Source organism: Gossypium raimondii, chromosome 5 (assembly GCF_025698545.1).
Source record: "Gossypium raimondii isolate GPD5lz chromosome 5, ASM2569854v1, whole genome shotgun sequence".
In the NCBI taxonomy this organism is placed as follows: Eukaryota; Viridiplantae; Streptophyta; class Magnoliopsida; order Malvales; family Malvaceae; genus Gossypium; species Gossypium raimondii.
This window is the reverse complement of record NC_068569.1, coordinates 13,154,198-13,281,929: the sequence shown is the minus strand read 5'-3', so window position 1 is coordinate 13,281,929 and position 127,732 is coordinate 13,154,198. Positions and strand designations below refer to the sequence as shown.

At 33.2% G+C, this 127,732-nt stretch overlaps 14 protein-coding genes and 2 non-coding genes across 22 annotated transcripts; 7 read left to right on the top strand and 9 right to left on the bottom strand.

Annotated features, from left to right (window-relative positions):
• Positions 1 to 17,487: 17,487 nt before the first annotated feature.
• Positions 17,488 to 19,100, bottom strand: LOC105765929 (NAC transcription factor 56). The gene is made up of 3 exons (XM_012585213.2): positions 18,832 to 19,100; positions 18,436 to 18,743; positions 17,488 to 18,357 (listed from the first exon to the last, which is right to left on the bottom strand). The coding sequence occupies exons 1-3, from the start codon at positions 19,013 to 19,015 to the stop codon at positions 17,827 to 17,829; spliced, it is 1,023 nt and encodes a 340-aa protein (XP_012440667.1). The 5' UTR covers positions 19,016 to 19,100; the 3' UTR covers positions 17,488 to 17,826.
• A 1,156-nt stretch (positions 19,101 to 20,256) lies between these two features.
• Positions 20,257 to 23,249, bottom strand: LOC105767480 (alpha-galactosidase). The gene is made up of 12 exons (XM_012587031.2): positions 23,022 to 23,249; positions 22,879 to 22,937; positions 22,287 to 22,343; positions 22,021 to 22,159; positions 21,820 to 21,895; positions 21,683 to 21,741; positions 21,541 to 21,606; positions 21,373 to 21,456; positions 21,224 to 21,288; positions 21,044 to 21,126; positions 20,681 to 20,962; positions 20,257 to 20,605 (listed from the first exon to the last, which is right to left on the bottom strand). The coding sequence occupies exons 1-12, from the start codon at positions 23,180 to 23,182 to the stop codon at positions 20,510 to 20,512; spliced, it is 1,227 nt and encodes a 408-aa protein (XP_012442485.1). The 5' UTR covers positions 23,183 to 23,249; the 3' UTR covers positions 20,257 to 20,509.
• A 6,934-nt stretch (positions 23,250 to 30,183) lies between these two features.
• LOC105767693 (TIR-only protein) lies at positions 30,184 to 30,916 on the bottom strand. The gene is made up of 2 exons (XM_012587271.2): positions 30,426 to 30,916; positions 30,184 to 30,325 (listed from the first exon to the last, which is right to left on the bottom strand). The coding sequence occupies exons 1-2, from the start codon at positions 30,914 to 30,916 to the stop codon at positions 30,184 to 30,186; spliced, it is 633 nt and encodes a 210-aa protein (XP_012442725.1).
• Positions 30,917 to 37,313: 6,397 nt separating this feature from the next.
• Positions 37,314 to 42,050, top strand: LOC105769235 (hypothetical protein). Its single transcript, XM_012589722.2, has 8 exons — positions 37,314 to 37,597; positions 37,704 to 37,880; positions 38,243 to 38,370; positions 38,526 to 38,583; positions 38,672 to 38,824; positions 39,064 to 39,341; positions 39,584 to 41,319; positions 41,424 to 42,050. Exons 1-8 carry the CDS (start codon positions 37,539 to 37,541, stop codon positions 41,619 to 41,621), a joined length of 2,787 nt encoding a protein of 928 aa, XP_012445176.1. The 5' UTR covers positions 37,314 to 37,538; the 3' UTR covers positions 41,622 to 42,050.
• Positions 42,051 to 42,782: 732 nt separating this feature from the next.
• Positions 42,783 to 45,048, top strand: LOC105770623 (uncharacterized). Its single transcript, XM_012591902.2, has 3 exons — positions 42,783 to 43,087; positions 44,153 to 44,352; positions 44,501 to 45,048. Exons 1-3 carry the CDS (start codon positions 42,998 to 43,000, stop codon positions 44,751 to 44,753), a joined length of 543 nt encoding a protein of 180 aa, XP_012447356.1. The 5' UTR covers positions 42,783 to 42,997; the 3' UTR covers positions 44,754 to 45,048.
• A 2,800-nt stretch (positions 45,049 to 47,848) lies between these two features.
• Positions 47,849 to 49,632, bottom strand: LOC105770685 (dof zinc finger protein PBF). The gene has a single exon (XM_012592000.2). It carries the CDS (start codon positions 49,337 to 49,339, stop codon positions 48,392 to 48,394), a length of 948 nt encoding a protein of 315 aa, XP_012447454.1. The 5' UTR covers positions 49,340 to 49,632; the 3' UTR covers positions 47,849 to 48,391.
• A 10,326-nt stretch (positions 49,633 to 59,958) lies between these two features.
• LOC105767993 (CBS domain-containing protein CBSX5) lies at positions 59,959 to 61,955 on the top strand. The gene is made up of 2 exons (XM_012587658.2): positions 59,959 to 60,484; positions 60,592 to 61,955. The coding sequence occupies exons 1-2, from the start codon at positions 60,135 to 60,137 to the stop codon at positions 61,448 to 61,450; spliced, it is 1,209 nt and encodes a 402-aa protein (XP_012443112.1). The 5' UTR covers positions 59,959 to 60,134; the 3' UTR covers positions 61,451 to 61,955.
• A 4,967-nt stretch (positions 61,956 to 66,922) lies between these two features.
• On the top strand, positions 66,923 to 66,995 carry TRNAV-UAC (transfer RNA valine (anticodon UAC)). The gene has a single exon. It is a non-coding gene; the product is annotated as a tRNA-Val (tRNA).
• A 3,621-nt stretch (positions 66,996 to 70,616) lies between these two features.
• On the bottom strand, positions 70,617 to 73,048 carry LOC105767995 (E3 ubiquitin-protein ligase RMA1H1). Of its 3 annotated transcripts, none has more exons than XM_012587666.2 (2): positions 72,927 to 73,048; positions 70,617 to 71,484 (listed from the first exon to the last, which is right to left on the bottom strand). In XM_012587666.2, exon 2 carries the CDS (start codon positions 71,451 to 71,453, stop codon positions 70,737 to 70,739), a length of 717 nt encoding a protein of 238 aa, XP_012443120.1. In that variant the 5' UTR covers positions 71,454 to 71,484; positions 72,927 to 73,048; the 3' UTR covers positions 70,617 to 70,736. The 3 variants fall into 3 exon arrangements, with proteins under 3 accessions (XP_012443120.1, XP_012443118.1, XP_012443119.1); XM_012587664.2 differs by having other exon boundaries at positions 72,770 to 72,969; XM_012587665.2 differs by lacking the exon at positions 72,927 to 73,048 and adding an exon at positions 71,581 to 72,738.
• Positions 73,049 to 76,968: 3,920 nt separating this feature from the next.
• LOC105767997 (protein LOL2) lies at positions 76,969 to 78,464 on the bottom strand. The gene is made up of 4 exons (XM_012587669.2): positions 78,089 to 78,464; positions 77,871 to 77,987; positions 77,485 to 77,594; positions 76,969 to 77,336 (listed from the first exon to the last, which is right to left on the bottom strand). The coding sequence occupies exons 2-4, from the start codon at positions 77,983 to 77,985 to the stop codon at positions 77,268 to 77,270; spliced, it is 294 nt and encodes a 97-aa protein (XP_012443123.1). The 5' UTR covers positions 77,986 to 77,987; positions 78,089 to 78,464; the 3' UTR covers positions 76,969 to 77,267.
• A 798-nt stretch (positions 78,465 to 79,262) lies between these two features.
• On the top strand, positions 79,263 to 80,447 carry LOC105767996 (CASP-like protein 1C1). The gene is made up of 2 exons (XM_012587668.2): positions 79,263 to 79,686; positions 79,793 to 80,447. The coding sequence occupies exons 1-2, from the start codon at positions 79,529 to 79,531 to the stop codon at positions 80,121 to 80,123; spliced, it is 489 nt and encodes a 162-aa protein (XP_012443122.1). The 5' UTR covers positions 79,263 to 79,528; the 3' UTR covers positions 80,124 to 80,447.
• Positions 80,448 to 80,891: 444 nt separating this feature from the next.
• On the top strand, positions 80,892 to 87,602 carry LOC105767992 (callose synthase 11). 5 transcript variants are annotated; one of them, XR_008196029.1, is made up of 5 exons: positions 80,892 to 84,897; positions 85,087 to 86,784; positions 86,864 to 86,904; positions 86,991 to 87,075; positions 87,248 to 87,602. XR_008196029.1 is itself a non-coding variant. In XM_052630974.1 (4 exons), the coding sequence occupies exons 1-2, from the start codon at positions 81,255 to 81,257 to the stop codon at positions 86,775 to 86,777; spliced, it is 5,334 nt and encodes a 1,777-aa protein (XP_052486934.1). In that variant the 5' UTR covers positions 80,892 to 81,254; the 3' UTR covers positions 86,778 to 86,784; positions 86,864 to 86,904; positions 86,991 to 87,602. The 5 variants fall into 5 exon arrangements, 2 of the variants coding, with proteins under 2 accessions (XP_052486934.1, XP_052486932.1); XM_052630974.1 differs by having other exon boundaries at positions 86,991 to 87,602; XR_008196027.1 differs by lacking the exon at positions 86,864 to 86,904 and having other exon boundaries at positions 80,895 to 84,897.
• On the top strand, positions 84,238 to 84,320 carry LOC128041489 (small nucleolar RNA J33). The gene has a single exon (XR_008196508.1). It is a non-coding gene; the product is annotated as a small nucleolar RNA J33 (small nucleolar RNA).
• Positions 87,603 to 87,730: 128 nt separating the features above from the next.
• Positions 87,731 to 89,510, bottom strand: LOC105767994 (50S ribosomal protein L21, mitochondrial). The gene is made up of 5 exons (XM_012587663.2): positions 88,983 to 89,510; positions 88,821 to 88,901; positions 88,462 to 88,563; positions 88,215 to 88,289; positions 87,731 to 88,106 (listed from the first exon to the last, which is right to left on the bottom strand). The coding sequence occupies exons 1-5, from the start codon at positions 89,382 to 89,384 to the stop codon at positions 87,987 to 87,989; spliced, it is 780 nt and encodes a 259-aa protein (XP_012443117.1). The 5' UTR covers positions 89,385 to 89,510; the 3' UTR covers positions 87,731 to 87,986.
• Positions 89,511 to 91,405: 1,895 nt separating this feature from the next.
• LOC105770415 (uncharacterized) lies at positions 91,406 to 92,257 on the bottom strand. Its single transcript, XM_012591611.2, has one exon. It carries the CDS (start codon positions 92,070 to 92,072, stop codon positions 91,623 to 91,625), a length of 450 nt encoding a protein of 149 aa, XP_012447065.1. The 5' UTR covers positions 92,073 to 92,257; the 3' UTR covers positions 91,406 to 91,622.
• A 26,041-nt stretch (positions 92,258 to 118,298) lies between these two features.
• On the bottom strand, positions 118,299 to 122,226 carry LOC105771083 (probable hexosyltransferase MUCI70). The gene is made up of 10 exons (XM_052630808.1): positions 121,710 to 122,226; positions 120,903 to 121,163; positions 120,567 to 120,780; positions 120,337 to 120,446; positions 120,049 to 120,248; positions 119,835 to 119,938; positions 119,438 to 119,625; positions 119,150 to 119,348; positions 118,804 to 118,892; positions 118,299 to 118,698 (listed from the first exon to the last, which is right to left on the bottom strand). The coding sequence occupies exons 1-8, from the start codon at positions 121,951 to 121,953 to the stop codon at positions 119,191 to 119,193; spliced, it is 1,479 nt and encodes a 492-aa protein (XP_052486768.1). The 5' UTR covers positions 121,954 to 122,226; the 3' UTR covers positions 118,299 to 118,698; positions 118,804 to 118,892; positions 119,150 to 119,190.
• Between the last annotated feature and the right edge of the window lie 5,506 nt (positions 122,227 to 127,732).

Below are 127,732 nucleotides of genomic sequence, written 5' to 3'. Positions count from 1 at the left end.
TAAATAATAATATTTCAACTTACGTAATAATTGAAAACTACTTATATATTAAATAAAAAATGGATTTGGTTTGGCTTGAGGTTGCTAAGGTCAACATTTTAATTTTGTTACTTCCATCAATTGTATATCTATATTATTAATAAAATTCTTGACTAGTTTGGTGTCATGAGTTTACAGGACCAACTCGGTTAGGAATTTACAAAAATGACATTTCGTATTAAATACTTTAGTTTTTTAGATCTGAACTCATGCCGATTACATTGGAAAACTCTAAGTTCATCGCTCAACCAAAATTGTGTTATGCACACTTTATTACATCCACTAATTGCATATATTAATAACGTTGTTGATTAAGATGTTGTCACAAATTAACTTGACACCAATTTAGGATTGATGACCACGCTATGATTACTATTCTTAATATGATATATCCATGTGTTAAATTTTGTTTTACTTACAATTTAATCTAATTTTTTAAATTTTAATATCGTACAAATTTCATATTTTATTGTTAATTAATTACAAACCATATATTTTATTATTTATTATATAATATATTCAAACTTATATTTGTATTTTCTACACGTAGTATTAAATTTTCATAAACAAAGTGTGGAGAGTGAAATAATTTATTTATGATGTACCATGCTGAGTGATAACATAATTAATTAGATATGCTTTACTTTCTTATGTTATCTCCAATAATGACGCCTTATCATATTCTTAAAAGGAAAATCAATTAAAACCCAAATTAATTATATGTCCATTAAAATGTTTTAATCATTCTCAAAAGCAATAATCACAGGACTAATGAAAATGGCTACGCGCCTAGGCAAATGTGCTTTTGTCAAAAGCCAATGCCCGGTCGAAACATTAGAGCCATGAGACGATATTCGATGGTGAAGTATAAACTCATCTTCAAACCCCCAAAAATATTTGATTTATTTATTTTTATTCTTCTATATTTTTGAATGGATTTGTAGACCACCCGCATCATTCTTCTAATATATTTTTCTAATTCACAAAATTTGGATTCTAAATTTTATTTAAAGTTGTTTAGAATTTGTTGAATCGTGTTAAAAAATCAACTAATCCAAATTTTAATAATTTATTTAACCAAATTAAATCCCTTTTACCACTACTCTAATTATTCTCAAAATAATTTATAAGGTTTGAGATGGGACGTCACTTGTGCTCCAACTGATATATTCTTTCGTATCTCTTATCGGATAAATTTGCTAAAGGCTTACAACATAAAGAACAATGTAGACAAGATAAGGCTTACATGCACTTGCAATATATACCACTCATCTTTTATATTTAACAGTTTAATTATAATTTTTTGCTAATAAAATTTCGAATTAATCTAATATTTATATAATATCACATCACATTCGTAATTTATATAAGGTATGAGTACAAAACAATCATATCAAACAAATATAATTTGTTTAAAATTTTAAAATAAGAATAGTTAAATTAGTTTTACATTATTATTATAATATATACTAGAATTTTTTTACATAATATACTTGTGTAAACTATATACTTAGAACACAAAAGTGTGTTTAAAAATAACATATGATAAATAATGAAACGTATGTCTTAAAACTTATTAATAAGAACACATGAAATATGCACAATATTGAAATTTTAAAAATAGATTAAATTGTGAGTAAAACGAAATTTAAACACGTAAATACATGATATTAAGAATACTAAATGCACTACAATTGTTGGTTCTAGTGTTGTCATTAACCCGTGACACTAACTCAATAAACAAGTTTATCAATATATCCAATTGAAGGAGATAATAAAATATGGATAATAAAATTAAAAAAATCAAAATAATATTTTGATTAAGTGGTAAATTTAAAGTTTCCTACACCCTGTAACACCCCTAACCCGTATCCGTCACCGGAATAGGGTTACGAAGCATTACCTAGAAAATAGAACAGTAAACCATTCAATTCATACATCAATCCAAATATAATCTAATTTCATTTAAATAAATTCATAGTGTCCCTTAATCGAGCCCTCGAGGCCCTAAAAATATAATAAAGACAATCAGGGACTAAATTGAAAACATTTGGAAAGTTTAAGAAAAGTTAGAAAAATTTGGACTGTAGGGGTCACACGGCTGAGACACACGCCTGTGTCTCAGGCCATGTAACAATCGAAATAGGGACACACGGTCGTGTCCCAGCCCGTGTCCGTGCCCATGTAACTCACTGACTTATGCCACACGCCCGTGTGTCAGGCTGTGTAACACTCAAAATACAACCTTAAAAACCTACAGGGGACACACAGTCGTGTCGTGTGGCCGTGTGTCACACACGGCTGAGACACTCACTTGTGCCTTAGGCTGTGTGGACAAGAAATAGGCCAATTTCAAGTCATTCCTTTCACCCAAATCAACCTTGAACCTACAAACCAAAAGCATCTATGAAAAAAACACCAAAACATGCCAAAACATGCATAATAAAACCACTTTCAATATGCCATAAATCCATACAACCAATATGCCATTTAAGCACCGCAAACACAATTCATCAAATTCACCCAAAACATATGCATAATTGATCATTCATTTGGCATTTATATCTAACCTATTTCTATACCAAAACTTACTTCAAATGACCACAATGAAGCCTCATCATCACATACCAAGTTTGGTCATAAAACCTTGCATCAACTTGACAAAATAAACATCAACCATTTAGCATCAAAGTACCACAAACATACCAACCATCAAGGTATGAAAATACCATGAATTCCACACTTCAAAACAACATTACAAGTCATAAACATTAACTAAACCTTAAACATAAGTCCACCTATACATGCCATTATAACCATGACCCAAAACGTCAAAATCTACCGATATTATAGCTAGATAGTGTGATAGATCTCCGACAAGCTTCCAACCCGATCAAGCTTACGATAATCTATAAAGTAAGGGAAAAACAACTATGTAAGCAATGAATGCTTAGTAAGCTCGTATAAACTTTAAACATAATATTCCATTTCAACAATGAAATTTATAGATTAAATATAAACCTATACCAATACCTCAAGATTTATCCATTACATAACCATCAACTCATAAATGAGTAAGCCTATCAACATCATATATATTTTTCATTCCTAACTTAATAGAATTTTATAAACATTATACACCATCATTAACCTTTTCATAAAACTATGAATTATTTCCTTTACTTACTCTCCATTCCATTTACTAAGCATAAACTTATATAACAACATCAACTCACTAATTAGTATATTTATTGTAATACCCCTAACCCGTATCTGTCGCCGGAACAAGGTTATAGAGTATTATCGGAATACACAGATTAAATACAAACATTTCATATTATTATTTAACATTCATGTCGGATATTATTCATAAAGTACCTTATGAGAGCCCTCGAGGTTCAAATTTCACTTTAGAATCGAATCGGGACTAAATCAGAAACTCAGAGAATTTTTCGTGAAATTTCAAAATTTTTCAAGGTGCAGTGTAACACCCCTTACCCGTGTCCGACGCCGGAACAGGGTATGAGGCATTACCGGACTTAAACATAATCAAACATTTCAAGCTAAAACATGTATATTTCAATATCTACCTCAACCATCACATTCAGATTTACTTTGCATACTTAATCATTCATACTGTTACTTTATTACTTCAACCCCTATACATGCCATATAAATTAAAAAGTTGTTTAACAAAATCTACCGGAGTAAATCTGGATAGTGTGATCCTTGATGTAGATCCGATCCTTCGAACATATATTCACATCAATTTACAAGAAACAACAAACACACACAAGTAAGCTTACAGAAAGCTTAGTAAGTTCATAGGCTCATAATAAAATCTCACCAAAATTTCACTAACAATTATAATAAACAAGTATAATACAACATTTCCAGCCAACCACAATCTCAAACAATGAATTTACTCAATCGAGCTCAATATCAGATATCAACTTATATTCCAACATTTAGCTTCAACTGCACTTACAAATAATTGTCAAATTAAGGATCGTCTTACGGATTTGAGTACATCGTTTGCCCGGTGCCACGATTTGTTTGAATCCTTTACAGTGCTAAAACTCAGTATGGTTTTCTTCACTGAAATACCATACTTACTTTCACAACTCAGTATGGTTTTCGTTACTGAAATACCATACCTACGTTCAACTACTCAGTATGGTTTTCTTTACTGAATTATCATACCTACATTTCACACTTTGCCATGGATCCACCATGGACTTATTCGTTAATTCATCACTGGTTACTGAACGTACATACTCAATCCTGCGTATCCCTTAATTTGAACTTACAATTTGATTTTCACATTTTTACAATAATCATAATTCAACAACAATACACGAATTAATACATTAAATCATTCCCACATTAACAATTAATCATAAAATTTCAGCCGTATGAACTTACCTGGGCCAATTTGTAGGAGTTGTAAAAGTTTAGGGACTAGTTTGATATTTTCTCTTTTTCGCGTTTATCTTCGGATTCCTGATCTATAATATAAATTTTTTCCATTAATTAGCATCTAATTCAATACTAATTTACTTCACAATTTATGCACTTTAATTTTTGAAATTACACTTTTACCTCAAAATTTACAATTTTTACAATTTAGTCCCTACTCAATTAACACTTTAATTAAACTAATTCTTCCTCAAATAACACTTTATCTAATCATTTTAGCCTATTATACAACCTTTGATATTCAAAATTTCAGTACAAAACCCCAATTCCTAGCTTTTTCACAATTAGGTCCCAAAAATCATTCTCTACTAAAATCACTTAATAAAATCATAATATAATGAAATTAAAGCTTCAAATCTATGATAATTCATCATAAAATTCCATCACTTCTTCTTGGTAACTTACAAAATCACCCATGGAATCAAAAACTAATGAATTCAATAGTTGGACCTAGTTGCAAAAGTCACAACTTACAAACTAAAGAAGAAATCTCTAGATTTTTCAATTTTGTCTTTGTTTTATATGTTTAATTTGCAAAATTTCCAATTTTACCCTTGTTTCTCCTTGTTTTCTTCCTGATTTTCTTGCCCAAATCGTTCACCTAATTGCCTTTTAAATCCCTCCTTATTAGTCACTTAAGCTATTTAATCATAATTTAACAAATTTTTGCATAGTCCTTTTTAATTAATTGACCATCCAAACGTTAGAATTTTCTAACGAAACTTTAATACCAACTCAATGACACTCTATAAATATTTCTAAAAATATTTATGGCTCAGTTTATGAGTTTGAGGTTTCGATACCTCATTTTAGACTAAATTTACTTATTAATTTCTTTTTAAATCACAAAATTCACTAATCCAAAATTCTTCTATAATCACACTTGACTCATATGTATTTATCTATTAAATTTTAAAACTCACTAGTCAGATTTAGTGATCTCGAATCACTGTTTTCGGCACCACTGAAAATTAGGCTGTTACATGTAGGGAACACACGCCCCTGTGGTCAGGCCGTGTCCCCAACTCGTGTAACTCTTTGACTTGCAATACATTTAAGTGTAGGGGTCACACAGCAAAGCCACATGCTCGTGTGCCTGGCTGTGTGATCAATTCTGAGCATTCTGTTTTAAAATTTTAAGATGTAGTGTAATGACCCAAAATTCACAAGCATCGGAAAAAAAGAGTATATTATCGGGCCTCCGTCTTAGTAAATTGAGTTAGAAAATAATTATTAGAAATATTTACTAGACTAGTTGTGTGTTTAATTAGGTATTAATAGGGTGAATTTAGTTTAATTAAGAGAAATTATGAAAAAGGACTAAATTGATCTAGGGTAAAAGTTGAATTATAGATTAATAAAAATAAAATGATTAAAATGGCAATTAAGCCATTAATAAGAAATGGGACGGTAAAAGTGATAAAAATCTTAGATTTTTATGTTTTATATATATTATTTTATTATATAATATAATATATTATATTGTATTATATTATATAAATTAAATAGATGACAAATGTATGGTAAAGATTAAGACAAGTGTAATAGTAATAATTACATAGGTACACTTGTAATAAAAATAAATATATGCTTAAATAATAAGTAAAAGATTTTATTATTATTAATATTATTAGTTATAATAAAAGAAATAAAGTAAAGCAAGTAAAATAAAAAGACAAAGAAACAAAAGAAGAACAGAATAGAAACAGAGAAAGAGACGAAAAACAGGGGAAGAAAAAGGGAAAGAAAAATAAAAGGGGAAATTGAGATTTTAAAGCTTCAAGTTAATTGGTAAGCTAAATTTAGCCATTTTCTCTTCATTTTGATGTTTTAGAAGCTTTAAAATAAAGTTTTGTTGAGATTAAGTGGAGGTTATGGAAGTTCATAGGTTTTTGAACATGATTCATTTTGAACAAGTTGTTAAATTAGGGGTTTAGTTGATAGAATTTCTAGTTAGAATAGATAAAAAGATTGATTTGTAAACTAAGTTGTAAGTTTTACATAGTTGGGATTAAGTTATAAAAAGCCTTAAATTAGGGTTTATGTTGAATAAATGAGGAATTGAGGGTTTATTTGATAGAGTTTCTAGTTAGAGTTGATAAAATGATTAAATTGTGAACTAAACTATAAGTTTTGAATTTTAGGGATTAAATTGAGGAAAATTCAAATTAGTGAAAAAATGCTGAAAAATTAGTAGATAAATTTGAGTTTAGAAGAAATTTGAGTAGAAATAGAGTGTGAATTAAGTTAGAAAAATAATAATAAGTAAGCTTAGTTAAAATTAAATTGGGAATAAGTAGGAATTGAATAAAATTTAATTATTATTATTATTGTTAATGATTGTAATTAATAGTGAAAATAATTATTATTTTCGTAGCTAACAAGGAAAACGAGGCATCGGCATCCAAAGGAAAAGAAAAGATCGTTGAGGAGTAAACGCGTATTCCGGGTTTGTATTACTATAACTTAATCTATTTAATAAATGCTATATTGAAATTGTATTCATGAGGCATTTAAAGTAAGGTAAGTGATAACATTTGAAATTAAGTAAGAATATGTGTAAATATTGAAATATATGTGAATTGAAATAATGGATGTTTTGAATTGTTTGAGTATTTGAGATTGTTGTGGAAATGGATTTGAAATTCGGAAAGTAAAATAATACCCTATTAACTTATCGGACTAGATTGAATACAAATGGCATGCCATTGGATTTGTGATGTGATGATGAGATTTGTAGTTCGGTCGGTAATGTTTGATCAGATTAGAGCAGCACAGATGGAAGATGAAAGGTTAATGAAGAAAAGAGAAATGGTACGGCATGGTACGGCATGGTACGGCAGAAAACTTTAGTATTGACGAGCATGATTGTTTGAGATTTCGGAATCGAATTTGTATTCCAGCTACTTCTGAGATTAAAGAGTTGATTTTCCGAGAAGCACATGATAGTACTTTTGCTTTGCACCCAGGTGGAACGAAAATGTATCGTGATTTACGAGAACTGTATTGGTGGTCAGGAATGAAGAAAAATATAATTGAATATGTCAGTAAATGCTTGACTTGTCAGCGGGTAAAAGCAGAACATCAGGTACCAAATGGGTTTGTTCTGACCTATTAATATTCCTGAGTGGAAATGGGATTACATTACCATGGATTTTGTTATGGGATTGCCATTATCAGTGAGTAAAAAGAATGCTATTTGGGTGGTAGTTGATAGGTTTACTAATCCTGCTGATTTTATAGCAGTCAGAACTGACTGGTCACTACAGAAGCTAGCTGAGGTTTATATTCGGGAAATTGTTAGATTACATGGAATTCCAGTATCAATAATTTCAGATCGAGATCCTCGGTTTACATCAAGATTTTGGAAGCAGCTGCATGAGTCATTGGGTACTCGACTTAATTTCAGTACAGCTTTCCATCCTCAAACTGACGGACAATCTGAACGGGTAATTCAGATATTATAAGATATGCTTCGAGCTTGTGTCATTGATTTTGAATCAGGTTGGGAATGATATCTGCCACTAGCAGAATTTGTTTATAATAATAGTTTTCAATCTAGTATTCAAATGGCTCCGTATGAAGCACTTTATGGTCGAAGATGTCGATCACCAGTGTGTTGGACAGAATTAAAAGAAAGAAAAGTGATTGGGCCGGAATTGATTCAAGAAGCAGAAGAAACAGTTAAAAAGATTAAAGATAAATTGAAAGCCGCTTTCGACAGACAAAAATCTTACGCAGACTTGAAACGACGAGACATTGAATATTCCGTTGGTGATAAAGTATTCCTCAAAGTATCGCCGTGGAAGAAAATTTTGAGATTTGGTCGAAAGGGAAAATTGAGTCCACGTTTTATTGGGCCGTATGAGATTGTGGAAAGAATTGAGCCTGTTGCTTATCGATTAGCCTTACCTCCAGAATTACAGAAAATTCATGATGTTTTTCATGTTTCCATGTTACGAAGGTATCGATCGGATCCATCTCATATTATTTCTACTGAAAATATTGAGATTAGACCGGATTTGTCATATGAAGAAGAACCAGTTCAAATACTAGCTCGAGAAGTGAAAGAATTAAGAAACAAACGAGTCCCTCTGGTAAAAGTACTGTGGAGAAGCCATAATGTGGAAGAAGCAACATGGGAACCGGAGGAAACTATGAGATCACAGTATCCTCACTTATTTTCAGGTAAAATTTCGAGGACGAAATTTTTTTTAGGGGGGAAGAAATGTAACGACCCAAAATCTGTGGGCACCGGAAAAGTATATTATCGGGCTTCCGTCTTAATAAACTGAGTCATAAATAATTATTAGAAGTAATTATGAGTTTAGTTGAGTGCTTAATTAGGTGAATTTAGTCTAATTAAGAATAATTAGGAGAAAAGGATCAAATCGAATAAAGAGTGAAAGTCTAATTATAAATTAAAAGAAAGTAAAAAGGGCTAAAGTGGCAATTAAGCCACTTACATGGAAAGAGGCGGCATATATGCGTTAAATTCAAGACTTATTTAAGTTATATATAAATATTATATGTATATAATAATAATAATTATTATTATTTATTTAAATTGCAATTTATATTAATTGTATTATTTTATTATGGAATAAATTAAAATTAAGACAAATGTGTGGTGATAAGATAGTACAAGTGTAATAATGTATAAATATACACTTGTATTATAATTATTAATTACTTAAAATTTAAGTAAAAGATATTAATTAATTAATTATATTATGAGATTTTTATTTGGTAAACAAATTAAATAGTGACAATTGTATGGTGTTGATGGTGTACAAATGTGAATATATGATTGAATATTTAATAGATATTTAGAATAAATATATTATTATAGTATAAAGTAAATAAAATAAAAGGAAATAAAAACAAAGCAAAAGAAAAGAAACAGAATAGAAAGAACAAAGAAACAGAGAAAGAGACGAAACAGAGGAGAAACAGGGAGAAAGAAGAAAAAGAAAGAAAAAGGAAAATAGGGTTTTAAAGCTTGGAATTTAACTTGGTAAGTCAATCAAGTCCTTTTCTTTTAATTTAGATGTTTTAGAAGTTAGTTTTGTTGAAAATAAGTTGAGGTTTTGGAAGTTAATAGATTTTTTTAGTAGGGTTTATGTTGAATAATGATGGAATTGAGGGTTTATTTGATAAAAATTTTGATTGGAATTGAATAAAGGATTGAATTGTAAACTAAACTATAAGTTTTAATTTTAGGATTAAATTGAAATAAATTCGAAATTATGAAAATATGATAAAAATTAGATAGTTACATATAAGTTTGGCAAGAAATTGAGTAGCAAGAAGGTATGAATTGAGAAACAAAAATATATAGATTTAGTTAGGATTAAATTGAAATTAAAGTAAAAGTTAGATAAAAATTTCAGCAAGTAAATTGTGTTGTGCTAATGATTATGAAAATTATCTTAATTTCTTTTCGTAGCTAATATCGCACCCGAGGCATCCACGAGGAAAGGAAAAGAAAAAGTGGACGAGGAATAGACACGGGAATTACGGTTTGTATCACTATAATTCAAACTTTATTATTATTAAGTGTTTAATTTGCTAATTATGTGTGGTAAGTATTTTAAGGTAAATGTTTAATAAATAATAAATTTATAATGTAGTAATGAAATTGAAACTGATACTGAACCGAATTATGGAATACTGGATATTGTTTTGATTACTGAGTGAATTGTGAAAATATTGAATATTGTTATGCATAATGCATTGAATTGTGAAATTATCAAGTAAAGAATTACTGTAATCTTGTGAAACCGATTGAAATAAGGAATTATAATTGATCTTGAATTGAGATGGAAATTTATCTTTGAAAAGTGAATTAAATACCCTATTAACTAGTCGGGCTAGTCGGATATAGTTGGCATGCCATAGGATATGGAAGTGTACGAGTATTTGCAAACTTCTTCGATCGGGCACTTATGTGCCGACTCATCGTTATTATCGATTCGGCACTTTGTGTGTCGAATCATCATTCTTATTAATGTTACCGACTCGGCACTTTGTGTGTTGAATATCATATCTTATCTTTATTACGTGTTCAACACTTTGTGTGTTAAATATCATATCATTATCGACATTCGATATCTTGGTGTGTTTGGTTGAATCCGTGTATCCGTCGAGGCCGAGTCGAGTTAATAGGGCAAATGAAATAAATTGGTGATAAAATTAAATTGAGTAACATAGTATATGTGAAGAGTGAAATTTGAAATAAAGAAATAAGAATGATAATTATATATTTAATTAATTGATAATATAAAAGGTTGAATTGTTTATTAGTAGTGATAATTGAATAAAAGTATGTATGTGATTTAATGTATTTAATTATAAATTGAATTATAGTGATACCATTGAGTATATGCATACTCAACAGATTGGTTGTTTCCATGCAAGTTGTAGAAGTCAAGTATCGAACCAAACATCCAAAGCCGGACCGACTCAAACAAACTTTTGGTGATGTATAATTTTCCTTGGTAATGTGGCATGTACATAGGACATGTATAAAGGTTACTATGTTTTTAATATAAATGGTTGAAAATGTTAGTATTATAAGTTTATGAATTATAATGAAAGAAGTTTATCTATATTTATTTAATTTAGTATATTGTTAAATTTAAATTGATATTATGTTGATTAAGTTGATTAGAAAGTATTTGGAATAGAAATTGAGAATGTGAAATGAATTGGTTGAATTGGTTGAATTGGTTGTGATTTGAAAATGAAATGGTTTTAATTGCAGGGGGTTTTATGTAAAAACAAGCAGAAATGCTGCCGAAATTTTTTTTAAAAAAAGAATGAAGTCAATTACTAAAATATTATATGATTTTATGATTTTATCTTAATGTGTTTAATATTTAATTAAGAATTATCGTAAATTACCTGATATGTCCGGTAATACCTCGTAACTCTATTCCGGCGACGGTTTGGGGTTAGGGGGTGTTACAACCACTGTTTCCGACATCACTAAAAATCGGGCTGTTACATTTATTCACATCAAAGGTAAGTTCATCCATAACATACGTAATTTCTCATATATAAGTACATCATTCAATTCATCAATCTCTTTTTCGTCATATTGCATTTCAATAATGAACTTACCATTTCATTACCTTTTCTTACTCGTTTCATTTGTATAATACCAGACATAAGCATAAACATCAATCATAATCTCAAGCTTGACATAAGCCTAATCACCATCACCAATACACAAGTTAGTGCATTTATGTATACAACTCATTCGTAGTCAATCACATGATAAAACATTTTATAAGAAAATACACCTTTTGAATCATACCAGCTTTTCATGAACGTAAGAATATTTCCATTTTTTTCATTTACCATTTCATTGTATATCATTAATATTAAACATGATATAATGTAACTATAGTTTAGCATAAATCTAAGCATCATCCACAATCTCAATTGTTGAATTTATTTATGTTCAGATCAATATTCAATAAATAACAGATCTTTCAAATTCATTAAACATATTACCTTACTGAGATTTTCCATTCAAAGAACGACTTACGGATAAGAGTACATTGTCAATAGAAGCTCAGCTGGTCCACCCGAACACACCAACAGAAGCTCAAAAGAGCTGATCCACCCGAATCACGCCAAATAGAAAGTATAATTCGAGAGTTAGCAAAAAAGGTTGAACATCGGTTTACTTGGGTAATATGTCGATATCTCCCTCCAATACCATCACCACTCCAAACCCCCCGTAATACACCAAAACACGAATATACTTTATCCTGCGTTCAATTCAAAATGAACATCAAAATTTAATATTATAACTCAGATAATGATTCATTTCCAACAATGGAATATATATACATACATACATACATCATTTTATACCATTCATCAATTTAAATAAATATTAAAATTTTCAACATACGAACTTACCTGGCCAAATCGCAAAAATGTCAAATTACAGAGGCTATTTGGTAATTTTTCATTCTCCTCGATTTTTTCCACTTGATCTTGATCTAAATTAATAGTTTCATTCAATTTATTAATTTAGACAATAAAACAATGTATTTTATGTAATTTAGTCATTTTTGACATTTTTACCAAATTGACCCTAAATTTTTACTTTTATTCAATTTAGTCCCCGAGCCTAAAACATGAAAATTAGCCATTTTATTGCAATTTTCCACTATCCAAATATTCATAATCTCCATTTCAGCTCATTTTTGCAATAATTTCACAAAAATCCTTGTACTTTTATTATTTTAGTAATTTAGTCCCTAATTGATAAATTCATCAAAAATCACTTAACAAAATACTTTTAAATAAAAAATAATATTTCAAATTCATGATTTAACATATAAATCACTAGATTCATCAATAGAAACATTCAAAATCTTTAATAGTTTCAAAATCTTTAATAGTTTCAAAATCGAAGATACGGGCTAGCTGGACCTAGTTGCAACGATATCAAAAACTCAAAAAATTAAAAGAAACAGGTAAAAGAATACCTTACCATGCATAAATTTTACCATGGCTGAACTTAATTACTCTCCTATGGAACTTTCGGCACTCAATTCTCAAGTAAGAAGATGACCATATTTGTTTTCTTTTAATTTATGTTATTAATTTTCTAATTTACTAATTTACCCTTTAAACACTAACCAAATTTCAAGCATTTACTTAGCCCCAACCGTCCACTAATATGATAATTGGTATAATTGCAATATGAAACCTCTTTCATTTAATACTTAATCCATTTAATCACTCAAATTAAATAGTGATCCAATTTTACATATTTTATGATTTAGTCCTTTTAATTAATTAGCTATCGAAATGTAAAAATTTTCAACGAAAATTTAATACCACCTTAATGACACTCCATAAATATTTATAAAAATATTTACTACTTAGTTTATAGAAATGAGGTCCCGATACCTCATTTTATAAAACCACTTGAGCTTAGGGTCTTACCACTCGAACTTAAAAAATCGCTTAAATAACATAAATTATCCAATCAAAAACCTTTTTAAAATTACATTTGACTCATAATAATATTTACGAACTTACTCGTCGGATTTGGTAGCCTCGAAACCATTGAAAAACGGGCTGTTACACACCCAATTGGTATATGGATTCAAATTCCATTATATTCATACTTTTTATTGTTTGTCTTAAAATAAAAGGATCAAATTAATCTCGAATAATATAACTTATTTTAAATATGAAATGACATTTTAGTAATTTCCCTAACTGGGTTGGTATCCGGTTGACATTAACTCAATCAATAATTTAAATAATAGTATAGATATTATACAACTTTCTTAGAAAACCTTAAAAAGGTAATTTTTTTTCATGATCAAGGTTAGAATATGTTTGAGATTTAATTTATATATTTTTTAATATAATGCTTAAAACTACACATAATTTCTCTGAACCCGTAAATGAGATGATAAAACACGCTTGAGCTTGCTCAAATTCACATCTTCCTGTACTAACAAAATACTAATGATAACCAAACTACACTCAATCTGTGATTTTTGTCTTTAAAAGTTTATTAACTTTTAAATATTGACCCATGATCAATCATGCATGGTTTTTTTGGATTATTGACTTATTTGGTATAATTGCCTTATGCTTTGATTAAAAAATATTTGAATTAATAAGTTACGTGTGTAATGATAAAGTATATAATATTTTTTAGAAAAAAAGTTACTACTCAAATAATATTAGAAGCGGCGGCCATGAATCTTAAAATGATTAGTTTTTATATACGGTAAAATAAGCATAAATAATATCTTAATTCAAAAAAAGAAATATCTGTAATAGCCTGTTTTTTTAGTGGTGTCAGAAACAGTGATTTCAGGGACACCAAATCTGACGAGTAAGTTTGTAAATATTATTATTTAATATTTACGAGTCAAATGTGATTTTTAAAAAGGTTTTTGATTTGATAATTTATGTTTTATAAGTGATTTATTAAGTTCAAGTGGTTTTAGAAAATAAGGTATCGGGACCTTATTTTTATAAACTGAGCGATAAATATTTATAAAAATATGTACGAAGTTTCATTAAGGTGGTATTAAAGTTTCGTTAAGAAATTGTAACGTTTCAATGGTTAATTAATTAAAAAGACCAAATTAAAAAGTGCATTCTCGAACTCTATTCCGTAAATCGGACTTGTAGATATTTATTAAAAATATTTACGAAGCTAGTTGTGTAGTTAATTAGGTTTCGGTTAAGTGAATTTACTTGAATTAAAAGTAAATTAGGTATAATGACTAAATTGCATATAGGGTTAAAGTTGAATCATAGATTAAAGAAAAACTAAAATGACTAAAGAAGCAATTATGCCATAAGGTAGAATTTTTTGTGAAATCATTATAAAACTTTAAGTTAATATATATTATAATATTTACTTAAGTATTAAGTATATATATTATATTATATTATAATAAAACAAAATAATAATATAAGAATGTATAATAAAACAAATAAGTGAAAGAAAAGAAATAGAAAGTGAAACGAAATAAAAGGAAAAAGAAAGAAAGAAAAAGAAAAGGAGAAAGAAAAGCTAAGGGTTTCAATTGTTCAAAGCTCAATTGGTTAGTTAATTTAGTCCTTTTTTAAAATTTTTATGTTTTGGAATCTCGGTATTAAATACTACTCGACCTATGTCAAAATTTTAGAAATTATTGAGTTTTTAAATGTTGTTAATGTTGAATAATTTTAGTATTAGGGATTAAATTGATAGATTTTAAGTTAGAAGTGAAAAAGGATTGAATTGTATAATAAATTGTAAATTTTGAGTAATAGGGACTAAATTGTGAAAATTTTGAAATTTAGGGATTTAAGTGAAATTAAAGAGTTAAATCTAGTTTAAAGTGGAAATTGAATGAATATATAGAATTGATATTGAAGAAATAAAATTAGTCTCGGTTTAGGGGCTAAATTAGAATTTAGACAAATGTTGAGTAAAAATTGAAATATGCAATATGAAATTGAATTGTATTGTATTGATGAATTTTAACTGTTTTAATTTCGTAGCTAACGTCGTACCGGAATCCTCAACTAAAAAGGGGAAATATAAAGTCGACGAGGAATAGCTCGGAATTTCTAGTTTGTATTTCTATAATCTGAATTCAGTTGTTAATTGTTATAATTCAATTAATGTATATGGTAACTGTTAATGTGAGAATTATTGTGTTTTGCAATTGAAATAGATTGATTTAATATGTGATGGATTTATTGAATTTATATTGATTGAATTGGTATATATATATTGAATATATTGATTATTTGAATTGAAATGAATATTGGTTGTATTTGAAAAGTGAATTGAAACCCTATTAACTGTATCAGGCTGAGTCGGATATAGATGGCATGCCATAGGATTGGAAGAGTTCAGGGATTTCTTCGACTTCGAGTCGATGAGACACTGGGTGTCAAATTATTACTTCGGTTTAGCCGATGAGACACTGGATGTCAAATTATTACTTCAAATTATCCGATGAGGCACTAGGTGCCAAACTAGTGTGTTTTGGTTGGATCCGTGTATCCGTCTGAGTCTGAGTCGTGTTAATAGGGGTAGTTAAATGAAATGACACTATGATCGATGTTGGATGATATTATATGTGAAATGAAAATGAGACTGTGAATTGAAATATGGATTGAGACACATGAGTTGTGTATTCATGAATTGGACATGGAATGAACATTATTGTTGTTTAAGTGAAATGTGTATTATATTGTGAGAAGCAATTTTATGGCAAATAATGAGAATTGAGTATGGTATAAAATGATGTATTTATAATTTGAGTGTTGAATGACTAATGCTATTGTATAAATAAATGTGAATTTTAAATATTCAATTGTGCCTAATATTTAATTGTGCCTATTCTTTTATTTTGTCTTTAAATATTTGGATTATAGAAATACCACCGAGTTTTACTCAGCGTACGGTTTTGTTTCCCGTGCGCAGGTTAGGTACTTAACTTTTGATCGCAGATTCAGCATCCAACAACGATCCCGAACTCAAATGTAGTGATGTTTATCCTTTGTGTTGGCATGTACCTAGGGTGTCTAAATAATAGTTATTTTGTGGTTTGATTGTAAATGAGGTTATAAGTTTAATTTTGGTTGGTTTTATACATATAAATATGTTTTTGTTTTTGAAGCCATATTATAGCATGGTAAATTGAACTAAATCGAGATAGGTGCATGTGAATTTAATTCTATGTTTAAGTGCTCATGAACTAGGCAAATTGATTTGGATTTGGTATGTTTATAATTTGAATTAAAATGATGCTTTGATGACTTGTTTTGATGATATGAAATGTTTGAAAATTCTGTTTGTTTGATCTGTGAACTCCGGTAATGCTCCGTAACCCGGTTCCGGCGAGGGATACAGGTTCGAAATTCTATGGCTCGAATCTTTAGTATTCTGTTATTTATTACCTGTGTTTACTATTTAGGCAGAATATCGTCACCCATTCTAACTAAGAAACTGAAAGGAATTTCCAAAACGGAAGAAGTGGGGGAAAGTGAGGAAGAAAGAAACATAGAAATAGAAACTATTTCCGAAGGGGGAGGGGCTAACCAGAAACAGGGGACCGAAGAAAATACTTCTTCTTCCCTTTTTTCGGGGGTGTTACAATATCTTTTTAATACAAATGGCTAGAACTATCCCCAGTTCCTCCTCAACCTTTAGATAAGAGGATATATGTGTTTCAACGCTTTATATTGATAAAAATATAAGAAACAAGTACAATTTATTTTATAGATAAAAGTATTTCGGATTTTTTAATATACAATATTATAACCTAACACTAATATAACAAAAAGGTAAAAAGAAAAGAAAAGCAACATCAAAGCATAAGGAGTTGCGCTCTGAATTGTTAGTATCTTACAAAAAAAAGAAGGCATGCATTTGCTTAGACGTCATAGAGTAAGGATTGAAGATGTGGGAATTCAGCAATGCTTTGACGTTGATTGTTATTAACATGAAATGACAAACGAATAAGTCATTTAATCTAAATCGACAAGAAGTATTAAATATCCAAGATTCTCTTCAGTTTTCATTTCGAATGTGTATCTTGAGATTTCTTTTTTCTGAAAACATCAAATAATTGCAGAGGATACCGAGCCGCCATTAATAATTATATCCCCCGACCAAATTATTATTCAATAACTCGCCTATGTAGTACCAAAAGAATACGTTTTCCTTACCCCTGCTGGAGTCATTTCACACAATATATAGGTACCGAGAATTATTAAATTAGTTATAGTTACAGTTGCTTCCAAAACATTCTAGGAACCAGGGAGTATAAACTGTTGCCGAGAAACCCCATCGCCAAGGGATCCAACCATGCTTCCAGGGTAAAACGGAGTGTTTTGAGGTAGTTGATTCAGCAAAGAAACAAACGAATTGGTATCATCAATATTGCCACCTCTGCTACTACAATTTATATCACCCTGTTGGAACCTTTTCCCCGACTGTGAACCTCTTGAGCTTGGTTCGTTCCAGTACTGTGGAGGAAGCGTTCGTTTAACGGGAAACGCCATGGGAGGATTTTGCTTCAAGCTCGACGACACTGCTAGTTGCGAAATATTGGAACTGCTTCGCATCCCTTCAGTTAATATCCCTTCAAAGAAATTATCTTCATGTTGTAGCAGTGAACCATAACTTGTAGCTTTTGATGTAAGAGCGTTTAGATTTTGATGGCTAGAAGTTGGCAGTTGTGTTGCCAGCATGCCCTCCATGGTGTACTCTTTGTCTGTCTCCATAGGTCTCTGGGTATTGTTCTTCTTGTAAATCCGGCATAAGACCCAATCATCAAGCTGAAAACAACGCACTGATATGAATATGGATCTTTAGTTCTATGGAACTTTTAACAGATGGGATAACCCTATACATACCCGTAAAGAAGCTTTCCTGTTGGGAAGATCAACAATTTGAGGTTTGGAAGTGGAATTGTTGTCGATGAGGCGATATTCATGCATGATCCAATTCGTTTTAATCCCTTTGGGAGGCTTACCTCTATAGAACACTAGAGCCTTTTTAACCCCAACCTTTTGATTTCCATTTGAAGTTACAATCGGCTTATCGGTCCCAGTGGCTTTCCAATAACCAGAAGTTGCAGCTCTATTAGGCCTCGCTCCATTCGGATATTTCCTGTCTCTAGGACTAAAAAAATACCACTCTTGCTCCCCGAAAGTTGCCTTACCTACAAAAGTTATACTACAATTCAAAGACTAGTACTTGATGGATGTAAACATGGTCAAATATAAATTTTCGTATATGCATATATGTACTTGGCAGCTCCCATGGATCAAACTTGTAAAGATCAACTTCAGCTATGATTGTAACAGGCAGAGGAGCAGAGGCGGCCTTCTTTTTGAGGTAGTGAACAACCAGCTCTTCGTCGGTCGGGTGGAATCGGAACCCCGGTGGGAGTTGCGGGTGCGCGGACGCCGACGATGAATCTGTGCTCTCCATTATTTTGCTGGTCAGCTTTGGTTCAATGTTATATTCCCAGTTCTCATGAATTTGCGGAGTTGAAGAGTATTGAGCCTAAGGTAGATGGAAATTAAAAAAAAAAAATTTGAGAAATTAAGAGATACATTGATGACTTGATGTTATAAGGGGGGAGGGGGGAGGGTGGAGGGGGAGTGGCTGGCTTGCTGGCTGTTAGGCTCATATAGAGCCAAGTGGACACCGATGATCTGATGACACATGGCACATAAGATCGGAGACACGTGGTGGGATATGTGGTGGGGACCACCATAAGCGGGGAAAAAGCAGGAAAATTGGGAAGGGGGGCCAGGTTTCTAGGGTCGCAGGTTTGGAACTGCCTGTTACGCTTTCCATGTCATGCTTTTCTTATGTGTGATACTCTCGCCTCTGTCCCTAAAACTAATTTCAAGAGAAAAAGGAAGAGTGTAAGGTGTGCAAGCATTATTTTGTTTTTTGACCCTTACAAATATTTTTTCATAAAAGCTCAATTTTATTTCTTTTCATAGATGTATGTAAAAAGTCCTCTGATATGCTTAATCAAACAGGTTACTTTTAATGTTTTATTTTGACAACATTTTTGCTTGTAAATTAGGAAGAAGAGTATGCCAAAAAAAAAAAAAAACCCTTTTTCTTTTAACTTGGAGAAGAGGCATAAATCCATGGAACAAGGGGCGTTTTTGACCCGGCAGCTTTCCATAATTTCCTTGTATGTAATCCATTAGAATATACATGTAATTTACAAATATAGATAACAGAGAGGTTGCTTTCCTTGATAGTGCTTTGTCTTTTGGATTTTATTATTTACTGGTCATACTACAGCCTTCATAAATTTACATCCTTTTATCTGCTTCAAAATGCAGTGCCAATCAGTTGCACGTTACTTTCAATAATATGGATGATACGCTGTTACCAATTTCCAAAAAACACGAGGGAAATGCATGAGAACAAAAGGAATTCACCCTCCATAAATGCCTATTGGGCCCAAAGTAAAAGTGCCGCAATTTGCTTGGAGGTTGGTTTCTAGTAAGTCGAAACTTATAAATAAAAATGAACCCTGAAATGATCTAAGCTGGTCAAGTTTCAGCAAGAAAATTCTTTGAATTTCAGTCTCAGCAACATGGAGCTGCTGGCATACTATTTCATGAAATAGGTCAAGTCTTACAAAGCAAGTTCTAAAGGCAACCACCGACTTTACCAGAGCCAAGTAACTTGCTTTTCGGGTAACAACACGTTGGTTTCTATAGCTGACAAGATCATGTACTTTGCTCATATCACAAGACATCGAATTAAAATCGATTCATCATACCCTGACTCAAATATAATTGAATTTTATTTACTTCAGATGAAATCATTTATTTTGCATTTACTAGATTCTCCCTCAACACTCAATAAGGAAAAAAAAGATCCAAAGGGGGCTATGGACAAAAATTAAAAATGCTAAACTATCCTAAAAGTTCAATAAAGTGATAGCCTCCTTCAACTTTGGAGTGGTGTCAGAACATACATCTTGCAAGCATGAGGAGCTACGGATGCCGTCAATCTATCGAGCTTATTCATGGAAACATATTTGTGCTGCAATACAGACATCATAAATAGTCACAACAGATTCATTTAAAAACTCAAATCAGATGCAACTCTGAGGCTTACCTTCCACAAGTCTCTAACAATGGCTGGTGTGTTGGGAGAGAGTCCAAAATCCCTCCACGCAGCAGTTATAAGAGCCCTCAATTCGCTTCGGTTCCATAACACTACCACAACCCTGTTGTCTGATAATGGCCCTGCCCATACTTCTAGGCCATCTTTGGATCGTAGTTTCCTCCCTTGAACTCCTAGTGAGTCTTGATTTACTTCAATCACTTCTTTGTTCCCAAGGATCCTTAGGGTCCTGTTGCTTACAGATCGAAGGTCGCATCCAATGAGAAGAGGAGCCTGGAAACACAACATTTACATATACAATCTCAATAGAGTACGTGCAAGGTAGAATATGAAGGCTACAATGAATAGACAAACCTTCATAAGAGACCAAATACTAAAATGAGACCGGTATTCGTCCATGGTCATCCCTCCGTTGCCCACTTCCAACATATCAGGATCTAATTGAATTAGAATTATGGATTGAATTAGTGAAATAGTATTTAAATTTATCAAAATAAATATTAAAAACAATGGTTAAAATTTAGCAGTTACTACCATTCCACCTGCTAGGTCCAGCATATCTCCCCCAACGGTTGTTTAAATCTGCAATCCAAGTTACACTGAAAAAGAGCAAAAAGGTAAACGATTCAATGGTTGCCATAAAATTTGGATATAAATGAATACATAGATGAAAAGCAATAGACCTTGCAAAGGTATCATTAATGTCCCCTGTTGTCCTCCAAGAATGGCCATAGGCACCAGCCCATTTTGCTGGATCTTCTTGTCCCCTAAGGAAAATACAATTGCGTTGTAAGAACTCAGTTCTTAATTTTTAAGATAAAACTGATATAAGCAATCAAATAAACACGTACCATTCGCATAAAGAGAAGTGAATTGGCCGTTTAATTTTCTGCAATGCGTGGCCCATGGCAATATATCTTCCAAAAAGTAAAAAGGAAAAATATGAAATAACTATATCGTAAATACATGCTCCATATAATAGGATGATTCTACCTCTCTCGATTTCTTGTACCATCATGGTAGCAATTGTCGTACTTGATGTAATCAACTCCCTACAAAACGAAGCCCCATATTAACCAAAACCCTGTCGTTTAAGCAAATTATATGCCCCAAAGATTAAGGATACCCACCCATTGAGCAAAAGTTTTTGCATCTTCATATTCATGATGAAGAGAGCCAGGCATTTGGTTACTGCAGGTTCTATTACTGTGGAAATTGAACAAAGTTTAAAATTTTCATATTCTATTATAACATACATTTGTTGTACAAGCAAAACAAAAAATTTAGACAATAAAAAAATTTAAAAAAAAAACAGGGGGATGGATGTTTACCCAGCATCAGCATATATCCCAAGCTTCAAGCCTCTAGCATGAACGTAGTCTGCAAGGGCCTTGATGCCTGAAGGAAAGGTAGAGGCTTTGCCCCTTAACTTACCATTCTCGTCTCTTTCCGATTCAGCCCAACAGTCATCTGATTTCACAATCACAGTAAAAAAGATTAGTAAAAATTCATGAAATCACCAAGTATGATTTGTTGGTTATTGTCAACAAAATCAACAAAGAAATAAGAAAGACTTCTTGTTTTTTTAAATACATACCAAGGTTTACATACTTGTACCCAAGTGATGCCAAACCGGTTGAAACAAGAGCATCGGCTGTTCATGGAAAAAAAAGAGAACATTATAAAAACCCGAGTTAAAAGGAATATGAAAGCTATCAGCTCAAATCCTAACATTAAACCCAGATTTCTGATTTCAACAATTTCAAGATTGGAAGTCTGGGTTTATGTCAAAACCAAGACCAAATGGAGAAGTTTGCAGTAAGAATTTCAAACTGAAAAGTCAGTGTGCCAAGATTAGGACATATTCAAGGAAAGAAAACAACGTGGTCTTCAAATTTGAAACATCTGTGTTCCAATAAGAAGTCTATAGTGTAATTTCAAGAATTCCAGGGTTGGACCTATTCAGAACAACTGTGTAGACAATTCTTGTTAAGTAAAAGACGGTTCATTAATGTGCAGTCTAGTATATAAATTGAGTTAGGAAATCAAGGCAGAATTAATTAGTCTAAGTAATAAAAGGTGAAACAGTCAGAAAATGGAAGTAATTTTAGAGTGTTGTGGTGGTCTCATGTATGCATATCTACAATTAATAAAAAATAGTAATGGATTCATTCATTTGAGAAGCTTACCGGTACTCATTACAACACTCTCATTTATACCACACCAAAAGTGATTCCAGCTATTCCATCTGCAACCAAAATCAGCCTGGGTTAATAAATCTAATCTCACTCAACAACACTTTGAAGGCTAAAGTGAGAGAATTAAATAATACCCCATAGGAGGGGTCCGAGAAACCCCATTGTCAAGAAGGAACCGAGAGTTAGCATGACGTCCATGGCTGATACCTATGTTCCATAAACTAGCCACTGTGTGGACCATCCATAGGTTGACAACAGTAGCCAAAATAAAGTTTGCTCTTAACCTCATTTTCATTGTTTCTTTCTAGAGCAGGAAATGAGAGTTGAATTTTTTTTCTAGAGAAGGAAATGAGAGTAGTTAATTTTAGGACATTTCAAGCAATTTTCCTATTCGAATATAAACCAGAAGAGATGGAGTTGTTGAGTACGATAACCTTACCTTACTGTTTATATAGCAATTTGGAACTAAGATTTGCCCAACTGTTTATATCGTAATTTGTGTAGTAAGATTTCATCTGAAATGGTCTAACTCTTAATATAATAATTTGGAAGTTTAGATTTTTGCGCTAAGATTTAATCTAATCTTCAACGTTATTTTTACTATTAACTAAATAAAGTTTCAATTTCACCTCATCTATTTTTTTAATTTATACATATATTTATTTTATTTTATGCATAGGTAAAACAATTTTTTTGAAAAGGAATATCTTTATGGAAAATTATTCACTACATTGTGAGTAAAAACTTCAGAAGTAGAGTGAAATGGTGTCATGTGTGTTAAGAAAATATTAAACAAATTAAAATAAGAGTGAGTATTTGGTACACCAACAATCTACTCTTTTTTTATTTCACAAATAGGCTTAAAAAATTAGCAAGTGTCTCTATTTTTTAATCTTTTATTATACCCTTATAAGGTACTTGTCAATCCCCTAACCCTGTTTATTGAATCTAAAATCTCTATTAGCACTGTACCAACTAATTTCCCTAAAAACAAATGCATCTCATTTATTAAACCCTACTTGATGAGTTAAAAAAAACCCTATTTTCACTCAAGGTTGATGGTGTCATGACAATGCTGTCTCTATGGTGTGGGGCATGTGAAGTATCCAAGTATGGATAGATGGTTGAGCTATCCGCACAAACCCGACAACTTGCTTAAAATTTGGAAGGGCTTGAGTGAAAATATTATACTCGAAGATTAGGTTTGGGCAAAAAAATTAGATCGGCTTAATATATGGGTTGGGCTCAGGCTCAAATATTCAAAACTCAAGCCCGATCCATTTTTAAGTTTGTAATATATTATAGCATGTTATTTTATATATTATATATACACATAAAAATTAAATATATACTAATATATAATATTATAATGTAAATATTAAAAAAATGTTAAGTTGCCTCTATATTTTTTAATGAATGAAAAATATAAAAAAGTAAATATATTAAATAAAAATTGTAACACCCCTAACCCTTATCCGTTATCGAAACAGGGTTACGGAGTATTACCGAACTTTACGAATTAAATACGGACATTTCCCAACTTTTGTTACACATATTAAGAATCAATTATATAACACTCATATTGTCCCTTAGATGGACCTTCAAGGCCCAATATTCACCTTAGAAGTGAATCGGGACTAAACCGGGTACTTAGGGAATTTTTCTCAAAATTTCAAAAATTTTCTTAGAAGTAGGGGACACATGCTCGTGTCTCTGCCCGTGTGAACGAAAATAAGCCATTTTAAGGCTACTTTTCTCACCCATTTTGACATTAACCTGCACTCAACATTCACATACACCAATATATCCCAACCAAGCAATCAATACAAGCTAAAACATGTTCTCAACATGACATAACATCACAAATATTTTATTTACTTATACCTACCTATTTAACTCATTTCATTGATTTATCAAATTTTATACCTATTTAACTCATTTCATTGATTTATCAAATTTTACTACTAATTACATGCATACAAACATTTAATATTCACAACCACAATTCAAACTATGTCATTGCCAAACCAACCCTATACATGCCATATAAACCAAAATTTACATTGCAAAAACTACCAAAATAAACTGGATAGTGTAGCTTGATGTGTTGGTCCGATCTTCCGATTACACGTTAATCTACAAGAACATTAAACAACACGAGTAAGCTTAATGAAGCTTAGTAAGTTCAATAGGTTAAACATTGATATTATCAAACTTAGTATAATATAATAAATTAAATTGTAAATAAATCATACATTTTTCCCTGTTAAATACAAAATAATCAATAAACACACTTCCTTCAGATCAATATCAATAATAATCTATAAATCTTTCAATTCAATCACATAAGTCTCTTACCATTTCTTTCTGAATCGAAGAACGGCTTACGAATATGAGTACATCGTTCTTTTTGTGCCATAGTCCAACTATGGTCTTACACATGCATTGCCATGACCCTGCCATGGTCTTACATTTGTAGTGCCATAACTCAGTTATGGTCTTATCATCAGAATGCCATAGCCCAGCTATGGTCTTACACATGTATCTATACTGCCATAACCCAGTTATGGTCTTTTCATTAAAATGCCATAACCCAGCTATGGTCTTACATTTAAACATTGTCATGGTCCAACCATAGCCTTATCCGTCAATTCATTCTTTGCCACGGAACGATCGTACTCAATCTTGCATTCTACTCGTTTTAAACATTCAATTCAATTTTCATACTTTTACAATAATCTTAATTTCAACAAAAAATATGAATAAATATATTATACCATTCCTAAATTAAAAAATAATCATGAAAATTTAACCATATGGACTTACCTGGGTTGGATTGTAAATTGATAATAGTTAAGAGACTACTCGGCTAAGTTCCCTTTTTCTCGTTGATCTACAAGCTCTTGGTCTAGAATGTAAAATTTTTCATTCATTAGCATATATTTCAATTTCAGTCCACTTCACAATTTATACCCCTCAAAATTTGAAATTACACAATTACCCAACTTTTACAATTTTTGCAATTTAGTCCCTCACCAATTAACTCATCAAATGAGATATTTTTTCTCAATTAACACTTTATCTAAATATTATAAGCTATTACACAGCCTTTAATAAACAAAATTTAATATCAAACCCTAATATTTAATCTTTTTCACAATTTGGTCCTAAAATCAATTTCTATTGAAATTACTTGATAAAATATTCATATAAAAAATTAAAACTTCAAATCCATGTTAATTAATCATAAAAACCAGAATCATCAATGGTAACTTTCAAAATTACCCATAGAATTAAAAACTAATGAATTAGATAGTTAGACCTAATTGTAAAAGTCTCAAAAACATAAAAATTTCAAGAGAAGCAAGAATTAAACTTACATGAAGTAAAATATAAAACCAGCTTAAGAAGCTCTCTAATAGCTGTTTTTGGCTGAGAATTGAAGAAGAATTGCCTAGAAATCTTTAGATTTCTTTTTATTTAAGCTTAATTTTACCAAATTTACAATTTTACCCTTAAATCACCTAATTCCAAGATTTTTTTTTTTGCTTATGCAGCCTCAGCCATTCCTTGGGTGTCTAATTTCCCTTTTAGTCCTCCCTTATTTACCATTTATGCTATTTAATCACTTTAGCAAGTTTTTTATTTTTTTAATTTAGTCATTTTTAATTAATTAACTATCAAAACGATAAAATTTTCTAACAAAACTTTATTACTACCTTAATGACACTCCGTAAATATTTATAAAAATATTTACAGCCCGGTTTATAAAATCGAGGTCTCGATACCTCGTTTTCAAAACCAATTAATCTAACAAATATTTCTAAAGCATAATTCACTAATTCATAAGCCTTCCTAAATTCAAAATCGACTCATAAACACTATATAATAAAATTTACAAGCTCACTTGTCAAATTTAATGGACTTGAACCACTGTTTCAGACACTACTGAAAATTGGGCTATTACAAAAATAGTATAAATAGTTTTCAAAAAATAAAAATAATATGAGTAGGAAAATGAGATTGAAATAATTATTTATACAAATGAATAAATTTGAATAAAATTTTAAGTCTAAATTTCAAACCGAATCAAAATTAAATGAACATTAATATCAGTTGACACAAAACAAATAGACCCACAAACTTCTCTAACAATGGGGCATTACAAATTCTTACAAGTATCATTCATTCAATATTGGAGAGTAAACACTAATTGTGTATTGAATAACATTTTATAAATATATAATATTTTCTACCTCTCTTAATATTTTAGAAATAGTTCATTTTAGAAAAATTGAATTTGGAAATTTAGATTTTATTCCCTCATCTCTACTATGATAAAATTTTTAATTAAATTAGTGTCACTTATGAATCGAGTTTTAATTTAGTTGAAAAATTATTAAAATACATTCTTATTACAAAGTAAGTTATATTAATATGAATGTTTTATATTTGTATAAATCAATAAAATATTTACACATAATAATATTTGAATTTTGAACCAAAGAACATTGAATTTTACTATTTCAACCAAAGCAATATTTAAATTTTATATAAACATTTAATAACTATGTTTTTAATACAATATTAGAAATAGGAGATGGAGATAACATGATTTGAACCAAAGTGAAAAGAATATAAGCATAACATAAAGGATTAGAATTTAGTATAGTGAGAGTGTATCTTTTAATTCTACAAGCGGTTTTGAAAGATTAACATGTATCTCTTTTTTTTAAAAATATTTATTTATTTAATATTTTATTATACTTTTATAAAACACTTATCAATCTATAATCAAAACCAATATGCTAAATAATTTCCGTTTGAACAAAATGTATGTGAATGTGATTCATGTCGCAACACCTTAAACCTTGGTTTCTAATTAAATAAAATTTCTCTATCAAATCACTTTTTCTTTCAACCACACTAAACATCCCCAAATTTTATATAAATTTAGAGAAGCATTGATCCACGCCACAATTGATAGTTTGACTAACAAATAGTCAACTTAGTATATCATTACTTTTTTGTGCAGAATAAAACACCCATATAATTTAAAGATTAATGGTGCTGATTATTGCTATCTTTTTTTCTCGGCAGCTATCCATATGACAAGCATGTGATGGCAATTAGGCATGTAAATCACGTAAAGTCAATGATGATAGATTTTCTCCAATTAATACTAAAAACCAAAATATTATATCAACATTATATTAAATTAATGAATCACAAGATACCACATATTAAATTAAGGTTTTATCCATACTTTTATTTAATACCCTAATTGAGTTGGTGTCATGAATCAACTAGGCACCAACTCGGGTAGGAATATTATGAAACTATCCTTCCACAATTAAAATATGTTATATTATTCTATGGTACTTTAAATTTTTTTAAATAATCTTTTTGCATATTACTATTATTTGAACCCCTAACTAAGTCAGTGTCACAAGTCAACTGAACACCAACTTGATTAAGAAAATTACGAAAATGTCCTTTCAACCATCCATAATTAAAATATGTTATATTTTTTTAGGGTACTTTAGTGTAAAAAAAATTGCATATGACGGATTTGAACTCATGATATATTTACATTTGCATCAATAAAATGTTAACTTTCCCATTAAGCCAATACTCATTAACATTAATAAAATGTTTACTTTAACACTAAACCAAATATCTTTTTATGTAATATTTACATTTTAATTGTATTATCGTACTTTATTATCTACATCAATTGTATATATAGATAATGTTATTAATTGAGTAGGTGTCACAATCAACTTGACATCAACTTAATAGTATATATCTTTAACACTAAACCATATTTTGAATTGTATGCTTTTACGATAGTAAAAATACAATTTCACCATTTTAATAGTCTATATCTTTATAATTTTTGAAGGATTAAATCAAATTTTTATTATTTTTGGGGGCCAAAGTGTAATTTTACTAATTTAAAAATTTATAAACTATAAAGGGGCCTAAACAGAAAAGTTTCCATTTTAAAGGCCCCCCTTGACTTCGCCACTGATACTAATAATGTTGTTGATTGAGTTGGTGTCATAAATTAACTTGATACCAACCTAGGATTGATGATAATACAATGATAAACAATTGTATTCATTTAGCATTTTTAATATAATATATACGTGTTTAAATTTTGTTTTATTTACAATTTTATCTAATTTTTTATTTTAATATTATACATATTTTATGTGTTATTATTATTAATTAATTTCAAACAATACATTTTATTATTTATTGTATGTTATTTTAAATACACATCCATGTTTTAAATACGTGAAAATTGTACATATTTCATGTGTTATTAATATTAATTAGTTTCAAACCAAATATTTCATTATTTATCATATGTTATTTTTAAATATACCTGTGTTTTAAATACATGATTTCCACATGCATACTGCGTGTGATAACCTTTCTAGTTGATATAGCATAAATTCAAATCTCACTATATATACCATCAAATAATATAATTTATTTGAAATAAGAAAAATATTTTTTAAATTTTACTAATTAAATTAGTATCTAATTAACTTGTAACACCGACACAATCACAATTAAAAGTTCAAATAATAGTATACTAACTACTGTACTATATGCTGCACAACACATTGTGCAATTTTGAAGCTTCTATTTCTATTTCGGTTGATTTTATAAGTATTTTTGTATGAGCTATGTATAGTTCTTGGCTTTGAAGATGAATGCAAGTCTAATTTTTCAAGATTTTTATAATTTCGAAAGATCATTTCGCCACATTATAAAAAATGCAATGTTTTGGAGAACATAAATACACAGTAGATATTGTACCTGCATAAAATAATACCTTCGCTACATCCTACAGGGGTACTGATAGATGGATATGCAATGTCGTGAAAGTTGCTGAACATGAATGTAAATTTCTAGGTATCAACCCAGATTCACCATAGAAATAAATATATATACAAAAACAAAAACGAATTTATTGAATCTTCAAATTATATATTACAAAAGAATATTAAATTCTGTCGGCCTAATTTGTATATAATATGTTCATACACATGCATATATTACAAAATATGGTACAACTTGTTTTCAGTTCTGCATCTATTTCTTCACTTATTGTTAATGTAGGGAGATGGGAAAAAAAGAAGAAGAAGAATTTTACAACTTATTTGGAGATCTCCCTACCAAGTGTTTAGGATGGTTTTAGTTTCTATACCAAAAAATGGTTAAATTCATGAACATTCAATGAAATCTAAAAAAAAAACCTTGGGGGTTAAAGGCAAAAATTTAATGAATAGAGAATTCTTCATCTCGTTCACGACGAGCCTGCACAATATATGTACTTTTCTTGCTTGAATTTTCAGCTTCCAACTCCACCAAATTCTTAATCACAGCATCGGTTGCAGTATTCAAGAAATGCGACCAGTCCCTACATACCCAAAAATGGAAAAAAAATCAGAATTTTCATTCAATGATCGATGTTACCAATTTTAGCAAATTTTTTTTTAAAAAGGCACCGTAATGTATACCCTGTTAAAGTGTCAAATGTTAATCCAACTGTGTACTTCGCCTCCTCAAGAGCCCAACTAAATCTTTCCAGCTGCTCGGCTGAACTGGTTCCATAATCCACAACCTGAAGCTGAGATGGCTTCACATCACAAAATATGGGTATAACCCTCTTCTTGCTCTCAATTAGAAGAGCAAGCTCGTGGAGGCAAAAGTATGAGTCGCAATAATTGGGCGAAAAGATCGCCACACCAATCTTACAACCGCGAATTGCAGGATCTATTTTCTCGAACAATCGGTCACCAGGCTTCATGTTTTTGCTATCCAGGAATGGCCTTAACCCCATCCTGAAGAAATGGTCATCAAGCAACCCCGCAATAGTTTTCTTTGTGTCAGTTCCACGATGGTTAATAAAGATATCGCATGGGGGCTTGGCAGTTGCCCGGATTGGGGTTCTGGGTTTAAGGATATTGCGGTGCAAGTGCCTGGCAGACGAAAAAAAACGCAGCTGCATGGCCCCTTGGAGAAGCTAAAAATATACTCTATTCAAAGTTTGACACAGTTGGTCCCAAGTGTGTATAATAGGGTCTTTTGCTTTTTAATGTGTTTTTGTTTGGAAGTTGTTGGAAGAGAGCTTGAGCGAGACGCTGAGAGTTGATGTATTTATAGGTTTATAAAAGCTCTAATAAACGTTGGTTAATGGCTGAAATTTGATTTTCAAGGGAAGAATTTTAGAATTCTTCGGTTTATGTTTGACAGCATGCAAAAATAATTAAGAAAAACAAACAAGAAGGAAAAGAAAAGCCTTGATTGCTTGACCCCCTCGACCGTTTTCCGCTTGTTTGCCTAACCCTTCAAACACGTTTATATGGTATTCATTTTTTGTTTAGTTTTCGCTTCATTGACGTAGTCTTTCTTATGAAATAATATTGCATGTCTTAGACCAGGAATATTAGGGGCGAATTTCATATTTTTGCCCATCATGGGGTGATCACCAAAATAATAAAGTTAGATAGATATATACGACATATGCTTCACTTTTCCATTTTTTTTCTTTTTAATTAAATCGAATTTTCCATAACTAGAAGGTGATAATGATGACAATGACATGTCGCACTACATATCACAATATACAACACCAAATCAAAATAAATAAAAAAGCAGCAGCCATTAAGCAGAAAGGACCGATTAGAAATTTGTAGGAGAAATACAGCTAACAGATGAAGCAATGAAGGGATCTACAAATCGAGGGAATATTGAAGAAATAGAACTAGAATGGGCGGTGCACATTATTCTATTCTTGATTTGCATTAAAGCAATCTTGAGGTTTCTGAGCACTTTCACATTTTTCATTTAAAACACCGAAGGGGCTAGTGAATTTATTTCAACCAGCCAGCCACCCTGCATTGCCATTTTGCGAAGAAAATGCATGGCTGTAGTTAAAAATGAAGAATAATGATTTAATGTGATATTTGTGTTTTCTTCTAATGCCAAAGTTAAAAATGATGACATTAATATTTAATAAGTTGGCAAATTCAAACGGTGAAATTGTTACTTCATACATGAAAATGTTAAGATAATATTCAAGTGTTTATGGTATACTAAAAAGATTTGTCCGTAGGAAGAGCGTTGCCAAAAATATAAACAAGGACAAAATGAAAGAAAAGTATTCTTATCAAAACCTAAATCGTAAAGGGTTCAATCTTTTATAATTTTCAATTTAAATAAATATAATTTTTGTATTTATATAATAAAAAGAAGATGTTTGGTGCATTTAAATTAACCCTAACAAATAATTAATTTCATTCATATTTCCTGACTTTAACTATGAAATGTTTGTTTAAAAATGGTAAGGCACTCTCAAAAATACTCAAATTGGAAATAACGAAATAATTTTAAATTTTACATCTTAGTTTTATATAATAATTGAAGTGTTTGTTTAAAAATGGGAATTAAATTTTGATTATAAATTAAAACAAATATAAACTCCACATCAAATATAACTTTTAAAATGATATCAAACAATATTTAGTTCTTGAATTTGGTAAATCTTTTAACTGCATCCATGATTTTAGATTTTATTAACATGTCTATCACCTAAAATTTAAAATTCAAGTTTAGCGACCAATTTGAAAAATTCTACCAAGTCCAAATACTAATATAAATAAATAAATAAAAGTTCAAGGACCAAAATGAAATTTTTTAAAATGATAAAATCAAAGATTTAAAATTACAGTGCTAATTTTTATTGATTTTATAAAAATATTCTTATAATATTATCATTTATTTCATAAAATGATAATTTTAATTGAAATCAATAAATTAGTTTAAGTATAGTATGCATACATACAATTATACCTTTGATTAATACTTGTAACACATAGTGGGTGTACCATACTTTTATATAATGTTTAATTATTTCATGTAACTTAGATTAATAAACGACAATGACAAAAGAAGACAGTATGCCCTAATCTCTGGAAGAGTTGTTTATACAAGTAAACTATGAATTCTTGACTAGCCATTTGAACAATGTGGATCTTGAATGTATGACTAATTGTTGGCAACAAGGTAGGCACAATTGTCTTTTCTCTGTTATGTCTAAAAACGGATACCCAAATATTTATATAATTTTTGAATTAGCGTATAATTTTATGTACTAAATCAAATAAAATAAAAGTTAATTGCATTAAACACTCCAAATTATGATCATCATTTTAAATATGTTTTCATATTTTATGACATTTTAATTACATTCTTAAAATCAACCGAATTTTGATTATTAAAACTGTTAAATGACATCTTAAATATCTTGTAACTAAATTTAAAATGAAAACATAAAGAAATATAATGATATCGCTTAACTATTAAAAGCAACAACTGAATATAATGTAAAACCAAGAAAAATGTGAACGATAAACCTTACGTGAAAACTTTGAAAATTCAAATTCAATATTTTCTTAATTTTTTCCTTTTAAATTATGATGTGACATGTTATTTAATAGTTAAATAAACGATTTTAGTAGCTATGAGTGTCATAGTTTAAGGATGTTTGGTGAAATTAACTTATATTTTTAATTTGATGACGTATAAAATTTAAACATTATTAAAGTTGCAAAATTGAAACAACTTTTCTTCCTTTAATACAGAAGACCTTTGATTTGTAAGATTTGGAAACTACAAACACAGTATGCGCAGCTCAAACGCCGAAATTTCTTTTCTTCATTTCTTACAAAATTATAATCTCTCTGCCATTCTGCAGACAAAAGATGTATGCATTTGTATTGTTGTAATTAGGTCCAAAGTGTTGAATTGACCAATTTTCATATTCAAAATAGACGATAATTAAAACCTTCCTTCACTACCTCTATTGCCCTTAATTTGGGATGCCTTCGCACTTCCGTCCCCTGTGTAGGTAAAACAAATCTGCCTCCAAATTCAATTACGAGTGAAAAAAGTATTCCGGATTTGTGAATATCCCTCCTAATAATGTTAGCTCTAAGGTTTAAGCCTACATTCTCTCTTTAAGAGTTTAATGTGTTTTACCATTACACCTAGTCACTTGTTAATATTATAATTTTAAATATTACTCAATACTCTATCACATGTGTGTATCTAGAATATAAATTTATGTTTCAAAGTAACATTCAATAAACAATGAAATGTATGTTTGAAATTAATTAATAATAACACATGAAATGTTTATGATATTAAAATAAAAATAGATTAAATTTGTAAGTAAAATTTAAACATATGAATACATTAGAATAATAATGCTAAATGAATACAATTATTTATCATGGTGTTGTCATTGTATTGTCATCAATGCTAAGGTGGTGTCGAGTTAATTTGTGACATCATCTCAATCAACAACATTCTTAATATATACAATTGATGGTGGCAACCAAGTGTAGATAATAAAATTAAAATGTATAAAAATATAAAATAAAGTGTACATTTTGTAATTTTCCTAACCGAGATAGTGCATAGTTGACTCGTAACACCAACTCAGCCAGAGACTTAAATAATAGTTTATTTTGAATAATTTTAATTCTCAAATTTAAAAAGTCATAATATATTAATAATCTATGAATTGGTGTCACGAATTATTATTTAAATCAATAACTAATATGTTACCAAAAAAATAATATACTAATAAACATTATTAAAGTAAGTTAGTTATTTTGATAATTCAAATATAATATTGATAAAAATTCCTATCATTGAAGCATTTGTACTAACAATAATCAATTTTATTTTCTTAATAGACAATAAATTGATAATAAAAATTTGTAAATATATGTAGCAAAAAAGTAAAGTAAAAAAAGTTGTTTAAAAACTTTTTAAAATGATTGTAATTGTAAAATTTGTTTATGTCAACTTTTACTTCAATTAAAATTATTTCAACATTACAATTTTATAATTATTTTTAAATATATAATTGTCACAAATTCTATTGTAAAAATTTTAAATTTATCACTCAAATAATGATCAATTTTTGTTTATAATTGATATTTTTTCTTGCAAATAACTAATTATCGGTCAAGTTGCAATTTTACTTTTATAAAATGTCTAGAATTTTTCATAACTCTTTCCGAATATTTAAATAGGAGAATAAACACGCTTCAATGCGCTTGAACTCAAATCCTCTTACATTGACAGCAATACTAATATCAATTGAACTAAGACTCAATTGATCAATCTAATTACAATTTATATTAAATTAATTTTCAGTATAATTATTTGAATATGTATTATTTACAATTGCCTTATACTCATGATTTCATCTACAAACTCCTTCAAAAAATAAATAAATTCAATGATAAGTTGGTTTTGCTTATTTGATTTGATTTTAAAAACGGTAAAATAGTAGTTAATTGAAATGAATCACGGGGTATATGAAAAAAGTCAATTAACATCAACTTTGAATTTAATCTATAAAACAGGGTTTGATTCAGTCCTCCAGAAATCAGCTACTGCAACTTAGTAAATAGTTTAGGCTCACTTTTCTGGTCATATGAACTCCAGAATGTGGAAATCAAATTAAACTCCTTTTTTTCTTCCCTTTCACATAACCTTTTTTGAATTCCTTCTTGACTAGTCTTTGGCCACTCCTGCAGATTCCTCCACTACAAGTAATAAGATTTTTCTTTAAAGAGACGTTCAGAAATTATGGGGCTCTCACTCTTCACGTCTACAGTTTCATATTCGAGTGCTGCAATTTTAGTTTTAGCGACTAGTTTCAACTTGTAAGTAGTTAGCCGAATGAAAATTTCATTGAGGAGATGCGTAAATGATGATAGCTGCCATTTTCCATCAGAAAGATGTTGTAAAATTTCATGTTAACAAAGAGGGGGAAAAAATGAAGAGAGTCAACGAAACCAGAAATGATGCAAAATGGACAAAATTCACTTTTTTTAAAAATCAAACAATCGAGGAAGGACGGTTATTGCAGCGATTTAATTTGTAGCAGAAATTACCAACGTCAAATTTAATCCTAGTATATGTATGTGCTTGGTGTTGCCTTGGTAGGTCAACTGAGGAAATCAGAAGGCAATGTACGAATTTTCTCATCTCTGATTCTCACGTGCCTAACATTGACCTTTAATTCACAATTACCACATTGCTAATATCCCATTTGTTATTCTTTGTGAAATTGTAAAGAAAATGGCTCCTCCTCCAAAACCACCTCCTAGAAATTTAGTTAATTTTTTAAAAAAATTGTTAATATTTTTTGTGTTTATATGAGTTTGAATCGAATCAATTCATTTAAAGTTAAAATTTTGTTATTCTCGTTATTGTTATTGTTATTTTATAAAGTTTTTAGCGACTTTTTATTAGTTTCTAGTATTCTCATATTCTCACACCCTTTTTAAAAAAATTGTTTTTAAAAATTTTAAAAATTATAATTTAGATATATTTTAATTATGAACAGAGTAATTTATAATAATATATGATTCTAACGACCATCATTATTTTATTTGCATCAAACTTTGATTGAAACTCCCGCAACGGACTTTCTTGGAAATACTAATTAACAACAAAAGAAATTGCAGGGGATTGGAATAAGATATTTTCTTTTTTTTTTGAATTATAATTTTGCAACATTTCAACGGAAAATGGAAATTAAAAAAAAGAAAAGATATTTTTGGTTTTAAAGTAAAAGTATAAGCTTGGTTGGCTGTCTCAACCCCACATGTACCATAAATCAATAATATAAGAGAATAATGAAGGGGGTGGGTCTTAAATCTTAATTAATAGCAAAATGTTAGAATTCCCAGACAAGGTTTGATATCTAGCTGTCTCATAGTTGGCTCCAAACAATTTTCTTCTACCTACTCACACTGCCCCAATGCCATGGTAGATCTATGCTCCAAAATAGAGGGAAATTTTCATTTCAAAAATATTTACATGGCTTTCCATGCCCGGAATGAGTTGCATAAAAATTTAATAAGTTACTATTAATTAATTCTTTTAAGAATTAAGAAGAGGGAACCTGCATTATAATGATGGCATTATAAAAAAGCAAGTCGGTGCTAACTTTTTCTTGGAAACCAATTTTGTGGCCGAAATTCTATTAACCCATCATGTGCACGAGGAAAACAAACGTATCAATTATTACAAAGAAAAAAAATAGGTTAAAATATCAGCCCACTTCACGTTCATCGAAATTTAACCCAACATGTTGCAGGTACGGATATCAACCAAGTGATGTCAAGGTTACACTTACAATCAAATCTTCCATTGGTGAAAAGTTATTGATCTTGGTAGGAGTTTAGATTGTGATTGTAAATAAAACAAAAAAGTTAGTAGTAATTTATGCGATGGATGAATTATTTGTGGGCCTTTCACGTTCCAATCAACCTTTGCATGTGCGTAGCTTCATCATCTTCCGCTGGCTTTCTATCTCTTAGCTTTCTCTTTCATTCACGCTCATTTACAGTTGTTCATCATCTTTTCAAACAAAATCTACATCTTTAACGATTCTGACCAGCACTTTCATTAATTCTTTCACTTTGCACTTTGCACTTTCCCGATAATCACCAAACCAAACCCAAAGCTTGGACTTTACTTCAAGAATATCATTAATATGCTTTCTGTTTGATTGTTTTCTTTCTTTTTCTTTTTTCCTATCAATGGATTCAGCTACTCTCCTTGATCGTGCTTTGTTTCAGCTCACTCCAACTCGAACTAGGTAATCCGCGATTTGACACTTGCACATTCTTGTAATGAAATGACTCAAGTACTGAACTGAATTGATCTTTTTATTTTTTGGCTGGGGGGGGGGGGTGTGGTTGAAGATTTGATCTGGTGCTATTCTACAAAGGAAAGAATGAGAAGCTTGCTTCTGGGCTTTTTGAACCCTTCATTTGTCACCTCAAATTTGCAAGAGATCAGATTTCCAAAGGTGGGTATTCGATTACTCTGCAGCCACCTGCTCCTGCTACACCCTGGTTCACCAAGGCTACTTTTGAGAGGTAATCTGCTACTGATTCTTTCTTCTTTCTTTTTTCAATATTGGAATTTAATTTGCAATGAATGGCATAGTTTATTGATCTGATTTCTGTTTATGTCCCATGATTCTTATCTGTACATTTAATCTTTTGATCTCTATATGTGAACAAAATAAATTTTGATGCCAGTTTTATCTCCAACACTCAAAGTCTTGGCTAATCATCAGATATCAGTTCAAGCATTTAGTCCTTTCATTTCTTGGATTATGATAAAATTAACCGGCCACTGCAATCTGATGGTGGATTCTGATAATCTATAGTTCATTAGAGGGTGGAGGCTTAGAAGAGAACCCTTTTAGACTAAAATGTTTTTGTTTGTGGTGCAGATTTGTGCGCTTTGTCAGCACACCAGCAGTTCTTGAAAGGTTTGTCACTATAGAAAGCGAAATCTTGCAAATTGAGAGATCAATTCAAGCCAACGAATTAGCTAATGCCGATGGAAAGCAGGGGGAAGGTATGCTCATTGCTCAAAGACTTAAATATTTGCTAGCACAAGTTTCCATTTTGCTCAAATCTCTTTGCTGGTTCAAAATGAGCCACTGCACATCACTTTACTTTTAACAACTGCAATTTATCTCCTAATTGATTTGTTTTTGTCGTATGGGTCAGATGCCAACGGTTATACAAAGAAGACAAATAATGGCATCATACAGGAAGAGAACTCCAAGTAACTTATTTTGAAACTAATTCATACTGCTAGTGCATTGGGTACCCATATCAATATCATTGATTCATTGGGTCATTTTGGTGATCAGGGTCCAACTTCAACGGCTACTGGAAACTCGAAAAGCCTTGCTATGGAAAGAGCAAGCAATGACTTATGCTCGTGGGCTGGTTGCTGGGTTTGCAATGGAAAATATGGAACATCTCATTTCCTTTGCAGATGCATTTGGAGCAACCAGGTTAAGGTATGCACCATTAACTATAAGTATCATGGGACTCTGCTCTACTAGTTCATTTCTAATACTTTTCCAGTTACCACACACTAAGAACTCAGTCACATCTTCATAGATCAATTCTTATTCTGTATCTGAATGTTTCTTTGAAGTGGGTCATCATCAAGTTTCAGATGCACTAAAGTTGTTTGGCTATCATAGACTAGTTCCACTTAAGCTCTGTCTTATAATTAAGCATTGATTATTTTTAGGGAAGCATGCATTAATTTCAAGGAATTATGCAAGAAAAAGCATGCGGACCGTCATTGGATGGAAGAACTAGCTGCAGTTGAGGCATGCTCACCAGCAGAACTGCCATTATTGGGAACATCTGGCATTGTGCTTGCAAATGGAATTAGCAACCCTAATCTGAGTGTCGTGCCGAGTTTCCCCATTAATGGTGCATCTAATGGTGATCATGCTCCAAATGAATCTTTGGAAGCATCAAAACCAGATTCAACCTGTGCTGGAGCTTTGGACCGCAAGAAAGGTATCTCAGAGGCTTACACCATTTTTCTTGCCTTTTCCCTTGAGTTTAACAAAATCGTAATTAAAGGTTTGCTTGACGTATTCGGTATCAACTAGGCATCCTTAAATCCTCATGAATGTAAAATTTACTTTTGGATTAGAACACACGCTAGGATGGCGAGCATATCATCTCTTATTTTCACTAGATGTGAATTTTCTTCATATTCCAATAGATAACATTTGGCTTCTCTGATGTACATGCAGATGAGAATTCACCTGCATCAGATAAGACACCATCATCAACTACCATAAAATATCAGGTGCCAGTGCAATGGCTAAATCAGATGCCACAGCATATGTATAATTTTCAAGGCCAGCTACCTCAATATCAAGGATATCCCTTCCATCCTATGCAGCCTGTACCACTTCCGTATCCGATGAATATGCAGTGGCCTCCTAATACAAACCAGAAATCATCATCCAAGCCAAAGAAGAAATCGGCAAATGGAAAACAACTTGATTATTCAGGAGAAGAAAGGGAAACAGAATCCAGTGGCTCTGACTCTGGAAGCGAGTCAGGTTCAGATGTGCAACAGGAAGATAGAAGGCAGTCATCACCAGATCCTCCATATAGGAAGAAAAACCGTAAGAAGTCATCCAGAACAGTCGTCATTCGCAATATTAACTACATCACTCCGAAGAGGAGAAGTGGAGAAAAAGATCATGTTTCGGATGGATCTTATTCTGGTGAGGACGATCTGATTGATGCAGATTCCTTAAAACAGAAAGTGGATGATGCAGTTAAGTTGCTGAAGGACTCAGGCAAGTCAAACTCAAGTAACAACAAAAGAAGAGGTGCAGACAAGAACGACCACACTGCAGAAAAATCAACCGATGGTTCTTATCAGAGTGACTCTAATGACCTTGACGTAAATGCAGCAGAGGGAGGAAAAAGAAATGGCAACTGGGATGCTCTCCAAAACCTTCTTATGAAGGGTGAGGAAAATGCAAGTGTGAATGAAGTAGAATGGAAGCAAGCTGAGGATGTTCAGGAACATTTCATAGCTAGAAACCTTGATAGTGAAATTTCTGCTACCACTCCTTTGAACTTCGAATCTCAGAAAGTTTCCATTAAGCGGGCAGATTTGGCTGATTCTTTTGTTGTGACTGAGAGAGATGAGACTAATGAAAGTAGGGTGAAGTTGGATGATTTTGTTAATGGAGAAAGATATCACCCGGTTATGAAGAAAGGGGACTGTGTAGAAGTGGATTTGTTACCTACAGAGAGATCAGCAGAATCAGGAAATAAGCTTGGTGATTTCATATCTGCTTCTGCAAATGAGTCAGCTGTAATCAGGTGTGGAAAGGAAGAAGATTGGTTTGCTGGAAACCACCATGTAAAGCCTGAAAACCAGCATTCAGCCAATGATCATATGCTTTTTAATGGCGATCGTGTTTTATCTGTTGAGAGTGATCATCTATATTCTCAGAAGAGTGTGAAAGATGTTATTGTTGATGATTCTTTCATGGTAGCAGCTCGGCCAGCAGGTGACGATCAGGATGATTCGCAATGGAAAACAGATATAAGCATGGTTGCAGATCTAACTTCACATAGCAAACCAGATGGCACAATAGATGTTTCACAAGATAAGCATAAGATAGTTGATGCTGAGCCAATTGATCTTTGCATGGTGCTTGAACGAAACCCTGGGTACGAGTCTTCCAGAGACTCCTGGACAATGGATTACCAAATCGAATTATGTTTCACAGAAACAAATAAAAGTGCAGCTAGCAAATGTGATGATGATGATGTTGAGAAAGTTCCTTCCAATCATAAGAACACCATTGCCAAGCAAAATGAAGCGAAAAAGCCAGCCAAAGAAGCAAGGTCTAAAGCTCTAAATGGACCCATTGGGAAGATCAAAGCTGAAAATGTGTCTAGGAGCAAGAAACCATCTATTGTTAGTAGGTCTGCTATTCAGAAAAGCAAGTTGGAGAAGGTAATGGTGAATATGTCTTCCAAGTACTAACCAATATGTTTTAACATGAACAGTTTCCCTTCATTTCTTAATATCTTCTAACGTTAATACATGCCTATCACCAGGAAGAAGAGATGCGAAGGAAGATGGAAGAACTACGGATCGAACGGCAGAAGAGAATTGCCGAGAGAACTGCAGCTTCGGGATATGCTTCACCTGTATCCAAGAAATCACCTGTATCCACCAAGAGTGATCAGAAGAAAAATGTTTCCAGTGCTCAAGCAAGCAACAGGATGAATTCTATCAAACTCAGAGCAACTTAAGAAAGAAGCCACAGAGACCCTTCATCTTATGAATGGTTAAAGATATGAAGATATGACACTTATTGTGGACATATTGATGCAAGCCTGAAATGCGTGGAGCCAAGGATAGTCTTACCTGTCAAATTTGGTTGGAACATGCACTGCAGATCATATAATCAAGAAGCTGATCCAGATGCCAGATTGACTACTGTATACATTGTCAATATTTTTGAGTTACACCTGCAATTCATTCCTCTATTGTTTGTTTTAATTAGTAAAATAAAACCCAATCAACATATACTGATTAGTTCTTCATATGTTTTTCTATTGCGAATGTCAAGTCATTGTCTTGGAAAAATGTTACTTTCGTGTATAATAATTTGTATACTTGAGACTTTCTATTGAGATATATGATTAATAATATATATATATATATTTAATTCACCAAAATGTTAAATTTTAGGTTAAATTCAGTCTTTAGTTATTTTAATTTGGTTATTTTTAGTCCATGTACTTCTTAAATTTTAAAATTCGATCCTTATTGAATGATAGCTTTATATTCATTGAGTTCGCTATTTCAAAACCTATGGTGACAAACATATTATCATAATGTCAGTTTGTTATTTCCATATATTACTCCTTAAAATTCAGTTAACTAATTAAAATTTGTCATTTGTGTCAATATTGAAATTTCAAAATTCAAAAATAAAGACTTAGAATGATTCAATTGGAAAATATGGACTAAACTTACAATGTCCATATAGTATAGGACTAGTAAGCGAATTAAATTGCCATTGTTTAGCTCAAAACTAAAATTTCAAAATTCATCAAGTAAAGAACTAAAATTTATAAAATAAAATATAAGATTAAATTTTATTGTTTAAACACAAATAATCTTAGCTTGGAAAATTTGGGATACAAGCTGTTCATAACGGTTGGTTTCGCTTGCCCTCAAGTTTGAAATATTAAAATTACTTTAAAATTTTCAAAAGCTATTTCTTTATATTTTATAATTAAACTAAATAAAAGTCGGACCGGACCTATTTAAATAAAATTTAGTCAAACTTGATTGGAGTTTAAAAATATTTTATTTAAAATATTAACAAATCCCAAAAAATAAGATGATTAAAAATTTAAAATAATTTCCCATGAAATTGAAATAAAGGTTCATCACGTTATTGTAGGAAAAGAGAGAATCTAGGTTGCTTTATTATTGGATCACTTTTCCCTTTGCTTAATGGCTAAAGGTAATTAATTAGTAAATTTATTTATGCTGCTGCGTAAACTAAACCCCTTCAGCTTGCTTAACGCTTTTGATTAATACTATTTTTGTGTGCGTCTTTTTGCTTCTCTGGCTCATATTTTCTCGAGATTTTCCTTCTTTGTTTGCTTGAATTATGGCTTCAACCTTGCTACTGGCTCTGGTTTTTGTGATTGATCTGATTGCTTTCGCCCTTGCTGTTGCTGCTGAGCAAAGGAGAAGTACTGTGAGTGTTCTAATTCTCCCCTTTATATTTACTAAACTGCCTTATTTTTTGTTTTCTCTTTGCCGTTTCAGTTTCGTTTCTTTGTCCTGAGATGACCATTTTTTTTAACCTGCTTTGATTTGCTAATTTCCAGAAATTTGATTAAAAACTTTAAGCCTCCCCCCCCCCCCCGGCCCCCTTATTGTATGCGAAAAGTTCTATCTTTTTGGTTCCTCGCCTTGTAAAAGAACAGATAATTTTTATATTGTTTGTCAGATCTAGAATGAATCTGCTTTAACCTGTTGGTCAGATAGGCCAAGATATTGCCATCAAATTCCTCATGTCATAGCTTCTGTGCTTCAAATATTTTTGGGTGCAAAGTGCAAACTATTTTATTTAAAAGATGGGTTAACAGATTCAGCTGTAAGTTTAAGGAGGCCTATATCCGAAGTACTGAAGAGGGAACATTGTTTTGCTGCAGTTGTTATGGAAAAAGCTTTCTCGATTAGTGATGAAAGAATATCATAGAAACATGTACAATTTGAGAACATTGCCTTTCTTTCATTTCATTTTAAATGCTTTGTTACTGCTAGTATGGCTTAATTAGAACTTCAATCGAAGAGCCGCAAAGACTCGGAACATTTTAAACCCAGATTAAGTACGCTCGTGTTCTGTTAGTGTCATGGAAATAGGTGATCACATTGAAGAATTCTCATCGTTGCTTTTCTTTATAGAAGTAGTAGCTGTTGGTGGTACGGTCATAGACTATGCTTCTTTCGACAACAGCGGAAATGTTTAGTGAAGTGGCAATGGTGTATCTGATACTTTTGTATACATGTTTATATCTGGATACATTAATGACTCTTTAATTGGGTAGTCTTTGACAATAAAATTTGCACACATTGTTTCACTAAGTTGGTTCATGGTGTTAACAAAAATACGAGTTTGTAAAAGGTAAAGGGTTTGTAAAAGGAAAAGGTATTAGAATTGCAGAGTTGTTTGTTTCAATGAATAGATTTTGGGATTAGTTTGATGTTTTACCTCAATGAAGCTTGAGTGTAACAATTTCCCGTTCTCTTTTTGCAGGCCACTGTTGGCAATAATGGGAAAGAAAGTTATTGTGTTTATGATGAGGATATTGCAACTGGTTTGGGTGTGGGTTCGTTCCTCTTCCTTCTGCTTAGTCAGATACTAATAATGGTGACAAGTCGGTGCTTATGCTGTGGGAAGGCCATGAGACCAAGTGGATCGAGAGCATGGGCAGTTGTCCTATTCATCACTTGTTGGTGTGTTTTGAGTTTTGACAATAACTTAAACAATCTTATCTTAATGGTCAAGAAGAGGCTTTGAGCATCCTGGTCAATGACAGTGTTTTTAAATTCTTTCTGTTATTGTTTCTTATCATCTAAACGATGTGTTGTATTGGTATTTCAGGTTGTTCTTTTTCATTGCGGAGGTATGTCTGCTGGCAGGGTCAGTGCGGAATGCTTATCACACCAAGTACAAGAATCTCTTAAATGATCCCCCATCTTGTGCGACATTGAGAAAGGGTGTCTTTGGCGCTGGGGCTGCATTTGCTTTCCTAACAGCTGTAGTCTCTGAGCTTTACTATGTGAGTTATTCGAAGGCTAATGATGCAACAGTTAACTACGGCAAAGACACCGGAGTGAGGATGGGAAACCTGTAGATGGATATGCTCAGAGGCAGTCATAAAATTTCATTCATTGTTGATTAGCCTTAATGTTTCTGTTGTAGACAACTTAGGTTACAGCATGTGTGTTTTAGTATACATGCGTCTTACCATGGACATGGACATGTACTTGTGTTTTTCCCACTTTACGTTGCAGGTTTCTGTCTAAGCATTTTGCATGTTGTCTAAGCGCTTAGTGTTTCGTTTTTTTTAGTATGTGAAGTGATTAGAGTGACATTTGAGAGTGTATTTTTTCAGTAATATATAGTAATCTCCATGGGAATTTATAAAAGAGTTTTTAAGGTTTTAATTTTTAAAGTGCCTAACCTTTAGTGGAAACTTGAGACTGTGTTGGAACAATGTCTGAATCTGGTATAGTCTGTAAATAACACTCAAGATGATATAAGAGGTAATATGGACTCAAATTCTTTTAGTATTTAAACGTACGGTACGATGTGAAGACTTGCTTATATGACCAATCATGAAATTGATATCAGACAGACTCTGTACATATTTTGATAGACACGATACAACTTTGTCGTCGGATACAAAAGATGTGAAAGAACAACAAATCATCAGCTAACTGAACATATTGTCAGCCAGCATTCTACAACACCCATATTCTCAATTATCAATCAAGTAGGAATTTGTTGATTTAGTCATTGCTACTCTTCCTTCAGATTCAGATGATCAAATAGTGTTACAATAGCTCAACATATATGCAAAAAGCCAACCTAGGATTCAGTTTAATGCACCCTTGATCTCTTCCGGATCAGAGTTTGAATCTCAATCAATGTTTACCACTTGCTTCTTTCTTAAACGCTTTTATTACTCTGTTTTTTTTTTTTTTTTTTGGTCGTGTTTTGGCTTTTGTGGGTCATATTTTGTCCGAGATTTTAGCTTCTGCTTTGTGGGGTTTATTTGTTTGTTTGAACAATGGCTTCAACGTTGTTACTGGCTCTGGTTTTTGGGACTTGCTGTTGCTGATGAGCAAAGGAGGAGTGGTGTGAGTTTTTCTATTTCTTCCCTTTATATTTACTAAACTGCCCTTTTTAGAATCCCTTTGCTGATTCACTTCCGTTTCTTTCCCTTGTCCTGGGATGTCCTTTTCCTTTAACCTTAGTTGACTCGCTAATTTCCAGTAATTTGATTAGCTTATTTTGTTGTTCAATTCAATTATATTATATTATGAATTTTGTTTTTTTTGCAATTATCTATAAATTTTATTTGAGTAAGTTTTATTAGCAGTCACTTAATTTTGAGTTTTTTTCTTTTTCTTTTTCATCATCCAATTATGAAAAGTTACAAAATAGTTATCTAACTATTAGTATTTTTTTTTGGTTACTGAACTGTTTTGAATTTTGGGGTGATGAAAAAGACAAAATTAAATAGTTAGATACTCATTTTAGTATTTTATTTTAATTTTAATCTACAGCATGGACAGTTGTGGTATGTTTTTAGTTTTAACAGTAACTTAAACGACCTTATCTTAGTGGTCAAGAAGAGTCACAGAGCAACCTGGTCAATGGCTGCGTTTTAATGCTTCTTGTGAGTTTCTCATCGTCTAAATAATGAGTTGCATCAGTATTTCAAGGTGTTCTTTTTCATTTCAGAGGTATACCTGCTAGCAGGGTTAGTGTTAAATAATCGCTCATCATGCGCAGCATTGAAAAAGGGTGTCTTTGGCACTGGGGTTGCATTTCTTTTCGCCGGAGTGAGGATGGGAAACTTGTAGATGGATATGCTCGGAGACAGTCGTAAGAATTCTAGATGTTTTTGTTGTAGGGTAACAACATACATGTGTCTTAAGTCTTAACCATGGACATGTACTTGCGTTTTTCCCACTATACATTACAGGTTTCTTTTATTTCTTTGACAGTGTATTTTTCACTAATATATACAGTAATTTCCATGGAAGCTTTAAAGACTTTTTCAGGTTTTGAAGTGCATGACTTTCAAAGGCGAGAAAGAGCCAGTGGAAACTTGAGACTGTATTAAACAATGTCTAAATCTGGGCATTTTCTATAAACAATTTTCCAGATGATACATGAGGAAATGTGAAAATGACTTTTTTTTTTTTTTGGTAGAATTTTGAAGTATGACGTGAAGACTTGCATATTTGACCAAAACATGAAGTTGACATCAAACAAACTATTTTCATATTTTGATAGAGACAACTAACAAATTTATAGTTGGATTGCTTAAGATTATTAAAAATCCAGTGAAGCGAAACCTCCTCACAGTATCATCTCTAAGAATAACCGATCATCATCTCGCTGATTATATTATCATCTATAATTCCACAACACCCATATTCTTAGTGGTGGCGACAAAAACAAGCGGCTTAAGACATCTAATAGCAGCAACATTGCAGCCTCCATTGCCACTAGTAACACTAGCACAACTAGCTAGTGTTGCTCTTAAAAGCTTAACTACCTCTAGTGTTAACAACTAGCTTGACTTGTGGGACCAATTTGGACTTTGGAGTTGAAAAGAGTTGGCACCACGTGATGACTGGTTAGGTGATGGATATGCCTCCAGGTTTGTGATCATCCTACTCCTATCCTAACACCCTATAGACTATAGGGTATAGTATACACATGTGATTTTGCACTTGCAGGTGGCCTCTCCCATCCCATCTGTGTCAATGATCCGCTCCAACCTGGCTCTACAAATTCCCTTCATTATTGCTGACTACAGCGACCATTAAAATCTCTTTAGATTTTACAAAAAAATTGTTATATATACCACTACATTATTAAATCATTTCAAAATTTATCAATATACAATCTAGCTATAATTATATAACACATGGATCATCATCAAGAAGGCCATGCTCCTCTAAACTCCTCCATTCCTATTATTTTCTAATTTACAAAATAACAAATAATTATCGAATTTTATCTTTTTATCTAATTTATGACAAGTACAGAATGTTGTAAATTGACATGTATGTATAGATGGCTGCTAGGTTTCATTTGGTGTGAAATTAGCGGTCACCGCCCATGAAATGTCGGGTTTTGTTGGTTTCTCTAAACATACGGGAATATCTACATTCCATCACTCATTTACTCAACACACCTAATGGAATCTAAAGAAAAATCAAACAACTTTATTTAATTCATCAATTAATTAATTATAGCGTGAAGAATATTAGGGTTCTTCCAATACCCAAACAAATCAATCTCTGATCTAATACAAAAGAAGCATCTCCCAATATTTCAACACTTTTTCCCTCACATCTCAGTTTGCCCACCATAGCTGGAATAGACCCCATTTCTGATATCTTTCTTTATGCACCCCACCACATCTCTGTCTTATCCCATTCGTATGATCAACAACAAAGCCTAGCCTAAAATTACACATTCATACATATTCTCTCGCATTATATAAGAGGTAGAGTACAAAATTTACACCGCCACCCTGAAGCTGAATTTGAAAAATGGCAGCTTCTAATAGCCTATATAGCTCATTTTTAACAGTTACAAGTTGAAAGGGGAGACTATACATATTAATGAACAATCTAAGAAAGGGAAAATAACATCCAAAGAGAAACAAAAAAAAAAAAAAAACCGTCCATTAAATAAGAAAACCAAAAACAAGAAGAGAAGGAATATATGGTTAAATGACCTTGTTCATGGTTTGATCTCAGAATCATCCCATGGCATGTTGGGATCGATAGAGACAAGTGCATCAATATCATCCCAATTCCAGTAGTTTGCTATGTCCATGTCACTGCTTCTAATAGACACATCCCATGTATGCGAAGCGGTGCCACTTGGGGTTGGCATGATGATGCTAGTGATGGTTGGATCCTCCATTGTTTCACTAGTGTAGTTATAGATACTTGAAGATTGGAATGAGGTTGATAGTGAAGTTGGGGTTGTCTCAAAAGAACTTGAGCTTGGACTTGAAAATGGAAATTGTAAGCCTTGAGTTTGAGGCAACGACAAGGTTGTTGAAGTTGAACCCAGAAACACACCATTATTGTTTATGTTGAAACTTTTTCCGTCCAAGTCTCCGCAAGTGATAGGATTCTGCAGCAACGATGAAGATGGTGGACGACCCATCACCTGAAATTGGATGCTCGATGTGTTCTTCTTCTGATCAGCAAGTGGAAGCTGAAGATCCTGCCTTTGTTGCTGCGATCGTTGGATTGCCATGAAGTTATTCAGCCTATTGTTAACCCCAGAGGTAGTTGAGCTTTTGAGGGCAACACTGGTTGTACTAGTGTTACCAATGACGGCGGAGGCAACGACGGCAGTTGTATTGCTGCTATTAGATGTCTTAAGCCGCTTGTTTTTGCGGCCACCACCAACAGGAACATTGCGGAGAGTGCCACCTTTTGTCCAGTGTCTCTTACAAGCCTTGCAAAAATGCCTAGGTTGAGACTTGTTATAGTTGTTGTAATAACAGAACTTGGTGTTGGTAGAATCACATCTCGGACACTTTAATGGCTCAGGTTGCTGGTTCTGTGGGTGCTGCCTCTTAATTGCTTTGGGTAACTCCAGAGTTTGAGCCTGCAACAAAGACTGGCTCCACCCAAGACCATCGCTAGAAACCTCTTTAGAACTCAACCCCATATCTCTATAATATCTACAACTCAAGAACAAAAATTTCTCTTTTTATGAGGATTGGATGTTTGATCATGTGAAAACCCTCAATGAAATTCTAGCCTTTAGATCTAAGAGAGATCAAGCTGAAGACAAGCAAGATGAGGAAATTCTTTCTTATAAGCCAAACAGGGTGATGTTTTGAAGAAATTGGATATTGTGGAGTGTTATTGATAAGTGTGAGGAAATCCCTAGGAAGGTGATAAGAAGTGAGCATGCTTTGAGCCTCAATCCTTAATCTAAGCTATCTCTTCAATATATGCCACCCTACCAACTATTATATCTAATATAAAGTGGCCATGCTTTGATTCTTAATTGTTATGGGATACCTATCTTTGTCGGTATTTTCTAATTTTCTAATCATGTTTCAAGGTCTTCTATAATCAATAAAATTTATGAGTTTAGAAAAGATGATAAAGATGAAAAAATTTTAACTTTTATGGTAAGAAAGCTTTGCTTGATCCTAATTACAAATAACAAAAAGGAAATTATTATTACCCAATTTTATAATTTAACTCTTTTAATCCCGACTTGGGTACTAATTTATGACAAGTCTTAAACTGACATATAGTATCAATGGTGGCTAGGGTCCATTTGGTGTCAAATGAGCAGTCACCGGGTTTTGTTGGTTTCTCGAAAAATATGGGAATATATAAGCAGCAAAGAAAATCTAAATTCAATCACTCATTTCATTTTCTGCTCCTCAAATACTCAACATAACTGATGGAACTTACAGAAAATCATCAGACACACCGAGAGCAAGGCAAACAACTTTTTAACCCAGGGGTTCATTAATTAATTATAGCGTGAAGAATATTAGGGTTCCATCTCTGATCTAATACAAAAGAAGCATCTCTTCAGTAAACGTAAATATTAAGATATTGATTCTGTGTAAAAAGTACATGGCTAGCTAGCCCTCCATGAATGGAATATGAAACAATTATTATTCCAGCAAGTTGGCCGTCGCATGAATTTGGACCATGAAAAAGCCACGTGCAAATAATTAAGCCACGAGTGAAGCATAAGTTTTTATTTTATTTTTAAGTATCTTTGTGAACATGTTAATCTAAAGTGAGAGAATGTGAATGGGGGAAATCCAACTTTTGGTCGGTTTGGTTAGGTAAAGTTGATATGTATGGGCATTTTCAACATTTTTCCAAAACGACAAAGCATGGAATGTATTTGGCACGGTATTTGAGAAAGCGACTAAGCAAGCTTAGCTTCATCATTAAACTTAATTTTTTATTTATTAATCTAATCACACATAGTCTAAGTTGTCCGCCTAAGATGTTAATACTTCATCATACCGCCACCTTTGGTATTAAAGAAAACATGATAAATTAATGTTTTTAATGTAAGATGGTGTAAGGAATGATTTGTGGGTGGGGACGTCGACGGCTCGTATGTGAAGATGATGGATGATGGGGCCTCCTTGCTGGACCACTAAACCAATCCTGGTTGGAAACATGAGGTGCGAATTTGTTGAGAATTGAATTCGTTTAGAATATTCACTGGGAGAAACAAATGGCGAGAGTAGACTACTGACCCATCATCATCACCAGCAGCCACCCATGTTAATCATGAAAACAAACTACTTAAAAGGACCAAATCCTCTGAATTTTTTTTGGTTATCGCGCGGTTTCGATCGAGAGAATCGTATTGTCTAATACCAAGAAACAGTTGGAAAGTGATGCAGGATCGCGAGAATCATCAACTTCATGGCAAGTTATTTATGATACGATGATGACCGCTATATACATATTTATTATTATTATTCGGGTTCATAATTATTCTTTTTTATAATGTTATGTATTTAACACTTTGTAAGGATAGTCATATAAAAAATACTTGACTAATAAATTAATTGATAGAAAATAGATTTTGTTTCTTTCATTTATTATATATTGGGGAAAGGAATAATATTAGTCAAAGAACCTACCAATACTGTTCAGATTAAGCAAAACTTAAGGCAGATTTCACGCGTAGAATAACTCTTTGCTTCATGGAAGATCATACATACCCTAAAGCCGGAAGTGACAAAATTTCCTATGATAATAACTTTAAAAAAAAATGAAAAAAGGGTCCAAGTTCTGTTTATTAATTTGTTCTTAGAAAAGCTTAGCAAAAATTGCAAGAGAAACCAACTTGCATTAGAATGTTTTAGCCTAGTATTTGTAATGAAAATCCCAATCCCAAATAGCAGATGCCAAGCTGACCAGTTTGACATAATAAACGATGTGATTTGTTAACTGATGGGAACCAAAGGACCAAAATTTTCAGCTTTGGGCGGCAGAAAGGGCCAAAACCAAAATCCAAGCTGTCTAACTAGTGATGTGTTGACAACATACTAATCAATAATTTAACCTATCAAACAAAGACTGATTAACTAATGACTCAAAACCCAACATTAATTAAAACACACTTCTTGGTGAGGATAATGTTTCAAGAACCGGACATTTGAGGTGACCTCTGAGGACCATTATTGCAGGATTGCTTGCATGAATTAAAGGGTTCCTTTTTTTTTAATTTTTGACTCCATAACAAGTAGGACAACGCTTATCATGATTAAAACCCTTGGTTTTTATTTCATGAATTCAACCACGGATGAAATAATAGACAGGTGATGGGCAAAAACAAAGTTGTTTGAGCCTAACCTTTCAAATCAACAATCTGTTTCATGTAAAAATAAAAACAAAAAATTCAACAAGTGCTTGTTTTGGAGATGGCAACGGTGGGTTGGTCAATGAAGAAGTTAAGGTGGGTGTAAAATAAGACCACTTGGATCCGGCCATGTCTATAGAAATATAGAATAAAAAAACCTCGCGAGACTCAACAGAGTCAAGGTAGGGTTGGACATAAAGCATCAGCTATATGCCATTATATGGGTGTGAGGACCCCAACAGGTGGGCCCCGGCCATTTCAATTTCTCCAGTGAGAGAAGTGAATTAATATAGGGCATGACTAGGGAGGTCAAGTGATGTCTGAGGATGAAAGCAAAACAAATTTATTACGTCTTATGAGTTCACCAATTTTAGACTAGCATTATTACCTATCAAGATTACTAAAAATGTTTCGAATGAAGTTATGCAAACAAAATATCCTCCTAATTTTCTTTTTCTGTTTTTGTTCTTTTCTTTCTTCTAACGGATTTCCAATCTTTTATTTATATATATTTCGAAATTTATTTTAGTACTTTGTCTAAACTCTGGATTTAGTACCTATACTTTAATTTAATCAATTTCGAATTTTGAAATTTTAGTCCTTATCCATCCAATCGCCAATTGGATCATTTTAGTGGTTATATTTTACGAATATAAAATTTTAGTCTTAATGCAAACGGCGGTTGTTAAATCTATTAACCGATTTTTTATTAATATGTGAAATTAACAAATAGACATGGCATTACATATATAATAATATGTTTGATACATCAAATTTTAAAAATAGCATAGCTTAATTTAATGAATTTAATAGTTAAGATGTGATTAGGACTAAAATTTTCAAATTGGTTAAAGAAAAGGTGATAAATGGGAAAATAAACAGTTGGCTCCTCCATGAAACTAAAAACATCCGGATTAATTTACTAATAATAATTAAATAAGTAAACGAAAACGAAATTAAGAAGATTCGTACGAATTCATTGGTCCGTAGGTAAGCAAATTGACGTTGGTTTCATGAGGTAAGCCAGTCCAGGTGCACTTGCGTGATTCGCTTCCCTTCTATTTCACCAATTAAAACCTGTGTGGTTCCTTAATGCCGAAGGTGCCGCCTTCCCAACTCATAAAGTACCGATGCATGTATATAAAACATTCATCTATTCTTCTCTTGAGGATGATATTGGTTGAATACGAATTCAAAAGATGATTCTTAATTTGTATTATCCAAAAGAAAGCAGTGAAGTGCTCCATCAATGAGATTCATCTATAATCCCCCAATTTCTACATATCCCCATTCTTCTCTCACTTGCACCTCCTTTTTCTCCATATAAGTACCCATTCCACACAAGTCTCAGAACAGCAGATTTCACTTTTAACTTTGCTAATGCCCATCGAAATTCTTCACTCCATCCACTTCCATTTTTATGAATACTGCAGAGTTGCAACATTCTGGCCATATTTTCTTTGACTAGTTTAGCACAATTTTTAAATTTAAAAAAAAAAAAGTGATTCCTGGACTCAAATCCTCTGCAACAAAGCAGACAGCTTCCATAAATATTTAAGCTCTTTGAGGTAAATTTATCCTTTTGTGGGCAACCTGTTAAAATTTGCCACCTAAGCAATTATGGAATGATTGGGAATATTAAGCGGACGCCACTCCAATTTCACTTTCTCCTTTCTCTGCTCCCATATTTTAGAGACAGATACAACTCCAAGAACAACAGCAATATCTTTAAGCTTCACCTGTTTCCCTCCCAACTTCCCACATACGACTCTGCCAAAAACATAATTTCCTTTTTATATACATATGTTTCTTATATTTGAATTTTAGTTTTTTAAAAATATCAATTAAAAACACCTAGAGATTTCTTAAATTTACTTATGGAGTCAATGTATCAGATAATTACTTTTAAATAAAAATGAGGGTTCATTGGTGCAGGTAAAGGTTCATTAGAAGATTTCATGAGAAATGGATTTAGTAGTACAAAATCTTCTACTACAAAAGTAAAGGAACTATAATTCTCCATATGATACTGAAATGAAACTCGGGGAAGCCTTCCATTGCCAGGCCATCAGCATTCCCAGAATCTTCTTCATCTTCCTCTTCCTTTCTCTTCTCATTCTTACATCAAAATACATCTCATTATTACAACCGCTAACGAACATATGGAATCACCAATGAAGTGTAGTGCCTCAAATCCTATGTACACATGCACATCCCGTAAATAATTAAAGAAGAAAAAAAAAAGAATCTTCCCTCGCAGATAGTTTGTAGCAATTGCTGTTCAAAAGATTCTGCTAATTTTAATATATAAGCAAATGAGTAAATGTTTAAAACAACTAACTATCCAACAGGGAAGTCAAACAGAAAGACCCATTATAAGATATGTGAATATGAGAGGGTTGAAACCTGGCAGATAGTTTGGAGTGCCCCTGATTTGGTTTCACCAAACTTCATTAATCATATATTTGCATTGCGGATGAGATGAGATGAGAATAGCCACATGGCTTCAAAACCTTTAAGGGCTTTTGGTATTTAATTGAAGATCATTGCTCCGTGATCAAGGACAAATTTTGGACAAGTAAGTGAGGCTAGCCTCAAGAAATGTGTTGAACCATGCAACATTATACAAGGATCTGTTAAGTCTTTCCAATAATGCACCGTCTCCCTCTCACTTGTTAGACCAGGTCAAGAATTGTCCCTTAGGTTCAATCTCCATAAGATTACAAAGCACTCCAACACTACTTAAACAATATATCACATTTCCTTTGATTGCGCCAATTTTAACAGAAATTTTTTCTATTATAGTGAGGACTTGATTAAAGTCCCACAAGCACCATTTTTCGTTCTTCGTTGTCTTACTGATGATATCAAATAATTGATTCCATACAATCTTGTTGCTATTATGATTCGGATCACCATAGCAACAAGTGTGGAAAAAACAGAAGTTTTGCACATCATTACACATAGCAAGATCGATTTTATTTTTGCCAATGGAAAGAGTATGAACAGAAAGTGAATGATCCCACAAAACAAAAATCCTCTCACTCTTCCCAACTCAAGAGCCCCCGCACAATCAACACAAAATCTTTTTCATAAGCCCATACAACTAATTCATCCACTGCCTTCTTCGTTTCATCGTAAAACTTTATATAGATTTATAAATTTGGATCCATATTTGCAGCCAGCCCATTATCAGTTAGGAGAAAGGTACCGTCCCAGGCCTTAGGCTAGAAACAAAACAAATCTGATGTACATGCTGCCCTCTAGACTAGAGAATTGGTGGAATTACAGTGTGCAACACATGACAGAAGAAAACTTATGGCCCCTTGCCGGATATGGAGGTTGGTATCGATATTTGCTGGGTTTAACAAACAGACTAACCTGTTTTCTGGCCATCATAAATTGTTAATGTAAGTTGGCAGATGTATCTCATCGGTCAGTTTCTTATGTATCTTTTGATTGCAGTGTGGAGTCGGATTGATTTACCAAATAGTTCAGATTGGTTATGCTTGGTGAAGGCTGAATTACGATACTTATCGTTAGAAGAATCATCTCTCAACCAAGTAAAACATGCTTAAATGTTAAACCATGGTTGCAGTTAGGGGTGAGTATTCGATCGAATCGAATTGAATCGAATCGAATCGAAAATTTTCGAGTTAATTGAGTTTTCAAATCTCATTTTATCATCCTAACTTTATTTGAAGTTTTCTCGAGTCGAGTCGAGTGAGATGGAATTCGAATCGAATCGAATCGAATCGAATATATTTGTTCGAGTTAAATTTTAAAAGATAATTTTGGGTCCTTGTAACTACTGTCACCCATCGTAATAAAATTTGTCCACCTTAATCAAATTTTTTATTAACTTTCATCACCTCATAATTTATTTATTAATTTTTTATATACTGGTTAGCTTCTTTGTTTGCTTAGTTGTTTCAATTATCTTTAGATTCTTGTCACTATGTATTTTGGAATTAAAAATATATTAAATGTAAAAATATGATTTTTTTAATAAAAGTTATTTAAAATTAAAATGTGAAATTGATACCAATATAAAATTTTAACAAGAAATTTTTATGGCATAATTAATAATTCAATTTTAATATAAATATTCAATATGACTAAACAATTCAATAATATAAATAATATAAAATGTGAAATTTAATTTAATAATATAAATAGTATATATAAATAAAATTATTACTATTTATATTTAGTGATTTTTTTTGGATAATTTTGATTTTTTATTTGAGAGTAAAGGGTGAGAAGTAAAAGTTTAGGTGGAAAATAAAAAGTTTTGGGGAATAAAAGTTTGAGGGGAAATAAATAGGGGGGAGTAAAATTTTGGAGGGAAATTATATTAAAAAAAATTGGATGGGGGAGGGTTTGGGGTAGATGAGAGGTGGGGTGGGAAGAGAATAAAAGTTTTAGGGGAAAAGTGGGAGAGAGTAAAAATTTTGGGAGAAAATAAAAGGTTTTGAGGGTTTTTGGGAGTAAAATTTTGAGAAAAAGTAAATGGGAGAGTAAAATTTTGGAGGTAAATAGATTTTGAGTAGATTGGGGGGTTGGGAGGGGAGGAGAGTAAAAGTTTTGGGGGGAAGTGGGAAGGAGGAGTTTGGGGTAAAAATATAAAATATTATAGTTTGATATTCGAATTATTCGAATTATTCGAATTCGAAAACTCAACTCGATTCGTTTAACTAAAAATTCGAATTTTTTTTCAACTTTTTCGAGTCAAATCTAGTTTTTCTCACCCCTAGTTGTAGTTCAACTGCCCTACAACTAGAAGGCCCAAATTCATGAACCACTATTGTTCGCTGTATAAATGAACCCATTGGGTTATGATTCAACATTTCAAAACTGATTAACCAGGAATTCAATCATCATTAGGAGAACAAAGAGCAGGATCCATTGCTTTTGAGATGGATAAATGTCGGAATGCATATGTGGCACATTGCTGTAACGTACGTACAGGGTTAGGTGTACGGGGGGCGGGCAATCAACTTGTTTGTCTTCACCTGTTAAACTATCGAGCGTAAGGAAACGTGAATTGATTATGTACCCATCACACACGTACCTTTAACCTGACCCTTCTTTTCATTTTCCTTCCTTTTAGCCAGTGTTGTGTGGAAGCGTGTAAAAGAGTAAAATTATTATACTGAAAAATCACACTAAGTTCAATTCCCAGGAAAGAGAGGTGGATCACGAGTATCACTTAAGTACCAGGTCTTTCTTAGCCAGAATATCCCTCTATCGTAATTTACTGCACAATAAATCACTACAATCACAACTCACAAAATATGCAAAATAAATAATAAAGAACACAAGAATTTTAACAAGGTTTAACAAATTTTGCCTACGTCCTCGGGCACTACCAAATATATTTCACTCTAAAATACAAGTGAAAAATTTACAAATAAAGAGAGAGAACAATGCCTTAAGGAGAGAATGGCAAATGTGGGGGATCCATAAAATGAGAAATGGTTAGGCCTATTTATAGTTGAGATTTAGGGATCAACTTAGAAAGTCACTATATAATTAGGGACCAAAAAATTGCAAATATATCATGCCAAATTTCAATCCCACTTTCAGTGCCTTAAATCTCTTATTTCTAGTGTCAACATTTTGATACACATATCTTCGACTTTTCTAAATATGGATGATTGCCAATAATTTCCACCTTGGAGATTTGATTAGGATAATCTTATCTTCACACAATTCTTTCTACCTTTGACAACAATACTTGATAGTGCCTTCTTCAACTGTTAAACTTGCAAGATATTGATCAAGTTCAAACAATGTTCGAACTTGGTTGTTGTTACCACCTTGGTCATCATATCTGTGGGATTATCTGCAGTCTTAATCTTCTGAAGATGAATTTTCCCTTCATCAATAATTTCCTGTACAAAATGGAATCGTACGTCGATATGCTTTGCACGTGCATGATAGACTTGATTCTTTGCTAAATGAATAACACTTTGACTATCACAATACATGTTAGTATGCTCCTGAATCAATCCCAAGGTTTTAACCATACCTTGTAACCAAATAGCTTCCTTTACAGCCTCTGTTACAGCCATGTATTCAACTTCTATAGTTGACAACGCAACTATAGACTGCAGTGTAGACTTCCAACTTATTGGTCCTCCAGCAAGTGTAAACACATAACTGGTGGCACTACCAAATATATTTCACTCTAAAATACAAGTGAAAAATTTACAAATAAAGAGAGAGAACAATGCCTTAAGGAGAGAATCGCAAATGTGGGGGGATCCATAAAATGAGAAATGGTTAGGCCTATTTATAGTTGAGATTCAAGGATCAAATTGCAAAGTCACTATACAATTAGGGATCAAAAAATTGTAAATATCTTATGCCAAATTTCAATCCCACTTTCAGTGCCTTAAATCTCTTATTTCCAGTGCCAACATTTTGATACCCATATTTTTTACTTTTCTAAATATGGATGATTGCCAATAGCCAGCCACGTCAGGTTGAATTCAGTAAACATCAGCGCTGACGCAACAACGAATCCGATTTAGATTAGTAATTTTACCCATTAATTTCAAATATGATATTAATAAATTTTATTGGACTTCAAACGTATATCACCCATTCTCATTATGCATTAGATTCGCTAATATTTTACATGATAATAATTTAATCAACTTATGAAATATATAAAATTTTATTACTATAAGTTAGTTGGATCAGCTTGTAAATTCAACAATAATTTTAAATATTTATGTACTAAACTCGAAAATGACATAAAATTATAAACATTTTAATTAAAATTATTTAATGCAATTTGAAAGTTGGACAGGAAAAACGAAAATCATATAGCTTCAAATACATATATATGTATTTATTTCTAACATATAAAAGACGAATAAGTACACCAAAATTCCTTTAAAATATATTGTTTGGTTGTTACGTACGTGAAGAAAACCCTTAAATTCCCATTCGACGAGAAACTTTTGGTAAAGGAAAGGAGCCGAAATGCAATGAACACGTTGGTTGAAAATATAAACTAGTGGTGAAATGTCACATCTTATTGGAAAAATACTTGTTCAACTGGCTTAACCCTCCTCTGTCTCCATATGTATAGTCAAGAATTACATTACAAAATTTGGTTGTTCGTAATCAAAATTAGGTCATTCTTCACGACTTGTCTTTTTCAATATTAAACTTTTTTTTGGACCGATACGAATAAATATTTGCCCCAATATGTGACAGATTAATAATATCTCCTTTTTCCTAAGAAAAAATAATGTCCTTTTTTTTAGTATAAAGAACAACTAGATCCCTGCCTTGTGGCCTTCAAATTTAAGGGAAATATCGTATAATAATTAACATAATCTAGAAAGTTATATACATGTAGCAAGTTGGCCTCTTTCCACCGTGCAAATGGTTAGGCAGAAATATATATTATATTGAAAACCTTGGTTTTAAATTAATTAGTAATTAGGAAATGACTGGATATAGGGGGACCAACGAGACTGAAATGAATGATACCACAGATGTATTGGGAGTGTGGTTGGATTGCATGGTGCAAGAGAAAGTGAGATAGTTATAGAGCTACCACTCAATGGCCTGTAATAAGCCAGGAAACCCTAATACCTAAAATATCTCACTTGTGGGCTGCAATGCAACTCAACTTCTCTGATATTATTTTTAAAGCTTTTTTTCATAACGGGAATGGTATAGGCGACATATATTATTGTTCACTCACTGTCACTGGTCCTAACGCACTGCTCATCAAAACCAAATTATATTCCTCCATATATGCCAAAAGATGAAGAGAATATTACATTAATAAACTAATTAAGAGGTGAAACTGTTAACCCCCCCAAAAAAGTTGAATAGGTAAAACGAATCAAGAGGCGGCCACAACAGTTTCTATTTCCACAAACGCTTGGATTTGGCCCCACTTTCACCAAAACAATTATATTTTATTACCCGCTTGACACCGAATATTCCGGATACTTAACTTTCTATAAATTTCATCTCCATTGCAGAAATTTTCTGCTCACCAATTCAGCTGTGCTTAAAAATAAAAAAGTAATCACATCTCTCTTGAATCAGTCTTGTTTCTCCCTGTTCGTGTATGGCAGTGAGTTTATTGACACGTCAAGTATCCGACTTATGTCTTGGAAAGCCTGCACTGAAATCCCTCTCCATTTCCTCCACCATCGGAGATGCCTTGTTGGCTTTGAAGCGGTTGGGAGAAAATTTTATCAGTATTTGGAACTGCGATCACCATCATTATAACTTGTCAGCAGTCGACCGTGGTTTTAAAGAGTGTCAGTGTGTAGGTAAAGTTTGCATGGTGAACATCATTTGTTTCTTATGTAAGGAAGAACACCTGTCGAATCCAGCAACTGCTCTTCAAACTCCACTTTCTGTTCTGATTCCTAAATCCCCTTGCCTTGTCAGACATTTAGAACCTAACGCAAGGTTTAGTTTAATCGAATCATTCATATATTTTTTCAGTTTAATTCTTAAGAGTAAAAGCAAACCGTTGTGTATATGAATCTAATTGGGTTGTTGTATGATTTTTTCAGTTTGTTGGATGCTATAGATCTGATTCAGGAAGGAGCCCAAAATCTGGTGATTCCATTAGAAAGCAGCAGCAAAACTTCATCAAGAAAAAAGCTTGTGCAAGGAACTCTTTCTAATATTTCAACCCTTCATAACAACAACCGCCAATATTGTTGGCTAACTCAAGAAGATATAATCCGTTACCTTCTCAATTCCATCGGCCTTTTTTGCCCCACTGCTGCTAATCCCATCAATTCCCTCGACATCATCGACACTCGGAATAAGATGGCCCTTCATTACGATGACCCGGCCTCGTCTGCCTTACCTTTCATTTCCCGGTCCCTCGAGATTCAAGCTTCCGTTGCTATAGTTGACAGTGACAGAAAGTTGGTCGGTGAAATTTCGCCTTTCACGTTAAATTATTGCGATGAGGATGTAGCAGCTGCCATTGCTACCCTTTCGGCTGGTGATTTGTTGGCTTATGTAGACTGCGGGGGGCCACCGGAGGATTTAGTTCAGTTGGTGAAGAAAAGGTTGCAAGAGCGGAATTTAGAGCAAGCTTTGGAATTGGTAGAAGAATATTCGTCCGGAGCTTCGATTCCAACATCGTATTCGTCTTCTTCGTCGGACGATGAATTTGGAATGGGGAGGAGTGCGAGATGGATGGGGTACTCAGCGAGAGTGGTGAGGAGATCGGAAGCAATCGTGTGTTATCCATGGAGCTCGTTGGTGGCAGTGATGATTCAGGCGCTTTCGCGTCGAGTAAGTTATGTGTGGGTGGTCGACGACGACGGAACTTTAGCCGGCATAGTTAGCTTCGCGGGAATGATGAAAGTTTTCCGGGAACGTTCAAGGACTATGGGTGAGGGGTGTCTTAATTGAAGGATCAGGAACGTAACAAGGAAAAAGCTAAGAAATCCATAGTTCCCTTTTTTATGCGTTAAAAATCCATAATTAAAACTTATATATTTGGTATTCAATATATATTAGCAATTAATTCAGGGAAATCCAGATTTTAAAAGAAAACCGACCACAAAGTTGTCGGCGGGTTGACGCAGGTATTTATGAATTTCAGAGAGGAAATAATGCTAGTAGACCTTTCTATTCATCTTCAATGGAATTTTCTACCAACTTCGTTTATTTTAATTTAATTACTCTAAATAAAAAATTAATAATTATTTTTTTAAAATTTTCATTTTCTTTAAATAGATTGTTGAGGTGACATTGAAGGACTCACATGTGACATTTTTTAATTTTTGACAAAAATTTAGATGCCTCTTTATAATTAATCTATAACTTTTTCCTTTTCTCTTTCACGCTCGTCACTTTACAGGCTTATGCTTTGTTTTCGTGGAGTTAATGAGAATTTTCAGCTATGCTTCAATTTTTCTTTTGGTTTCAAGTACTGGTTGCACGTTTAACCCAAAGCATTGTTCAAGTCCCCGTGCCTAATCCAATCATGAATTCGATGACGAATGTATGATTTTACATTAATTCAAGTTATTTTAACACAAATATATTTGATTCAAGCATAAGAACTATTCATATACATACATTTACACATTTATTGATTTCATTTATTGAATTACAGGGTTATAATAAGCTAATATCAGAGCTAGAACTCGAATTCAAACTCAAATATCAATATTCAAGACTAGGTCTCGAGACAATGGCCTTCATGTCTCGATATAGGTCATAAATTATTTGGAGATTTTTAGCTTCAAAGTTAGCATGTCTCGAGACACTACATCTTGTGTCTCCAGGCAAGGTCCTTCATGTCCCGAGACCACCCTCTCATGTTTTCCTATTTTTTCTTTGATTTTCTAATGTCTCAAGATGTTTTGAGACCTAAAGCAGGTAAAATCTATTTAGCTTTGAGGTCCTTCTATCTCAAGACTTAGGAACAATTGTCTCGAGACCTCAGGCTCTTGAATGTAAAATTGAAATGAAATTTGTACTAATGGTGGCGGGACATGTTCCTTTTGTCTCGAGACTCAAGTGAGCAAATGGTCAAAATCCTACACATTTAAATGTTATAAGCCTTGACCCAATGAACCTAAACATACCTAAAATGTACCACAAAATATATCCACCCAATTAATCTATCTAATTGTGTTCAAATATTTACAAATATAACCTCCAATACAACACTACTAAACCAACCAATTTGTACATTCAAATCACATAATTAAGCTTAATTAACTAGTAATCAAAAACTAAAATTCAACCAACATAACATTATAAGTCGCTTTAAAAGTGTCAAAACTAACTTAGGGAACAAGTACACAAACCTAAGTATATGTCATATGACCTCAAAACATATAAATACATACTTGAGAGTTGGATGCTTAACCACGAAATTTCTTCAGCTTTTATCTATGACCTATGCACGAAAACAAATAAATTCGTACGTTGAGTAATGATTACTCGGTGGGGTTATATAACTTGAATCCAATTATAAACATAAAAAATTTTAAATAACTTAAGTAACATAAGTTAACCAATTAATCAGGTTAATATCAAACGTATATGTACCTGTAATGTTTTTAATCTAATAACTTATTAAGCTATAATGTTAGTGGAAAGTGATGGCATACTTTCTACTTAAACATTAACATGAATCTAAAATGGTTTAATTCCTCCAAAATCCTTGGCATATTTATACGTTAAGGCCTTTTTAATGACTTTTAATCAATCATATCTATTTTTTTATTTTCTAATTTAATCCCTATACTATAATTAACAACCGCTCTAATTTAATTTCACTTAATAATTTGACTCTATACTTCCATGCTCCATAATAATCATCCAATTCTAATTTTTTTATTAACTTGATCCTAAAAGTAAAATTTTCTGACGCTGTTAACTCGGATTGTTGCATGGAAAACTAAAAAAAAAACAACTAGCAAAATCCAAGTAGATAAAAAGACCAAGAAACTAACAACCCAGTACCTGAAATCGAAAGAATAATTGAAGCAATAGCTGAAAATTCTCATTAACTCCATGAAAACAGAGTAGAAACTAGTAAGGTGATAAGTGTGAAAGAGAAGGGGTAAAACTTTTGGATTAATTGTAAAGAGGTCCCTAACAATTTTAGGAACATAATCATTTGCCTTGAATGGAGGCCAATATTAGCTGTTGTTGGTGTTCTGATAAGTAAAACATAGAAATATATCAATATATGGTTGCCTTCTTATTCAATATATTATATACAGATTTATGTTAGATCTTTGTTGATTGGAATGGGAGCAGGTCGTTGGGTGAGAATGTTTGAGGTGAGGATTGAAGTGATTGTCTTAGTCCATTGTACTAGAATGATACATCATCTATGATGTTTTATTGAAAATAACACGACTTTTGTTGGTTTTCAGTTTATTGAGACTAAAGAGATTTTTTTAGGTCGTTGGTGAAGCCTGTATATCTCTGAATTTTTATTGATGGGTTATTACCTTATATACTGATATATAAAAAGTTTAAAAGATAAATTTATTGACGGAATCCTTCTGTTAATGACCGTCAGACGGTGACGAAGTCGTTGGTAAAAGGTTTATTAAAAATGTTTGAATAGGAAGTAGCGGACAAAACTTTTATTAACGGTCTAACCGTCAATATAGATGAAAAGGTGTATATTGACGGAAGTTTACCGTCAATAAAGATTTATAATGACATGCTCCTATAAAAATGGACTATGCTTCGTCGGGTTATCTCATTTCACCGTCGATATAGGTCTTTTGAGTCTATACCGGCTGTTTATATACTTATAGTGGCGGAATTTCGCAACTTCATACTTTTACAGACGGATGTAAGCCATGTAGAACAGTGTTTAATCACTTCAATCATCATCGCAGTAAAACTGGCTTTGAAACAAAACTTGAAGTCTATGATCCCCACTTTAACAGCTATACCGCTTTACCAAAAATATTCTAGGTTTGAAATTGATGGGAGTGGTGGGAGATAAAAGGAATTAAAAAGGGAGAAAAGAATCTCTGAAAAAGCGGAATTCCTTTTGTAGTATTTTTTAGGGGTTGTAGCTATCACTTCTGTATTCCTACTTTGAAGCAGAAAAGAAGAATCTAATATCAAGCCATTGATTATTACAAACGTAATAATGGGAGGAGAAGGTGATGGTTGAGTGGGAAGGGGCCCGCGGCAGAGAAGCAGAACCACAACGTGAGATATCTGAGGAATTCTCAGTTTCTGCTATGCCTTACTTCGTCTTCTTTAAGGTAATCTTCTTTCTTTTTTTTTCTCAGTCTACATGAATATATTAATAATAGAAAGACTTGTTAAACACCGGCATCATTCCTAAACAAAAATATTACAAAACAACCATCACCAGTGCAAACTGCTAATAGATAAAAAGAAAATACCTCACCATCAAACTTTAAATAATCCTGATTTTCTCACCCCTTTCTATTGCCAAAGCTGTAACCATATCGTTACCTTACCTATAAACTAATTTGAAGTGAACACTAACAACATCAATACCTATAAAAAGATTTCACAACGACCACGGCTGAACGTTCTTATTTAACAATCATTCCAAAACAACACATGAACTAAATTCAATCATAGGAGGGACTTTCACATGTCATCCCATGCCAATATACATTTTCAAGGCAGATTTAATAGCCCATGCCTCTGTTGTTTCAGACCTAATTGCATCAATTGGCCTAGAAAATAATGAACGGGGCACACCTTCCCCATCTCTCAACACCTTACCGCATCCAGCTTCGTCCTCCTTAGCCACACTTGACACGTTGAACGTCGCCCACCCGAGTAAAGGTGGAGCCCAATGAACAACAGCCTCAATGACATATGATCAGAAACTGATCTATTTAATCCTTGCTGAGAGAAAACGTTGATATAAATCAGCCATTGTTCTTCGAATAAAAATCTATCCAATCTGCTCCTCTTATTATTAGGTCTGTACCAAGTAAACTTTTTCCCCGTAAGAGGTAAATCCACCGGTTTGCAATTGTCGGTGAAGCTATTGAATTCCCTTGACCCATTCACCAAACCCACACAACTGCTCCTATCACTCCTATTTCTCATCGTGTTGAAATCGCCACCAATGATCCATGGGCAAGCAAACGAGTTCTTTATAGCTAAAAGATCCATCCCTAATATCTTTTGATCCGAAATCGCAGGTAATCTTTTATTTAGTATTTCTTTATACACACATATATATTGTCCTCTAAATGGATAAATGGCAGGATTGAATTTGGTTTAAACAATTTAAAAAAGGGTATCTGATTTAACTATGAACTTAATATTGTTCTTAACAAGTTCTTTTTTTGGTATGATATTTTGCATTACGTAGGCTGTGGATTTATATTATAACATTGTTGCTCTCTTTTATGGTTGTGTTATCTATAATAGTGCGAGCCCTAACTCAGCTGTCACTTGGCTCCCACTGTTTTTATGCGCGCATATAGGTCATGAATATACCCTGAATTAGTATATATGTGTAAACAAGAGGCTAAAAAATTGTGAAATATTGCAAATTGTTCTTAATAAATAAGTTTTTTCGGATTAGTCTAGTTACCCCCAATAGTATATTAACAACAAACTTATTTGGTGGATCAGACATTGTCTTAGAGATGCAGAAAAGTGGGGAACTTAAGGTTAGCTAAGAAAGGGACTCTGTAGGATCGTCTGAGAAGTTTGATTTGATCGTCATCTGTGATGCTCTTCATGAAAGGTAACCCAGATGCTGCACGATGTGGTTTCAGCTCCAAAGTTGTCAACGACCTAAGGGAGGCAGGTGTGAGTTTTGGATGGTTGGATATTTTAACTGATGATGAAGTCAGTCAGGGCTTGGAAGTCATCTCAAACTGGCTGACCATTCCTCAACCTTAGTACAAAGGCGAGCTTGCTGGAGGTTGTGATATTATATTGGAGCTAAAAACAATGATGAGCCGAAGCCAGAGTGTCTCAGTAGGGTGGTTTAATCTGTATAAGATAAATATGGCTTCAATTAAGACTCCAGCCTTCCAAGTTAAATATGTGGCAATTGACATCACTTTAGAAAGTTGTTTTTCCCAAGTTTGGATTTTTCTTCGAACTCCCAATACCTGTGTTTTCTAGGGATGATCAAGCAGTACTCCCTGTAACAGCACTACGTGCATCATTTTAGGTTTGGGCTGTTGTTAACTTCCCTTATTTTGAGTCGACTTTCCTGGAATGCTTGCTTCAAAATTCTACTGTGCGTAGAAGGAAGGCGGTAAGATCTGTCAATATTAAAAAAATACTATTTAAGTAATTGCCTTTAATTAACTAGTAATCCGCCGACGTCAATTCAAATTTTTTTCTACAATTTAATTTTAGTTAGTATGTAAAAGGTTCCAACTTGTTGCTGTGGTGTAGTGGTTATCACGTCAGTCTTACACACTGAAGGTCCCCAGTTCGATCCTGGGCAGCAACAATATTGTTCTTTTTCTTCTTACTGAATTTTCCTAATATGAGTTTTAATGCTATTGATTGCGTGCGCTTAGAATTTGGGGATTGGTAAAGATTTTCAGTGAGTTAGTTAATTAGATAAAAATGGATTTCAATTGCCAAGCATTTTTTAGATTACCAATTATTTGACCTTCGTACTTGTATGCACCCTTAAAGCTAATTGCCCAACTCAAAGCACGAGACAGCAACAATGCGGTTCAATTATCCATTCCCAAAAATCCCATTTTCTTTGGATTTTATCATATGAAAAAGAGAGCCTTAAAAAAGGTACAAATCTATCCAATTTTCATATTTGCTTGTATCTTTTTTCTCCTCTGTCAACACAAAGGAGAGGACTTTTCTTGTCACCAAACACACCATACATTAACTTCTCTTTTCTCTTCTTCTTTTTTAAACGTGAATGGCCTGTACTACAGAGAGAGGAAATTTTATATTACAAAGAAGAAGAAGGATATTTTTAGATAAAATCAAGTCTGTTTTAAAAACTTTAATATCTATGTATTAAAAAATGTGCCACATTACTACTATTATTTATGAACTGTAAAACTTGGTAAACAAGCAGACAGCCAACCCACCACTTGAGTTTGCCTTCTTATCTTTGGATCTATCCCCTTTCAATATCCCATTCTTCTTTTTCTTTTCGGAATCTCAAACATGCTTAGCTATTATTTCCGTCCTCAATTGATGTTAAGTATCGGGCTATTTCAATATTTTAAACTAATAACATTCAAGAATGAAATATATTTATATATACATATGTAAGGGAAGATTATTTGCATGAATATAATATTATGTATATTAAAACTTGGTATAAAAACAAATTGATGCTTATATAGTTAATTGTTTTTCATGCATGATATTCTAAATTTTTATCCATTTATTATATGAAAAATATCTTCATAAATGTCTATCAAAAAAGATTTTAATAATTTCATAACTAAATTTATATTTAATATTAATTCAATAAAACATTTAAAATAGATGTAAAAAATAAATAAAATCAAAATGGCACGTGAAAATACATCATAATGACTTGAAATGTGAAATCATGAATGGATCAGCATCTATTAAAGTAAAAGTGCGACAGTAAGCAGCAATCACTTTGGGAAAAAGGCTTTTCGATCTAACTTTCTTTTCATTTATTTTTTCATAAAAATAAGTATATTTTATATCGGATTATGAAGATTAATTTTTTCGGAGATTTATAACCGTCGAGATCGCATTAAAAGATAGTATTTAAAAGAAATTAAAGAAAATACAAAATTTCAATAAAAGTATATATTAAATTACTGATTACTTTTGTCCCATTAAAGTTTGATTAAAAATGTTGATGTATTTTTTTCTAAAGCTAGACTTTGATTGGAGAAAAGCAAAAAGAAAGAAAGTTGATTTAGATTTGATTTTATCACAACTTTTATGAAATTTAAGGTAAAATACTCAAACATGTTATACTTGAGCTTGTAAAACGTGTTGTATTAAGAAGGTTAAATTATCTCTATCCTAAAAAAGTAATTTTCACATCAAAACTAAACCAAGGATTATTTATATTTATTTGGATAAATAAATGTAGAGGCAAAAATTCTTCACCAATAATGGACCCCATCTTTCGAACTCTGCTTATTTCATTCTTTTGAAAGCAAATTAGTTAAACTCACATGGATTAATTAGTTTTAGATGTTACTGATTAATTCCAGTTCCAGCCCAGTGGACTTAAATTAATAATTTTTAGATCAAAATATTTATCTCTTCAAGTGTGAGATGCACTCACCATTTATGGTTTCAACAATATTTGTTTACCTCTTAAAACTGGAATTTTATTTATATATTAAAGGACTATAGAATTAAGCATATTTAATTTCTTTTTATTAAAAATAGATTTGTTATCAACAAAAATTAACTATTTTAAATTTATATTTAATTAAGCCATATATTAACCTTACCATGAATTCATCAAAAAATTAATTAATTACCCTCACTATAGTGAAAAAGTTGATTAAAATCTAAAATAAAATAACTCATATTAACGTAATATTACAATTAAATAAGAAACAAAAGCTATAAAACGACAACAACAAAAGAACTTACTTATATTAATTGAATAATGCATTAGGCTTAGCGCATGATTATAATACAATTTTATAATTTAATTTAACTATGGGTAACTAAAATAATTTTAAAATAGAATAATAATTAACAAAATGTAGCGCTGCCTTTTTATTTAAAATTGAATTGATAAAAACATAAGGATTCATCAAATCTAAATTTTATTACATCCACAAACAGCTCTATAAAGTTGAAATTACAAGTTAGAACCCAATCTTGAGCTGGTATTTCCTGCTTGATTTTGGGGAGAATTAAGCCTAAAGTATAAAATATAATATTAATCTTTTGATTTTAGTGTAGTCACTACATTATTCTTACCTTTATGCTTTAAATTATATCTCTCGTTTTTGAAACTTTTGAATTTTATTTATTAAGTAAATTTAAATTTTAGATATAATTTATATTTTATTTTCATTACGTTAAAAATTTCATTGCTCAGCTAACTTTCTTCATAATTATTCTAAATTACTTTTCCTTTTCTTTTCTCTCTCTTCTATCTGTAACTAAGACCTCACCATTTTCCCACTCACACTTACTTTCTCGCGGGATAATTAATAGTGGCTTCTCGGGTTTCTGAAATTCGCCATCCTCTTCTGTAAGTTAACTTGAGTTTCGTGAACCGTGAATGTTACACCTTTTCCGGCATAGGTTTTGAAACGACAAAAGACGCGGGTTGTGCCTATGATGAAGCTGCACTAGCATATTTCGGCTTGTTCCGCCTGCTTTCGATCTAAAAATGATGTACCAGTGTGAGTGAGAAAGAAAGAGAAGGAAGAAGAGAGAGGATAAAAAATATTAAAATCTCAAAGATTGAGGTATGGAAGAAAAGTAACATTTAAAAACTTGAAATGAATGAGCATTAATTTTTTAATTAAAATATTATATTGTTTGTATACTCATAAGACATTATCAAATCATGGTTAAATTTTTATTTTTGTCAAAAATTATATTGAATAATTAAATTATTGGAGTTCAGCTATTATTATTATTATTTATAATAAAAATTATGTTTAACTTTCCAAATCAAAATAGTAGAAGCAAATGTGAAATCAAAATTAAAGTAAAAGTAATGTTTATTGTTTTAAATTATTGTTGCCGTGGTGGGTTAAAGAATTAAGGAAGTGGTAGTGGGGAAGGACAGTAATCTTGCAATGAGACTTCACAATCTACTTTATTTTTATAATGAGAAATTTAGTTTTAAAAATAAAGGGGATTTCTTAAGTAATTTTAGATTGCGAGCCTAATCTTAAATTTTAAAATTTTGCCGACCAATATTTTAATTTCCATCAACCCTGTATATGGCTGCTTTTAACAAATATATTTTTTAATACAACATGACATAAAAATATATAAAAATAATGTCAAACGTAAATCGAGTTGGAGGAAATAGTAGTAACTTTTGGATCTCCTTCTCTATTGCAGTACAGTTACACTATAAATGTCTTCCAAGCATGGTTTATGGAGGTTATGAATGGCAGATCAATTTCAGATAAAATCTAATATGTGTATATATGATGTCTCATTCTCACCTACCTACAAGGCTATATAGCATAGGTTTTACATCCTGGTTATGGTTTTTTTTTACAAGAATACAAAGAAAAACTCAAAATACGATAAGGCACAAAAGGAAACAACAAAATAGGAAAATGGAGATTCTATTCAGTGACCTGTCAGCCTGCATCTCATGCCTTCTCAACCTGGGGCTACTACTTCCCGTCAGGTAATACGAGTTTGGGTAAGTGTATAAGCTTTCTGAATTCCCGAATACCCTTGCATATACCATTTCCCCAAACATCCCCACTACCGGATGATGGAATCCGGTCACCGCGGTGCCTCCCAGGTTAAGCAATGGCGGTACCGATGAACCCTCTTCGTTGTGAGCATGGCGGTTGTAGCTTTCGTTCTGGTAAGGATTTCGATAAGGAAGTTGCTGACTGCTGGGGGATGTAGTTGATAAAAGAGCTTTGTTGCCACAAGCTGGAGGTCTAGGGGGAATCACCATGCCTCTATAAAGTGTCTGCTTGCCTTGGAGCTCAGATTCGGATTGGCCTCGACCGTAAAGGGGAACCATGGTGGTGTGGGATATATCAGCTTTGCAAACTGGGCACTGTGGGTGCTCATCTGGGGCAAGTGAGGCACTCTGGACGTGCAGCCACTTATAGATGCAGGGCCAGCAGTAGAGGTGCCCGCAGAGAGTGACGATCGGTTCATGCGCAAAGTCCAAACAGATATTGCAGTCGAAGCTACCATTGAAGTTCTCGGATGTTGAATCACTGGGGATCGTCTTCCATTCCTGAGCATAATATTGCTCAAAGGCCATGGATCTGCTCTGACTGCAACACTATTGATCTCTGTGATGACAAAATTGAAACTGGATCAGCAATCAGATATCAATTAAATGAGAAACAAATCTAGCAAATAGACCACTGAGAAAGAAGGAAACAAACTCAAAACAGAACAATGACCATAAAGAATTATATATGGCGCACTGCTATAAGAGATTAACAAGCAACTTTATACACAGAAGACATATGAAGGACCAAAATAAGGACAAAATAGATGAAGTCCCACTGCAAAGTTTTGATTCTCAATTTCTAACCAAAAGGGCCCAAAGTTTTTGCACCCAATGACAGCACCCACATTACACAAGGGGTTTCTTTTATGTGTATCGATTTACCATATGATGATATTTAATACATTGAAAATAGCATAAAAATACAAAAAGAAATATTTTTTTAGGAAACAGTAACTGTTCCCTAAATTTGGCATTAGTTAGCGGCAACTTTCCGCCGACTCGACTTCAATAAGGCAAAAACTAGTTGACTGACATGGGGTTTCCGTATCAAATTAATTGCAATAACACCCCAGTTAAACCTAATCCGCAAAGTTAATTACCCTTTTGTCCCCAAAGCTCATTGGTAACGGTGAAAAAAAAAAGTTACTATTTTTAACGCACATCATCGTCCTACTCTATTCTAACTTTGGTAGGTTAAAGTTCGAGGAAAACCATAGAAACTTTGGAAAACAAATTAAATTATGAACTTTTTTCAACTCAAAGCTTCCAAGCAGGCACCGCCGACGGACCCCTCCGTCGTCGATGGCGGATGGCCGCCCAAAGAAGATCCTTTTTTTTCTTTCACTCTAGAAGCAAGTCCATGGACAAACTGTAAAGTAAACCAATTTGGAAGAACAAATTTCCCTTGAACCTAAATTAAATAGGAAGTTTTGAAAGCTATTAACATTGGGTTTCTAATCTCCTATTTGTGCAGAATTATGATAATCAAAGGCGCAAATCATAAAATAGGGTTGTGTGAATAAATTGGTCTACTTCAAATGCCTCCAATAGAAAAATGAAAGCCCAAATCACTATCTTCGACCGAAAAAAAATTGTCTATCGATTCTTTCGTATTTCTAACTTGTTTCCCGATCAAAATTTAAAAGAAACTTTCTTAAAAAAAAGCAAGAGCTAACTTTTTCCCTACATTTCAATTCCAAATCTCCAAAGATGAAAAACCCAAAGCTTTATACAATCAATTAAACGGTGCGAATACTAAGATCTTAAGATTAACCAAAGCGTGTAAATAAAATAAAGAACAAAACACAGGCTAAACAACCCCAAAGAAAACAATGACGTACCTAAAGAAAGAGCCGAAAATCCAACAAATTCCTAAGTTTATAAGAAGGGTATGGATAAAAAGAGTCCACTGAGCTTCAATTCAATGGCTGTTTTACCCAAAAAGAAGAAGAAGAAGAAGAAGAAGAAGAGAAATAGACGATGATGAAGGAGAAAGACCTGAGGGGATCTGATAATGGAGTGATAGAGCGCGTCTATCGATGAGGCCGCTTTTATAGAGGAATCCCACATTTTTTTTTAACGTTTCTACTTTTCCTTTTTTTTAATTTTCTTAAAAAAAGAAAACCTTCAGTTTGGTCTCGTATAAGTCCTTACGCACCGATGATATGAGAAAGACAAAATCTGGTACGCCTGTCTGGGTCTCAAGAAGTGAAGCCATCCTATGAGAGTTGGATACGTGGATTACCATTTACAAACTCTTTCTCTGTTGTTCTAGATGCGCAATAGACCTGTCCATGGGCGGGCGGCCCGGCCCGGCCCGCTCGAAATATGGGAGAGTTCGAGTAAAAATATAGGCCCGAAATATAGGCTTGGGCAAAAAAACGGATCGGGCCTCGGACACCATTTTTATTTTTTAATTTTAAAATATTTTTAAAATATTTTTAAAATATTTTTATTTTTTATTTTTAAAATAAATTTGTAATGTTTATTAAAAAATGTACCGGGCCGGACTCGGGCTTATGATATTTTTCCCGAGCCGGGCCTGAGCAAAATTTTATACTCATATTTTGGGTAAGGCCGGGCCCGGGCAAAGGAGGCGGGCCGAAATTTTTTTTAGGCCCGGCCCGGCCCGGCCCATAGACAAGTCTAAATCCACCTCTTTTGGAGTGTCTATAACAATATCATTTTTTATATATGCGACAATAAAACCGCTGCTAATTCCCGGGGATGAAATGAATTTAGAAATACAAATTATTATTAAATAGACAGTTAAAATAACGAATTAAATTATCATAACACAAATGAATTAAAAAATGATACCATTCAAATTAGAATTAATCATCCGTGGCTAAAACTCCCATACATGATGGGATTTAGGGACCTACGCATATAATTGTGTATGGTATGTCTCAAACTTAGGTACTCAAGAATCATATAAATGAGAAGTTAAATCTATATAGATCCATTTTTTTCGTAATTAAGACATCCATCGCCGGAAGCAATGACTAATCCCCTCGATACGGATGTTGTTCAAAGAGATAAAAGGCTAGTCATGGAATGTGTTCCATTGAACCTCCCAATTATATGATGGAAAGATGAGGTAAACAATTAACATACCACATCTCATTATTTATAAATATAATTATATAATTTTAAAAAATACCCGTGATATCAACTGAATTAAAGATAATGTAATAAAATTAAGGTATTTAGAATTATATTTAAAAAGAAGTATCTTTTTTAAACTTCAATCATATTGCTCAGAAGTCAGAAGCAGTGGCAGTTCTAGAAGAAAGGTGCTGCATTGGACCTTAAAAATAAAACCGAAAAAAAGGTTAGAAAAAATATAGAAGATCCAAATTCCGGAGTTAATCACCTGTTTTCAACTGATGATCATTGTTGATGCTTGGATAGATGAACTTTATCCCATCTAGAAGACAGCATAAGGTGCTAAGGTGGGGGCCATGTCCAAAAGCTATACCTAATCGTATCATGTGCCGATTTGTCTGTTTCTCAAAGTTTAGAACCATGCCCCATTTTCCTACCCTTTTCTTTTTCTTGATTAAAATATTTTATTAACCTTTGATCATTGAACTAGTTTTCTTCTCTCTTTTTTCTGGTAATAAAGCAATACATGTATTTTATGATCATAGAATTGAGGAGAAATTATAAATATTTTTAAATATTATGTTAAACAGAATAAATATAATCATAATTATTCTATATATATAATATTATTTTACCAATTATAGTTGATTTGAGTCTCCCAGACTCGAGCGTTGACATCACTGATGTGCAAGTACAGGAGCATAAGAAGACCTGGGTCGTTGGTAACAGTGTCAAGAAAGCAACAAGTAAATAGGGATCCTTATTCGACCCAAGATACTAATAACCCTTCCATTCTAAGTAATATGTAGACATTTGAGGATGTGATAGCGTCCAGAAAACGAAAAACTAGCAACTCTTCCATTTCATGTTCTGGTTGTTACGACTTAATTAAGATCATTGTCGGTTTGTACGTATTTACAATTTTTTAAAATATGTGTGGTCCTATAAGCTATAGAAATAGAAAACAGGAGCAGGGGGCGACTATTTTGTAGCACCAAATCACACTATGGAGTGAATAATGGGGTGTTTTTTGGTCAAGAAACAAAAAAATTGGTAATTGTCCTTCATGAAGATTACATTGTCATGACCCATCTCCATTTGAGATACATAGGGTAGTCCAATTACGATGAAATAATCCTTAATTATCAAATCACCTTACATTGACACATCATTTATTTACACGTTGCATCTCTTGCGTTTCATCACTTGAACAATGCACAAAAATGACTCTATTTCTCTCACAACCAATCTTCATCTCCAGTCTCTACCATAATTTCTATGAAATCTTCTTCCTCAATCTCCTCGCGATGTTTCAAAAATGAACCGTCAGGTTTATTGATCCACTTAAATTGCGGTCAAGGACTCTCAAAGTTCAATGAAGAAACAAGTTGTATTTAATTTTAACTTGGTCTTCATTTTAGTTTGGCAAAGTTCTAGAGTGTTGACTGAAGTAAAAGAAAATGGAGAATGTGAATACGTGCGGTTCAAACCAAATGAGAGATCGAAGACTAAAATGGTGGTGTCTCTGATATGAATTTGAGGTCACGTGCTCACAGTTAGGTCTAATCAGACGACTAAAGAGGATAAGAAAATATATTGATTGATTGTCAGACCGCACGTGATCATGTATGAAATAAGGTGGAAGGTGTCCCCAGTGATGTCCTTCTAATTGTGGTGTGATTTACATGCATCCTTTTGATTCTGAGCTCCATCTGTCATCCAAAAAGGCAGCATTCGAGAACTGAAAAACATGATCAATTCATTCTATCTTTTGGTTCTCGCGGCGGTGATTGTTGCGATTTTATGGAGTAAGACTTGTCTTTCTCTTATCAAAGCTAGAAATATATTATCTTGTAATTGCCTAGGAATGCTCTGGTTTTTAACCTACCTGCCCACCTCTCTGCTGCACCTGAGTTTTATGCTTTGAAACATTAGCAACCGTCTCATTCATTGCCACCCGAACTTGGCTGGCTCAAGCTCAACTGCCATGGTACTTCTCTCGCTAACTCAGGACCCGCTGGTTCTGGTGCTTTACTTCGCCATCGTGAAGGGAACTGGATTGTTGGTTCTCATAAAACTCTTGGCCGTACAACAAATATGGCTTGCTGAAATGTAGACTTTAAGCGATGGTCTTTTTACATGCTCCTCATAAGAATATCACCCATTTTGTTGTAGGATTAGACTCCGCTGTTGTCATTAGCCTGATTCTTGGTTTTACGTCCACTAACATTGTTCTTCATCCCTTAATTGATGACTGAAGTCCTTCATGTTTTTCGGAGAAGACTGGTTCAGATTAAAATATTCTCACGTCGATAATCAAGAACTGAAGAAGGTTCTATAAGATGATAATCACCCTTATGCTATCGAATTGTCATATCACAAAGGACAAACTTTCATAACCGGTCTTACACCTATAAAGCACTCGAAACTATTACTTTGATAGTTCAAAGAATACATCAAAATATCGTGTTGGAAAAGGTCCCCAGGCTTCATATTGAAAGAGAAATTAGTGGGTAAGGGTCTCCTTCCAGGGTTAAACATTGAAACAGGTCGAAGACATTAAATTCTTTATTTTAGAAGCTAAAGTTGCCAATTATTTTTGCACTTTGCAGTGTCAGAACTGCTTTGAAAGATGAGACTGCAAAGTTCCAAAAGGCAAAAGCTTTATCAGAAACTCCGTCTGCAGGCCCTGAAAGGTAGTGTTTGATGAATGATTGCAATATTCGTGTTTTAATTATTTTTTTACGTGATGTTCAAAATTAACAGGTCTATGACTAAATCATAAATATATATCTCTTAGACATTGTAGAGACACATTCAGGAGTTTGATACTCTCTGCTATTAACACATTTGGAGCTCAACAATTTCTTGCTTCAATTCTTGGCCTAAATTTTATCATCTACACTGACTAGCATCAACCATTTGCTCAAACTGTCAAAAATGATTTCTCTAATTATTATGAGTTTCAATGCATACATAAAAAATTACAAAAAAATATTACCAATCTAATAATATGAGAAGGTGATGAATTGCACTGGTAAAACTACACACAAAAGAGATTCAAGTTCAACCTTCATGGCAAGAACTCCAACTTCCATTTATGAATAACAAACGATTACAAGTTCCATTAGGGCACTACCGGAACTAATTCCTGTACATCGTTAATGCATCTAAACATCAAGATGCCGAAGATAGTCAAGGATCAATGGATTAGAAAGGCATTGGAGCAGTTTAATGCAGAGAGTTGGGAGGGGTTGGTTGCCCCTGTTGAACAGACCATGGAGGGCGCCTATTGTGTTCCTGCACATGAATCATTCATATAATGAATCTACAGCTCTCAACTTCTCATAATAAAGATGGCATTAACCAAACAATCTGATCTGAGCAAAACATGTTGATCCAAGCAAATCAATATAAAACTGCAAGTAAAAGAAGAAATCACATTTACCCCAATTTCTGTCACAGAAAGGCAAGATGAACATTTGACTGACGGAGACCCATAGGGGTACATCAGCAACAATGCACAACTGTCACACCTAACCAGTCCAACCTGATGAGCTGAAAGTGTAAGGGTAGACTAATCAAATGTTCTGAAAATACATTATATTTCTACCAATCAATCACAAAAGCAAAAAACCGACTAAAAACAAGACCGTTTGCTCTTTATCAAAGTGAGAACCAAGCTTTTAATAACTATGATTCGTGGTTACATCGACAACTGGAAGAAGAAAAATGTATGTTGTTTTCATACAATTATATGTATAGCTTTACTACAGCTTTGAGGAGAGAGCAATTATATGTTTGATATTAAACGTAAGAGAAGGAGAAAGAAACCTTCAAGTACAAAGTTGACTGTTTCACAACATGAACATTTAGCTTGCCGAGTTCCTTCAGGATATGAAAGCAATTGACGACAAGAGCCACAAACCATTTGAGCCATTTGAGCCATCTCTGCATCCAAAATATCAAAAAGCAAACAAAGTAAGAAAGCCAATGAATTAAGACAACACTATGAGAAACATACTTATAGGCATAATTATAGGCTTCGTTACCCGGGCTCGGAGCAATTTGGGATGCAGTACTTGTGTCGACACGATCCGACACGGGATACGGGTCAGATCCGGAAAAAAACAGCGGAGGCGGTGGGCGAGAACTGAGATGAGAAGAGAATGAAGAAACCTGATTTGTAGATACGAGAAAGAGAAGAGGGGCGATGGTAAGCTTCGTTACCCTGACTCGGCAGTTTGGGGTGCAGTACCTGTGTCAACACGATCCAACACGGAATACGGGTCAGATCAGGAAAAAATCAGCGGACACGGCGGTGGGCGAGAACTGAGATGAAAAGAAAAAAAAAACTGATTTGCAGAGACGAGGGAGAGAAGAGGGGAGATGGTAGGGGGAAGATGATGATAAAAGAAATACTATTCAAATAAATGAACAAAAACATTAGGGTTAATAAATCAGAAAATTATAAAATATATATTTTATTTAAAATAAATTATATTATATAAGAGTATTAAATAAAAATATGTCATTCATTACTAAAATTTTAAATGTCATTCAAATAAAGTTTTGTTTTTATTTTCTTACTGATATATCAAAAAAATTGTAAAGAAAATAAAATAATAATTAAACTAGTGCAGTTAACAAAAAATTAATTAAATTCCTCCGTTAATAATTTTTGTTATTGATCATAATAATGATCTAAAAATATTGACCATATGGTAACTTCTAATTTAATTTAATATTTTCCAATAAAATTATAAAAAACCATAAAAGTTATAAAATAAAAAGAAATTGTGATAATTATAAAAATACCAATTTTATTTTTTTACCTAATTTTCTTTCACCATACTTTTTAGTTATATATTTATTAAAAGAACACAGTCAATCCCGGGGGTAAAAGACTAGTTTCTTGTGAACTTTTGTGGTGGACAATGACATAGCAGCAGCCATCAGCGCCTACAAGCATCGGCTCGGCCCATGCCGTAGCTACCCTATATAGAGTATTGGCCAGCGAAACATAAAAAAATTAGGCCAGCGCTAGCAGAAGACTTGAGGGCCAAAAGCCCACTTGGACACAATATATTGGCAACTGCCGAACATCTTCCACCAAGGTAGTTGAACGAATTCAGCTATATCAACCGTTCTACTTTGAAGCTTTTTTTTCTTTTCATTATACAAACTACAATATAAACCAATAGTTTTGAGTTGAGAGCCTTCTCTCGTTGATTTCATCCCTGTCACTTACATCACAAAATGTTAAAATCACTTGCTTTGGCAGGTCACCAAATCATTATTCTTTTTTCATCTTCAAACACATGTTGAGGAGGAAACGAGCTACTACCACAAATCTGGAACCTGCATCTATATATTGTTTCATCCTAACTTATCAGGTCGGGTCCAATTCAATGGTCTTCATTTAATCATTTTTAGAAAGAAAACCCATTTCCCTCCCATTATCATTTGAGTAATTGAAGAAAAGTGTCGTGATGGCCAAAACCAAGAGAATCATCATCACCATTCTCCTAAGGCTTCTAGCTTTTGGTGCGACTCTTTCTGCAACCGTAGTAATGGTTACGAGCCATGAGTCTGCCAAGGTTATGAACATAAAATTCTCAGCAAAGTTCAGCAACTCACCAACATTCAAGTAAGAATCTTTTACTTTTTTTTGTTTTTTTTCTCCAGATGGAGCAATCATGATATATTTAGTTTCCTAATTATTATATTTTTTTGGCCGTGAAAATTGGGCATAGGTTTTATGTGACAGCGGATGCAATTGCAACCGGGTACGGCCTTATAGTTCTCTTCCTGTCTTCAAGAAGGTCGGTTGATCGCCTGATTGTGATTCTAGATGTGGTCATAGCGTTGATACTAACTTCGAGCATCTCAGCTGCTTTGGCAGTAGCTCAGATAGGCAAGAAAGGGGACAGTCATGCAGGTTGGCTGCCCGTTTGCAACCAAGTTCCAAAATTCTGCGACCATGTCACCGGCGCCCTTATAGCTGGTTTTGTTGCAGCGATAGCTTACTTGGTGCTCAATCTGTATTCTCTTCACGTTTTCCTCACTCCCCTTTTCCCAGTGTAACCTTAAACCAGAGAGATGCATGCTGATGCTGGTAAGGATTGGTTTAAGCTGCAGTCTTCTCTTGCGTACTTATAGCTATTTTTCTTCTATCAACTGTTTAGTAGTCTCATCTAGCTTTTGTAAAACGAACGTAATGGATCCCAGCCAACTTCTAAAATTTAGCTGTGTCGTCTCTCGGTAGTTATTGGAGTAGAAGATGTATATTGTTTAGATATGTTATATTTGATGGTTGATATATTGAAGTGGTGTTTGTATTTAAATTTATGTGAATTATAAAAATGTAAGCATGGTTTGGTATTATTAAAGCAGTCCTTTTTCTTTTTATCCTTCTCTATTTTGTATGCCAAGTCAGGCCCACATATAGGGCAGACGAGGGTTTGAAGAAAAAAGGACAAATTACATGCTACAAAATGGCATTGTTTTGTTAAAAAGTTGAAGGTAAGAAGAATTATGTCACATGATACCCATTTCATCCCCTTCTAAAAATTACTAGATTTTTGAAGACAAAGGCATGTGCCAGATCTTTAAATTTTTTGGGGTTAGAAAATGACAAAAACCAAGTTGCCACAGCAGAGATTCACTTCTACCAAAATAATAATACATTAATTAAAGCCCGCAAGGATGTCTTTTGATCTGGTGGTGGAATTCCGTAAAATAAATCATCTCAACGGTTGCCCCTCTGGTTTCTAGTTCCAGTAAGTTACGTTCCGTTACAACATTGCCAAACTAAATACATTGTGTTTTCCAATCAAAGATAAGTGGATCTACCGCCGTGCTTCTCACTCACGGCTTCTGCACGTGGATCTACATTTTCTGCAAAGGAATCATCCCTTGCTTTCGTGTATTATCTATTGATAAGATATTTAAAATTTTACCCTGGGTTGAAATATTCAAATTGAGGATGATCTTAAACCAAAATAAAGATCCCTTTTGCCTTTTTGATCAGCCACTTCATTTCTCTCAAAGTCGCATGCTTCTTTTTTTTAATCGCTCTTTCACTTAACAGATTCTCTCTGTCTGGCTCCTCTCAGGAAAAAAAGAGTAAAGCTTCAGTCTTTCTGAGTTTGCATGAACGGCAAGAATGGAGAAAGGGATGTTTTGAAGTGGATTAAGGAATACGAGAAGTAAATTATGACTTCTTTAAGGCAACGCCCTGTTCCCACGCGCGGCCGTGGTGCAAACCCACGCTCGCAGCCGCCGCCGCCTATGCAACAGGTTTACAACATAATCCCTGTCCACGACCTTATAGCAGACCACCCGTCGCTTCGACACCCGGAAGTACGCGCAGTCGCGTCGGCCCTGTTACGTCCGGTTTTAAACCTTCCGAAACCACCGTTCGTAACGTTGGCGCCAAACATGGACCTGATGGACTGGTTAGGCGTCTCCTTCGGTTTCCAAAACGACAACGTTCGGAACCAAAGGGAAAACCTCGTCCTCCACTTAGCCAACTGCCAAATGCGCCTACAACCGCCTCCTGCGAACCCCGACGAAGTCCACCGCGGCGTCCTCCAAAGTTTTCGCAAGAAGTTACTCCACAACTACACTTCATGGTGCTCTTTCCTCCGCGTCAAACCCCACGTCCACCTCCCCTCGCGCCGGGGAAACAGCTACGACCCAACCCGGGAGCTCCTCTACGTTTCACTGTACCTCTTAATCTGGGGAGAAGCCGCCAATCTTCGCTTCTGTCCGGAGCTCCTCTCTTACATTTACCACCACATGGCGATGGAATTAACCAAGTTTCTGGATCAACACATCGATGAATTTACCGGGAGGCCCTTCGTGCCTTCGATTTCAGGTGACTGTGCTTTCTTGAAATCCATCGTTATGCCATTTTACCGAACGATTAAAACGGAAGTAGAGAATAGCAGGAACGGAACTGCGCCGCATTCGGCTTGGAGAAATTACGATGATATAAACGAGTATTTCTGGAGTAGAAGGTGTTTTAAGACCTTGAAATGGCCGATTAATTATGAGTGTAATTTCTTTGATACGGCACCAAAGACTGAAAGAGTTGGGAAAACTGGGTTTGTAGAGCAACGATCATTTTGGAATGTGTTTAGGAGCTTTGATCGACTGTGGATTCTATTAATTCTATTTTTACAGGCTTCCATTATTGTTGCTTGGACCGGGAAGAAGTTCCCCTGGGATGCTTTGAAGGAAAGGGATGTTCAGGTGGACTTGTTGACGGTTTTTATTACATGGGCCGGTCTTCGGTTTTGGCAGTCAGTGCTTGATGCCGGGACTCAGTACAGTTTGGTATCCAAGGAGAGGGTGTGGCTGGGAATACGGATGGTATTGAAGAGTATGGCTGCTTTGACTTGGATTGTTGTGTTTGCAGTTTTCTATCAGAGGATTTGGAGTCAGAAGAATGCTGATAGGGGTTGGTATCCGGAAGCAGACCAAAGGATTGTTACCTTTCTCGAGGCTGTCTTTGTGTATCTTATTCCGGAGATGTTGTCGATATTGTTTTTTGTGATTCCTTGGGTTAGGAATTGGATTGAAGGGTTGGATTGGATGGTGGTCTCTTGGTTGACATGGTGGTTTCATACTCGGACTTTCGTCGGACGTGGACTGAGGGAAGGTTTGGTTGATAATATCAGGTACACTTTGTTTTGGATTGTGGTATTGCTTTGGAAGTTCTCATTCAGTTATTTTCTTCAAATAAAGCCCCTGGTTGGTCCTACAAAGGTGCTTTTGAATCTTCCTAATGTAAGGTATAACTGGCATCAGTTTTTTGGTAATAGTAATAGATTTGCTGTTATGTTGCTGTGGACGCCTGTTGTTCTCATCTATTTTGTAGATTTGCAAATCTGGTATTTGGTTTTTTCGTCCTTTGTGGGTGCGACGAATGGGTTGTTTTCTCATTTGGGTGAAATCAGGAATATGGAGCAGCTTAGGCTTAGGTTTCAGTTCTTTGCAAGTGCAATGCAGTTTAATCTTATGCCTGAGGATCAGCTGCTGAGTCCCAAAGCAACACTGGTGAAGAAATTCCGCGATGCAATTCATCGACTGAAGCTTAGATATGGACTTGGTCAGCCGTACAAGAAGATTGAATCAAGCCAAGTGGAAGCAACAAGGTTTGCTTTGATATGGAATGAAATAATTATTACTTTGAGGGAGGAAGATCTCATTAGTGATAGAGAAGTTGAGCTCATGGAACTGCCACCTAATTGTTGGAATATTAGGGTAATTCGATGGCCCTGTTTTCTCCTCTGCAATGAGTTTCTTCTTGCTCTCAGTCAGGCAAAAGAGCTGGCAGATGCACCTGACTTGTGGCTTTGGGTGAAGATATGCAAAAATGAGTATGGGCGGTGTGCTGTTATTGAAGCTTATGACAGCATCAAGCATGTGCTTCTTACCCTCATTAGATATGGTACAGAAGAGTATAACATAGTCTTAACATTGTTTGAGAAGATAGACTTGTGTGTGCAGAACGGGCAGTTAACTGCATCATACAAGATGGCTGTGCTACAGAAAATTCATGGCAAACTAGTATCACTTATTGATCTACTAGTGAAACAGAAAAATGATCTAAGTCAGACAGTAAATCTATTGCAGGCACTCTATGAACTTTGTGTTCGAGAATTCCCTAAGAAGCAGAGGCCCATTTATGAGTTGATGGAGGAAGGTTTGGCACCCAAAAATGTGGCAGCTGATGAAGGTCTGCTTTTTGAGAATGCTATCAACATTCCTGATGCTGAGGATGCTGATTTCTATAAGCAGCTGAGGCGTTTGCAAACAATTCTTACTTCGAAGGATTCAATGCATAATGTTCCTCTGAATCTGGAGGCTAGGAGGCGCATTGCTTTCTTTAGCAACTCACTGTTCATGAACATGCCTCATGCCCCTAATGTAGAGAAAATGATGGCTTTCAGTGTTTTGACTCCGTACTATGATGAAGATGTTTTGTATAAGAAAGGGATGCTTCAAGACGAAAATGAAGATGGAATTTCTACATTGTTCTATCTTCAAAAGATATACGAGGATGAGTGGAGAAATTTTATAGAACGGATGCGTAGGGAAGGGATGGATGATGATGAAGATGATATTTGGAGAGAAAAGCTGAGGGATCTTCGTCTTTGGGCATCATATAGAGGACAGACATTATCTCGTACAGTTAGGGGAATGATGTATTACTACAGGGCTCTTAAAATGCTTTCGTTTCTTGATTCAGCATCTGAGATGGACATACGAATGGGAACACAAGAAATTGCTACACATCATTCTTTAAACAACAGAAATCGTGATGCTATTAAGCTGCCGACTGCAAAGAAATTTAACCGAGCGGTTAGTGGTGTAAGTTTATTGTTCAAGGGACATGAGTATGGATTTGCTTTAATGAAATTCACCTATGTAGTCACCTGCCAGTTGTATGGACGACAAAAGGCTAAGGGAGAGAGCCATGCTGAGGAAATTCTGTTTTTGATGAAAAACAATGAAGCTCTTCGAGTTGCATATGTAGATGAGGTTGAGTTAGGGAGAAATGAGGTTGAGTATTACTCTGTTCTAGTAAAGTATGATCAACAGCTGCAGAGGGAGGTAGAGATTTATCGCATTAGGTTACCAGGACCCTTGAAACTTGGGGAAGGAAAACCGGAGAACCAGAATCATGCCATAATTTTCACTCGAGGTGATGCAATTCAGACCATTGACATGAATCAAGACAATTATTTTGAGGAAGCACTGAAGATGCGGAATTTGTTGGAGGAGTTCAAGACCAATTATGGTATTAGGAAGCCAACTATTCTTGGAGTTCGTGAGAATGTCTTCACAGGTTCGGTTTGGTCACTTGCTTGGTTTATGTCTTAGAAAAACAAGTTGTGTTCAATTTATTTATATATTATATCTATTTCCTATATATATTATAAACATTTTGTATATTATAATGTTACATATATTTTAATTTCTATTTGTTGTATGCATTATATACCATACTTATTGATCTAATTCATTTTATTGATAGGTTCTGTTTCGTCACTTGCACGGTTTATGTCTGCTCAAGAAACAAGTTTTGTGACCCTTGGTCAGCGTGTTCTAGCTAACCCGTTGAAGGTGAGAATGCACTACGGTCACCCAGATGTGTTTGATCGATTCTGGTTCTTGACTAGGGGTGGAATTAGTAAAGCTTCTAGGGTGATTAATATCAGTGAGGACATATTTGCAGGCTTCAACTGCACTTTGAGAGGTGGTAATGTAACTCACCATGAATATATACAGGTGGGTAAAGGAAGGGATGTGGGATTGAATCAGATATCTATGTTTGAGGCCAAGGTTGCAAGTGGAAATGGTGAGCAGATATTAAGTAGAGATGTCTACCGGTTGGGTCATAGGTTGGACTTCTTTCGGATGTTTTCTTTTTTCTTCTCAACTGTTGGGCACTACTTTAACACAATGGTGGTTGTACTGACTGTTTATACATTTTTATGGGGTCGCCTCTATCTTGCCCTTAGTGGTGTTGAAGGTGGAGCCAAGAATCAAAGTATCAGCAGTGAGGCTGTTGGAACAATCTTGAATCAGCAGTTCGTAATACAGCTTGGTCTGTTCACTGCCCTTCCAATGGTTGTCGAGAACTCTCTTGAACATGGGTTTCTTCCGGCAATTTGGGACTTCTTGAAAATGCAATTGCAGCTGGCATCATTTTTTTTCACTTTCTCTATGGGAACTCGAACCCATTTCTTTGGTCGGACCATCCTTCATGGGGGGGCCAAATACCGAGCCACTGGACGTGGTTTTGTGGTTGAGCATAAGCGCTTTGCAGAAAATTATCGACTTTATGCTCGAAGTCATTTTGTCAAGGCAATTGAGCTTGGTGTTATTCTAGCAGTGTATGCTTCTTATAGCCCACTCGCTAAGGATTCATTTGTTTATATAGCATTGACCATTTCAAGTTGGTTCCTTGTTGTGTCATGGATAATGTCCCCTTTTGTGTTCAACCCGTCTGGCTTCGATTGGCTGAAGACTGTGTATGATTTTGACGATTTTATAAATTGGATATGGTCTAGTGGTGGTGCAGCTTCAGAAGCCAATAAGAGCTGGGAAATATGGTGGTACGAGGAACAAGACCATTTAAGAACAACCGGTCTGTGGGGAAAGCTTCTAGAGATAATTTTAGACCTTCGCTTCTTCTTCTTCCAGTACGGTATTGTGTATCAGTTGGGCATTGCTGGCAAGAGAACCAGTGTAGCTGTTTACCTGGTATCTTGGACGTTCATGATTGTGGCTGTTGGGATCTATGTGGTTATAGCATATGCCCAAGACAAATATGCTGCCAAAAAGCACATCTACTATCGAGTTGTTCAGCTTGTAGTCATTGTACTTACGGTGCTTGTGATTGTCTTATTGCTAGAGTTCACTCCGTTTAAGTTTACTGATCTCGTTACAAGTCTTATGGCATTCATTCCTACGGGATGGGGTCTGATATCAATTGCCCAAGTTCTTAGACCTTTTCTGCAATCCACTATGGTGTGGGATACTGTAGTTTCCTTGGCACGGCTTTATGATCTGTTGTTTGGATTGATTGTCATAGCTCCTGTGGCATTGGTATCGTGGTTGCCTGGATTCCAAGCCATGCAGACAAGAATCTTATTCAATGAGGCATTCAGCAGAGGTTTGCAGATTTCTCGCATTATTTCCGGCAAAAAGTCCACAGCATGATGTTAAGGTAACATTTTTATCCATAGTTCAGTTTAAACATTTGCATTTATTGTCCAGTAATATTTGTTCTGTCTATGCGTGTATAGTTGGCGTTTGCTCTGGATGGCATGTTTTGTTTTGTGTACATGTATGTTTTGACTCAAGTTGAATTTGCCAAAGTTTTTTTATGCGAGCAAATTGTGCGTGCTGTGTTTGACAAATATGTTTTTGCAGCTATGAGCCGCACATTCTCCACTTGCTTGAAATCTTGTCCTGGCATCAGTTAGTGATTAGCAGTGGATGACCTTGGACTAACCTCGTAAGCTTTCATATTTTGGCGTATCTAAAACTACGTTGTTGGAATCTTGACAAATTGGGATCTGACAACATGATTCATTTTTTCTTTAGATTAAGATGAAGGCTGGTTTTCATCTTGATTTCTTTCCCTTGTTATCTGATTATATATCTCTATTCGTTCATTTGTTAAGCAGACATGTTTAAATGAAGAACTCTGTGCTGTCTTGGGGCCTTGGCTCTACCCTGAGATAAGAAAGCAATATTGCTGACCGGAAATGCGATAGGGACTTTGTTGAGAAAAGGGTAGAGCTTGAAGCTTTGAAGGAATCAGATGTAAAGAAATTTTGGACTATAAAATAACTCACATCCCGTGTCACTCGTGCTTTGCTTTGATACCATTGCAGCCGAGGACCATGATTCCATATCCTGATCTTCCCTTTCCTGTTGACCTCATTCATTTCTAATCTAGGCAAAAGAATTACGTTAGTTTAAGATCTTTTTTTTGTTGTTGTTGTTGATAATAAAGTTAGCTTCAAATCTTGCAAGTTATTTATGTATAGTTTGAATCAGTTCATAAAGTTTCTATAACGTTTTTCACATTTAACCTACAAATTCAATGTTCCAGTTCCAAGCTACACGTGTCCCCAGAACAGTTAAAAATTAAAATACAGAGTTAATTGCACAGAGAGAATAATTAGCTATAATTGCAGCAAAAATTTGCATCAATTTAGTTAGTGAACGGGGCTGCTTCAATACAAAAGCTAAAATTAGCAGGGGCATACACTTTAATGCCACAAAGGTGGATGGTAAATTTTTTGCTTCGCAGGAACATGTGCGTTGGCAATCTCCACTGGTATAAAGATCGTGTAATCCTGAGATTGAAAACATGAGCAGCCATTATTTGCAAAACCAAGCCATGGAAGAAAATCCATCTCAAACAGCAGCAGCAATCTTCTCTGGATTCTTAACAGCTGCCTTTAACGGCTTTCCATCGGTTTTGATTTCTTGTTTTTCAATTCCTTGTATATCGGTTATTCTCAACTTAGTCAGTTCCTGACACATAACAACAACAATCAAGAAATATCAAATACAAATGCAGTCGGGTTCAACGAACAAAACTACAGTGAATGACAATAAATGGCCGGCCCTTGGCAGGCATACCTGACGATGTCCTTTGGTTCGACGGTAATTCTTCCTTCTCTTTTTCTTAAAAATAATCACCTTAGCATCTAATGCCTGACAGAAGAAGAATACAATGCAATAAGAAAATATTTATGTCCAATGAATGAATGCTAATGCAATGTTTTAGAGAAGCAAATGATCTGGAGACCAGAAACCAACTGAAGCTATGGGAAAAAACAGTAAGGTGTATGGCATGAAGAGAGACGAAGATCAAAGCAAAGCTTACATGCTCCTCGACAACAGCATGAACAGCTGCATCCGGAAGTATAGGCCTACCGATAATAGTTTGGGTAGGTGATCCCAGCAAGAGCACCTTGTTCAAAATCAACTGCAATAGAGACATTAGACACCCATAGAAGAGCATAATTCAGGGAAACAGTTACCAGTTGAAATTCTAACACACGAGGTTAATACATGATGAAAGCTACCGACAGTTAATTGAAACACATGAAGATCAAATTTAATGAACAAGATAAACTTCTTACCCAAACTCTCATTTGTAAGCAAAAAATTCATATTAAACGTTCAAAAAGATTTATCGAATACAAATCTTCTTCGATAAGCAGAATGAAGAACTAAACTTACCTTGTCATTGACTTCGCAGAATTTCAATCTCTCCGTGAAAATTGAATCTCCGTTGCTCACCTTAAACTGGTGCGATCCAATCTTGAAAAAAGAAAAACAGAAATTAATAAATAATCCCCAATGTTTTCGACAATTAAAACAAAAACCCAATCAATTACATACCTGAACCACTGCGAAAACTGGCTCATAGTCTTTGAATACCCGGTCGGAACGCTGGAGAGGGCCCAGCACTTTGTACCCAATAGCAACAGCCTCCGTCTCCTTCTCCTCAGGCGAGTAATCCCTACCTAAATCCGATGCCGCGTTGTCGTTCTCTGCTTCCACATCGCTGGCCTCTTCCATTTCCACTTCCACTTCGGTCTCGCTATCTTCGCTTTTGCTGGATGAGAAGTGACGAGAATGGGACCAGAAGCTAAACCATGAGAGCTCCGAATTGGGGATGGTTATTGCCGGATTCGGTTTTCGGGTTAGGACTTCGACGGCGGACAGAGGCGGCATCTTTTTCTGAGAAATGATAGCCGTGGCGTGGCGGGCCAGTGATAGGAGGCACCGTCGATGAGCCATGAAAACTTGACGCTGGTTCCCTTTTTTTTTTTTTCAGGTTTAAGAGCTCAGGCTAGGGTTTGACACTTTAGCTGGGAGAAACTATCACCTTTTTTTTTTTTGTGAAGCAACACCGTAATTTTGAATCTGCGTATCTAATATTGTCGTATATAAATTAGGATTAATTTTTGACTTGTGAACTGGATGAAGTGTTAATTAAGCTTTAAAACTTTTATATCATTTTAGGGTTATTTAGGGTTGTAATATGTCTAGATTAAACATTTGGTATTTATTTGTGTCAAATTATAAATTAAAATTTTAAAGATTAAATATATTTTATGCAAAATTTTTAAAACTTAAATGGTTGTCGAACTTATCATATTATTTATTCGTATGGTTTAATTAAATAAATTGTTAAAAACATAAAAATAAAAATATTTTGAAAAATAAAAAAACTTCTTCAATCGATTTTTTTAGCCTAATTCTACTAGCTCGTATCAGTTTGCGGGCTAAACGGTCTGAAGCTTCTTCCTGGACTAGTACGGTTGGTTCAAACAACCATGATTCAAAGTCTTTACACATCATACATTTGGAATTTAATCATCCAACTTTTATTTTTAAGAATATAATCTCTCAACTTTATAGATTTATAAATCTGCTTGAAAATTATATATAAACATGTAATATTTTAATTGAAAAACTAACTATATTAACTATTTAAACTAATTAATAAAATTATAAAAATATAGAAACCAGTATAAAAATTGAATTTTAAATTTAAATATATTAGAAGGATAAAATTGAAAATTAAAATTTTTAATAAAAAGAAAAGAAAAGAAGTTGAGGAGGAGGAAGGTCCACCTACCTTTAATATATAGATAACCTTTAGTTGAAATTTTATTATTTCGAGCTACTAATTGATGTCATATTTTAATTCCAATCTATTTACATCTCAGTTAATTTGTTAGATTAATTTAAATTTTAACTTTTATGGCTTGAATCATAGAGTTCATATAAATTTTAATATCTAAATTTGGCAATTACGTTCACGTAAGTATCTATATATATTTTTTTCACTTTACTACTTGAACTTGACAACTAGATTTATTTTAATATATGAATTTAAATATTTGATGATGTGACCAATGTTCTTAAAATATGATTGGATTGATTGAAACGAGAACCACCGGTATATTAGCCCAAACAAAGGGGTTGAACTGATTGACTCATAAACTACTTGATACTGGTAAAAATCGAAAATTAGGACAAAAACCAGTAGTTGATCAGGTTAAACAAATTGAATATTTTTTTATGAATTTTTAATTATTTATTTAATTATTGTTAGTCTAGCAATTGAACCAATCAAACCGATTGAATAAAGAACTAATGGTTTGACCAGTTCAACCACTAGCCCGATTATTAGAACATTCTATGTAGGACTGTACCACGTTTAAAATTTTATATAATTTTTTTAAAAAAAATTCAAAGTAATTTCTGCTAAATTTTTGAAGAAGTACTCCTGAATTAAACAAATCAAATTCATTTGGTAAAATAAAATATTGATGTTAAAAATACTAATGTTTGAGTGCATTTTATTTTATTTTTTAAAAAAAGTATTATTTTATGGTTGTGATAAATAATAGTTTCCGGCATATGATGTAAAAACTCTTTTTAACAGTAGTTATTTCTTTAAATGCGGATATGAATGGATTCATAGGTTACGCAAGCAAGACTGTACAAAAGCTTCTTTCAGGGGATGCTAATTTTGCACCTTTAGTTGGGTGAATGCTCATGTGTGAGTCTGCATTTGCAGATTGGCTCTGTTTGCAATTCCATTGCTGTTCTTGCCTAATCAATTCAGTAAGATGGCACCTAGAAGATCTCGTACCCATTCTGGATTGCACCGGCAGAACATGCTGCTCTGAACTTTCGGACAGGATCGTTATGGTGGGTATGTGTTTGCCCATCAACTATCTTGGGCATGAAAGTAACAAAAGATAGTGACACCTACCATTCATGTAAGACCCCACCCCTTATCCTACTAACATCAAAACCACCTTAATTCAAATATGAAACCTAAAAAATGAACTGTGAAGAAGGTGAGAATTAGGCTAAGCTATAATCTTTGCAAACACGGGGCCGCTGCCTTCTTCCTCTTTTCACAGATTACAAAATATAAAAATCAAAGAACAGAAGCAACAACAGGAAAGAGAAAAGAGTAATTTTAATTTAAGCAGAAAAAAGAAAAAAGACCTAAACCTAATCATACTTTTCTCTCCAAGAGTAAACCAAAAAGAAAACCCAAGAGAGACCCAATAAAATGTCGCCAACAGTTTGTCTAAGCCAATCCCAAGCCAAATCCTCCACTCTTCTCTCGAACCAGAACCTCCACATGGCCACGATAACATGCAAGACCGTGCAGCCTTTGGCAAAGAAGGATTGAAAGCTTTTGTCTTTCACAAAAGAGACCATGAACAACAAGAACCCAATCGCGAACAGGAGCAAACCCGAGAAAGAATCGGATGTCCGGATCAACAGCTGATCGTGCGGGGAGGAGCCCAGGAGTTTCGTGGCGGTCTCGATCCCGTGGGTGAAGGTGTAGATTCCCTTCATGTCGAACATCATGAGCGCGCCGCTTGATAAGGCGACCGCCGAGTGGAGGAGACAGATCAGCTTGAAGGCTGACGATGATGATGTGGTCATCGACATTTTTTTGGGGTTTTTTTCCTTCTAAATTCGATCTACGGTTATTAATTGTCAGGCAAAACAGGCATGGTTGTAGTTAAATTAAAACCCTAACCCCAAGCTCATCTTATGAAGAAAAAAAGGAAGAGGAAGAAAGGATTTTTCGTTAGCTTTAAGGTGATTTCGTTGGGTTTGTTTTTTTAAAGATTCTGCAGAGCTGGGTTTTTACCCAAGATAAGATCTGGCGGGACCCGCTTTGAGACATGAAAATAATCTGCTCGTCTTTTTGTCGACACGTGGCATTTTCTAATTAGTGCCGACAGGTAAAAAGAGTTTGTACTCTTTAAGATTTCCATATGGCAATAATATTAGAAAGAGGAAACATTAATGTTTTTAGATGGAAAATATAATTTTATATTTAGTAGGAAATATTAAATGGGTAAACTATAAAATAGTCACCCAACTATTAATATATTTTTGTTTGTCACTTAAGTTTAAAATTTTTATTTTAGTCATTAATATTATTAAAATTTAATATTTTAGTCACTACCCATTAAATGACTATCATTGGATTTTTTATCAAGCATAATAACAAATTTAGCCCTTTAATGTTTACAAATTCTATCAATTTAGTCATAAGTCTAAAGAAACCAACAAATTTTGCCCTTAGCTTTACACATTTTGTCAATTTTGTCTTGATTCTTAAAAATTTTAAAAAGAAAAAAACTTGTTCAGGGTTAAATTTGTTGAATTCTTTCAAATTAGGACTAAATTGATAGATTATGTAAACATTGAAAGGCTAAATTTGTTATTATGCTAATAAAAAGGTCACCATAAGTGATTTGAGGAGGAGTGATCAAAATATTAAATTTCGATAACATTAGTGACTAAAATAAATTTTTTTGAACTTGGTGACCAAAATAGAAATAATCTAATAGTTGTGTAACACCCCTAACAATTATCCGTCGCCGGAATAGGGTTACGAAGCATTACCAGACTTTACAGATTAATTACGGACATTTTACAACCTTTATTATTCATATCAAGAATTAATCATATAACACTCATATTGTCTCTTAGATTGGCCCTCGAGGCCAAATATACTCTTTAGAAGTGAATTGAGACTAAGCCAGATACTCAGGGAATTTTTCCCTAAATCTCAATAATTTTCTTAGGAATAGGGGACACACGCCTATGTGGCCGGCCGTGTGGCTCACACGGCTAGGTGACACGCTTGTGTCTTAGGCCATGTAGGAATTCGATATAAGGCACACGACCACGTTCCAGCCCGTGTCTTTACATGTGTAACTCTTTGACTTGGGTCACATGGCCATCCACACGCCCGTGTGGTAGGCCGTGTGAAGGGTGCAGGGGTCACACAGCCAAGCCACACACCCGTGTGCTAGGCTATGTGTAAAAACCTGGGTATTCTATTTTAAAATTCAAGGTGCAAGGGACACACGGCCAGACTACACGCCCATGTGCCAGGCCATGTGTCACACACGAATGAGACACACGCTCGTGTCTCTACCCGTGTGGACAAAAATAGGCCATTTTAAGGCCACCTTTCTCACCCTTTTTGATATCAACCTATACACAACATTTTAATACATTAAATAACCCCAATCAAACATTCAACACAAACCAAAAATCATGTTTTAAACATAACATATCAACACAAAACTCAATTACTTAAACCTACCAAAATAACTCCATTCATTGATTTACCAAATTCTACTACTAAACACATGCATACAAACATATATTTATAATTCACAACCATACTTCAAATTTAGCTATTTTCTAATCTAGCCTTAGACATGCCATATAAACCATAAAATGTATAACAAATCTACCGGAGTAACTGGATAGTGTGACCCGACGTGTTGATCCGATCATATGAACTTCTTGAAAATCTATAAAGAACATTAAACGACACAGGTAAGCTTAATGAAGCTTAGTAAGTTCGTTGGCTTTAACATAAATCTTACCAAACATACTATAATAATTCATTTAGGTAAATCATTTCATAAACATTTCCTGCCAATCACAACTCAATTGATGAATTCATTTATTTGAGCTCAATATCAATAATAACTTAAATTTTTCCACATTAATTTCATGTAGCACTTACCAATCCTTATCAAACCAGAGAACGTCTTACGAATTTGAGTACATCGTAAACAGAAGCCCGAAGACTCCACAGAAGCACATAAGTGCTAAACGAAAACCCGTAAGGGTTGAATGGAAACTCATAAGAGCTGAATGGAAACCCATAAGGGTTAATCTGAAGCTCAAAATGTAACGCCCTTAACCCGAATCCGTCGCCAGAATAAGGTTACGGAGCATTACCGAAGTTTACAAATTAATTATCAAACATTTCATTTCATCTAGTATTCATATTTGAAACCAATCAAAATTGTACATATTGTCCCTTAAACGAGCCCTCGAGGCCAAAATTTACGCATTAGAAACACATAGGGACTAAGTCAAAAATTCAAAAAAAATTTCGAAAATATTTAAAGTTTCCAACACTGTAAGGGTTACACGGCCGTGTGGTCATGCCGTGTAACTTACACGGTTTGGAGGCACGCCTGTGTCTCAAGCTGTATAGGTATTCAAAATAGGGACACACGGCCGTGTTTCAGCCCGTGTTCGTGAACATGTGAGTATACTGACTTGGGTCACACGGCCAAGTCACACGCTCGTGTGCTAGGCCGTGTGAGCATTCTGTTTTGTGCAAATTTAAGATACAGGGGACACACAACCGTGTCACCTGGCCGTGTGTCACACACGGTTGACACACACGACTGTGTCTCTGCCCGTGTGGATGAAAATAGGTCATTTTACAAGCCATATTTCTTACCCAATTTTCTGTCTATCTACAATCAACATTACATATATCAACAAGCTATAGTTAGACATTCATAAGCCAAAATAAATGGCTAAACTCAACACACTATATATAAGCCACCATTAAACAAAATACCTATGCATGCCATTATAACCAAAATCGAAACATTCAAAAATACCGATAGAACCGATGGATAGTGTGATATATCTCCGACAAGTTTCCAACCCAATCGAGCTTCTGATAATCTAAAAAGTAGAAGAAAACAAATACATATAGGGGTGTGCATAATTCGGGTAAAATCGAAAAAATTCGGTTAACCGACCGAATTCGTTTAATCAGTTAGTTAATCGAATTTTTCGGTCAGGGGTCGGTTAATTTTTATAATTTTTTGGTTAACGGTTAATTTGGTTCGAAACCGGTCGGTTAACCAAATTTTTTCGGTTAACCAAAAAAATTAATAAATAAAATTATCCAACCCAACCCAATTACCCAACCCAATAAAACTAAAACTAAAACTAAAACTAAAACTAAAGTCTATCCAATTACCCAACCCAATAAAACTAAAACTAAAGTCTGCCCAATTACCAACCCGATAAAAATAAAACTAAAGTCTAATTCTAAGTATCTACCCAATTATAGATGTTTTTTTTTATGTTTAATGCAAATGGAGATTTTTTGGAGAGAAGAAATGAATATAAATGGAGAATATTAAATACTTACATTTCAATTGTGTGTTAATTTCAAGAATTATGTAATATTTTTAATTATGTAGTGATTCAAAGACTTATGTAATGTTTTTAATTATGTAGTGATTTAATTCTGGTAATTCGAGTAATTCGGTCAATTCGGTTAATTTTTAACCAAAAATAAAAACCATACAATTTTCGGTTAATTCGGTTAACCGACCTAATTAACCGAAAAAATTTCGGTTCGGTTAATTTTTTTTAAAAAAATTTCGGTTCGGTTAACGGTTAAAAATTTTGGAAGTTCGGTTAATTCGGTTATAACTATTTCGGGTCGGTTAACCGAATGCATACCCCTAAAAACATAAGCAATGAATGCTTAGTAAGCTCGTATAAACTTTAATCATAATACTTCCTTTTCAAATATGAAATTTATACTTATCAAGAATAATCTAATATTGGTACCACAATACTCATGAAGTTATATTTAACAACTCACTAAGTGAATAAATCTACAATATCACTTATACATAATATTCTTAGCATAGTAGAATTTTAAACAACTTTAACTCTTCCAAAATTTCTTTATTTTCATTTGCGTTTCTTTACTTTCCACACTTATTCCATATGCATAAGACACCAGTCATAAGCATATCATTCAACCATAGATACAAGCTAGTGCATTTAAACATAGACATTTTTTGAATTAATCACACGATAACTCATTTTATAAGAAATTGCATAACTTAAAACTTACCATTCTTTCATGGGCACAAGTATATTTTCATTTGAGCATTTACCCTTTCAACGTATCATACAATAAACATATTACCATTTAACCAGTAACTTGGCACTTGTCAAGTGTCAACAACAAAAACACTTGTTAGCATACTTGAACATGTTTCATATACATTCAACATTGATAAACTTATTTTATCAACATATCACACTTGAATTTATTACTCATCACAACTTTAATCGATGAATACACTTATTTCAGATCAACACCAATAATAACATTAAGTCTTCAAACATTAATTTCATATGTCACTTATCAGATCTTACCGAATTGAGGAACGACTTACGGATATGAGTACATCGTATTCAGAAGCTCAAAGTTTGCATATAAGCACATAAGTGCTAAACAGAAACCTATAAGGGTTGAACGGAAGCTCGTAAAAGCTGAACGGAAGCTCGTAAAAGCTGAACGAAAACCCATAAAAGTTAAATTGAAGCTCAAAAGAGCTGAATGGAAACCCATTAAGGTTAAACTGAAGCTCAAAAGAGCTGAACAGAAACCCATTAGGGTGAAACGGAAACTCATATGAGTTAACTGAAGTTCATGAGAGCTAAACGGAAAGTAAACACGAAAGTTCGCAACAAATGTTGAACCTCAGTTTACTTGGGTAATTTGTCGTCAATTCCTTTGCATAGAACGACTGTACTCAATCCCGCGTTCCATTCTTTTCAAACATTCAATTCAATTTCATAACAATGATTTTATTTTCAACAATAACTATGAATAAATACATAATACTATCCATCAATTAATAAATAACATTAAAGTTTAACCATACGAACTTACCTGAATTGAATTGTAATAATTGCAGGAGTTTAGAGACTATTCCGTTGTTTTCCTTTTTCACAAGTATCTACGAAATCTTGATCTAAAATATAAAATTTGTAACACCCCTTACCCGTATTCGATGCCAGAATAGGGTACGAGGTATTACCAGAACACATACACTTTCAACCATATTAAACCGAGTTGTAAAATTTCATCTAAACTAAAACTTTCAAATTATTATTCTTGATTCGCTAATTAGGGTTTATGTTGCCCAATATACTCACAATATTTCACTTCCTCATCGTATGAATTTATAAATTTCCACTTACTTGTTGAATTCATCACAAGTACCTGAATTGATCCGTATCATTACATATTCTCATGTCGTCACATTTCCCTATTTAACTATTGTAATATATCAATTACTCAATATCTCATAAGGTAAGTGTCACATATACATTATCCATTCATCTCCCATACAACTATCAATATTAGCCACAAAGATAGTACAAATTTTCTCTATTCGATGTTAAACCAAAACATGTTACTTCATTACCAACTAACCTTACTAAATATACACTTTATACTAGCCCAAGTGTTTAACCATTCACCCATGACATAAATATATTTTATCTATTATTACAGAATATAGATGTGCTACCCAAATCATAATTCACCTCACATAGTAGCCGAGTTAATTTTTATCATTTGTCAAATAAATTACAAAACAAGTTATATAACAAAATATAGACACATTTTAAACCTTACCAATAAACAAATTCTTATGGCATTAAATAATCATCACGCATCAAAGACAGACGTACTTGACATTTCCATCACATAAACCGAATTAATCAGTGCAACCTCAATGATGTAATCATCGTTTTAACTTACTTAACCAAGCCAAATTCTACCATCATCTCACACATAGAATGACCCACCTATCATACTTCTCAATTATGTCACTTAATAGACCAAATATACCTAACCTTTATCATCATGATCAATCCACAACCAAAATACATCCATATATCAAAATTACTACACACACATATATATACCAAGACTAAATTTCTTAAACATTTGATCAATTGCTTTTCAATACCGCAATAATTCTTTCAATACCAGTACGTATTTACCATTCAATTTACCACTGACCGATTATAATCGAGCATATAACCATTTATACACAATTCATTCATATATTTTATTGTCCTCCTCCTACTCTCCATTTCACATCCTTAATGTATATAACACGTTTAATAACATTATACATAATTTCATTACTCACTTATATGTAAATTTAAAGCTGCCCATCTGAGTTAGAGTCACTAAATCATTTTATTCCGGAGCTATGGAGCTCCAAATTAAAATCCGTTAATTTTTTCTGAAACTAGATTCATATATCTTTTCACCATAAAAATTTCAGAAGACTTAGCCAATAAGTATAGTTTATTCTTTAAAATTTCCCCTGTTGCACTGCTAGACAGTTCTGCCCTCTCTTTACTAAAAATTGATTATCTCATTGTACAGAATTCAGATGGTATTCCCGTTTATTTTTCATGAAAATAGACTCGTTCAAGATTCTAAAAATATAAAGTTTAACCCATAATTAATTTTGTACAATTTTTAATTATTGCAATTTAATCCTTGATCCAAGCTTAATAATTCTCATACATATCAATAACAGCCCATGAATTCCATGAAATTTTAGAATTTTTCCACAATTTCAATACTTATCAACTTAATCCCAAAACATGTTTTCATCCAAAATTCTTTAATAAAACACCTTTAAATATCTATTAACATATCAATTTCATCATAAAATAACAAAAATCATATAAAATTATCAATGGTATCTTCCTAAACTTTCAACAAAATGAGAAACTAGTAGAATACTAAGTTGGACCTAATTGTAAAAGTTTAAAAATATAAAAATTTCAAGGAAAAAGTAAGAATTACACTTACTTGAAGCTAAAATATGGAAGACCAGCTCTAAACCCTCTTCCATGGTTGTTTCCCACCGATATTTCAAGAATAAATGGTCTTGAAATCCTTAAAATAAATTTTGGCCACATAAACTTTATTGTAATTCCAATTTTGTCCTTAAATACATAAAAATCTTTGATTTTTTTAACGGTATGCCGTCTCTGCCACTTAAGTTGGTCCATTTACTCTTTTAGTCCTTTCTTATTTAATTGTTAAGCTATTTAATCACTTTATCAAGTTTTGCATCTTTTCAATTTAGTCTTTTTTAATTAATTGATTGCTGAAACGTTAAAATTTTCTGACGAAACTTTAACACTACCATATTGACACTCCGTAAATATTTATAAAAATATTTACGGCTCGATTTATAACATTGAGGTCTCGATACCTCTTTTCCTCAATTTCTTAACTTAATAAATTTTTATAAAACACAAGTTACTAATTCAAAAATCTCTTACAAATCATATTTGACTTGTAATTATTAAATAATAAAATTCTGAGCTTATTTTCTGAATTTGGTGATCTCGTACCACTTGTTTTCAACATTTCTAAAAATCGGGCTATTACAAAATTACTCATTCATTAGCATATATTTAGGGCCCAATTCATTTCACTATTTATACCCTTCAATTTTTTGAATTTACATAATTACCCCAACTTTTACTACTTTTACAATTTAGTCCATTTTAAAAAATTACCCTTAAAATTTTACTTTTATTCAATTTAGTCCCCGAGCCCAAAACATACAAATTAACCATTTTAATGAAAACCCATGCTAGTTTAATATTCATATATTTTCCTCCTCCTCATCTACATTCCACAACCTTAATGTACATAACATTCTTATATGGTATATTATCTATAATTTTACTATTTACTTATGTTCATATCAAAGTCATCCACTTGAGTCATAGTCAATAAATTATTTATATCTAGAGATATAGAATTCTAAATTAAGATTTGCTTGATGTTTTGAAACTAGACTCAAATATCTTTCTACCATAAAATTTTTAGAATTTATAGTTTAGCCAATAAGTACGATAAAATCTTCAAATTTATCCTGTTCTACTTTTTGATAGCTTTGACCTTTTCTTACTAAAATTAATTATCTCTTAGTACGGGGTTTAGATGATGTTTATGTTTGTTTTTCTTGAAAATAGACTCATCAAGAATTTAAAACTATTTAAACCCCTAATTATTTTTTACAATTTTGATGATTTTTCAAAATCAGAACAAGGGAACCCGAAATCAATCTGACCCTATCTCACAAAAATTCATATCATAGAACATTATATAATAAAACTCCATTTTAACATCAATTTCATACTTTTCAATAATATCAAACTCAAAATAAATTGAAATCTTGATGTTCTTATCTTGTCTTATTGATTTCAATCTTTAACTTGATTTTCTCTCTCCTCCAGTTTCTATTTCTTGAATCTAACTTGATATTCTAGCTCCCCATTGTCTCCTTATTATTTTTCTCTCTTGGTAGCTATGGAAATTCTTTTGATTTCCAAGTGAAAATGGTGAATTTTTAGTAAAAGGACCAAATTGTAAAGAAAGGAAATTTTCTTTCTTCTCTTCTCTTCTCACGTGGGTGCATGGAAAGATGATGAAAATTCTTCATCTTTTTTTCCTTTTATACTTAATAAAACAATAATAAAATATCTCATTAAAATGTTAATAAAATAATATTTATCTAATTAAATAATTATAAAATATCATCAAAATATCTCTAATATCATCATTGCCTTCTAGAGTTCTCTCTATTTCTAATTGACCATTTTGCCCTTTATGATCTTTTAAAATTATATCATTGAGTCATCACTTAATTTGGTAAAATTGTGATTTAATCCCTTATAATTATTCACTTATTCAATTTGGTCCTAATTCATCCATTTCCTTAGTTTCTAGATCATTTCACCCTTAAAATATTTGCACTATTGGTCCTTCAACTTTTTCATATTTACACTTTAACCCCTTAAATTTTAAGAATTTACTCAGGAAACAAAACTTTTCCCACTTTTGTGATTTAATCCTTTCTTGAATTAATATGTCATAATATACTCCCCAATGTTGACATAACTCAAAATTTCCCTTTTTGTCACTTTATTTCCTTATTTTACTTTATCAAGGATACTATCTTACTTTCTTACTGTAGTAATTTTTGGGGTATTACACAGAAGAGCTAAACTGAAAGCCATTAGGGTTAAATTGAAGCTCAAAATAGCTGAACTGAAATCCAGAAAGGTTAATCTGAAGCTCATATGAGTTAACTGAAGCTCAAAGCTAAGCAGAAAGTAAACATGAGAGTTTGCAACAAATGCTAAACTCCGATTTACTTGGGAAATTTACCGTCAATTCCTCTTTACACTGAACGACTTTACTCAATCTTGTGTTCCATTCACTTCGAGCACTTGATTCAATTTCGTAAATTTATTAATACTTTTATTTCAACAAATTTTACAAATATATATAAAATACCATATATTATTTAACATGTAACATTAAAATTTAACCGTACGAACTTACCTGGGCTAAATTGTAAGTTTGTAGTAGTTAGGACTACTCTGCTAATTTCTCTTTTTCTCATTGATCTATGGGCTCTTGATTTAAAAATAAAATTATTCATTTATCAGTATATATTTCAATTCTAATTCACTTCACAATTTATACCCATCAATTTTGAAATTGCACAATTATCTCAACTTGTACAGTTTTTCAATTTAGTCTATCACTAATTAGCCCATCAAATAAGCTAATTTTTCTCAATTAACATTTTATCTAAATACTCTAAGCTATTACACAGCCTTTGATAAACAAAATTTAATATAAAACCCTAAGATTTAATATTTTTACAATTTAGTCCTAAAATCAATTTCTATTGAAATTACTTGATAAAATCATCATATAACAAAATTAGAGCTTCAATTCCATGTGAATTCATCATAAAAATTCAGCAATCATCAACGGTAACTTTCAAAATTATCCATGAAATCAAAAACTAATGAAATAAATAGTTGGACCTTATTGTAAAAGTCTTAAAACACAAAATTTCAAGGAAAAGAAAGAATTGAACTTACATGAAGTAAAATAAATAAAACCAGCTTAAAACCTTCTCCTATGGCATTTTGGTTGATAAATTGAAGAAGGATAGCCTAGAAAAGTTTAAAATTCAATTTATTTAAGTTAATATCATAAGATTTACAATTTTTCCCTTTAATCACATGATTTTTTGTTTTCTTTTCTGCTTATGCTGCCTCATATTTTAGGCATAATTGCTCCTTAAGTCCTCCTTTGTTCATTAATTAAGTAATTTAATCAATATTTCTTTAATTAACACGTTTTGCACTTTTTCAATTTAGCCCTTTTAGTTAATTAACTATCGAAACGTTAAAATTTTTAACGAAACTTTAATAGTACCTTAATGAAACTCCGTAAATATTTATAAAAATATTTACAGCTCGATTTATAAAATCGAGGTCTCAATACCTCGTTTTCAAACCAATTAATCTAACAAATATTTTTAAAGCATAATTCACTAATTCATAAGCCTTCCTAAATTCACAAATGACTCATAAGCACTATATAATAAAATTTACGAGCTCACTTCTTGAATTTAGTGGTATTGAACCACTGTTTCCGACACCACTGAAAATTGGGCTATTATAAGTTGAGTAACTAGTTTTATAGTTTATCCTTAAAAAATTGAAAGGAAATATAATTTTATTCATTCATTGCCATGTAGAAGTGAAAATGAGAGAATAAATTGAATTTTTAAGGTTAAAATAGGATTCTGGTCCCTATGCCTTTCATGTTTTAAGAATTTAATTTTCTTATAATTTAATCCTTAAATTTAAAAGTTCGATATATTAATATTCATTAGAATTTTCCATTGTCTATGCTAACATGAAATTTATTGATTTAATAATACTTGGTGGAATTTAAATGTAAAATATTAAAAAAGTAATCACAGTAAAAATAATTCTTTTCGATACTTTTAATTTCATCTAGAAAAATCGTGTTGTCTTTTTATTTGTTACTGATCTCCTATGGAATTTGATGATACAGACCAAAATGGAAGTTCCGCTATTTTAATTCTGTTAATTTTAGTTTGATTAATTTCTATTTTTCATGTTGTTAAATGCTGCGTTTGTTTTTTATTTTAATGGTACAATACAAATTGGGGAGGGGAGTCAGAGGTACAGGGGACCGTTTAATGAAACGGTGAGTTTTGTCCTATTTTGTATTTACAGCTGCTTTGTCTGTTTTGCTACACTCTTTTTAACCTCCAACAACAGATAGGAGGGGATATAAAAAACTTGGCTATTTTCACTCTGTTTGGCTTCTTCTTTCAACCTTCTTTCTCCTTTCTTCTTCTTTTTCCTCCTCTCTCACCTCTTACTTCTCTATTTAAGTTTGTCGACGATAACAAAGTTATCAGAACTAGAACAATCTCAATGGCTGGTGATGGAGTCACCACGAGATTACAAAAAGATATGGGAGTCATGCAGAAAGACACGGGAGTCATGCAGAATGATATGGGGGTGATGCAACAAGAACTCTCTCGATTGCAAGCTAACTTAGCTCAAATGGATGCTCGAATGGAGTCTCGCTTCAAAGAGTTCCACGAAGATGTAAAGGTTGCAATTCGAACTGAGCTTAAAAAGTTTTTTGAGTAGAACATAGGGCATGCGACACCACCTACTCATGGACAACCAACAGACAAGGGAAATGGGGTACTCGGGGGTACACCTCCTAGATTTCCACCAAAGAAGTCGCTTTTATTGTCACATTTGGTTGAGTCCAGTCATATAGGCCTTCATTCAAGGGCCTGTACCTTAGACTCTATGGGTAGAAACTTCAAGTTCGAATGGCTAAGGTTTGATGGTGGAGACTTCTGAGGGTGGTGGTCGAAGTTAGAGCAATTCTTCGAAGCTGAAGGTGTAATGGCCTGAATTTCTAGTAGTGTTAGAAAGGTGATTTGAGATCACTAAATCTGACAAGTGAGTATAAAATATTGTTAATTTAGTGAGTATAAGTTAAATGTGAAGTTAGGAAAATTTTTGAAATAGTGAATAGTGTACTAAAAATAAATATTAAAATAATTAGAATAAAAAATGAGGTATCGAGACATCAAAGATTTTAAACCAAGCCATAAATATTTTTATAAATATTTATGGAGTGTTAAAAAGTTAGTATTAAAGTTTCATCAAGAAACTTTAAAGTTCTGATAGTTAATTGAACAAAAAGGACTAAATTGTAACAAATACAAAATTATGGGAAATGATTAAATAGCTTAAATGATAAAAGAAAGAGGGCTTAAAAGGCAAATAGATCCAAGGTCTATTTGGGCTGAACAGCAAAGGCATGAAATCAGAAAGATTATAAGGAGAATTAAGGGCACAATTGGAATATTGCAAAATTTACTTAATAAGGCTAGCATTAAAGTAGAATTATCTAGATTTCTCTTTATTTTTCTGCATTCTCATCAGTAAAAACACCATATAAGGGTTTCTTTAAGCTGGTTTTTCATATTTTCACTGCAAGTAAGTTCAATTCTTGATTATTTCTTGAAATTTTTGTGTTTTTGTGACTTTTACAACTAGGTCCACTTGTTGAATTCATTAGTTTTTGATTCTATGAAAGAAATTGAAAGTTTCTATGAATATGGGCTAGAATTATATGATTATTTAGCATGAAATTAGAGTTTTAAATTGTTTATATGCCAATTTTATTGAAAGAATTGAATAGAAATTGAATGTTTGAGACCTAATAGTAAAAGAGTTTGGGTTTTATGTGGAAATTCTAAATTTCAATAGTTGTGAAATAACTTATAATGTCTAGGTAAAGTACTAATTTAGAAAAATTAGCTTAATTGAGGGGTTAATTGAGCAAGGTTGTATGAACTGTGAAATTTGGGGCAAAATGGAAATCAACATTTTGCACTAAAACAGTTTTAGACAGCAGCAGTAGTCTAACTTTGAAAAATCACCAAAAATTGTGGGAATCAAATTAGAGGATGAATAAAATATAAAATTAAATCTTATTGAGTCTAGTTTCTCATAAAATGAATGGTGTAAGCAATGGATTTGTAAATCATGAGATATAATAAATTTTGTGTAACAAGGTTCGAATGATTTCGGGTTCCCCTGTTCCGACTTTGGAAAATCATCAAAAATTGAATAAAAATAATTATGGGCTTAAATTTATATATTTAAAATCCTGAATGAGTCTATTTTCAAGAGAAACAAATGGGAACATTATACAAATCCCGTAAGAGGAGATAATTAATTTTTAGTAAAGTAGGGTCGGAACTATTAGACAGCAGAACAAATGTGACTTTAAAGAATAAACTATACTTATTGGCTAAACTAAAAATTCTAAAAAGTTTATGGTAAGAAGATATGTGAGCTTAGTTTTAGGGAAAATTAGTGGATCTTGATTTGAAGTTCTGTAGCTCAATATTAAAATAATTTAGTGACTGTAACACAGATGGACAACATTGAATATACATAAGTAAATAGTGAAATTGTAGATAATGTTACTTATAAGCGGGTTATAAGCATTAAGGATGTGAAATAGAGTGAAGGTGAAGTCAATACTGATAAGTGAATGATTTTACAATGATAGATCGAGAACCCGAAACAAGCCGAGGAAAAGAAAAAGTTGCTGATTAGTCTCTGAACTTTCACAAATTCTGTAAATCGACACAGGTAAGTTCATATGGCTGAATTTTAATGATTAAATGTTAATTTCATAAATTATATAATGTATGATGAGATATTTTTGTTGATGAATTGAGTATAAAATAACAATGCGAGAACCAAATAAATGATCAAATTAAGTGGAATGTCGGATTTGAGTACTTCTGATCAGTAGCAAGTGATAAGTAGTAGCTTCAGCTACACTTATCTGATCAGTGACAAGTGACAAGTGATAAGTCGTAGCTTTAGCTACACTTATTTGATCAGTGACAAGTGATAAATGTGATCCGTGTAAGACCGTGGCAGGGCTATGACTTCGGAAAGTGATAAGTGATCATACACAAGACCATAGTTATACTATGGCAAAGTGGAAGTGAAGTACTCAATTTTCCGTAACCGTTCCCTAATTTGATTAAGGATGATAAGTGACAAATGGGCCCAAAAGAATTATAGTAAATGAATAAGTGGTAGTGAGTTTATCCTAGGGGACTCACTAATGATTGTGGTTGACAGGTAAACTTAGTAATGGTGTATAATGTATAAGTGTATGAATGTTTGGTAAGATTTATGTTTTATGCCTATGAACTTACTAAGTTTCTATAAGCTTACTTGAGTGTATTCAATGTCTCTTGTAGATTGACATGAAATATACGGAGGATCGGATCAACACTGAGGATCATACTATCTAGATTATCTCCGGTAGCTTTTTTAAATTCCATTTTTGATTTATATGACATGTATATGGTTTGATGATTATATAAATGCCAAAACTTGTTTAATGAATATGCTAAATGGTATAATTATAATAGAAGTATGATATGGTATCAAATTGATTGAATTGGATTGGTTGGTTTGGATTGGTCTCGATCTTAAAATTGCAGGGAAGGTTGGATATTTATAAAGGAATTATATTGAGTTCATAAAAAAATTGGGATTTTGCGAAAATTTCCTTATGGTTTCGATTTAATCCCGATTTGGTCCCGAAGTGTTTAGGTAAATGAATATTAATTAACTTGTATTAACAAAAAATTAATTCGGTAAACTTCGGTAATGCCTCGTACCCTATTCCGGCGACGAATACGGGTAGGGGGTGTTACAGAAGGTGTACTAGAACAAGACAATGTGAGAATTATTATGCTTCATATGGAAGGAAAAACTTTGGGCATGCACCATTTTTTCAGCCAAAGATAATGAGGACTTCAACTGTTGTCCTAGGACTATGCTCGAGGATTGTAAGAGAGATTCGGATCCTCCAACTTCACTGACCCGATGACTGATTTGGTTACATTGAAGCAGCAGGGAACTGTGGACCAGTTCCATGACTAGTTTGTAAGTATCCTTAACCAGTTACACCTACCTGAAACTTATGCCTTAAGCATATTCATAAGTTACCTCAAAGCTAAAGTTGGTCAGTACCTCAGATTATTCAAACCTCAAAACGTTGGTAGAAACATATATGTTAGCTAGAAAGGTAGAAGGCATTGTATCGACAAATACTGTTAAAAGACCTCATTTGGTTGGAGGGAGTGGTGGGTATTCTAAACCCCTGTTTCCTAACCCTAAACCTATTAGTAATGTGCCAGCCTCTGAAGGACCCTCATCAAACCTTGGCAGTCAAAAAACACCTTTTAACAGTCATCGAATTCCCACAAAGTCCTTATCTCAAGCTGAAATGGAGGATAGAAGAAAGAAGGGTCTATGTTTTTGGTGTGCCGCAAAGTATGTCTCGGGACACAAATACGTGAGGTCTCAACTGTATCAGTTAGTTGTGGGATCTCACAACTAGCTAGGAATGGAATCCACAACCTCACCAACAGAAGAGTTTTAAGACTGCCCCGAGCAACTTGAGAATGCAGAATCAGAAGCTGAAACCACCCCTCCTCTTCTCTCATTACATGCCTTGCAAGGGTCTCAAGGGCACAACACCATAAGAATAGTAGCAAAAATTGGGTAATCTGATGTGATAATATTGGTAGACTCAGGTAGCACACACAACTTTATAGATTCCAAAATCGTTAAGAGAGATAATTTACCTGTTGAACCAGCTAACCAAATGAAGGTTATGGTCATTGATGAGGGAAGTTTATGCACAAGAGGGCTTTGTAGGGCTATTTAATGGCAGACACAAAGCTATAAGTTTGTAACCGACTTCATGGTTCTCTCGGTGAAGGGATGCAACTTGGTGCTAGGAATACAGTGGCTGCTTTCTTTAGGTGCCATTACTTGGAATTTTCAATCTTTCACTATGAGGTTCGAGCATGGGGGAAAAAATTGCATGTTTCAAGGTATTCAACCAGAAGGCTTACAGATGCTTAAAAGGTCACCTAATGTCCAAATGTTTACATATGGCACCACTCGGCCCTTATCCCATGATGTTGGCTACCGATCAATACACCAAGTTGAAAATGATACCTGCATTCACCTAGGCAGAACTGCAACAACTATTAAGGGAACACAATAATGTGTTCAGGATACCAGATGCACTCCCTCTTGTAAGAACATAGGATCATAGAATACCATTGTATGATGAAACAAAGGTGATCAATGTGAGGACCTACAAACACCTTACAAAACAGAAGACGAAAATTGAGAAACTCATCAAGGAGATGCAGCAAGATGGAATCATAAGGGACAGTAATACCCATTTTTCCTCATTTGTTGTAATGGTTAAGAAAAAATATGGGAGCTGGTGTTTATGCGTAGACTACCACCACTTTAACCAACTCACCATTAAGGATAATGTAACTGCCCGGTTTCAGTGAAATCAGAACAGCGATTTTGGGACCACAAATCTGAATTCAAAAAGAAAATTATTTTAATATTATTTCATGGTTTGAATTATAATAGGAAAATCGTATGAAAATTTTGTTAAGAAAATTTTACCGATTACATGTTTAATTGATAAAAGGACCAAATTGCATGAAATGCAAAAGTTGGGTTCTAATAGCTATAAGTATCAAATAGCTATGGAATTCAAAATTTGAGTTCCTTATATGACAAATAGACTATTAAGAGAAGTTTAATTAAAGAAAAGGATGAAATTGGAAATAAAAGATGTTAAAAGATGATAAATGATTAAATAAAGAAAATATCATCATTTATCATCATCTTTCCCAAATTTTTTTATGGAAACCCTATCTAAGATAAAAGAGCTCAAGCAAGATTTTTTGGCTTAATTAGGTATGAATTCTTATCATGTTTTTAGTAATTTTTATGTTTCCAAGATTGTAATAGTATAATTAAACTATTTTGGGGATTAGTTTGCAAAGTTATCTGTAATAGCCTGAATTTTTAGTGGTGTCGGAATGGTGATTCGAGATCCCTAAATCTGACAAACGAGTAGAAAATATTATAAATTTAGTAAGTATAAGTTAAATGTGAAGTTAGGAAAATTTTTGAAATAGTGAATAGTGTACTAGGAATAAATATTAAAATAATTAAAATAAAAAACGAGGTATCGAGACCTCGAAGATTTTAAACCGAGCCATAAATATTTTTAGAAATATTTATAGAGTGTCATTGAGTTGGTATTAAAGTTTAGTTAGAAAATTTTAACGTTTGGATAGTTAATTAACTAAAAGGACTAAATTGGGAATAGTGTAAAATTTGTTAAATTGTGATTAAATAGCTTAAGTGACTAAAGTGGAGGGATTTAAAGGCAATTAAGCCCAAATTATATGGGCTGGACGGTTGGGTAAGAAAATCAGCAGAATGTAAGGAGAAACAGGGCAAAATTGGAAACTTAACAAATTAAACATTTAAAACAAAGACAAAAGTGAAAAATCTAGAGATCTCTTCACAATTTATCAGCAAAATGCCATAGGAGGTCTGGAATAAGCTGGTTTTTCATATTTTTGAATCATGTAAGTTTAATTCTTGATTATTTCTTCTAATTTTGTGATTTTGATACTTTTACAATTAGGTCCAACTAATTATTTCATTAGTTTTTGATTCCATGGATGATTTTGAAAGTTACAATTGATGAGTGTTGGATTTTTATGATGAATAAACATGAAATTGAAGCTTTAATTTTGTTATATGATGATTTTATTAAGTAATTTTGATAGAAATTGATTTTAGGGACCTAATTGTGAAAAAGTTTGGAATTAAGGTTTGGTGTTGCGGTTTTGAGTATGAAAGGCTATGTAGTAGTCTAAAATAGTTGGAAAAGGTGTTAATTGAGAAAAATTAGATCAATTGAGGGGTTAATTGAGTAGGGATCAAATTGTAAAGATTGTAAAGTTTGGGGTAAAAGTGTAATTTCGAAAATTAAAGGGCATAAATTGTGAAATGAATTAGAATTGAATTAAATGCTGATGAATGAATAAATTTTCATTTTAGATCGAGAACCCGAAACAAGTCGAGGAAAAGAAAAAGTAGCCGATTAGTCCCTGAACTTTTACAAATTCTGCAAATCGATCCAGGTAAGTTCATATGGCTGAAATTTAATGATTAAATGTTAATTTCATGAATTATACAATGTATGATGAAATGTATTTATTGTTGAAATGAGAATAAAATAAAAATGTGAAAATCGAATAAATGATCAAATTAAGTGGAACGCCGGATTTGAGTACTTCTGATCAAGTGACAAAGTGATAAGTGGTAGTTTTAGCTACACTTATCTGATCAAGTGACAAAGTGATAAGTGGCTACACTTATCTGATCAAGAAACAAAGTGATAAGTGGTTACACTTATCTAATCAAGAAACAAAGTGATAAGTGGTTACACTTATCTGATCAAGAGACAAAGTGATAAGTGGATACACTTATCTGATCAAGTGATAAAGTGATAAGTGGTAGCTTCAGCTACACTTATCTGATCAAGTGGCAAAGTGATAAGTGGTAGCCTAGCTACACTTATCTGATCAAGGACAAGTGATAAGAGGTCATATGTCAAAGTGAAAATGAAGTACTCAATTTTCCGTAACCGTTCCTTCATTTTGATCAAGGATGGTAAGTGACAAATGGGCCCAAAGGAATTATGGTAAAAGAATAAGTAGTAGTGAGTTTATACCAAGGAACTCACCAAAGATTGTGGTTGACAGTAAATTTAGTAATGGTGTATATTGTATAAGTGTACAAGTGTTTGGTAAGATTTATGTTTTATGCCTATGAACTTACTAAGCTTTTCTATAAGCTTACATGTGTGTGTTTATTGTTTTGTAGATTAACGTATTTATACATTGGAGGATCGGATCTACATCAAGAATCACACTATCCAGATATCTCCGTAGTTTATGTTAAGCAACTTTTGGATTTATATGGCATGTATAGGAATTGAAGTAAAAGTAAATTTGAATGTTATGGTTGCGTTAGATATCGAAATATATACATGTTTTAGTTTGAAATGATTGATTGGTTGAACTTCATTAGTATTTAAATGAAGTAGATGAAATCTGGAATTGGTTGTGATTTGAAATTTGCAGGGAAGGTTAGACAATTATAAAGGGGTTATATTGAATTTTTTTTAAAAATTGCAATGGAACAGTTCTTGGACAGCAGCATTGATGTAACTTTTAAAAATCACCAAAAATAGTGGAAATAGAATTAGAAGTTGAGTGAGATATGAAATTAAATCTGAAAGAGTCTACTTTCATAGGAAAGAAGTGGAGTAAGCAAAAGAATTATATACTTTTAGATATTTGAATTTTAGTGAAACAGGGCAAGAATGTTTTTGAAGTCCCTGTTCTGACTTTAGAAATTCATTAAAATTGTACAGAAGGAATTTTGAGTTATAATTTATATGTATAGACTTCTTAATGAGTCTATTTTCAGTAGAAATAAGTTTGATCACCATATGAAGCCTTTAATAAGAGATAATTAAATTTTAGTGATGAGTGGTCAGGATAGTCGATTAGTGAAACAGGAGAGACTTCAACTAATAAAATGTACTAATTGGCTAAAGAAAAAATTCTGAAAAATTTATGGTGAATATATATATGAGTCTAGTTTTAGGGAAAATTTACGGATCTAAATTTTGAGTTTCGTAGCTTGAATTATAATTATTTTAGTGACTGCTGTACATGAGGACAACTTTATTATGAATGATGAAATTAAATTTGAAAGTAAATTTTTATGCCCCGAACTTTTAAGTTAAGTCAAGTAACGCCTCATGCTCGACTCCGGCCATGGTCTCGGGTAAGGGGTGTTACATTATCAAAGTTCTAGGATTTTTCCATGGATTAATATAGTTGAATTATGAAGTTTTATGGTAGAAAATGAAAGGTTGTTGATAGATAAACAACTTTTTTTAAAGGAATTTTGATGAAAATGTGATTTAGGGACTAAATTGTAAAAATGTAAAATTCATGGAAAATTTTGATTTTTTGAAATACATGGGCTGCTATTGATACATGTAAAATTTGGCTTGGAATTAAACAAAAGTATATTGGCAAAATGGTACTTTTTCCTAAGATGTAAATTGGATTAAAATGAGTATGAAATTGTATTAAATTGAGTTAATTTACTCATGTAGATCCGAAAAGACAAAATACGGAGCTAGATTAAGGTAAAGAAAAAGTTAACAGATTAGTAGATTACAACTCACGAACATTATCGATGTAAGTTCGTATAATTAATTGTGTATATTTATATGCTTAAATAGAGTGTTAATTGATCTCAGAACTGAAAAACCCTGATAAATAAATTAGTCCCGTTTGGATAATGAGATTCGATGGATACAGGGTTCTATTTCCCGAAATGGTAGTGTTCCTGCATATGTTGCGGACGTACTGTAGCTCGAAAGAGCGTCCCGTTATAAGCCCTCTCAAGCTTTTCGTTATATTTGATAAAATATGTATATATGTAAATTTGATCAATTTGGTAAGATTATGAAAACATGTGATGAAAATATCATGTATATGACTTGATTTTGGCTTGGTTTAAATGTCTTGTATTAGATTGGGGATGTGTTTAAGTGTTAATGTAGGTGGAAGACAAGATTGGATGAGAAATAGGGCTTGGAAATAACTTTATTTTGTCCACACAGGTAGGGTGTGCATAATTCGGGTAAAACCAAAAAATTCGGTTAACCAACCGAATTCGGTTAATCGGTAGTTTAACCGAATTTTTTCGGTCAGGGGTCGGTTAATTTTTTTATGATTTTTTGGTTAATGGTTAATTCGGTTCGAAACCGATCGGTTAACCGAATTTTTTCAGTTTAACCGAAAAATTAATAAATAAAATTATCCAACCCAACCCAACCCAACCCAACCCAATTACCCAACCCAATAAAACTAAAACTAAAACTAAAACTAAAGTCTACCCAATTACCCAACCCAATAAAACTAAAACTAAAGTCTACCCAATTACCAACCCAATAAAAATAAAACTAAAGTCAAACTCTAAGTCTCTACCCAATTACACATGTTTTTTTTTTCTTAGGTTTAATGCAAATGAAGATTTTTTGGAGAGAAGAAATGGATATAAATGGAGAATATTAAATACTTACATTTTAATTATGTGTTAATTTCAAGACTTATGTAATGTTTTTAATTATGTAGTGATTCAAAGACTTATGTAATGTTTTTAATTATGTAGTGATTCAATTCGGGTAATTCGGGTAATTTTTAACCAAAAGTAAAAACCATATAATTTTCGGTTAATTCGGTTAACCGACCTAATTAACCAAAAACATTTCGGTTCGGTTAATATTTTTTTAAAAAAATTTGGTTCGGTTAACGGTTCAAAATTTTGGAAGGTTGATTAATTCGGTTATAGCTATTTTGGGTTGGTTAACCGGTCGGTTAACCGAATGCACACCCCTACACACGGGTAGAGACACGAGCGTGTGTCTCAGCCATGTGTGACACACAGCCTAGCACTTGAGCGTGTGTTCTGGCTGTGTGTCCCCTGCATCTTAAAAATTCAAAACAGAATGCTCAGGAATTTTCACACGGCCTAACACACGGGCGTGTGGCTTGTCGTGTGACCCCTACACTTACATGTATTGCAAGTCAGAGAGTTACACAGGCTGGGGGCAAGGCCGTGTGCCCTACTTCAAATACCACACGACTTAAGACACGGTTGTGTCACTTGACCGTGTGAGCCACACAGCTTGACCACAAGGGAATGTGTCCCCTGCATTTAGGAAAATTTTTTAAGGTTTCGCGAAAAATTCTCTGAGTTACCAATTTAGTCCCGACTTTCTAAGGTATGTTTTGGGCCTCGAGGGCTCATATAAGGGACAATATAATTAATTTATGATATGAATGTTAAGTAATATAAAATATCTGAGTTTGATTTGAAAACTCCGGTAGTGCTCTGGGACAAGCTCGGTGACGAATACGAGATAAGAGTGTTACAGATAGGTTCCCCATACCTATCATAGAAGAATTGTTGGATGACCTGGGACAAGCTCGGTGACGAATACGAGATAGGGGTATTACAGATAGATTCCCCATACCTATCATAGAAGAATTGTTGGATGACCTGGGACAAGCTCCGTGACGAATACAAGATAGGGGTGTTACAGATAGGTTCCCCATACCTATCATAGAAAAATTGTTGGATGACCTGGGAAAAGCTCTCTTTTTCTCCAAGTTGGACCTCCAATCGAGCTATCACCAAATTAGAATGTATGAATGAGACATATTTAAAACAGCTTTTAAAACACATGAAGGGCATTATGAATTCCTGGTTATGCCCTTCGGCTTAACCAGTGCCCCTTCAATCTTCCAAGCAGTGATGAATGCTATCTTCAAAGACTTATTAAGGAGGTCGGTCTTCGTATTTTTTGATGACATACCAGTTTATTCCAGCAATTGGACCGAACATATAAAGCACTTACGAGAGGTGTTACAACTTTTGAGAAACAACCACCTATTTGTCAAGCAAAGTATGTATTTTTGGCACTCATCAAATAGAATATCTTTGACATATTATAGCTGCAGGGAAGGTAAAGATGGATGCTGCAAAAGTTAAGGGAGTTTCAAACTGGCCTACTCCCAAATCGATCAAATAGTTGAAGGGCTTCCTAGGCTTTTCGGGTTACTACAGAAGATTTATAAGGAACTATGGGGTTATGGCTAAACCATTAACCAACTTGCTCAAGAAAAACATTCCCTGGAACTGGACCGAAAATGAACAAATGACCTTTGATTTGTTAAAGCAAGCGGTATGCCAAGCACCGGTACTATGTCTTCCCAATTTTAATGAAGAGTTTTGCATCGACACTGACGCATGTGGTCAAGGGGTCGGGGTTGTGTTAAACCAGAAAGGAAGACCCGTGGCATTTTTCAGCAAAGGGCTAGGAGTGAAACATGAGGCACTTTACATATACGATAAGGAAATGTTCACAGTTCTCATGGTAGTCAAGAAATGGCACACGTACTTGGTTGGGAAGAGGTTTCAAATCAGGATCGATCGCCAAAGCCTGAAGTTTTTAGCGAATCGGCAAGCTATCACCCCATTCCAACAATAATAGGTTGTTAAAATGATTGGGTATGCCAAGCACCAATACTATGTCTTCTCAATTTTAATGAAAAGTTTTGCATCGACACTGATGCATGTGGTCAAGGGGTCGGGGTTGTGTTACACCAGAAAAGAAGACCCGTGGCATTTTTCAGCAAAGGGCTAAGAGTGAAACATGAGGCACTTTCCATCTACAATAAAGAAATGTTCACGGTTCTCATAGCAGTCAAGAAATGGCACACGTACTTGGTTGGGAAGAGGTTTCAAATCAGGACCGATCACCAAAGCCTGAAGTTCTTAGCGAATCGGCAAGCTATCACCCTATCCCAACAATAATGGGTTGTTAAAATGATTGGGTATGACTACTACATCACATACAGGAAAAGGTGTTCAAAATCTGGTGGCTGATACCTTTTCTAGGAAATCTTAAGAATTCATGGGACAACTGTTGCAATGCACATGGAACATTTCATGGTCAAAATTATAGGAGAGAGTGGTGGAATCAGTCTTAGCTGATCCCAAGTTGCAACAATTATATATTAAGCTTCAAGAGAACCCTCACAAGCATCCGAAATGCTCTTGGAATGGTCAGATACTAAGAAGAAGGGGGAAGGCAGTTGTAGAGAATGACATAAACCTTAAGAGGAAGCTATTTAAACGTTTTCACAGTAGCTCATTCGGAGGTCACTCGGGGGCACATACCACCAAAGTGAGAATGCTTGGGCAGATATATTGGAAAGGCCTAACTAAGGACATAAGAAAATGGGTTAGAGAGTGACCTGTATGTCAACAGTGCAAGGCAGACCTGGCTACCTCCTTTGGTCTTTTACAGCCCTTCCCCATCCTCGCTCGAGCTTGGAAAGCTATCAGTATGGACTTTGAAGTAGGATTACATGTTTCCCGCAACAAAAATACCGTATTAGTGATAGTCAATAGACTCACAAAGTATGGGCATTTCCTACCCCTCTCACACCCTTTCACCACCATCACTGTGGCCCAAGAATACTTGACTCATGTTTATAAGCTGCATGGTATACCTAAGACAATTGTGTTGGATCGGAACAAAATCTTTGTGAGTAATTTCTGGCAGGAACTATTCAAAAGGTTGTGAGCTAAACTATGCTTATAAACAGCATATCATCCCCAAATAGACGGGCAGACTGAGGTTCTGAACCGATGCCTAGAAAGCTATTTAAGGTGCATGGCTGATGAATATCCTAAGGAGTGGGTACAATGGTTACACTTAGCCGAATGGTGGTACAACACCACACACCATTCAGCGATTCAAACCACCTCGTGTGAGGCCCTTTATGGTCAAGACCCACCTCTACACTTACCTTATCTAGTTGGTTCTTCCAATGTAGCTTCAGTAGATCGAAGCTTGCAAAACAGGGAAGTTATGATGAAGCTTCTCCACTTCTATTTGAAGAGAGCTCAAGAGAGAATGAGACAGATTGCCAATAAGAAGCGGTCTGATCAAAGTTTTAAAATTAGAGATTGGGTATATTTGAGGTTGTAGCCATATCGACAACACTCCCTCCGAAAGTTGAAGAATCACAAGCTATCCCTTAAATACTTCAGACCCTTTCCTGTGGAAGCCAAAGTGGGTTAAGTTGCATACAAGTTAACTTTACCAACAGGGTCAAGAATCCATCCTACATTCCACGTCTCCCAGCTTAAAAAGCACATTGGTAAGACACCACCCTCGCCTACGCTGCCTATAGTGGGAACTGATGGCATCCTCGACAAAGAGCCATCTAGAATATTGGAAAGAATGATGGTTAAGAAGGGCAATCATGCTGCGACAGAAGTGCTGGTTGAATGGTTCAACACCTACCCAGAAGACTCAACATAGGGGGATTTACAAGACTTGCAGAAGCGATACCCTGGTTTTGATCCTTGAGTACAAGGATCCTGTTCGCGAGGGGAGTAACTCATACAGACCAAAATGGAAGTTCCACTATTTTAATTCTGTTAATTTTAGTTTGATTAATTTCTATTTTTCATGTTGTTAAACGCTGCGTTTGTTTTTCATTTTAATGGTACAATGCAAATTGGGGAAGGGAGTCAGAGGTACAGGGATCGTTTAATGAAAGAGTGAGTTTTGTCTTATTTTGTATTGACAGCTGTTTTGTTTGTTTTGCTGCACTCTTTTTAACCTCCAACGACAGATTGGAGGGGATATGAAAAAACTCACTCTGTTTGGCTTCTTCTCTCAACCTTCTTTCTCCTTTCTTCTTCTTCTTCCTCCTCTCTCACCTCTTACTTCTCTATTTAAGTTTGTCGATGCTAACATTTGAAACCTTACAAGAATCTCGAAATTGATAATCCCTTACTCGTTTCCAATTCCCCTTACGACCCACAAAATCCCTAACTTTGAAACTCAAATTCTATTCAAGACCTCTAATCGATGAAATCCCCAATTTATAAATCGAAATTTGTGAAAGTTCATCCACACATTATATTTTTGCAGGTTTAATAGCCGAAAGAGATTGTATTGGTGGAAGGTGTAAGAAGAGGAGGAACATTGGTATGGGTTTTTGGAAAATGAGTTAGGGATTTCAATGAAACACTACAACAAACGAAATGAATTGAAGGCTTTTTAATTATAATTTTAAGGCTTCGGCTTCATAGCTTTCTACACTTAATATCAGTGAAGAAGAAGATGATGTATTTTTGGGATATTGTTTCGATTGTATAGTGGAAGGTGTAAGAACAAGATGAAGAACAATATTACTCTTTTTTTTAAAAAAAATTGTATCCTAAAAAACATAGACAGTAATTAAATTTTTTAAAATAAAAATATAAAGACTAAATTGTTAAAGTATGAAAAGTATAGGAACCATAAACATATTTTAGACAAATTCTTATGCAATGTGTTGTTAATTCAAAAGTAGATAATCTAATGATATTGTTCTTATTGGGGAAGAAAGTTTGTGATTGATTATTGCCTCTGTCCAAATCCTAGTGGTTTGTGGTTCATTGTTAACGAAGCGGTTTTGTTGGATAAGAAAAGAAAAGCACATTGAAAACTGAATGCAAAAGTAATTTTATCGACTTTTAATGAAACAACAAAAGAGTTACCTTAATGATCATTTGGGACTATATTTTTATATACAACAAAAAATGAATGAAAATGGGCAGGTTTAATAATATTGGAAAAACTGTAATCTTTTATGGAACACAACTTGCAACTTTCTTGCATGATTTCCCAATCCGTTGGCGATGAAGGCTTCTGAATGTTGAGGAAAGAAAGAAGGGTAGTTGATATCAATCAAACTTTTACCTTGAACCTACCCTCCAGTCTCTTCTATGCTTTGGCGAAACACTTGCGATTTCTAGTGATGATTTCCTAGGTGGATTATTGGCCAAAGATAGCGGTGGCGGTCGGAGCCATCTGAGCCAACATCGCTAAAACTCCTTTATGGTGTTTCTGCAAGTAAGAGAGAGAGGTGAAGCCAATTAAAACCAACATAAGTTGCTAAAAAGAATCGAAGATTTACATTTGATGTATGTGTAAGCTGCAAAATCGACTAACCGTGCTATGCTCATCATGACACAATTGAAAGAAATGAATGTTTGCTCAGATGGATGTTATGACAGTGGTATCATATTCCAAAGCATCAGCTGGAAGACAGAACGAGTTATCAAAGCTAGAAAATTTGGAGATTCAATGAGGATTTTTATAACTTCATCAATCTTCATGGAAAACTAATAGCTGCTAGTGCTATGATATACAGAGATTCTACCGTTGGCGTCAAAGAAAATTAGAACATGAAATTTCACAAACGAATGAATGGCTATTAGCTGAAACTGGGATCAACCTGTTTATTTTCCAGTACCAAATTCCTTAAGCGAAACTTCAGAAAGCAGAACATAAATACCTGAACAACAAAGTTGCGCCTTTCACAATCCAAGAACATATTCACCTCCAATTCGTCTTTGCTGCAACCCTGTCCCTTACCGTTGAAAAGCTAAGTTGGTCTCTGGAAGTAAAACGGTCGATTTCTTTGAACCAAAGACAAGTGAAGAGGTTGCTAATAGGAACATGCTCCCTTATTATTGCACATACTTCGGGAGCATCTGCAGAGACAGCCATTAGAGCAAACCGTATGCAAGGCACGTTCGAGAAATAAAATAAAGAACACAAGATCAAGTATCTTCCACCCTACCACTTGTAATGGGAAGCTTAGCCTCGGAATATGGGGTCAAACCCTCTTTTTTATAGAAGTCAACCTGAAAGTCAATGGAGGCATTGTCGTATTTGCGAGCAGCTTTATTTGCCTCAGCTTCCTCAAACACATCAAAACGTATATAATGCCTAGAAATTGCAAAAGTAGCATTTTTTCTCCACAATAACCTAAAGGAAAAGCTTGAAAATGTTAGAATAAACAAACATTAATTAAACACACTAAAACGGAAAGACACAACTAAAAGCTGAATTTGTAAGTTGGCAAGAAACCATGAAACGTCGCAGTGCTGATGATAGTTATCGAAAAGTGATTATGGACACACGTCCAGTATCATCTAATCACATAAGACCTAAGAATCTTATAAATTTGGAAGTACCTCTCAAGAATTTGATACGGATCAACAAGAAGCTGGAGCTTCCCATCAATCCACAAAGAGAAACGAGCATTCGGAAACAGCCTATGCAGTAGAAACTTTGGGATCTGGTATAGGCATAACATGAGTATTTTAACATATGGAAGGATATGTGGGATCAAGTTGATCCAAACTTGGGATTCTCTTAACCTATTTCATCAGCATTTTAAATGCTTACCTTTCCATTGCGCCTTCCATTAGCGTAAGGAAGATTATGCGCAACAACTATTCTCCATAATCCAATCTTCTTACCGTCACTCAGACCATGTTCCGTTTCCAAGTCAGATTTTGTTTCTTCGTCAACGAACATATATAAGCAGACTGTTTGCTCGGAATATTTACTAATATTCTTTGGTTGGAGCATGTTATCAAAAGCTCCTGAAAAAGAATTGGATTATTCAATAAAAGTTCATCGGCTTCCAACATGGGAATTGAACACTAAAATAAATATGATACAGTTAAGTACCAAATATTGCTGATGCAACAACCACTCCATGACATTGCTCCATCTGAAGAAGATCACTGTTATCGATGTCAAATCCAGTCTCGTGGTCAGGTTTGGTTCCTTTGACAAATCTGGCAAATGCCAAATACACATCAATCAATATGCTAAATTGGAAAAAAGAAACGAAAGATTAATATGAATAAAAACCTTAGGAATAGCAAAACATGTTGTCTTTTAAATTTTAACCATACCCACAATGCACGCTCATCGATTCTCTTATGTCATATGAATCATCACGCTGCTTCAAAGTAGGATACCCACCAAAGTTCGAACCTCCAAATTCTGTCTCTTTATTTAAGTTTTCCTCATAAATATATGTTAAATTCTTAAGAACCGGAGAAAATGATGGAACTTTTGGCATCAAGGCAACTGCTTCGTCCACAGGGAGGTAACATACAGGACAAGCTGTGTCATAAACAAGTAAAGAAAAGTTGGAAACTATGTTTCAATGAGATAAAACCCGAACAAAATGCCAAATCCAAAACAAATAAATTGAGAAAATAATGCCAAAGCAAAGGACAACATACGGCGGGGTCCGGTTCTTTTTTTGTCTGCTGGTGGAGGGGGTAAAGTGAAAGTATTGCATGGATGCTCTGCTGGAAGAGTGTAGCCCAGAAAATACGACGGAGGAGGGGGCACTTCAGATCCTTCCGCATCGACCGGTGAATATGTCAAATTGTGTATGCGGATATTTTGCACTCCATTTATCAGGGGAGATCTAGAATTATTTAGAGGCAAGCTATCATTTACCTTATGGATAGGGACATTGTAACTTTCCTGAACTTCATCTGTAAACAAAGCCACAATACATTTAAATTTCTTTCATACCCTCACAAATTCCCAGATTCTTTTCAGGCTGCTAGAGCGGAAGACCAATTATCCAGAACTAAAACAGGGAGTGGGGCAAACAAGAATATCCTTGAGCTTGAACTTAAAAATCATAAGAAACCGTGAATCAAATATATATATTCCAAGGTTGACAGCAAAGAAAAGAAATTCAATTGAGATGAATCATTAACATTATTCTCTTCCACAGAAAGTGGGTACGCAAGTTGAATTCGGTGAGCAAAGCTGTAGATGCCCGTTTCATTATTCAAGAATCAAACACTCTAACAAGAACCAAAACACTAAAGATAATAGCTTTACGATTAACCTCTAAGCAATGTTACTACACAAACTAAACAAAATTTTGCCCACTTATTTCATCAAAATATCAGAACTCAGAACAGCATGCCTAAGGATCACTATTCACCACCGGCTCATTCCTGGAATTCACCGTGAACTATCCAATGATGAAGAGAAACTAAGGGGGGAATAGAAAAGAAAAAACCAACCTTTGCCAAGGTATAAGACCCAAACAAAAATGGCAGCAGAGATGGCACAAAGGAGCAGCAATCCAACCTTTTTCCGGCCAGCAAACTTACATATCCAATGAAGGAATGTCTCCTTTTCCTTGAACGTTTTAAAAGGCTTAGTTTTTGTTGCTGACGGCACTTGAATTGGCAATACACCATAACTACCTGAACGAATTCCCAATGACCCTCCACTCATTATCTCTTTATAAACACCCCAATTCATTCCTCTCGTCAAATTCTGGTTAACTCCATAAAATCATCATCGCAACCAAAAAAAATTAAAAGTATTAAACTTACAACTTCACCACTTCAAAATGAACAAGCACCCCCACAACTCTTGGAGCGCCACCCTAATCGAAGTCCAATGCAGGTCAATGATAAAATAGAATACAAAAAATATTGGATATTTTAAAGAAAAAGGAATCTGGGTTATCAGTTCTTTGATTGGTTTGTTGATCAAATCTGAGATCACAATATATTTGTTATTACAAGGCTTGGTTGGAGGTGGATATTGCAAAAAAATAGGAAGATTTCATTATATATAATGCCAATTTATGACATTAAATCCTGATAGGTTAATCTGTCGCATGTGCGTATGATGTCAAATAATCTGACGGTGATGCTTCACTTCTGGCTTCTGTAATAAAACAAACCCTGCCGTAAGTTAAAGTAAAAACATTAGTCAAACAAATTTGTCGGTTCCATTAAAAAAAATAAGACAATTGAACAGTTTCTCAACTGATATATGATATTTACTATTTTCCCCTTTTTTCTACATATTTTTGTCGTCTTTGTTTTTTACATAAAAATCACAATTTACTATAAAAAAGTTCGATTCAAAATATTTTTTAAAGTGACTGTAGAAATTAATTGAATTAGTTTTTGCCCCTTTAATGAAATAATTTGAAGGAAGAGTCTCCTACATTTTCGAAGTTCTTAGCTTTCCGTTGTTGAATTTTGAGGTTTGTTTTTGTTGGGCTAAAATGAGAAACAAAGTGTTATATCTTTTCTCTTTCACCTTTCAATTTTAGAAAAAAATAATTTTCATCTCTCATTTAAACTTTCCTTTTTTTTTGTTAAATCACTTAAATTTGATGAAAAGTTAATACTTGTTAACTTTGTTGATGTGACATACACGTGAATATCATATCAGTAATTAATTAATTTTTAAAATTCAAAATATTATTAAAAATATAAACATTTAAAAATAATTAATTATTAACATGATATACAAGTAACAAAATCGCATATATGTCGACCAACAAAATTAACATATATTAACTTTTATCTATTTTTGAATGATCCCCTAAATAATATAATTTTAAAAGTTAGAGACAAAAAAAATTAAATAAATGATTAAAATAATATTTTAGAAAAAATGGACTAACTTTCGAGGCATCCATAATTTTGGAAGGAATTGTTGTGAGAGACTTATTTTATTGATTTAATGTGTCAAAAAATGAACTCATTTGGTGGGTAAAGCAACATTTCGTTTTCAACAAGTGGAATTTTATTGTGGGCATCAAAAATGTTTTAAAGAAAGCCCTCAGAATTCTGATTATTAATTTGGGAATTGGTTGGTAGGTAATTTTCTTAATCCTGTTTAATGCAAACCTATTCCTATTATATCGAGTTTGGGTATCCCACAATCTGATAATTGTAGAAACAAAATTTATCATAAACCATCAACAATAATTAATATATGATGTATAATACAAACTATAAATAACACATTACAAATGAGTCGTAAATATTATTATTGCATAATAATTGTGTTGCTAATTTTTGTTTTTTTCGCCATCCAAATTCAATAAAATTAATGGCTTAATAGTATTAAAATCCTTTGTAACGCCCTACACTCGATTCAGTTGTTGGATTCAAATATGTGATGTTATATTGTATTGCCAAAGCAACTCAAGCTATCTCATTACATAATCTTAAATTTTAATTCATAATTATCATTCAAACCAATTTAATCATAAAACATATTCACAACTATACATACATAATGTCTAAGTTTCAAATTCATCATTTTTACGACATTATGAAGGGTTAAATTTAGAGTTAGGACTCAAATTCAAACTCAATCATCAAATTTCAATATTGTGTCTTGAGACAGACTTCCTATCTCGAGATAGACCCTATTTTATTTTAAGAATTTTTACTTCAAAGTTAATCTGCCTTGAGGCACGGTTCATTATGTCTCGAGATTAGTTTCAAGAGTCATTCTTTCTCAAGACTATTCAGACAATGTCTCGAGGCATTAAACATATGGTTATACAATAAGGAAAATTATGTTCTTATGGTCTCGATACACATTCATGTTGTTTCAAGACTAAATGGCAAATTGACCCTAAATGCACAATTTCATATGTTCAAACCATATCAAAATATACATTAAACATACCTAAATCTTACCTCAATGTAAGACCATCAATTTAACACAACCAAACATCATCAAATTGTAACCGTGAATCCATCAATATCTAACCAACTACTTCATATCTTCAACCTCATATGAACTAGCATAATCCATCAATATCTAACCATGAAATTCACCTTTACTCTTTTAGGAAAATTACCAAATATACCAAAATGCAAAGTTAACACCAAGTCACTAATACCCTAAATACATGCCATATAACTCAAAAATCACATATACATACAATAGTGGTAATAAAGCATATCCCGAGTTGAGTTGTTGAGTCGGATGCTTAACCATTATAAGTCTACGTCTACTCATGTCCAAAACATACGCATGAAAACAAACATAATCGTACACTGAGTATTGAATACTCAGTGGTGCTAAAATAATTCAAATTCAATTCACACAACATAAGATTCAATCTTAAGCAAATACACAACATAATATTAACTAATTTACTTGATCATAATTTTCTATATTCACACCATTTCCCAATTTTCTCTAATTGACGATAAACATTAGGATAAATACTCGGATCTATATAATGAGTAAGCCCACGATCCTCTAGGAATTTGAACTATTTTATTCTGTCATCCCGGGTTGCCTGGCAACAATGGCTTTGGTATTTGTCCAAACTATTTTATTCTACCATCTCGGTTGCCTGACAATGATGGCTTTAATATTTGTTGACGATCCACAGAGAATTGAAGCTTGTAAATCACTGTATTGGTGACCCTATGGTATGCCAACTGTAACACCCCCAACCCGTATCCCTCGTCGGAACCGAGTTACGAAGCATTACCGGAGATTACAGATCAAACAGACAGAAATCTCCAAAATAGATTTTATAACTTCATTTACAATCAAACCACAAAATAACTAATATTTAGACACTCTAGGTACATGCCGACACAAAGAAATAAACATCACCATATTTGAGTTCAGGATCGTTGTTGGATGCTAAATCAACAATCAAACTTAAGTACTTAACCTGCGCATGGAAAACAAAACTGTATGCTGAGTAAAAACTCAGTGGTATTTCTATAATCCGAATATTTAAAAAATAAAAAATAAAATATGTATAATAAAATGTTAAGCACAATTGAACATTTAAAATCACACAATACTCGATTTTCATCACTTGCTATATATAATACATTTCCATAATTTATTCACGTATCATTTAAACAATGACACTATCCATTCCACAATCAATTTATGAGTATATAACTCGCGTATTCCATGTATTTACAACATATTTCACATTCTGTTTTCAGTTTACTAACTCATATTCTTATTATTAGCCCAAAGTAGATTTTATAGAACACACCGGATATACGGAACAAATACAGAGGTGCATTGTTATGCACTAATGAACAGAGAGCACTGAAGTGCTATACAGAGAGCACAGACGTGCTAGTAATTAGAGAGCACTAACATGCTAATAATCAAAGAGCACTGATGTAATAATAATTAGAGAGCGCGTTAAAGTTCCTTAATGGCATGCCACTAATATCCCAGTAGTTCTAAATTCCGTCTACTTGGGCATTAAAACTGATTTTTATACATATAAAAAACAATCCAATTATCATATTTGCACAATTTCAAATTTACACATATATATTCATAATATATAAATTCCAATTTAATTCAACCAATATAATTTCATCACATGCCAAAACAATCCATTTCAATTGTAAAACACAATAATTCTCACCTCAATCACTTACTATAACATTTAATCAAAATACAACAATTAATAATTAGATTCGGATTATAGAAATACAAACCAGAAATTTCGAGCTATTCGATGTCGACTATATTTTTCCCTTTTTAGTCGAGAATTCCAGTATAACGCTAGCTATGGAATTAAAACAATTAAAAATTATCAATACAACACCATTCAATCTCACATTAAATATTTCAATTTTTACTCAATATTTGCCTAAATTTCAATTTAGTCCCTAAATCGAGACTAACTTTTATTCTCAAAACTAATTTCATATTTTCATTCCATTCCCACTTTAAACTAATTTAACTCTGTAATTTCATCATAAATCCTTAATTTCAAAATTCTCTCAATTTAGTCCCTATTAATTCAAAACCTATAATTTATTTTACAATTTAATCCATTTCTCTATTCTAACTTAAAATTTTATCAATTTAATCCCTAATTCTTCAATTAATTCAACATGAACAACATCTAAAAATTATTAACTTTCAAAATTTCAACTTAAACCAAGTAGTATTTTGTTCTAAGATTCCAAAACATCAAAATTATAAGAATAGGACTAAATTAACTTACCAATGAAACCTTGAACCTTGAAGTCCCAAATTTTCTTTCTTTCCTTCCCTTTTCCTTTTCTTTCCTTTCTCCCCTGTTTTTGTTTTGCTATTTTGTTTCTATTCTCTTTTCTATCTTTTATTTCTTTTATTTAATTAATAATAATATAATAAATAAATATATTTTCCTTAATTAATAAGTATGTACATATATTAATTACACATGTATTTATAATTACCACACACTTGTCACTTTTTATGGTTTAATTATTAGTTTAGTCCTTTCACCTTTTCTATTTTATAATTAACTTTCACACTTAATTCAATTTAGTCCTAATACTCAATTAACTTTAATTTATCTAAATTCACTTAACTAAAATCCAATTGATGATATAACTAATTCTATAAATATTTTTAATAATTATTTTACGAGTCTGTTTTACCAAGACGGAGACCCGATAATTCACTAATTCAAAAATATTTTTAAAATCACGCTTAACTTATAATTATTAATTAATAAATTTTTCTAACTTTTTCATCGGATTTTGTGATCTCAAATCACTGTCCTAACACTACTGAAATTTGGGCTGTTACACCTGTAACAACTTGACTCGTGTCCGTCTCCAGATTAGAGTTACGAGGCATTACCGATCAAAATCCAACTCGAATTTTTTTTATACTAACTCAACCACAAAATTTCCTCCCATAAATATATATATTTAAGCACATAATCAATTAAAATCAAACATGCATAATTAATCAAAGTACATATACCAACTACGTTTCAAAATTCAACCATATCATTATCATTTACCTAATCAAAATTTGATATAATTCAAATTCTTAAAACATTTCCAAACCAATAAGATTATATATCATAAATCAAGTATGTATCCGAACATTTATTTGTACACATTTATTTCATTTCAATTTATTAACTATACTACATATTATAATATAGGTAATTTACCTTGTTTGGACAGCTCTTATATACAACAAATGGGCAGCATATACATACCAAATTTAATAGCACTTTTACACCAAAATTTAACAGCATATATACAGTAAATAGGCAGCATATACATACCAAATTTAACAGCACTTTTACACCAAAATTTAACAGCATATATACAGCAAATAGGCAGCATATACATACCAAATTTAACAGCACTTTTACACCAAAATTTAACAGCATATATACAGCAAATGGACAGCATATACATACCAAATTGAGCAGCATTTTTACACCAAAATTTATCAGCATATATACAACAAATGGGCAGCATATACATAC

Bases quoted from the DNA above. Each gene is read 5' to 3' on its own strand.
- LOC105770685 (XM_012592000.2), bottom strand. From the start codon at position 49,339: ATGGGGTTGAGTTCTAAAGAGGTTTCTAGCGATGGTCTTGGGTGGAGC.
- LOC105767997 (XM_012587669.2), bottom strand. From the start codon at position 77,985: ATGGCTCAAATGGCTCAAATGGTTTGTGGCTCTTGTCGTCAATTGCTT. The intron at 77,595-77,870 runs GTTTCTTTCTCC...TTACACTTTCAG, and splicing joins AGTCAACTTTGTACTTGAAG to CTCATCAGGTTGGACTGGTT. The intron at 77,337-77,484 runs GTAAATGTGATT...ATTCATGTGCAG, and splicing joins TTTCTGTGACAGAAATTGGG to GAACACAATAGGCGCCCTCC.
- LOC105767992 (XM_052630974.1), top strand. From the start codon at position 81,255: ATGACTTCTTTAAGGCAACGCCCTGTTCCCACGCGCGGCCGTGGTGCA. The intron at 84,898-85,086 runs GTTCGGTTTGGT...TTTTATTGATAG, and splicing joins TCGTGAGAATGTCTTCACAG to GTTCTGTTTCGTCACTTGCA.
- LOC105767996 (XM_012587668.2), top strand. From the start codon at position 79,529: ATGGCCAAAACCAAGAGAATCATCATCACCATTCTCCTAAGGCTTCTA. The intron at 79,687-79,792 runs GTAAGAATCTTT...AATTGGGCATAG, and splicing joins AGCAACTCACCAACATTCAA to GTTTTATGTGACAGCGGATG.
- LOC105769235 (XM_012589722.2), top strand. From the start codon at position 37,539: ATGGATTCAGCTACTCTCCTTGATCGTGCTTTGTTTCAGCTCACTCCA. The intron at 37,598-37,703 runs GTAATCCGCGAT...GTGTGGTTGAAG, and splicing joins CTCACTCCAACTCGAACTAG to ATTTGATCTGGTGCTATTCT. The intron at 37,881-38,242 runs GTAATCTGCTAC...TTTGTGGTGCAG, and splicing joins ACCAAGGCTACTTTTGAGAG to ATTTGTGCGCTTTGTCAGCA.
- LOC105767693 (XM_012587271.2), bottom strand. From the start codon at position 30,916: ATGCAGCTGCGTTTTTTTTCGTCTGCCAGGCACTTGCACCGCAATATC. The intron at 30,326-30,425 runs GTATACATTACG...TTGGGTATGTAG, and splicing joins ACATTTGACACTTTAACAGG to GGACTGGTCGCATTTCTTGA.
- LOC105767994 (XM_012587663.2), bottom strand. From the start codon at position 89,384: ATGGCTCATCGACGGTGCCTCCTATCACTGGCCCGCCACGCCACGGCT. The intron at 88,290-88,461 runs GTAAGCTTTGCT...TTCTTCTGTCAG, and splicing joins ATGCTGTTGTCGAGGAGCAT to GCATTAGATGCTAAGGTGAT. The intron at 88,107-88,214 runs GTATGCCTGCCA...GTTATGTGTCAG, and splicing joins GAACCAAAGGACATCGTCAG to GAACTGACTAAGTTGAGAAT.
- LOC105770623 (XM_012591902.2), top strand. From the start codon at position 42,998: ATGGCTTCAACCTTGCTACTGGCTCTGGTTTTTGTGATTGATCTGATT. The intron at 43,088-44,152 runs GTGAGTGTTCTA...CTCTTTTTGCAG, and splicing joins CTGAGCAAAGGAGAAGTACT to GCCACTGTTGGCAATAATGG. The intron at 44,353-44,500 runs GTGTGTTTTGAG...TTGGTATTTCAG, and splicing joins GTCCTATTCATCACTTGTTG to GTTGTTCTTTTTCATTGCGG.
- LOC105770415 (XM_012591611.2), bottom strand. From the start codon at position 92,072: ATGTCGATGACCACATCATCATCGTCAGCCTTCAAGCTGATCTGTCTC.
- LOC105771083 (XM_052630808.1), bottom strand. From the start codon at position 121,953: ATGAATTGGGGTGTTTATAAAGAGATAATGAGTGGAGGGTCATTGGGA. The intron at 121,164-121,709 runs GTTGGTTTTTTC...CTTTGTTTACAG, and splicing joins GGTCTTATACCTTGGCAAAG to ATGAAGTTCAGGAAAGTTAC. The intron at 120,447-120,566 runs GTATGGTTAAAA...GGCATTTGCCAG, and splicing joins TCGATGAGCGTGCATTGTGG to ATTTGTCAAAGGAACCAAAC.
- LOC105767480 (XM_012587031.2), bottom strand. From the start codon at position 23,182: ATGAAAATGAGGTTAAGAGCAAACTTTATTTTGGCTACTGTTGTCAAC. The intron at 21,896-22,020 runs GTAAACATCCAT...CAATTTCCACAG, and splicing joins GGGATATATGCTGATGCTGG to TAATAGAACCTGCAGTAACC. The intron at 21,289-21,372 runs GTCTATTGCTTT...GCTCTTTTTCAG, and splicing joins ATTAATGATACCTTTGCAAG to TGTAACTTGGATTGCAGATT.
- LOC105765929 (XM_012585213.2), bottom strand. From the start codon at position 19,015: ATGGAGAGCACAGATTCATCGTCGGCGTCCGCGCACCCGCAACTCCCA. The intron at 18,744-18,831 runs GTACATATATGC...TAACTTTTGTAG, and splicing joins TGATCCATGGGAGCTGCCAA to GTAAGGCAACTTTCGGGGAG. The intron at 18,358-18,435 runs GTATGTATAGGG...CGTTGTTTTCAG, and splicing joins ACAGGAAAGCTTCTTTACGG to CTTGATGATTGGGTCTTATG.
- LOC105767993 (XM_012587658.2), top strand. From the start codon at position 60,135: ATGGCAGTGAGTTTATTGACACGTCAAGTATCCGACTTATGTCTTGGA. The intron at 60,485-60,591 runs GTTTAGTTTAAT...TGATTTTTTCAG, and splicing joins CATTTAGAACCTAACGCAAG to TTTGTTGGATGCTATAGATC.
- LOC105767995 (XM_012587666.2), bottom strand. From the start codon at position 71,453: ATGGCCTTTGAGCAATATTATGCTCAGGAATGGAAGACGATCCCCAGT.